Source organism: Pristiophorus japonicus, chromosome 20 (assembly GCF_044704955.1).
Source record: "Pristiophorus japonicus isolate sPriJap1 chromosome 20, sPriJap1.hap1, whole genome shotgun sequence".
NCBI lineage: Eukaryota > Metazoa > Chordata > Chondrichthyes > Pristiophoridae > Pristiophorus > Pristiophorus japonicus.
This window is the reverse complement of record NC_091996.1, coordinates 47,896,712-48,040,890: the sequence shown is the minus strand read 5'-3', so window position 1 is coordinate 48,040,890 and position 144,179 is coordinate 47,896,712. Positions and strand designations below refer to the sequence as shown.

General features: G+C 45.4%; 1 long non-coding RNA gene and 1 other non-coding gene across 2 annotated transcripts; both read left to right on the top strand.

Annotated features, from left to right (window-relative positions):
• Nucleotides 1-63,242: 63,242 nt before the first annotated feature.
• On the top strand, nucleotides 63,243-63,438 carry LOC139233225 (U2 spliceosomal RNA). Its single transcript, XR_011588162.1, has one exon. It is a non-coding gene; the product is annotated as a U2 spliceosomal RNA (small nuclear RNA).
• A 3,412-nt stretch (nucleotides 63,439-66,850) lies between these two features.
• On the top strand, nucleotides 66,851-137,293 carry LOC139232521 (uncharacterized). Its single transcript, XR_011588021.1, has 3 exons — nucleotides 66,851-66,930; nucleotides 128,919-129,003; nucleotides 137,233-137,293. It is a non-coding gene; the product is annotated as an uncharacterized lncRNA (long non-coding RNA).
• The last annotated feature ends 6,886 nt before the right edge of the window (nucleotides 137,294-144,179 follow it).

Sequence of the window (144,179 nt, the reverse complement as noted above, 5' to 3'; positions counted from 1 at the left end):
CGTGGATTCGGCTGGGCCCGCTTGAGTGCCAGGCCGCTGGCCCAGCCGAAACCCTCCCTGGTGGCCCAGTGTTTGCCACTAAATTGGCTGCAGAGTTCGCAGCAGCCCTCCCCTTTAACTGAAGGGGAGGGACATTGTGATGTGCTAGTGTGATGACATCATCAGCGCGGCGCTGATGACATTGAGTGTCGGCCACTTCAACCCCCCCCCCCCCGCCCGCCCCACTTCCGCCCCGCTAGTGGTGGCTTTTCCGATGCCCCCCCCGCCCCCCCACTTCTGCTAATGGCGGATACTCTGACCCGCCCGCACTTCCGCCCCGATGATGAGACCACCTCCGCCCCACTCTTTAAAAAAAAAACCCACAAAGATCTGAATTTCTCCGGATTGTCTGCCCCATGCATTGGGGTGGACGGAATCCTTCGAAATCGGTGGTTGCGCCCCTTTTCGGGCAGAGGGCAATTTCGGCCCCCTTAGGCCTACAGTAGCACACATATCAGAGCAGCATCCACAGTAAGCACCAAAGGCAGTGACATGCTTAATTTAAAAGAAAAGTCAGGTGGTGAAATCTGAAATTTATTCTCGTTCTTCTGGAGGTTATGGTTTTTGAAACATTGACATTCATTTAAAAAAAACGCCATTGACCAGTCTCCACTCCTTCCAAATAGCCTGGAATGTGTCGGGCACAACAGTGAGACTATCGGCTCTGTCACTTCTCCCCTGGACTACCTGTGGAACGGGGTCAGACAGCAGCTTGGTGCAAATGACAGCTTCAGCTTTGGCAGCCCGTGCACTTGCAATTTGACAGCCTTGACATGGGAGCAGAAATGTAACTCTGCAAGGTTTTAATGCAAAGAACAAAAAGAGGAAGGCAGTCATACATTTTAAATGGACAGTTCTTGGTAAAGGATGGTGGGCCAGCAGTTTGATTAGTCAAGGCACACTTTTTTTTCCTTTCAAACATGATGCATTTTAGACTTAAGAAATAAAACAAATCGATATTCATTCCAAGTTTCCACACATATTTATGATTGAAGCTTCTGTCTGCAATAACAGCCAAATGTTCAAGGCCATGTGGCAGGCTAACATAACTCCTGAATGATGCAGCTCTTGGGAGCCTTATTCTTCAGCTGAAATCCAATGTTGCATTTCAGTATGGTGTGGCACTAAGTGAAGACCAGATTTGTCATAAACAGGTGGTGATTAAATTAATCGTACGATGATTGAAAATAAACATCCTCGATATTAAAAATATTTCAAAACCGTTTTTGGTTTTTTTCAATTTCTGTGTTTGAGATGGGCTTTTCCAAACATACCTGAGACACCAGGTGATCAAAGTCTGGGGTGATTTAAGAATGGATGAAAATGTGCTTGTGTGAACATCAGAAGATGACGGGATCAAATTCATGCTCAAATGGTAGCAGGGGTGTGAGGCTTCGGTTATCCAGAGAGACTAGAGAAGCTGGAATTGTTTTCCTTAGATCAGAGATGGTTAAGGGGAGATTTCACAGATGTGCTCAAAATTATGCGGGCTTTTGGTAGAGTAGATAGAGAGAAACTGTGTCTACTCACAGGAGGGTCATTGACCAGAGGTCACAGGATTAAAATAATTTGCAAAAAAGCCACCGGTGAGATGCGGAGAGCTTTTTTTTACGCAGTGAGTTGTTGTGATCTGGAATGCACTGCCTAAAAGAGTGGAGGGAGTAGATTCAATAGCAACTTTCAAAAGGCAATTGGACCTGTATATAAAAAGGAATCATTTGCATGAATGGGGAAAGAGCAGGGGAGTGGGACGAATTGGGAGCTCTTTCAAAGAGGCAGCACAGACATGATGAACAGAATGCCACCCTTCTGTGCTGTATCATTCTCTGCTTGGCTGTGATAACTCCCACGGCAGCACAACTTTTGAACACTTAAGGGCTAGAATTTCCATTCTGTCCGCCGGATTACCACCCAGTTATCGCCTGTTTTTGCTAGAAATGCAAATTACCACCAGGTACCACCCGTTTTAGTCCGGAATATCGCCAGTGGTAATTTTGGCCTACGATCAGGTGAATTTATAATGGGGAACAAAGAAATGGCAGACCAATTGAGCAAATACCTCAGTTCTGTCTTCACAAAGGAAGACACAAATAACCTTCCGAATGTACTAGGGGACAGTAGGTCTAGTGAGAAGGAGGAGCTGAAGGATATCCTTATCAGGTGGGAATTTGTGTTAGGGAATTTGATGGGATTGAAGGCCAATAAATCCCCGGGGCCTGATAGTCTGCATCCCAGAGTACTTAAGGAAGTGGCCCTAGAAATTGGTGATCATTTTCCAACAGTCTGTTGACTCTGGATCAGTTCCAATGGACTGGCGGGTAGCTAATGTAACACCACTTTTTAAAAAAGGAGGGAGCGAGAAAACGGGTAATTATAGACCGGTTAGCCTAACATCAGTAGTGGGGAAAATGTTGGAATCAATCATTAAGGATGAAATAGTAGCGCTTTTGGAAAGCAGTGACAGGATTGGACCAAGTCAGCATGGATTTATGAAAGGGAAATCATGCTTGACGAATCTTCTGGAATTTTTTGAGGATGTAACTAGCAGAGTGGACAAGGGAGAACCAGTGGATGTGGTTTATTTGGACTTTCAAAAGGCTTTTGGCAAGGTCCCACACAAGAGATTGGTGTGCAAAATCAAAGCGCATGGTATTGCGGGTAATGTACTGACGTGGATAGAGATCTAATTGGCAGACAGGAAGCAGAGAGTCGGGATAAACGGGTCCTTTTCAGAATGGCAGGCAGTGACTAGTGAAGTGCCGCAGGGCTGAGTGCGAGGACCTCAACTCTTTACAATATACATTAATGATTAAGATGAAGGAATTTAGGGTAATATCTCACAGTTTACAGATGACACTAAACCAGGTGGCAGTGTGAGCTGTGAGGATGACGCTAAGAGGCTGCAGGGTGACTTGGACAGGTTAGGTGAGTGGGCAAATATATGGCAGATGCAGTATAATGTGGATAAATGTGAGGTTATCCACTTTGGGGGCAAAAACACGAAGGCAGAATATTATCTGGATGGTGGCAGATTAGGAAAGGGGGAGGTGCAACGAGACCTGGGTGTCATGGTTCATCAGTCACTGAAAGTGGGCATGCAGGTACAGCAGGCGGTGAAGAAGACAAATGGTATGTTGGCCTTCATAGCTAGGAGATTTGAGGAGAGGAGCAGGGAGATCTTACTGCAGTTGTACAGGGCCTTGGTAGGGCCTCACCTGGAATATTGTGTTCAGTTTTGGTCTCCTAATCTGAGGAAGGACATAGAAACATAAAAACTAGGGGCAGAAGTAGGCCATTTGGCCTTTCGATCCTGCACCACCATTGAATGAGTTCATGGCTGAACATGCAACTTCAGTACCCCATTTCTGCTTTCTCGCCATACTCCTTGATCCCCCGAGTAGTAAGGACTACATCTAACTCCTTTTTGAATATATTTAGTGAATTGGCCTCAACAACTTTCTGTGGTAGAGAATTCCACAGGTTCACCACTCTCTGGGTGAAGAAGTTTCTCCTCATCTTGGTCCTAAATGGCTTACCCCTTATCCTTAGACTGTGATCCCTGGTTCTGGACTTCCCCATTCTTCCTGCATCTAACCTGTCTAAACCCGTCACAATTTTAAATGTTTCAATAATATCCCCTCTCATTCTTCTGAACTCCAGTGAATACAAGCCCAGTTGATCCAGTCTTTCTTGATATGTCAGTCCCGCCATCCCGGGAATCAGTCTGGTGAACCTTCGCTGCACTCCCTCAATAGCAGGAATGTCCTTCCTCAAGTTAGGAGACCAAAACTGTACACAATACTCCAGGTGTGGCCTCACCAAGGCCCTGTACAACTGTAGTAACACCTCCCTGCCCCTGTACTCAAATTCCCTTGCTATGAAGCCAACATGCCATTTGCTTTCTCAACCGCCTGCTGTACCTGCATGCAAACCTTCAATGACTGATGTACCATGACACCCAGGTCTCATTGCACCTCCCCTTTTCCTAATTTGTCACCATTCAGAAAATAGTCTCTCTCTATTTTTACCACCAAAGTGGATAACCTCACATTTATCCACATTATACTTCATCTGCCATGCATTTGCCCACTCACTAACCTATCCAAGTCACTCTGCAGCCTCATAGCATCCTCCTCGCAGCTCACACTGCCACCCAACTTAGTGCCATCTGCAAATTTGGAGATACTACATTTAATCCCCTCGTCTAAATCATTAATGTACAATGTAAACAGCAACCCCAGTACAGAACCTTGCGGTACCCCACTAGTCACTGCCTGCCATTCTGAAAAGTACCCATTTACTCCTACTCTTTGCTTCCTGTCTGACAACCAGTTCTCAATCCACGTCAGCATACTATCCCCAATGCCATGTGCTTTAACTTTGCACATTAATCTCTTGTGTGGGACCTTGTCGAAAGCCGCCTGAAAGTCCAAATATGCCACATCAACTGGTTCTCCCTTGACAACTCTACTGGAAACATCCTCAAAAAATTCCAGAAGATTTGTCAAGCATGATTTCCCTTTCACAAATCCATGCTGACTTGGACCTATCATGTCACCTCTTTGCAAATGCGCTGCTATGATATCCTTAATAATTGATTCCATCATATTACCCACTACCGATGTCAGGCTGACCAGTCTATAATTCCCTGTTTTCCCTCCCTCCTTTTTTAAAAAGTGGGGTTACATTGGCTACACTCCACTCCATAGGAACTGATCCAGAGTCTATGGAATATTGGAAAATGACTGTCAATGCATCTGCTATTTCCAAGGCCATCTCCTTAAGTACTCTGGGATGCAGTCCATCAGGCCCTGGGGATTTATCGGCCTTCAATCCCATCAATTTCCCCAACACAATTTCCCGACTAATAAGGATTTCCCTCAGTTCCTCCTTCTGACTAGACCCTCTGACCCCTTTTATATCCGGAAGGTTGTTTGTGTCCTCCTTAGTGAATACCGAACCAAAGTACTTGTTCAATTGGTCTGCCTATTATTTGTTCTCCGTTATGACTTCCCCTGATTCTGACTGCAGGGGACCTACGTTTGTCTTTACTAACCTTTTTCTCTTTACATATCTATAGAGGCTTTTACAGTCCGTCTAAATGTTCCCTGCAAGCTTCTTCTCGTACTCTATTTTCCCTACCCTAATCAAACCCTTTGTCCTCCTCTGCTGCGTTCTAAATTTCTCCCAATCCCTGGGTTCGCTGCTATTTCTGGCCAATTTGTATGCCACTTCCTTGGCTTTAATACTATCCCTGATTTCCCTTGATAACCACGGTTGAGCCACCTTCCCTTTTTTATTTTTACGCCAGACAGGGATGTACAGTTGTTGTAGTTCATCCATGCGGTCTCAAAATGTCTGCCATTGCCCATCCACTGTCAACCCCTGAAGTATCATTCGCCAATCTATCCTAGCCAATTCACGCCTCATACCTTCAAAGTTACCCTTCTTTAAGTTCTGGACCATGGTCTCTGAATTAATTGTTTCATTCTCCATCCTAATGTAGAATTCCATCATATTATGGTCACTCTTTTCCAAGGGCCTCGCACAACGAGATTGCTAATTAATCCTCTCTCATTACACAACACCCAGTCTAAGATGGCCTCCCCCCTAGTTGGTTCCTCGACATATTGGTCTAGAAAACCATCCCTTATGCACTCTAGGAAATCCTCCTCCACCGTATAGCTTTCAGTTGGTTAGCCCAATCTATATCCATATTAAAGTCACCCATGATAACTGCTGCACCTTTATTGCATGCACCCCTAATTTCCTGTTTGATGCCCTCCCCAACATCACTACTACTGTTTGGAGATCTGTACACAACTCCCACTAACGATTTTTGCTCTTTGGTGTTCTGCAGTTCTACCCATATAGATTCCACATCATCTAAGCTCATGTCCTTCCTAACTTTTGTATTTTCCCCTCTTTAACCAGCAATGCTACACCACCTCCTTTTCCTTTTATTCTATCCTTCCTGAATGTTGGATGACCTTGGATGTTGAGTTCCCAGCCCTGATCATCCTGGAGCCACGAATCTGTAATCCCAATCGCATCATATCTGTTAACATCTATTTGCACAGTTAATTCATCCACCTTATTACAGATACTCGTTGCATTAAGACACAAAGCCTTCAGGCTTGTTTTTTTAACACTTCTTGCCATTGAGGGAGTGCAGCGAAGGTTCACCAGACTGATTCCATGGATGGCTGGGCTGTCATATGAGGAGAGACTGGATCAACTGGTCCTTTATTTACTGGAGTTTAGAAGGATGAGAGGGGATCTCATAGAAACGTATAAAATTCTGACAAGACTGGACAGGTTTGATGCGGGAAGAATGTTCCCGATGTTGGGGAAGTCCAGAACCAGGGGATATAGTCTTAGGATAAGAGGTAGGCCATATAGGACTGAGATGAAGAAACTTCTTCACTCAGAGAGTTGTTAACCTATGGAATTCCTTGCCGCAGAGAGTTGTTGATGCCAGTTCATTGGATATATTGAAGAGAGAGTTAGATATGGCCTAAGAGGATCAAGGGGTATGGAGAGAAAGCAGGAAAGGGGTACTGAGGGAATGATCTGCCATGATCTTATTGAATGGAAGTGCAGGCTCGAAGGGTCGAATGGCCTACTCCTGCACCTATTTTCTATGTTTCTGTGGCGTTGCTGCACATCGCTCGCCCACGTTTCCCGCAAAAAAAGTGAAGAAAATTCCCCTCCAGTGTGAATTTCCCTAATTATGCCGTCTTTACCGCCTGCTATCGCTGAGGATTTGTCCCGCCCATTTTTTAGGTTCTTGCCATGCCTTGTTCCAGCATTATGCCTCTATTTTAGGGTTTCTTTATGTGAGGGAAAAGACTGTGTAAAGTTGCCAGCAAGCTGCAATGTCTTTTTGAGTGATTTTCATTGATTTTGAGTGATTTCTGGAGTAGTTTTGAAGGGATTTTGAATATATTGCGGATAATTGGCTTTAATTCTCCTGTGGCCATCTGAACATACTTGTGTACCTTAAAATACATGGGCCCTGCAGTTTCACTGCCAATATTGCTGACCTTTACAATGATTGTTACTCCTAATTTTCCAGAAGTGAGTGAGACACAGTACAAGAATGGAAAACTTGTAATTTGAATTAAACTTTAACAATGTAATAAGATGAAATAAATAAAATAATAACAAATTTTTCTGAATGAAAATTTTACAAAACAAAACATTATCAACAACAACCAAAAACAACATCAACATCAACAGTAAAAACAATACTCAAACTACCCCTGCACCCTCCCATGATTCTCCCTGTGGCCATCTTTCCCAAAGCCTTTCATAGAAACATAGAAACATGGAAACTAGGTGCAGGAGTAGGCCATTCGGCCCTTCGAGCCTGCACCACCATTTAATAAGATCATGGCTGATCATCCACCTCCATACCCCTTTCCTGCTTTCTCTCCATACCCCTTGATCCCTTCAGCCATAAGGGCCACATCTAACTCCTTCTTGAATATATTCAATGAACTACATCAACAACTCTCTGTGGCAGGAAATTCCACAGGTTAACAACTCTCTGAGTGAAGAAGTTTCTTCATCTCAGTCCTAAATAGCTTACCCCTTATCCTTAGACTGTGTCCCCTGGTTCTGGACTTCCCCAACATCGGGAACATTCTTCCTGCATCTAACTTGTCCAGTCCCATCAGAATTTTATATGTTTCTGTGAGATCCCGCCTCATCCTTCTAAACTCCAGTGAATAAAGGCCCAGTCGATCCAATCTCTCCTCATATGTCAGTCCAGCCATCCCGGGAAACATCCGGTGAACCTTCGCTGCACTCCCTCAGTAGCAAGAACGTCCTTCCTCAGATTAGGAGACCAAAACAATATTTCTGGTGAGGCCGCACCAAGGCCCTGTAAATGACCTCCCAGCTCCGATACGCAAATCCCCTAGCTATGAAGGCCAACATACCATTTGCCTTCTTCACCGCCTGCTGTACCTGCATGCCAACTTTCAATAACTGATGTACCATGACACCTTAGGTCTTGTTGCAACTCCCCTTTGTCTAATCGTCCGCCATTCAGGTAATATACTGCCTTCGTGTTTTTGCCCCCAAAGTGGATAACCTCACATTTATTCACATTATACTGCATCTGCCATGCACTTGCCCATTAACCTAACCTGTCGAAGTCACTCTGCAGCCTCTTAGCATCTTCCTCACAGCTCACACCGCCACCCAGTTTAGTGTCATCTGCAAACTTGGAGATATTACACTCAATTCCTTCATCCAAATCATTAATGTATATTGTAAATAGCTGGGGTGCCAGCACTGAGCCCTGCGGTACTCCACTAGTCACTGCCTGCCATTCTGAAAAGGACCCATTTTTCCCTACTCTCTGTTTCCTGTCTGCCAACCAGTTCTCCATGCACATCAGTACATTACCCCCAATACCATGTGCTTTAATTTTGCACAACAATCTCTTGTGTGGAACCTTGTCAAAAGCCTTTTGAAAGTCCAAATCCACCACATCCACTGGTTCTCTCTTGTCCACTCTACTAGTTACATCCTCAAAAAAATTCCAGAAGATTTGTCAAGCATGATTTTCCTTTCATAAATCCATGCTGTCTTGGACCGATCCTGTCACTGCTTTCCAAATGCGCTGTTATTTCATCTTTAATAATTGATTCCAAAATGTTCCCCGCTACTGATGTCAGGTTAACCGGTCGATAATTACCCGTTTTCTCTCCCTACTTTTTTTTTAAAGTGGTGTTACGTTAGCTACCCTCCAGTCCATCGGAACTGATCCAGAGTCGATAGACTGTTTGGAAAATGATCACCAATGCATCCACTATTTCTAGGGCTACTTCCCTAAGTACTCTGGGATGCAAACTATCAGGCCCCGGGATTTATCGACTTTCGAACCCATCAATTTACCAAACACAATTTCCCGCCTAATAAGGATTTTCTTCAGTTCCTCCTTCTCACTAGACCCACGGTCCCCTAGTTCTTCCAGAAGGTTATTTGTGTCTTCCTTCCTGAAGACAGAACCAAAGTCTTTGTTCAACCGCTCTGCCATTTCTTTGTTCCCCATTATAAATTGACCTGAATCTGACTGCAAGGGACCTACGTTCGTCTTCACTAATCTTTTTCTCTTTACATATCTATAGATGCTTTTGCAGTCAGTTTTTATGTTCCCGGCAAGCTCCCTCTCATACTCTATTTTCCCCCTTCTAATTAAATCCTTTGTCCTCCTTTGCTGAATTTTAAATGTCTCCCAGTCCTCAGGTTTGCTGCTTTTTCTGGCCAATTTATATGCCTCTTCCTTGTATTTAACACTATCCTTAATTTCCTTTGTTAGCCACGGTTGAGCCACCTTCCCCGTTTTATTTTTTACTCCAGACAGGAATGTACAATTGTTGTAGTTCATCCATATGATCTTTAAATGTTTGCCATTGCCTATCCACCATCAACCCTTTTAGTAAAATTTGCCAATCTATTCTAGCTAATTCACATCTCATACCATCGAAGTTACCTTTTATTAAGTTCAGGATCCTAGTCTCTGAACTAACTGTGTCACTCTCCATCTTAATAAAGAATTCTACCATATTATGGTCATTCTTCCCCAAGGGGCCTCGCACAACAAGATTGCTAATTAGTCCTTTCTCATTACACATCACCCAGTCTAGGATGGCCAGCCCTCTAGTTGGTTCCTCGACATATTGGTCCAGAAAACCATCCCTAATACATTCCAGGAAATTCTCCTCCACCATATTGCTACCAGTTTGGTTCGCGCAATCTATATGTAGATTAAAGTCACCCATGAGAACTGTTGTGCCTTTATTGCACGCATACCTAATTTCTTGTTTGATGCTGTCCCCAACCTCACTACTACTGTTTGGTGGTCTGTACACAACTCCCACTAGCGTTTTCTGCCCTTTGGTATTCCGCAGCTCCACCCATACAGATTCCACATCATCCAAGCTAATGTCCTTCCTTACTATTGCATTAATTTCCTCTTTAACCAGCAATGCTACCCCACCTCCTTTTCCTTTCTGTCTATCCTTCCTGAATGTTGAATACTCCTAGATGTTGAGTTCCCAGCCTTGGTCACCCTGGAGCCATGTCTCCATGATGCCAATTATATCATATTCATTAATTGCTGCCTGTGCAGTAAATTCTTCCACCTTATTATGAATACTCCTCACATTGAGGCACCGAGCTTTCAGGCTTGCCTTTTTAATGTACTTTGCCCTTTTAGAATTTTGCTGCAATATGGCCCTTTTTGATTTTTTCATTGGGTTTCTCTGCCCTCCACTTTTACTTTTCTTCTTTCTAATTTTTGCTTCTGCCCCCATTCTACTTCCCGCTGTCTCCCTGCATAGGTTCCCATCCCCTGACATATTAGTTTAAACCCTCCCCAACAGCACTGGCAAACACTCCCTCTAGTCCATTGGTTCTGGTCCTGCCGGTGCAGACCATCTGGTTTGTACTGGTCCCACCTCCCCCAGAACCGGTTCCAGTGTCCCCGGAACTTGAATCCCTCCCTTCTGCACCACTCCTCAAGCCACGTATTCACCTGAGCTATCCTGCGATTCCTACTCTGACTAGCATGTGGCACTGGTAGCAATCCTGAGATTACTACCTTTGAGGTCCTACTTTTTAATTTAGCTCCTAGCTCCCTAAATTCGTCTCGTAGGACCTCATCCCGTGTTTTACCTATAGCATTGGTACCTATATTCACCATGACAACTGGCTGTTCATCCTCCCCCTTCAAAATATCCTGCAACCGCTCCAAGACATCCTTGGCCCTTGCATCAGGGAGGCAACATACCATCCTGGAGTCTCGATTGTGGCTGCAGAAACATCTATCTAGTCCCCTTACAATAGAATCCCCTACCACTTTCGCTCGCCCACTCTTTTTCCTGCCCTCCTGTGCAGCAGAACCACCCATGGTGCCATGGACTTGGCTGCTGCGCCCCTCCCTGATGAGTCATGCCCCCAACAGTACCCAAAGCGGTGTATCTATTTTGGAGGGGGATTGACCGCAGAAGATCTCTGCACTACCTTCCTTCCACTGCTCTTCCTGTTGACTGGGGTAAGTGATTGGTGGTTGGTTGGTGAGTAGTTTTTCTTTTTTTCTTTTCCCTATCAGTAGGTAACCTTTATCATTGTTGTTGCCAAATTAAGTTAATGTAAGGGTTAAGTCATGGCAGGAGAGCTCGGACACGTGTCATGCTCCTGCTCTATGTGGGAAGTCAGGGACGCTTCCAGTGTCCCTGACGACTACAAGTGCGGGAAGTGTATCCTGCTGCAGATCCTGACGGACCGCATTATGGCACTGGAGCTGCAGGTGGATTCACTCTGGAGCATGCGCGATTCTGAGGATGCCGTGAATAGCAAGTTTACACCTCCCTCCACCACCACCACCACCACCGTAATCACCAGCCAATTCCTCCCCAATCCACCCCTGACCCTGGCCCTGCCCCCCTCCTCCTCCCACTATCAATACCCCTGGCGTTGCCCACTTCGGGACCAGAACGTTGTGCAGCAGAGCACCTCGAGCGCAGCTGCTGTGCTGGGGGCGGGGCGGGGCGGGGCGGGGGGCGGGTGTGGTGTCAATGGCAGCGCTCTGTGTGGGGTCTCTGGAGAATCTTGGGTTGCTGAGGACCCATTTTCAAAGTCAGAAGAAAGTACTTCCTCCCGACGATCAGGTGCTGTCATCATTGGTGGTATGGCACCTTGGGATGCAGTGCCATATCCCACGACCGTCGATTGCTGCATAGCATTAGCATTAATGGTCTGGGTATTCTCCCTCACCACTGTAATCAGCTCCGCCATGTCCTCCAATTGATAGGTTGCTAAAACAATTATGTTTGCGGCCACCCCAGCAATGGTCTGGAGGAGCTCTCGACTCAAGTCGATGCTCATCCTGGACAGCCCCACCATGTCCAGGTTCACATCTGCCAGTCCCACAGCGTTCCCACCTTGCCGGATCAGCCCCTGTGGATTCAGTATGGGAGTCGGTGTGCACCACTGCATGCTGCTTGGTCCTGCTTCCTCGGACCGGAATCCAGGAAAGTTGGATTCCGACGAGGATCCGGTGACCTTCAAGTCGCGCCATCCCTCCGTCCCTCCTCCACTACCACCACCAGCACAAAATTTTGAGGACTGTTCTCCTCCTGCGCCACAACCATCTGTTCCACCACCATCTCATCCTCAACCGGCTCTTCCATCCTCATTTCCTCCAATAACTCCTCTCTGGCAGTGGCAGGCAGCTCCACCTGTGCAACTGTAAAAATATAACACGAAAGGTTGGCGACAGGGGAGGGGATGGGACAGAGGTAACGTGAGAGCAATTCACTTTGCACAGGCTTATGTGGAGAACAAGCATATATACCGAGAATCATTCCATGAAACTATCATAAGCAAAGTAGACAGAAAATACATGACCTAACAAAACTTGAGTCCCAAACAGTATGTTGCTTTCCAAGTGGCAGAGTGTGATCAACCAAAAATTCATGTCAGAAGTAACAACATTTAGTGCTCCCAGCATTATATTACATTCTACATTCTGCATTATATTAACATAACATTGAATGACAAGACTGCAGTACAGCCCAGGGATTAAGCAGACAAACCCTCAGCGATAACCGGTTTGGAAACCAATACACGTGGTGGTGCGATCATACGCTCCCATCAGGGCTGAAGCGCGTTCTTCTAGGTCCGTTAATTCAACAGTCTTCAGCGGACTTTCACCTGTTTTGCAGAGCTCTGCCCTATTGCCGGCTAATTTTTTCTGCAAAGGTGACAAAAGATATGTGTAAACTAATTTCACAGCTACTATTACGAAACACACACACACACACACACACATATATATATATATATATATATATATATATATATAGGTAGACACACATACATATATAGGTAGACATCCCCAAATAACTGTCCCCAGTCCTTTCGTCAACAAGTGCCCCATTTAAATTCTGTTAGCACAGAAGTGTCGCATGATGAACACATGAAAATACAGAGGACTAACACAATGAGATCGATGATGGAAAATAAAAAATGACACCAAGCTTTACAATAAAACGTGGCACTACTTAAGAGTAATTAGTCAGTGCATGATAAAAGTTATTACTTACTCTCGCCGACCCAACGATGTCATTCCACCGCTTGTGGCACTTGTTCGGCCCCCGCGTCATGGGCGCGACGGACGACACCGCCTCAGCGATCTCTGACCATAATCTCTGGTCCACGTTTGGTGCAGGTTTTCCTTGCCCACCGCCTATTAATTGCTCTCAGCGGGTCTCCACTTCATGTACCAACGATTTCTGGGCTTTTTCGCAGAAACGAACGGCCCTCCTCTTCCCACCTACCTCCCTCTCCACTTCCATAGCTTGTTTTTGCATTTTAATTGCACTGATATTTATATTTAAATAATTATTTATTATTAATATTTTTTAATGTTTTATGTTGTACGATTATTATTATGCTATAATCAATTATTAATAAAAATAATGTTCCAAATCGTTTTTCAAATAGATCCAAGTAACTCTTTTCTCTCTCTCTCTCTCTCTTTCAACACAATCGATCTCCACCTCAGCACTCTCCAACTCACCAACACTCCTCACTGTTCTCTGAGCATGTGCAGGGTCACCTTTGACCCTGAAATCACGGGAGAATGCCCGCACATGCACAGAAAGCCCCCCAAAAAACGCTTGTTTCTAGAGGGCTGCTTGCCTTTAGTAAGGCAAGCAGATTGCCGACTTTCAGGCACTTCGCCACCACTTGCTCCAGCCCACTACCGCTGCACACCGCCACTGCCGAGAATCGACTATCAAAAATCGCGGGAGTGCGCAGTAGCGGTATTCCGGCGGTTCAAAAGATGCAACCATCGGAATACCGATAAGGATCGGGCGGGAGCGATCCGATTGGAAATTCTAGCCCTTAGTATTGTAGCGTGCACATGAATAAAGGGCACCAACGACTGCAGCGCATGGAACAGCACTCCTGCGAGAGAATCAGTACCCACACAAGAGGAGATGTGTATATTGGAGGTCAGGTTACACAGAGATAAGGTTTCCAACTTCTTGTTGGAGGTTTCATCACCTGACCTACCTTCAATCGCCCGCCCCTGCACTCTCGCCATGACATGTCCATCGTCCAGCGTCATGGTGCACTGCCTTCACACGCCAAGCAGAAAGTGATTAACAGATTGGATCATTCTTGACTGTCAATTAAATAGCAATTTTTTCCCCTGTCCAATATTTTTTATAACAAGTAAAGAAAAGATTTCAAAGAATTTTTTTTTAAACACAATTTTTTTTAATGCCCCTACGATTTTTCTCCTGTGTTCCTCTCGGCAGTGTCCTGAAGATTAGTCTTTAATTCCTGAAGACTCCAGGGCGATCCTGGAGGGTTGGAAACCTTACACAGAGACAGCAGCTACTGGTTTGGTTCAAACATATCAGGAGGAATTTGATAAAGCTGGGAAGTGATTGAGGAGAAGCGGACTTGAAGTATTTTTTTAAATTAATTTACTTTCAATTATAGATGAGCATATATTGCCCAATTTTCTCCCTTTCCATCCTAAAGATGGCACCTCATCCACTTCTGAGCCCAAGCTGTCAGGGTCAGCATTCCACTGCGGGATGACACCACAGCTGAAGCCAAGGTTGAACCTGTGCTCAGCCAACATTTACAGACGCTCACTTTGCAGCATGATTCCGTGATCCCTTCCACCTCTCTGTAGCTCAACCACAGCAGGATTTTGTGGTGGAAATCAGGAATGAGAACTCTGCAATTTTTATTCTCCCTCTTTCAAATCAAGTGATTTTGAGGCCGATTGTGGCTCCACAACCGCTACCTTAGTTGAAATCAGCTAATACACCATTGGTCAGGATTTTATCCATTTTTGCATAAAAACCATAAATGAGTGGCCTTGATTATCATTATACATTTTATCACCTATGTACATTGTTGTGGAGTATTAAAAATATAACACTCGACACAAAGGTCCGTATATAGAGAAAATAATTGTTTATTAGAACCTGATTAATCAAGGGAGAACGAGTTGCATCAGTACCCCTACTGGATGATCTAATCGCCAGTCTCATGGGACAGGCTGCGCAGTTGCATTTTATACAGTTGAAATGCAACCAAAATGGTGAAACTACGCGGGAAAGTGTTCCACTGGTTATTTGCCACCAGTCACCGCCCACATGCTGCTAATATATTGGCTACTACAATTTACGGCAATTTCATTGGTTACTACAGTTACAGTAATTTCTAATGATTTCATTGGTACATTCAGTTATGGCCACTGTTGCTGGGGGAAAGCCCCCTATAGGTTACGTGTTACATTTCTGTGAACTTGTTCCCAGGCTAACTCTCAGACTGTGTCCTTCACAAATACATCTGGCTATCCTCATCTCAAAGGGACTTTGTTTCTGCTATCTCGTGTGACTTGAACATGGTGGTCTCATCTCATTATTTCTGTGAGCTGTCTACATTTATATTGTTTGCGCTCTCGGGAGTGTTATCTTTTCAGAGAATTTCTCTGACCTTAGTCCCAGCCCTTGTGAGACTTGTTGTTCTGTGTTACAGCCTAATTGCTGGAATGTGGGACTCAGCTATTCTTCCATTAACACATTAAACCTTTCTCTCAGCCTTTCTTGCTTTAGGTTTTAATTTTAGCAAATTACTTTTCCCCGTTTAAGGTTTTCGTTGCTACATATATGATTTAGAATTTTTACCTTTTTAAATTCCCAAGAATGGTCAGCAACATGCGATGCATTGGCATTAGCAAAGTGAAAGTTTGCAATGATGTGAGGAGCAATTTCAATGCTGCCAGTGGGAGCAGTGAGGAGATGGAGGGGTGAGAGGTTTAAAATGATAGACAGGTGGTTTCCATTGGATTCCTGCAGCTTTCCCCCTGCCCCCATCCCCCGTCCTCCCTGCCAACCACCCTCTTGTGCTTTAACTCCTAGGTTTTCGGCAGCAAGAAGGTAACCCACCGCAAGCAGGTGGAGACTTCGTTAATATTGAAATGTTGGGCTCCGATAACATAATTTGGATCTCAACACACTGTTAATCCTCAAAGGACAAGGAGGAGGTTTTAGGTTTTGGGAGGTCTGTGAGTATTGAAAAGAGATTTCCATGTCTTAGAACTCTTGGAGGGGGTTCTTGTGATCTGGTAAAACAATGGGCCAGATACTCATGGTTGTTGGGTTCCAGCCTCCAGAAGCATTTGGCAGGAGTTTGGAAGAGTCAGGGTCTGACAATATTGAGGGGACTGGAGTTTGGCAGCATTAATGGAGGCACTGGATTCCAGGAAAATTCAAGAGGGTTTCTTGAGATGTCAAAGCAATGAATGGAAACCGGTATCTGGCGGCATTGGGTCTTGGCAGGGTCATTGAACATTGAGGGGGAGATGGGTCCAGGAAAATCTGGCCTGATCCTCTCAGGTCAACACATACCCCTGCACCATGTTATTGGGCTTTCAGCCTGGTTCCCAGTCAGGCACCATTTGTAGCATAAAGCATGGTAGTTGCCGATTATGCACTTGTTCTATAATTACCACAGCACTAATTAATTCATATGTTTATAGTTGGTTGCACAGATGATATCATTAGTTTCCCTGAATTAATAGAGTAAATATAAACAAACACTGGTGACATAATTAGCTTGGTTCCGCTTAACTGAAAAGTTTTATGATTAGCTTTGTTCTCGAACAAATATAACCCTTTGAACTAAGTGTTTAGTATACTAAAGACAGACAGTAATGCATCATTCAGAATTACATGAGTGGATCTATGCTGTGTTTCACCAGTAACTACTGAAAATGTTCTTTGTATGTAGCCCAATAACCTCACCAAACCCCCCCAAAGACCCCATTCCTCTGGCCCCAGCATCATGTACATTCCACACTTCCTTCAGTATCCCATTCCTGGCAAAGCCACCTCGAGTCCGAGACCCTGATATTTGCAGGGAGGGTACGGGTGAGACTGAAAACAGCCCGCCGGGGATGCGGAAGTACCTCATTAACATTTTTTAGCTCTGCCTCCTGCCCAGCAGGTGATCAAATGGAAAGCATGGCCTCCGGGTGGGAAGGAACAATCCATGAGGTTAGTCCCCGGCAATCGGGAGAACAGAAAGGCCCGTGATTGGGACTGGGGGCTTGAGACTCGCGATCGGGAGGAGGAGGAGGCCAAAGACTTCTTTGAGGGGCCTGGGGGCGAGGGTGGGGGAGGGGGGGAGCACCCCTGCTCCTCCTGGCCTACAGAGAATGCTAAAAGAGGCTCTTACCTTGTGGAGCTGGCAGCTCCCGCCTCCCTTTCACTGCTGAGTTTTGCTGTTGTACTGTGGGAGCATGATTTAAATGTGTTAATTTAATGTCCCACCTCTCCACGAATGCCCTGATATCTGCAGCTGGTAAAGAAAAAGGCAGTCGGTGCATGCGTGGCGTGTTGGGAACGCGTTCCCTATGTTTACCTCTTTAACCCTCATGACGACCCTCTTCGACCTGTGGGGGGTGGGGGGTTAATATCAAGGCCCTAGTCTCTGGCATTCTCTCCCTAAAGCCATCAGTTTCTCCCTCCATTAACAACTTCCTCAAAACCCACCTCTTCGTTCAAACTCCTCACCAACCCTTTTAATATCTCCTTTCCGAGATCAACATCCATTCCGCAAATGCCTCCAAAATCGCCTTGGGGCATGTTTAAAATATATTACATGCGTTATGTAAATGGTAATTGTTATCTTTCTTTCACTGTTTCTCTGTCTGTCTCTGTCTGTCTTTTCCTTTTTCTCTCCCCCTTACTCTCTGTCATCCTCTCTCACTCGCTAGCTGTCTCTGAGTTATGCTGCCTCCCGAGAAAAAATTGTATTGTAAATTTGAAAGCTTACTTGAATTTAATGAATGTTTAAAAACTCACTGCTTGTATTCAAGCAATTTTCAAATAGAAAAATATAGAAATGCTGTCACACTGTGAGGTGGTACAGCTTGTACTTGGAAAATCCAAAGAACAATCTACTCTAACAATGCATGCTGGGCAAATCTGCAAACGACACATGCACAGATTACAAAGGTGTGTTGGAATGCTTAAATTATCTTCAGCACCACTAGGCCAGGGAGGAGACAATCAGCAGGACATCTTGGTCTTAACATGAACAACAACAATTTTCATTTTTATAGTGCCTTTAACATAGTAAAACATCCCAAAGCGCTTTACATTGTTATCAAACACAATTTGACACAATGTAATCACAATCCAGTGACCTCTGCTGGAAAGTGTAACGGGCCAAATTTTCCTCTGCCCTGTTCCCAAAAGTGCCCGAGAAATGGATGTAAGTCAGATGAAAAATGGGCACAAATTCTTTGTTCCCATTCTGTTCCAGAATAGCAGGGCACACATATTTTCTTGAGGGCTTTTATGGTCTCTTCACTGAGAGTAGAGCAATCTAAAGTACCTACAAATGAATGTCAGAGGGCTTTGAACACAGATTTTTTGTCATAGCACTGGGTGTCCCCATAAAAAATTTGATACTGCTTTCTGAGCTGTTGTTTGGGCACTATCCTACATTACAACAGTGACTGCACAACAAAAGCACTTCATTGGCTGTAAAGCGCTTTGGGACATCCTGAGGTTGTGAAAAGCACTGTATAAATACAATTCTTTTATCCGTTGTAACGGACATGCTGGTATTATCAATAAGGTTCTTTACTTTTATTATTTGAATAAAAATGGTTTAACTGCTCGACACCGAATGCTGTTCGTCTTTTACACCCACGGATGGAGTTGCGTCCAGTATTGTGCCCTCCCCCACCCGCCCCTTCCCTTTTTTAGTGCTTTGGCTTATTTGGTGGTGGACAAGGGGAAGCGGCCAGAAACCCCTCGACGGCTGAAGAAATTCGACTGGGTCTCTCCAAGTCACGAAAACTGCGTCCCAGCCACAGAGTAAGAAATCCCCCTCCACTGACCATACAACCGCTCCATCCAACATAAATAAAACAGGAAACCTCAGAGTCAAATCTCTGTTCGTGTTCGCACACCTTGTTTCTTCACACCGACACACAATATCCATTTTGCTCCACAATGCTGCATTACCAAGTCCCTGCAAGGCAGACTGCAGGGGGTGTCCAGACTGTTGCTCGGAGAGGTCCTGCCATCATGGCCAGGCGCCGAAGCAAGAATTCATTCACCGTATTGTTTCACTGCACCCAAAAGTAATCCGAGTGTTTGCATTACAAATGAGTCCTGACAGAAAATGGTCACCATAGTGGAACATGGTGGCAACCGCTGAACAGCTCTGAGGGGGGAAGATCAGCCGTTATATGTATGGAAGGTGGGTGAGGCTATAATTTCACTCATCTTGTTGTCTAAGCTCACCTGGGCACCCAGTGACCAATGAGCTATACCTCAGTTGCCACCTGTGCCTTCAGGTGAGGAGCGGAGAACTTTGGCCAAAGCCATTACTGAAGAAGCTACACGCCATGTTTACGGTACTTCTGTGAATACTGATCCACTCATTTAAAAAAAAATGAAAAGAGAAATTTTACCAAAGCTAAATTTAATTTAACAAGCTGCCATACCGGTTAATGCACCAGGTAGAATGCCCACCAGTCTTGTGTAGAGTTGCATGTTTTGTACTTGTAGGCAGCAAGTGTCGCTTAGCTTGCTTGCTGTTTGCCCTATTTCACTGGTGATGTGCAAGAAGAAAAAGGCACTGGCAGAGCAAGAATGAATGAACTTCAACATATTGACAGAGAAAATCAAGGGGAAGGGAGAGGAAGCACTGATAGTGAGAGATGCGTGCATGGGCATGCGCATAACATACTCAGGAAAAACCATTCCGAAACTACAGTTTTCTGCAGAAAAGTCTGTTATGGCTTTGGATAGGAATTTTATATCCGATTTATGTTACAGTGCTGCCTCAGTAAATCCCAGAAACAACCCTGGGATTGTTTCAGTGTAAACAAGGGTGTGTATATACCTCTGGAGGGAGGCAGTACTTTCAAAGGTGCCCTTGTGTTGCGTGAGGCCGACACTGTTATCACTGGGCTCCAGAAGAAACATAGAAACATAGAAAATAGGTGCAGGAGTAGACCATTCAGCCCTTCGAGCCTGCACCACCATTCAATATGATCATGGCTGATCATGCAACTTCAGTACCCCATTCCTGCTTTCTCTCCATACCATTGATCCCTTTAGCCATAAGGGTCACATTGAACCCCCTCTTGAATATATCTAACGAACTGACCTCAACAACTTTCTGTGGTAGAGAATTCCATAGTTTTTCCTCATCTCGGTCCTAAATGGCTTACCCCTTATCCTCGGACTGTGACCCCTGGTTCTGGACTTCCACAACATCGGGAACATTCTTCCTGCATCTAACCTGTCCAATCCCGTCAGAATTTTATATGTTTCTTTGAGATCCCCTCTCATTCTTCTAAATTCCAGTGTATATAAGCCTAGTCGATCCAGTCTTTCTTTATATGTCAGTCCTGCCATCCCGGGAATCAGTCTGGTGAACCTTCGCTGCACTCCCTCAATAGCAAGAACATCCTTCCTCAGATTAGGAGACCAAAACTGTACACACTATTCCAGGTGTGGCCTCACCAGGGCCCTGTACAACTGCAGCAAGACCTCCCTGCTCCTATACTTAAATCCTCTCGCTATGAAGGCCAACATGCCATTTGCCGCCTTCACCGCCTGCTGTACCTGTATGCCAACTTTCAATGACTGATGAACCATGACACCCAGGGCACGTTGCACATCCCCTTTTCCTAATCTGTCACCATTCAGATAATATTCTGCCTTCCTGTTTTGGCCACCAAAGTGAATAAGCTCACATTTATCTACATTATACTGCATCCGCCATGCATTTGCCCACTCACCTAACCTGTCCACATCACCCTGTAGCCTCTTAGCATCTTCCTCACAGCTCACACTGCCACCTAGCTAAGTGTCATCTGCAAACCTGGTGATATTACATTCAATTCCTTTGTCTAAATCAACAATGTATGTTGTAAATAGCTGGGGTCCCAGCACTGAACCTTGCGATACTCCACTAGTCACTGCCTGCCATTCTGAAAAGGACTCGTCTGCTGAATTCTACATTTCTCCCAGTCCTCAGGTTTGCTGATTTTTCTGGCCAATTTATATGCCTCTTCCTTGGATTTAACACTATCCCTAATTTCCTTTGTTAACCACGGTTGAGCCACCTACCCCGTTCATTTTTACGCCAGACAGGGATGTACAATTGTTGTAGTTCATCCATGTGATCGTTAAATGTCTGTCATTGCCTATCCACCGTCAGCCCTTTAAGTATCATTTGCCAGTCTATCCTAGCCAATTCATGTCTCACACCATCGAAGTTACCTTTCTTTAAGTTCAGGACCCTAGTCTCTGAATTAGCTGTGTCACTCTCCATCTTAATGAAGAATTCTATATTATGGTCATTCTTCCCCAAGGGGCCTCACATGGCCAGATTGCTAATTAATCCTCTTCCATTACACAAGACCCAGTCTAGGATGGCCAGCTCTCCAGTTGGTTCCTCGACATATTGGTTTTGAAAACCATCCCTTGTACACTCCAGGAAATCCTCCTCCATAGTACTGCTACCAATTTGGTTAGCCCAATCTATATGTAGATTAAAGTCACCCATAATAACTGCTGTACCCTTATTGCGCGCATCCCTGATTTCCTGTTTGATGCCATCCCTAATCTTCTTACTACTGTTTGGTGGTCTGTACATCCGGTTTCTACTGGTCCCACCTCCCCCAGAACCGGTTCCAATATCCCAGGAATTTGAATCCCTCTCCATTGCACCATTCCTCAAGCCACGTATTCATCTGAACTATCCTGCTATTCCTACTCTGACTAACACGTGGCACTGGTAGCAATCCTGAGATTACTACCTTTGAGGTCCTACTTTTTAATTTAAATTCTAGCTCCCGAAGTTCAGCTTGTAGGACCTCATCCCATTTTTTACCTATATCGTTGGTACCGATATGCACCACGACAGCTGGTTGTTCACCCTCCCCCTCCAGAATGCCCTGGAGCAGCACCGAGACATCCTTGAAACTTGCACCAGGGAGGCAACATACCAATCTGGAGTTTCATTAGCGGCCGCAGAAACGCTTATCTATTCCTCTTACAATAGAATCCCCTATCACTATAGCTCTCCCACTCTTTTTCCTGCCCTCCTGTGCAGCAGAGCCACCCATGGTGCCATGAACTTGGCTGCTGCTGCCTTCCCCTGATGAGCCATCTCCCCCAACAGTACCCAAAAGGTATATCTGTTTTGGAGGGAGATGACCACCGGGGACTCCTGCAATATCTTCTTTCCCCTGCTCTTCCTTCTGGTCACCCATTCCCTATCTGCCTGTGTAACCTTTACCTGCAGTGTGACCAACTCACGAAACAAGCTATTCACGACATCCTCAGCATCGCGGATGCTCCAGAGTGAATACATGCGCAGCTCCAGTGCCGCAATGCGGCCTGTCAGGAGCTGCAGCTAGACACATTTCCTGCACACATAGTAGTCAGGGACACTGGAAGCATCCCTGATTTCCCACACAGGAGGAACATGACATGGGTCTGGGCTCTCCTGCCATGACTTAACCCTTAGATTAACTTAATTTGGCAATCCTACTGATAAGAAAAGAAAATGATAAAATACTCACCAATATTCAAAAAGGAGTTAGATGAAGTCCTTACTACTAGGGGAATCAAGGGGTATGGTGAGAAAGCAGGAATGGGGTACTGAAGTTGCATGTTCAGCCATGAACTCATTGAATGGCGGTGCAGGCTAGAAGGGCCGAATGGCCTACTCCTGCACTTATTTTCTATGTTTCTATGTTTCTATCCAACAGCCAATCACTTATCTGCTTGGCTGTGATGTCACACTTCGATTTCTTCTTACTTCTTTGTTTACCTTCTGCCCCTGCACCAGGTGGCTCCTCCGACTGCCTGAACCCCCGAACTCTCGGGCCTTTTATAGACATCTCGATCACCCGCTCCTCCGACTGCCCGAACTCCAGAACTCTCGGGCCTTTTATAGTCCTCTCGATCTCGCGCTCCTCCAACTGCCTGAACTCCCGAACTCTCGGGTCTTTTATAGGCCTCTCGATCTCCCGCTCCTCCGACTGCCAGAACTCCCAAACTCTCGTGCTTTTTATAGGCCTCTCGATCTCCCGCTCCTCCGACTGCCAGAACTCCCAAACTCTCGTGCTTTTTATAGGCCTCTCGATCTCCCGCTCCTCCGAAGGGCCTGATGGAAAACCGCCAGGGTTCACTCGGCCCACTTACCAGGAAGACTTGCTTTCAGCTGGTCTTCATGAGTCCCAGCAGTTTTACCTTTGGCGAAGTCGGCTGCACGAGACCCACTTATCCGGAACCCAGTAGCACAAACACAATGTACAAGCACCTTCAAAGTACATGGCTGCCTGCCATGTGGGTTGTCACCTGTTTCATCTCGCTGGGCAAATTGATTGCTCAGCTTGCTCATATCTGCCAGCAAGGCAGGTTCCAGATTTGATCTTGCTTTGCTGAATCCGCTGACAATAAATGGGATAAATTTGGCATAGGATGAAGTGGGTATAAATGGAATTATTTACAGCAAAAGGGAAAATACTGTAGATGCTGGAAATCTGAAATAAAAAGACTTGTTTACAACAACAAGTCTTGCCCAAGAATTGTGGTTTATATTATCAAAAGGCACCATTTAGCAGAGGAAAGAGCTGCTTAAGAAAAACACAAAGGGATCGATTGCATAGTGCAGTTATTGTTTTATCCAGCTCGAAGGAGTAAAGTCTGGGTTCCAATTTGAGTCTACATGCACGGATGAATGAACGCTGATTGTAATGTGGAGAATTGTTATCCCGGGGTTTGCAGAGCAAGTGCTGATGTACCAATGAAAGTAGCAGCCAAATGCACAGCAGGAGCTGTTCCTTGATTTTAAATTGGTTGTTGAAATCGAGAAAGGAAGAAAAGCAAGATGGTATCTCTGTGTGACTTTTAACATCTTCACAAGCGCAAATTAAATTGCCCCTCTTATTTTCCTTTTCGAGATTTAAATTGAAGCAAATTGGCTCTTGCCTGCCAGATCTTTGCTGGCTTCTGCATGTTACTCGCTGTTAGCAATCATATTCCACCTTTACATGCGTTAGAGGGAAGTCAAACAGATGCAATTCAGGAGAACTAGCATCAGGCTACAGAATGATTAGCAATAAAAGGAGGCAGAAGCAAGGTGCAAAGGGAGGTGGAGCCCAGCCAAAGTTGACCGCTTGCTGATTTAGAGATTGGTTAAAGGTAATGCATCAATGCTTGATGTCACCATACTGCAGGTTTATGCTAATGATTCCCCATTTGGGCTGTACCTAATGGTGATATATTCTTTACGACATCACAAAAACACACATACACAAGATAGCTCTATAGGAACTTGTCCGGTGACTTGGTCACATGATATTTTATTGTTATACACCAGTAGTTGCATTATCACAGTAGTCCACTAGGTGGAGCTCTATATTACACTAATCTTGGTATCGCCATCTAGGTATAGGCAGCAAACGGAAAGCAGCGCAGGCTGCCCCTGTGGCTCAGTGGGTTGATGCAGTAGGTATCTGAACCAAACAAACCAGGAAGGTTTATGATCCTCTATGTAGTAGTTGATCTCTACAGGGTCCCAAATGGGGCACAGCAATTGGTCTCGGTACCACTTGGGTCGGGAGGGGAAATCAGCCAGTGTTCCTGCTTCTGAGATTTGAGCACATAATCTAGGCTGACACATAGAAGCAGAGAAAATAGGTGCAGGAGCAGGTCATTCGGTCTTTCGAGCCTGCACCACCATTCAATATGATCATGGCTGATCATGCAACTTCAGTACCCTACTCCTTCCTTCTCTCCATACCCCCTGATCCCTTTAGCCGTAAGGGCCACTAATTCCCTTTTGAATATATCCAATGAACTGGACTCAACAACTTTCTGTGGTGGAGAATTCCATAGGTTCACAATTCTCTGGGTGAAAAAGTTTCTCCTCATTTTGGTCCTAGATGGCCACTGGCCACAGCCTAAGGATAAGCCATCTAGGACCGAGATGAGGAGAAACCTTTTCACCCAGAGAATTGTGAACCTGTGGAATTCTCTCCACATAAAGTTGTTGAGTCCAGTTCGTTGAATATATTCAAAAGGGAGTTAGACATTCAATTTCTTCATCTAAATCATTCATATATATTGTAAATAGCTGGGGTCCCAGCACTAAACCTTGTGTTACCCCACTAGTCACTGCCTGTCAATCTGAAAAGGACTCGTTTATTCCGACTCTCGGCTTCCTGTCTGCCAACCAGTTCTCTATGCACATCAGTATATTACCCCCAACACCATGTGCCTTAATTTTGCACACTAATCTCTTGTGTGGGACCTTGTCAAAAGCCTATTGAAAGTCCAAATGCACCACATCCACTGGTTCTCCCTTGCCACTCTACTAGTTATATCCTCAAAAAATTCAAGAAGATTTGTCAAGCATGATTTCCCTGTTAAACTGCACTGTCAGGCATGCTGTTGTTCAGATGAGATGTTAAACTGAGGATCTGTCCGCCCCCTCAGCTGGACGTAAAAGATCCCATGGCACTATTTTGAACAAAAGCAGAGGAGCTCTTCTGGCATTCTAACTCATATTTATCCCTCAACCAACATCACTAAAAATAATATGTTTTTATTAGCTCATTGCTGTTTGTTGGACCTTGCTCCGTCCAAATCAGCTGTCACATTTCCCTACTTTAAAACAGTGACTACACTTCGAAGTACTTCCTTGACTGTGATGTTGTTTGGAACATCTCAAGGTCATGAAAGCTACTACGTAAATGCAAGATAGTTCTTATTTTCTCCTTTGCACCACTTAGAAGTCAAGGGGATGGCAGTCAACTACTGCATAGGTCTCTACCAATGCTTCCGTTGCATGAGCAGATGGGCAAGAGCGGGCAGGGTGTTGAATTACCCCACTCCCTTTCCCCTTTTTGTGTCAGCCCTCTCTGCTGATGACACAGTTGAGATCTGCAGCGTGTACATGTAGGGAATCACACATCTTGCAGAATGCAAACCCTCCAGATGCCTTCGAGTCTGGCATTGGTCTGATTTAAATTGATTATGTTTGTATGGCTACCAGTTATTGCACAAGAAATTGGGGCCTTTCTTAAAATGAGTTCAATGAGGTCTTATTGGCCCAACATGAATGGTTTTCTTCTTTGACAGGCAAAAGTTGAAATGTTGGTGGTTTTACATTTGAATGCCTCACTGGGTTAGCAGACTCTTCTAAATGTTGCTTCTATTCACACACGTGGGGATCAATTTATTCAGAGAGATGAATAAATGAAGCTTGATCCCTTTCCCCTATTGTTGCAGCATGTATTTATGTTGATGTTTTGTGTATATACAGATAGTATCAGTTTAATGTAAACAGACGTACACATTTAATCATTTGCACTCGAGCAATTTTCATCCTGCTGTGTACGGTGGAGTGTAGAAGCCATCATTGGCCCGCTATTTGGAGTTTAAATCATTGAAAAAGTAATGGGCTGTTTCCGAAAAATAATGGCCTGGAGTTTACGCTCGATTGTGCTGGGTTTTTTTCTGCGCAATTTCCCCCCCCCCCCCCCAGCCCCTGGTATTGGCATAACCGCCGCAAAAGATTGTAGAACTTTAAGCACAAATTGCGTTCAGCACATATCGATTTTCCGCGATCTTTTGCACTAGTTGGAAAGACATTGCACTAGAAGCGGGCCCCGCCCACAAACCGGCCCTGGCCCCAGGGTGAATCAATCACCATCGGGAGTTTCTGTTAATTACGTCTGTTTGCAGGCCTTCGAGGAGGCTCCAAAAAGTAATGTGGATCTTTTGGCCACAAGGACACTAATAAGCATGTTTGAATGTAATTTTTAAAAATTAACGAAGGAACTGACTACTGTAGCCAAATCTAACTAGCAAATAGTTCTGTTTATTTTTTTTTTCATTTTCAGTAATTTAAAATCAGGTTGCTCACAGGTGGTGACACTGTGATTAAAAATGCTTATTTTTTTAAGATAAGCCCAACCGTTTTAATCAAACTTAGTTACTACTCTTAAATATTTTTTAAATTACATTTTAAAACATTCAGCCCAATTGCGCTGGTACAGGGCAGATTTTGGGGTCGGTGATAAGTTTGAGTGGAAACTCGAGAGAAAAAAATAATATTTTGAAGTGGGCACAATTTTGGGTGCAATTGGTGCTGGAATCGGCAATTGTGCCCAAATCGAAACCTGTGTCTCAGAGAATACAAGGAGAACTGCTCACTCTGTCTTGAATGACATAGAATTACATAGGATGTACAGCACAGAAACAGGCCATTCGGCCCAACTGGTCAGTGAGTTTGTTAATGCTCCACATGAGCTCCTCTTCGTTTAACCCTATCAGCATAACCTTCTATTCCTGTCTCCCTGATGTGTTTATGTAGCTTCCCGTTAAATGCATCTATGCTATTCACCTCAACTACTCCTTGTGGGTAGTGTGTTCCACATTCTAACTACTCTCTGAGTAAAGAAGTTTCTCCTGAATTCCCTATTGGAAATATTAGTCACTATCTTATATTTACAGCCTCTAGTTTTGATTCCCCATAAGTGGAAATAACTTTTTTATGTCTATCTTATCAAACCGTTCCATAATCTGAAAGGCCTCTATCAGGTCACCACACAGCAAATTTAATATAACTTCTCTGCTTTTCAATTCTGACCCTCTACAAATGAGCCCCAGTGCTCTCTTGGCTTTATTTACGGCCTTATTAGTCTGATATTGATAACCAGCATGCTTTTGCATCTCACAGTATTTGAATTCTTAATGTGAGTGGAGCAGGAAAAAAAAGTATTTTCCTGCAAGTCCAATAATTTTAGAACTTGGATGATGCATGCTTTCCTTGAAAGCCAAAATGTAAACCAGACAAATCATTTAGAGTGGAACTGTTCAGATGCTTTTATTTGAGTTCCCGCCCATGTACATACATGGAAAATGTTGAGCTTGGATTGTATTATAATACTTATAATACAATATGGGGTAAATTTTCATCATCACACCTTGGATAGTGATCTGGCAGAGCAGATTGTTTACCTGTTATTAGAACCTGCCTGATCTTTATTCCATTGATCCACATCATCAGATTACCGTCCAGGCATGGAAGGCAACAATCTACTCATATTTAAAAGTGGATTTCCCGTGCCACTGCCAAGTTAGATGAAAGGCTGTTCTATGACAGGATTGGGCTATCACATAACACATACTGCATTATTCTGCTGTTAAGGTAAAAGTGAGTCTAAATTGACCTTTTCAATGGAGGCCAGAAAATCAGCTTGCCGCAAATTGGCACACACTGATCTTAATTGCTGTTGGTGAGGGAAGGTTGCAGATTACCAGATATTTGTTAATTTCAGCCTCCCAGTTAGAATAAATCAGCATTTTTAAAATACTTTTGACAATTTGATGGGTGATGGACATTCACTCTATGGAGTCATTTTGACTTTGATATATAAAATGGGTGTTATAGATTCAGCCGCCCATTTTACATCGCTCACGATTTTCATTTTCATTGAAGTCAAAATCAGAAGAGATGTGTAACGGATGGCTGAATCAATAACACTCGTTTTGCACAATCGCCCAAAGTTAGTACTACTACAAGTATGTATATTTCTTCTGATTTGTTTTTCACTTTGGTTCTTCTCCTCAGTATCTGCTTCTTGTTCTTTTTGGGTTGTTTTCCTTTTCTGAATTTGTATTTCTAAAGTGTTCATCTGGATTGGGAGAAAGGCAAACTCTGGATACAGGAGCTCATAAATCGATCAGTATTTTGTAAGGTTCATAGTTTTTTCATGCAATGTCTTTGTCAGAGATGTATTCACTTTTCATAATTTTTTATCATATTCATTTTTTTAAATACTAAATTGGTAGCCATTTTTGAGTCCTTAAGTTAAGTCTGTTTTTAAATGACCTCATTGAATAATTCAGAGTTAAGGTGATACAGGATGAAAAAAACAAGCCAGAGAGATGATTCAGCGAATCTTGGCACAGCTACCTAGCATTGCCTGCAGATAATTGTGTCAGCTTGCTATAGGTCAGCCGAGCAGAATCATCTGAAGCAAAGGCTACTGGAGTAACCTTGTAAAGTAGAATGGCATGCCAGTGGTTGACAAGAGATCGCTGCTGCCCTTTATGCCTGAATAAATGTTATTCCATTCCTGACTAGCATTGCAATATCAATACAGTGCTGTCCACATAGGCTCCAAACGGTGCCGGACGTCTTTGCATGACGAGCACTTTGATATCCTTTCCTATGGAACACCACCAATGTGACCATGTTGGTACATTTCCCAAAGTGCAGGGGCTCATTGATTTCTGTCACATATTCAATTTGGAGCCCTTGGAAGATGCAAGTGTGGCAGGCTTTTTAATTGAGCACTGTACCTTGACTGTGTGCCCTGCTGAGAGACAGTATAGAATCACAGAATGATACAGCACAGAAAGGAGTCCATTCGGCCCATCATGCCTGTGCTGGGTCTTTGTTCGAGCTATTAACTCTCCCCATTAGCCCTGTCATTTTTTTCCCTTCAAGTATTTATCCAATTCCCTTTTGAATGTTACTGTTGAATCTGATTCCACCACCATTTCAGGCAGCACATTTCAAATCACATCAAGTCGCTGTATGTTTAAAAAAAAGGTTTCCTTGTGTCGCTTCTGTTCTTTTGCCAATCACCATAAATCTGTGTCCTCTGGTTACCGACCCTTCTGCCACTGGAAACAGTTTCTCCTTATTTACTCTATCAAAACCATTCATAATACCGACTCCTGAGGGGCTGGATTTTCAGCTCATTTGCACCTCGATTAGCGCCTCAGCGGGGCATTAAATGCTGTTTTGGGGCGTTATGCCGGGTGTCCAGAATTTAGCGCCCAGCCGGAAGATTCGGTTATTGGTTTGCACAGGTGCAAAATGTACCGTCCCGCCTTCCGTTTTTAGCATGATTATGACATCAATAGTCATGCAAAACTGCACTAGCGCGCTGGATGGAACTTTCAGGCTTAACGCCTCGTTTAATGCCCACCCCAGAAAATGCCTGAATAAAACAGGCAGTCCCAGAGTGCAGCAGGTACTATTGGTGGCATATTTAAACTGAGGCTGAAGGATCTTACATCGTAGTTATCAGTGACTGCTACGGTTGTGTGCAGAACGCTGCCATGACACTTTGCTTACAAGGTCAGTGAGAGATTTCAATGGGGGCAATACTAGTTCGTCAGCGTATCACGCTGGTTGCTATTGGCAGGCAGCTTTAAACTGGAAGGAGAGTTCTTGGCCATGTTGGGCCATGGATTTGAAGAGGTGCAGTGCGTTCGAAGGCTGTGCTTCCGAAAAGAAGTGCTGACAGAGATATGCCAGCTTCTATAGGCAGACCTGCAGCTTACCAGCACCAACAGGATTGCGCTGCCTGTTGAGATGAAGGTGACTGTGGCAATGGCCTTCTATGCCTCCTCCCAGGCAGCAGCAGCAGACATATGCAGCATCTCTCAGCATGCTGCACTTTGCTGCATTCGCCAGGTTACAAGGGTACTGTACACACCGAGAATAGACTTCATAAAGTTCCCAATGAGCAGGGAAAGCCAGAAAGCGAGGATTTGGAATAATTGCAGTCTTCCCCAAGGTTCAAGGTGCCATTGACTGAACACACATTGCCTTGTGAACACCATGACACAAGGCAGAGGTCTTCAGAAACTGAAAAGGATACCAGTCCCTAAATGTACAGCTGGCCTGTGACCACATGCAGCATATCATCCTCACAGTGAATTCTCGCTATCCAGGGAGTGCACATGATGCTTTCAGCTTGCGTGAGAGCAGTGTGTCACAACTGTTTCAGCGACAAAGACAAGGGAAGGGCTGGCTGATCGGGAACAAAGGTTACAGCTTGGCCCATTCTGAAAACCTGACACAGAAGCTGAGCATCATTAAAATGACAGCCATGCAACCATCCACAACATCATCGAACAAACAATTGCCGTGCTCCAGCAGCGCTTCCGATGCCTGGACCACACTGGAGGCAGTTTTCAATACTCCCACAACAGGTCTCCGAATTCATTGTGGTGTACTGCCTGCTACACAACTTAGCCATCATTAGGGTGCCAGGCATTGCCAGTGGGGATTGCAGGACCACCTCAGGAGGAGGAGGATGAGGAAGTGAGGAACCCATTGCGGATCCACCACAACCACAGGGGAGACAGCATGGAGTTACAGCCACAGCAAGAGCCTTACGTCGCCAGCTCATCACTGACCAGTTTGCTTGAATGGGGAAGGTGGGGTTGCAGCCTTGACTCACGACACTGTGCCACCATGACGGCTCATCTATGCTGAATTTTGCAATATGACACAAGACACCAATGGCAAAGGTCCAAGAAACATTTTTTAAACATCAAAAATAGAAACATAGAAACATAAAAACATAGAAAATAGGTGCAGGAGTAGGCCATTCGGTCTTTCGAGCCTGCACCACCATTCAATAAGCTCATGGCTGATCATTCACCTCAGTACCCCTTTCCTGCTTTCTCTCCTTACCCCTTGATTTCTTTCGCCATAAAGGCCATATCTAACTCCCTCTTGAATATATCTAACGAACTGGCATCAACAACCCTCTGCGGTAGAGAATTCCACAGGTTAACAACTCTCTGAGTGAAAAAGTTTCTCATCATCTTGGTCCGAAATGGCTTACCCCTTATCCTTAGACTGTGACCCTTGGTTCTGGAATCCTTCCTGCATCTAACCTGTCCAGTCCGGTCAGAATTTTATATGTTTCTATGAGGTCCCCTCTCATTCTTCTAAACTCCAGTGAATACAGGCCCAGTTGATCCAGTCTCTCCTCATATATCAGTCCTGCCATCCCGGGAATCAGTCTGGTGAACCTTCGCTGCACTCCTTCAATAGCAAGAATGTCCTTCCTCAGATTAGGAGACCAAAACTTAATACAATATTCCAGGTAAGGCCTCACCAAGGCCCTGTACAACTGCAGTAAGACCTCCCTGCTCTTATACTCAAATCCCCTCGCTATGAAGGCCAATGTACCATTGGCCTTCTTCAACACCTGCTGTACCTGTATGCCAACTTTCAATGACCGGTGAACCATGACACCCAGGTCTCGTTGCAAGTCCCCTTTTCCTAATCTGCCGCCATTCAGATAATATTCAGCCTTCATGTTTTTGCCACCAAAGTGGATAACCTCACATTTATCCACATTATACTGCATATGCTATGCATTTGCCCACTCACCTAACCTGTCCAAGTCACCCTGCAGCCTCTTAGCCTCCTCCTCACAGTTCACACCGCCACCCATCTTAGTGTCATCTGCAAACTTGGAGATATTACTCTCAATTCCTTCATCTATATCATTGATGTATATTGTAAATAGCTGGGGTCCCAGCACTCAGCCCTGCGGCACCCCACTAGCCACTGCCTGCCGTTCTGAAAAGGACCCGTTTATCCCGACTCTCTGCTTCCTGTCTGCCAACCAGTTCTCTATCCACGTCAGTACATTACACCCAATACCATGTGCTTCTATTTTTCACACCAATCTCTTGTGTGGGACCTTGTCAAAAGCCTTTTGAAAGTCCAAATACACCACATCCACTGGTTCTCCCTCGTCCACTCTCCTAGTTACATCCTCGAAAAATTCTAGAAGATTTGTCAAGCATGATTTCCCTTTCATAAATCCATGCTGACTTGGACCGATCCTGTCACTGCTTTCCAAATGTGCTGCTATTTCATCTTTAATAATTGATTCCAACATTTTCCCCACTGATGCCAGGCTAATCAATCTATAATTCTCCATTTTCTCTCTCCCTCCTTTTTTAAAAAGTGGCATTACTTTAGCTACCCTCCAGTCCATAGGAACTGATCCAGAGTCGATAGACTGTTGGAAAATTATCACCAATGCATCCACTATTTCTAGGGCCACTTCCTTGCGAACTCCGGGATGCAGACTGTCAGGCCCTGGGGATTTATCGGCCTTCAATCCCATCAATTTCCCTAACACAATTTCCTGACTAATAAGGATTTCCTTCAGTTCTTGCTTCTCGCTAGACCCTTGGTCCCTTTGTATTTCCAGAAGGTTATTTGTGTCTTCCTTAATGAAGACAGAACCAAAGTATTTGTTCAATTGGTCTGCCATTTCTTTGTTCCCCATTATAAATTCACCCGATTCTGACTGCAAGGGAAACTGTAATAAGGTTTGGAGCCAAGTGGTCCTGGCGGAATCCAAACTGAGTATCGTGAGCAGGTTATTGATGGGTAGGTGCCGCTTGGTAGCACTGTTGACCACTCCTTTCATCACGTTGCTGATGATTGCGAGTAGGTCAATAATTGGTCAGTTTAGATTTGTCCTGCTTTTTGTGAACAGGACATACTTGGGAAATTTTCCACATTGTCAGCTAGTTGCCAGTTGTCGCTGTACTGGAATAGTTTACCCTGGGAGTCGACTAGTTCTGGAGCACAAGTCTTCAGCACTACAATCGGAATGTTGTTAGGGCCTGTAGCCTTTGCTGTATGCAGTGCATTCAACTGTTTCTTGACGTCATGTGGTATCTGTGATGTAGGGAACCTCAGGAGTATGCTGAGATGGATCATCCACTCAGCACTTCTAGTTGAAGGTGGTTGTGAACACTGCAGCCTTGTCTTTTGCACTCACGTACTGAGCTTCACCATTGCTGAGGAGCGGGATGTTCATGGGGCCTCCTTTTCTCATTGCTTAATTGTCGACCGCTATTCACGATTAGATGTGGCAGAGTTGCAGTATTTTGCCCTGATCCGTTGGCTTTGGGATCACGTAGTTCTGTCTATAGCATCCTACTTTTGCTGTTTAGCACACATGTAGTACTGTGTTGTAGCTTCGCCGGGTGGGCATATAATTTCAATACAACTGGTGCCTCTTCAGTACGATCTTCTATATTCTACATTGAACCAGTGTTAATTATCTGGCTTGATAGTGATGGAGTAAGGGGTATTCTGAGACATGAATTTACAGATAGAAACATAGAAAAATAGGTGCAGGAGTATGCCATTCGGCCCTTTGAGCCTGCACCACCATTCAATAAGATCATGGCTGATCATTCACCTCAGTACCCCTTTCCTGCTTTCTCTCCATACCCTTTGATCCCTTTAGCCGTAAGGCCATATCTAACTCCCTCTTGAATATATCCAATGAACTGGCATCAACAACTCTCTGCGGCAGGGAATTCCACAGGTTAACAACTCTCTGAGTGAAGAAGTTTCTCCTCATCTCAGTCCTAAATGGCCTACCCCGTATCCTAAGACTGTGTCCCTTGGTTCCGGACTTCCCCAACATCGGGGACATTCTTCCCGCATCTAACCTGTCCCGTCCCGTCAGAATCTTGTACGTTTCTATGAGATCCCCCCTCATCCTTCTAAACTCCAGTGTATAAAGTCCCAGTTGATCCAGTCTCTCCTCATATGTCAGTCCAGCCATCCCTGGAATCAGTCTGGTGAACCTTCGCTGCACTCCCTCAATAGCAAGAACGTCCTTCCTCAGATTAGGAGACCAAAACTGAACACAATATTCCAGGTGAGGCCTCACCAATGCACTGTACAACTGCTCCTATACTCAAATCCCCTAGCTATGAAGGCCAACATGCCATTTGCCTTCTTCACTGCCTGCTGCACCTGCATGCCACTCTCAATGACTGATGAACCATGACACACAAGTCCCGTTGCACCTCTCCTTTTCCTAATCTGCCGCCATTCAGACAATATTCTGCCTTTGTGCTTTTGCCACCAAAGTGGATAACTTCACATTTATCCACATTATACTGCATCTGCCATGCATTTGCCCACTCACCTAACCTGTCCAAATCACCCTGCAGCCTCTTAGCATCCTCCTCATAGCTCACACCGCCACCCAGTTTAGTGTCATCTGTAAACTTGGAGATATTACACTCAATTCCTTCATCCAAATCATTAATGTATATTGTAAAGAGCTGGGGTCCCAGCACTGAGCCCTGCGGCACTCCACTAGTCACTGGCTCCCATTCCGAAAAGGACCCATTTATCCCGACTCTCTGCTTCCTGTCTGCCAACCAATTCTCTATCCACGTCAGTACATTACCTCCAATACCATGTGCTTTGATTTTGCACACCAATCTCTTATGTGGGACCTTGTCAAAGGCCTTTTGAAAGTCCAAATACACCACATCCACTGGTTCCCCCTTGTCCACTCTATAAGTTACATCCTCAAAAAATTCCAGAAGATTTGTCAAGCATGATTTCCCTTTCATAAATCCATGCTGACTTGGACCGATTCTGTCACTGCTTTCCAAATGCGCTGCTATTTCATCCTTAATAATTGATTCCAACATTTTCCCCACTACCGATGTCAGGCTAACCGGTCTATAATTACCCGTTTTCTCTCTACCTCCTTTTTTAAAAAGTGGTGTTACGTTAGCTACCCTCCAATCCATAGGAACTGATCCAGAGTCGAAAGACTATTGGAAAATGATCACCAATGCATCAATTATTTCGAGGGCCACTTCCTTAATTACTCTGGGATGCAGACAATCAGGCCCCGGGGATTTATCGGCCTTCAATCCCATCAATTTCCCCATCACGATTTCCCGCCTAATAAGGATATCCCTCAGTTCCTCCTCCTCGCTAGCCCCTCAGTCCCCTAGTACATCCGGAAGGTTATTTGTGTCTTCCTTTGTGAAGACAGAACCAAAGTATTTGTTCAACTGGTCTGCCATTTCTTTGTTCCCCATTATAAATTCACCTAGTCCGCCTGCAAGGGACCTATGTTTGTCTTCACTATTCTTTTTCTCTTCACATATTTATAGAAGCTTTTGCCATCAGTATTTATGTTCCCGGCAAGCTTCCTCTCGTACTCTATTTCCCCCCTCCTAATTAAACCCTTTGTCCTCCTCTGCTGAATTCTAAATTTCTCTCAGTCCTCAGGTTTGCTGCTTTTTCTGGCCAATTTATATGCCTCTTCCTTGGATCTAACACTATCCTTAATTTCCCTTGTTAGCCACGGTTGAGCCACCTTCCCTGTTTTATTTTTACTCCAGACAGGGATGTACAACTGTTGAAGTTCATCCATGTGATCTATAAATGTTTGCCATTGCCTATCCACCGTTAACCCTTCAAGTATCATTTGCCAGTCTATTCTAGCCAATTCACGCCTCATGCCGTCGAAGTTAGCTTTTCTTAAGTTCAGGACCCTAGTTTCTGAATTAACTGTGTCACTCTCCATCTTAATAAAGAATTCTACCATATTATGGTCACTCTTCCCCAAGGGGCCTCGCACAACAAGATTGCTAATTCATCCCTTCTCATTACACAAGAGATTAATGTGCAAAGTTAAAGCACATGGGATTGGGGGTAGTGTGCTGACGTGGATTGAGAACTGGTTGTCAGACAGGAAGCAAAGAGTAGGAGTAAACGGGTACTTTTCAGAATGGCAGGCAGTGACTAGTGGAGTGCCGCAAGGTTCTGTGCTGGGGCCCCAGCTGTTTACATTGTACATTAATGATTTAGACGAGGGGATTAAATGCAGTATCTCCAAATTTGCGGATGATACTAAGTTGGGTGGCAGTGTGAGCTGCGAGGAGGATGCTATTAGGCTGCAGAGTGACTTGGATAGGTTAGGTGAGTGGGCAAATGCATGGCAGATGAAGTATAATGTGGATAAATGTGAGGTTATCCACTTTGGTGGTAAAAACAGAGAGACAGACTATTATCTGAATGGTGACAGATTAGGAAAAGGGAAGGTGCAACGAGACCTGGGTGTCATGGTACATCAGTCATTGAAGGTTGGCATGCAGGTACAGCAGGCGGTTAAGAAAGCAAATGGCATGTTGGCCTTCATAGCGAGGGGATTTGAATACAGGGGCAGGGAGGTGTTGCTACAGTTGTACAGGGCCTTGGTGAGGCCACACCTGGAGTATTGTGTACAGTTTTGGTCTCCTAACTTGAGGAAGGACATTCTTGCTATTGAGGGAGTGCAGCGAAGGTTCACCAGACTGATTCCCGGGATGGCGGGACTGACCTATCAAGAAAGATTGGATCAATTGGGATTGTATTCACTGGAGTTCAGAAGAATGAGAGGGGACCTCATAGAAACGTTTAAAATTCTGACGGGTTTAGACAGGTTAGATGCAGAAAGAATGTTCCCAATGTTGGGGAAGTCCAGAACCAGGGGTCACAGTCTGAGGATAAGGGGTAAGCCATTTAGGACCGAGATGAGGAGAAACTTCTTCACCCAGAGAGTGGTGAACCTGTGGAATTCTCTACCACAGAAAGTAGTTGAGGCCAATTCACTAAATATATTCAAAAGGGAGTTAGATGAAGTCCTTACTACTCGGGGGATCAAGGGTTATGGCGAGAAAGCAGGAAGGGGGTACTGAAGTTTCATGTTCAGCCATGAACTCATTGAATGGCGGTGCAGGCTAGAAGGGCTGAATGGCCTGCTCCTGCACCTATTTTCTATGTTTCTATGTTTCTATTACACATGACCCAGTCTAGGATGGCCAGCTCTCTAGTTAGTTCCTCGACATATTGGTCAAGAAAACCATCCCTAATACACTCCAGGAAATCCTCCTCCACCGCATTTCTACCAGTTTGGTTCACCCAATCTATATGTAAATTAAAGTCGCCCATGATAACTGCTGTACCTTTAATGCACACATACCTTATTTCTTGTTTGATGCTGTCCCCAACCTCACTACTACTGTTTGGTGGCCTGTACACAACTCCCATCAGCGTTTTCTGCCCTTTGGTAATCCGTAGCTCCACCCATACCTATTCCACATCATCCAAGCCAATGGCCTTCCTTACTATTGCATTAATTTCCTCCTTAATCAGCAACCTCCTTTTCCTTTCTGTCTATCCTTTCTAAATGTTGAATATCCCTGCATGTTGAGTTCCCAGTCTTGGTCACCCTGGAGCCATGTCTCTGTGATGCCAATTACATCATATCCATTAACTGCTATCTGCGCAGTTAATTCGTCCACCTTATTCCAAATACTCCTCGCTTTGAGGCACAGATCCTTCAGGCTTGTCTTTTTAACACACTTTGCCCCTTTAGAATTTTGCTGCAATGTGGCCCTATTTGTTTTTTGCCTTCGGTTTCTCTGCCCTCCACTTTTACTATTCTCCTTTCTATCTTTTGCCTCTGTCCCCCTGCATAGGTTCCCATCCCCCCTGCCATATTAGTTTAACTCCTCCCCAACAGCACTTGCAAACATTCCCCCAAGGACATTGGTTCCGGTCCTGCACAGGTGCAGACTGTCCGGTTTGTACTCATCCCACCTCCCCCAGAACCGGTTCCAGTGCCCCAGGAATTTGAATCCCTCCCTTCTGCACCACTCCTCAAGCCACATATTCATCTGAGCTATCCTGCGATTCCTACTCTGACTAGCACGTGGCACTGGTAGCAATTCTGAGATTACTACTTGTGAGGTCCTACTTTTTAATTTAGCTCCTAGCTCCCTAAATTCGTCTCGTAGGACTCATCCCCTTTTTTACTTATGTCATTGGTACCTATATGCACCACGACAACTGACTGTTCACCCTCCCTTTTCAGAATGTCCTGCACCCGCTCCGAGACATCCTTGACCCTTGCACCAGGGAGGCAACATACCATCCTGGAGTCTCGGTTGCGGCCACAGAAACGACTATCTATTCCCCTTACAATTGAATTCCCTATCACTATCGCTCTCCCACTCTTTTTCCTGCCCTCCTGTGCAGCAGAGCCACCAATGGTGCCATGAACTTGGCTGCTGCTGCCCTCCCCTGATGCGTCATCGCCCTCAACAGTACCCAAAACAGTGTATCAGTTTTGCAGGGGGATGACCGCAGGGGACCCCTGCATTGCCTTCCTTGCACTGCTGTTCCTGTTGGTCACCCGTTCCTTATCTGGCTGTGTACCCTTTACCTGCGCTGTGACCAACTCGCTAAACGTGCTATTCACATCATTCTTAGCATCGTGGATGCTCCAGAGTGAATCCACCCGCAGCTCCAATGCCACAACGCGGTCTGTCAGGATTTGCAGCTGGATGCACTTCTCGCACTTGTAGTCGTCAGGGATACCGGAAGCGTCCCTGAGTTCTCACATTGTACAAGAGGAGCATAATACGTGTCCAAGCTCTCCTGCCATGACTTAACCCTTGGATTAACTTAATTGGGGCAACAACAATGTTAAAAGGTTACTTACTGATAGAGAAAAGAAAACGAAAAACTACTTACCAATCACCAGCCAATCACTTACCCCCTTGGCTGTGACGTCACTTTTCGATTTCTTTCTACTTCTTTTTTGCCTCCCTGTAGCTGCACAAGCCACGCCTCTCCACGCACCTCCCCCGAGCCTCTCGCCGACTCACCACGAACTCCCGACGACTCACGGACACTGGACCTTTTTACAGGCCTCTCCACGCACCTCCCCCGAGCCTCTCGCCGACTCACCACGAACTCCCGACGACTCACGGACACTGGACCTTTTTACAGGCCTCTCCACGCACCTCCCCCGAGCCTCTCGCCGACTCACCATGACTCCCGACGACTCACGGACACTGGACCTTTTTACAGGCCTCTCCACGCACCTCCCTCGAGCCTCTCGCCGACTCACCATGAACTCCCGACGACTCACGGACGCTGGGCCTTTTTATAGGCCTCTCCACGCACCTCCCCCGAGCCTCTCGCCGACTCACCATGAACTCCCGACGACTCACGGACGCTGGGCCTTTTTATAGGCCTCTCCACGCACCTCCCCCGAGCCTCTCGCCGACTCACCATGAACTCCCGACGACTCACGGACGCTGGGCCTTTTTATAGGCCTCTCCACGCACCTCCCCCGAGCCTCTCGCCGACTCACCATGAACTCCCGACGACTCACGGACGCTGGGCCTTTTTATAGGCCTCTCCACGCACCTCCCCCGAGCCTCTCGCCGACTCACCATGAACTCCCGACGACTCACGGACGCTGGGCCTTTTTATAGGCCTCTCCACGCACCTCCCCCGAGCCTCTCGCTGACTCACCATGAACTCCCGACGACTCACGGACGCTGGGCCTTTTTATAGGCCTCTCCACGCACCTCCCGAGCCTCTCGCCGTCTCACCACGAACTCCCGCCGACTCACGGACACTGGACCTTTTTACAGGCCTCTCCACGCACCTCCCGAGCCTCTCGCCGACTCACCACGACTCCCGACGACTCACGGTTGCTGGGCCTTTTTACAGGCCTCTCCACGCACCTCCCCCGAGCCTCTCGCCGTCTCACCACGACTCCCGACGACTCACGGACGCTGGGCCTTTTTACAGGCCTCTCCACGCACCTCCCCCGAGCCTCTCGCCGACTCACCACGACTCCCGACGACTCACGGACGCTGGGCCTTTTTACAGGCCTCTCCACGCACCTCCCCCGAGCCTCTCGCCGTCTCACCACGACTCCCGACGACTCACGGACGCTGGGCCTTTTTACAGGCCTCTCCACGCACCTCCCCCGAGCCTCTCGCCAACTCACCATGAACTCCCGACGACTCACGGACGCTGGAGCTTTTTATAGGCCTCTCCACGCACCTCCCGAGCCTCTCGCCGTCTCACCACAAACTCCCGACGACTCACGGTTGCTGGGCCTTTTTACAGGCCTCTCCACGCACCTCCCGAGCCTCTCGCCGACTCACCACGAATTCCCGCCGACTCACGGACACTGGACCTTTTTACAGGCCTCTCCACGCACCTCCCGAGCCTCTCGCCGTCTCACCACGAAATCCCGACGACTCACGGACGCTGGATAATGGTAGTATACAATTCTGGTGCTGCTGATGGTTCACAGGACATCATGGATACCCTCATTTCACTATTAGATCTATTATAGTTTGGTCTTTCTGTATTTTGTTCTCAGATGAACATGAGACAATCTAAATATATTCATATTTGTACAGTTTAACTGTAAAATATTCACTCCCGCCTGTTGCTTAAAATGGCCTGTTGTCCTCAGGATTGATGTACAATATTATCCACAGTGCTGTAGCTTTGATTGTCCAAAATAAATGTTAATATGCAGCATTAATATACTTAAATCTTTTCATCTTCAGACCTGGACTCTTCAACAAGTTTCAGAGCTAATTCGCACTGGCATTGCTATTTCTTTTTTATGAAGTGTAGATGGAAACTACATTTTGATCAGCTCAAACCTGTCATATTTAACAGGATTTTGCTCTGTATATATATATTACCACATGAGATACAGTTGACAAGGTTGGTCAATTTGTTTTTTTTTCATCTCATGGGTTCAATTAAGTTTCAAAGCAGATTTTTTTTTTTTTAAGTGCATGGTTATTATATATATGAGTACTACTTACAAATTTGACATGATCCTTAAATCTGAAAATAATTTTATTTTAAGCTAAAAGCAAGCCATTGAGTTGAAAGCTAATTGAATCGCTGTTGGCAACATAAGAACATAAGAAGTAGGAGCAGGAGTAGGCCACCTGGCCCTTTGAGCCTGCTCCGCCATTTAATAAGATCATGGTTGATCTGATCATGGACTCAGCTCCACTTCCCTGCCTGCTCCCCATAACTCTTTATTCCCTTATCACTCAAAAATCTGTCTATCTCCACCTTAAATATATTGAATGACCCAGCCTCCACAGCTCTTTGGGGCAGAGAATTCCACAGATTTACAATCCTCTGAGAGAAGAAATTCTTCCTCATCTCAGTTTTAAATCGGCGGCCCCTTATGCTGAGACTCTATCCCCTAATTTTAGTTTCCCCTATGAGTGGAAATATCCTCTCAGCATCCACCTTGTCGAGCCCCCTCATTATCTTATATGTATCGATAAGATCATCTCTCATTCTTCTGAACTCCAATGAGTATAGGCCCAACCTACTCAATCTATCTTCATAAGTCAACCCCCTCATCTCCGGAATCAACCTAGTGTATCTTCGCTGAACAATCTCCAATGCAAGTATATCCTTCCTTAAATACGGAGACCAAAACTGTACGCAGTACTCCAGGTGTGGCCTCACCAATACTCTGTACAGTTGTAGCAGGACTTCTCAGCCGTTATACTCTATCCCCCTTGCAATAAATGCCAACATTCCATTTGCCTTCGTGATTACTTGCTGTACCTGCATACTAACTTTTTGTGTTTCATGCACAAGGACCCCCAGGTCCCTGTGTAATGCAGTACTTTGCAGTTTTTCTCCAATTAAATTATAATTTGCTTTTCTATTTTTTTGGGCAAAGTGGATAACCTCACATTTTCTCACATTATACTCCATCTGCCAAATTTTTGCCCACTCACTTAGCCTGTCTGTATCCCTTTGCAGATTTTTTGTGTCCTCCTCACAATTTGCTTTCCCACCCATCTTTGTAACATCAGCAAACTTGGCTATATTACACTCAGTCCCTTCATCCAAGTCATTAATATAGATTGTAAATAGTTGAGGACCCAGCGCCGATCCCTGCGACACCCCACTAGTTACTGTTTGCCAACCGGAAAATGACCCATTTATCCCGACTCTCTGTTTTCTGTTCGTTAGCCAATACTCTATCAATGCTAAAACTTTTATCTTGTGCAGTAATCTTTTATGTGGCACCTTATCGAATGCCTTCTGGAAATCCAAATACACCACATCCACTGGTTCCCCTTTATCCACCCTGCTCGTTAAATCCTCAAAGAACTCCAGCAAATTTGTCAAATATGATTTCCGTTTCATAAAAGCATGCTGACTCTGCTTGATTGAATTATGCTTTTCCAAATGTCCCACTACTGCCTCCTTAATAATGGACACCAGCATTTTCCCAACGACAGATTTTAGGCTAACTGGTCTATAGTTTGCTGCTCTTTGTCTGCCTCCTTTTTTAAATAGGGGCGTTACATTAGCGGTTTTCCAATCCACTGGGACTGCCTCAGAATCCAGGGAATTTTGGTAGATTACAACCAATGCATACGCTATCTCTGCAGCCACTTCTTTTAAGACCCCAGGTTGTAAGCCATCAGGGCCAGGGGTCTTGTCTGCATTTAGTCCCATTATTTTACTGAGTACTACTTCATTAGTGACATCCCGACTGACACCTGGGTGTCCCTGGCGAAAGACTGCCCGAAGTGGAGAAAGTGCATCAAGGAGGGTGTTAAGCACCTCAAGTCTCAATGCCGAGAGCGTGCAGAAATCAAGCGCAGGCAACGGAAAGAGCCTATGGCAAACCAGTCCCACCCACCCCTTCCCTCAACGACTATCTGTCTCACCTGTGACAGAGGCTGTGACTCTCGTATTGGACTGTTCAGCCACCGAAGAACTCAGTTCAGGAGTGGAAGCAAGTCTTCCTCAATTCCAAGGGACTGCCTATGATTGATTGATTGGTTTTTAGTGTCTTCTACCCTGAAGACCGATACAAAATATTTGTTCAACATCTCTGCCATTTCCTTGTTCTCCATTATTAATTCCCCAGCCTCATCCTCGAGGGGACCAAAATTTACTTTGCCTCTCTTTTCCTTTTTATGTACTGATAGAAACTCTTACTATCTGTTTTTATATTTCACACTAGTTTACTTTCATAATTTATCTTCCCTCTCTTTATCATTTTCTTAGTTGTTTTTTGCTGGCTTTTAAAAGTTTCCCAATCCTCTGGCCTCCCACTATTCTTGGCCACATTGTATGCCCTTGTTTTCAATTTGATACCATCCCTTATTTCGTTCGGTAGCCACGGATGGTTATCCCTTCTCTTATATTCTTTCCTTCTCATATATTCTTTCCTTCTCATTGGGATATATTTTTGTTGTGAGTTATGAAATATCTACTTAAATGCCTGCCACTGCTCATCAACTGTCCCATACTTTAATCTATTTTCCCAGTCGACTTTAGCCAACTCTGCCCTCATACCTTTGTAATCTCCTTTATTTAAGCTTAGGACACTGGTTTGAGATCCAACTTTCTCACCCTACAACTGAGTTTGAAATTCAACCATGTTATGGTCACTCATTCCGAGAGGGTTCTTTACTAGGAGATCATTTATTAATCCTGTCTCATTACACAGTACCAAATCTTAGATAGCCTGGTCATTGGTTGGCACTCTGGAGTTGTATTAAAGAGACTAAGGTCACATCAATTTTAGCTCACACTACTCAGTCTTGTGGAGTTCTTCCATACTTAACAATTGGCGACGAGTAACAGATTATGAACTTTCACACAGTCATGACTGGCGGTGTTTTAGAGAGATTTGTAGAGGGTAATGATTTGGAAGCCTTCATTGAGCATCTTGACCAGTACGCCGTGGCCAATGAGCTGGATGGGGATGATAAAGCGATCAAGCATAGGACAATTCTCCTCACCGTAAGTGGGTCCACAATATATGGCCTCATCAAGAATCTACCAGCACCGGAGAAACCAGTGGAGAAGACATATACAGAATCGTGTACGCTGGTTCGAAACCACCTCAAGCTGAAGGAGAGCATCTAATGGACAGGTATCGTTTCTACACGCACCACTGCTCCGAGGGCCAGGACGTGGTGAGTTATGTCGCCGACCTGAGACGCCTTGCAGGAACTTGCGAATTTGCTGGATTTTTGGGGGAAATGCTGTGGGACCTTTTTGTGCTTGGCATCGGCCATGAGGTCATTCTTCGCAAGCTGCTGTCCGCCAAAACCCTAGAACTGAGCAGGGCCATCGCGATTGCCCAAGCATGCATGGCCACGGACAATAACACCAAATAGATATCTTCTCAACATCGGAGCTCACCGGCAAGTACTGTGCATAAAATAACGTCGCTAGCAGGGCCTACACGTCTGCAGCTGCAAGACCTCGGATGACTCCGGGTCCGCCATTGGACGAGAATGCAAATCCATTAGCACCATGTTGGCGCTGCGGGGGTAATCATCGAGCCCATAAATGTCGATTCAAGCACTACTTGTGCAAAGGCTGCGAAACAATGGGGCACCTCCAGCAAATGTGCAAGAGTGCTGCGACTCACCATGTGGCAGAGTCGGCAGAAGATAATCGATAAGGCGCAGATCACACAGAACAAACAAGAGAGGCAACTCAACCTGAGGAAGAAGTATATGGGGTACACCAAGAGCCCTCCTATCATGCTGAAATTCAAATTGAATAGTATTCCAGTATTGATGGAGTTGGACACGGGGGCGAGTCAGTCAATTATGAGCCAGAAGGCTTTTGAGAAACTGTGAGGCAACAAGGCACAAAGGCCCAAACTGAGCCCGATTCAGACAAAGCTGTGTATCTACACCAAAGAGCTCATACCAGTCATTGACAGTGCGACAGTTAAGGTAACGTACAATGGAGCTCTGCATGATTTATCACTGTGGATTGTACCAGGCAATGGCCCAACGCTATTCGGCAGAAGCTGGCTGGGAAAGATTCAATGGAACTGGGACGACATCAAAGCACTATCTTCAGTGGATGATACCTCATGCGCCCAAGTGCTGAGCAAGTTTCCGTCGCTACTTGAACCAGGCATTGGCAACTTCACAGGCGCCAAGGTGCAGATCCATCTAGTCCCTGATGCAAGGCCCATTCATCACAAGGCTCGAGCGGTTCCATATATGATGAAGGAAAAAGTCGAGATCGAACTGGACAGACTTCAATGCGAGAGAATCATATCAGCAGTCGAGTTCAACGAGTGGGCCAGTCCGATTGTTCCGGTGTTGAAAAGCGATGGCACGGTCAGAATCTGCGGAGGCTATAAGATAACAATCAACTGAGTCTCGTTACAAGATCAGTACCCGCTATCCAAGGCGGATGACCTGTTCGCAACGTGTTAGCGGAGGGGGGTGGGGGGAGGGAAATCGTTCACCAAGTTGGACCTAACATCCGCCTACATGACACAGGGGCTGGCTGAATCTTCAAAAAGATTGACGTGCATCAACATGCACAAAGGACCGTTTATATACCGCAAGCGCCCTTTTGGAATTCGCTTGGCTGCTGCCCTCTTCCAGAGGAACATGCAGAGTCTGCTGAAATCGGTTCCACGCACCATTGTGTTTCAAGACCAAATCCTGATCACTGATCGTGACACCACAGAACACCTGCACAACCTGGAAGAGGTTCTAAATCAACTGGACAGAGTGGGATTCAGGTTGAAATGCTCCAAGTGTGTTGTCCTGGCGCCAGAGGTCGAATTTTTTGGGAGAAAGATTGCGGCAGACGGCATCAGACCACGAACTCAAAGACACAGGCCTTCAAGAATGCACCCAGACCACAGAATATGACGGAGCTGCATTCGTTCCTGGGACTCCTCAACTATTTTGGTAACTTTCTACTTGGGTTAAGCCCTTTGCTGGAACCGTTGCACATGTTGCTACGTAAGGGTGACGACTGGGTTTGGGATAAATCTCAAGAGACAGTCTTTGAGAAGGCCAGAAACCTACTTTGTTCTAATAAGTTACTTGTACTGTATGACCCGTGTAAACGATTAGTGCTAGCTTGTGATGCATCTTTGTACGGGGTCAGCTGTGTGTTACAGCAAACCAATGTATCGGGCAAACTTCACCCGGTTACATACACGTCTAGAAGTCTTTCTAAGGCTGAAAGAGCCAACAGTATGGTTGAGAAAGAGGCGTTAGCATGTGTATATGGGGTTATGACTATGTTATCCGCCACAGACCAGGCACGGAGAACTGTGCTGATGCGCTCAGTCGGCTACCATTGCCCACTTCCGGGGTGGAAATGGTGCAGCCCGCAGACTTGCTTCTGGTCATGGATGTTTTTGAGAGCGAGAGGTCACCCGTCACTGCTCACCAGATCAGGACCTGGACCAGCCAAGATCCTGTACTATCACTTGTAAAAAGTTGTGTCCTTAATGGCAGCTGGTCGCCGTTCCGGGGAAATGCAAGATGAAGTTAAGCAAAGATGAAATGTCCATCCAGTCGGATTGTCTCTTATGGGGTAATCGCATGGTTTTGCCAAAAAAAGGCAGGGAAATGTTTATACACAATAACAACCCAGGCATAGTCATGATGAAGGCTATAGCCAGGTCGCATGTTTGGTGGTCCGGCATTTACTCGGACTTAGAGTCATGCGTACATCAGTGCAACATGTGCTCACAATTGAGCAATGCACCAAGGGAGGCTCCATTGAGTCTGTGGTCAAGGCCCTCCAAACCGTGGTCCAGAATCCACGTAGATTTTGCTGGCCCCTTTCTCGGAAAGACGTTTTTAGTTGTAGTGGACGCTTTCTCTAAATGGATTGACTGCATAATCATATCATCCAGCACATCCACTGCCACCGTTGAAAGCCTCCGGGCTATGTTACCCATCCATGGCTTGCCCGACCTCCTTGTCAGTGACACTGGACCCTGTTTCACCAGCTCGGAATTCAACGAATTTATGACCCACAATGGCATCAAGCATGTCAGGTCTGCCCCGGTTAAGCCCGCACCCAATGGTCAAGCGGAACGGGCAGTCCAAAATATCAAGCAGAGTTTGAAATGCGTTACGGAAGGCTCCTTGCAGACCCGCTTATCTCGGGTTCTGCCCAGCTACCGGACGCAACCCCACTCGCTCACTGGGGCTCCTCCTGCAGAATTGTTAATGAAGAGAGCACTCAAAACCAGGCTCTCCCTAGTCCACCCGGATCTAAATGATCATGTGGAAACCCGGCATCACCGGCAAAACATGTTCCACGATCACGCGGCATGACATTGATGTTAATGACCTTGTGTTTGTTCTTAATTACGGTCGTGGTCCGAAATGGGTCGCTGGCACTGCTGGCTTGGCCAAGGTGGGGAATATAGTGTTTATAGTCAAACTATTGAATGGACAAACGTGCAGAAAGCATTTGGATCAGACCAAATTACGGTTCACCGACAACCAGGAACAACCTGAAGTGGACATCACCATCATCAATCCACCACCGCACACCCAACCAGCAATTGACCTCGCTGTCAATCAAACGGATGAACCCACCATTCCCAATAGTCCTGTCAGTTCAGCCACGCCGCAGTGCAGCAATGGTCCAACCAACTCACCCATGCCAGAGTTTGAACTCAGCCGATCAACCAGGGAGCGTAGGGCCCCGGATCGTCTCAACTTGTAAATAATTTGTATCAAAGACTTTGGGGGGGAGTGATGTTATGTATATAAACATTGTACCTTTGCAAGACTTGCCACCAGAGGGCACAACTGTTGGAGGCCCAAGGGTCACCTGCACACCTCGAGTATAAAAGGTTGTCTGCCATGCTGCTTAGGCACTTTGGAGTTGTATTAAAGAGACGAAGGTCACATCAGTTTTAGCTCACAGTACTCAGTTTTGTGGAGTTCTTCCATACTTAACAATATCTGTATGGTATTATCGTTTATGGATATGAATGCCTGGGCTGTTGTGATGGCCTTGCTCAGGTCTAGGGATTCGGCGGACAGCAGCTTGTGAAGAATGACCCCGTGGCCGATGCCAAGCACAAAAAAGTCCCGCAGCATTTCCCCCCAAAATCCAGCAAATTCACAAGTTCCCGCAAGGCGTCTCAGGTCGGCGACATGACTCGCCACGTCCTGGCCCTCAGAGCAGTTGTACATGTAGAAGCGATACCTGACCATTAAGATGCTCTCCTTCAGCTTGAGGTGTTCCCGAACCAGTGTACACAAGTCTGTATATGTCTTCTCCGTTGGTTTCTCCGGTGCTAGCAGATTCTTGCTGAGGCCGTATATTGTGGACCCACACATGGTGAGGAGAATCGCTCTGCGCTTAATCACTTTATCATCCCCATCCAGCTCATTGGCCACGAAGTACTGGTCGAGTCGCTCAATGAAGGCTTCCCAATCATTACCCTCTACAAATCTCTCTAGAATACCAATGGCAGCCATGACTGCGTGAAATTCTTAATCTGTTACTCGTCGCCAATTGTTAAGTATGGAAGAACTCCACAAGACTGAGTACTGTGAGCTAAAACTGATGTGACCTTACTCTCTTTAATACAACTCCTGAGTGCCTAAGTAGCATGGCAGACAACCTTTTATACTCCCTTGCACAAGGTGTGCAGGTGACCCTTGGGCCTCCAACAGTTGCACCCTCTGGGGGCGAGTCTTACACAGTTACAATGTTTACATACATAACACAATTGATATGAAGGTTAAAATCGCCCAGGATTATTGCTGTTCCGTTTTTTGCAAGCCTCCGTTATTTCTTGATTTATACTCCGTCCAACAGTGTAGCTACCGTTAGAGGACCTACAGAATACGCCCACCAGTGACTTTTCCCCTTATTATTCCTTATCCCCACCCAAACTGGTTCAACATCTTGATCTTCTGAGCCAATATCGTTTCTCACTAACGCAATGATCTCATCCTTTATTAAAAGGGCTACCCCACCTCCTTTTCCTTCCTGTCTAGGCTTCCGAATTGTCAAATACCCCATATTATTTAGTTCCCAGTCCTGCTCACCTTGCAACCACGTCTCTGTAATGGCTATCAGATCATACTCATTTTTATCTATTTGTGCCGTCAATTCCTCTATTTTGTTACGAATGCTACGTGCATTCAGATAAAGAGCTTTTAAATTTGTTTTTTTACCATTTTTTTCCTGCTTTGACAAAACTTTCTGATTCACCTTTATGTTTATACATTCTGTCCCTTCCTGGCACGCTCTGGTTTTCATTTCCCCCAGTGTTACCCTGCTCTAATGCCTTCTCCTTATTCTTTGACTTTTTAAATTTTCACTCACCTGAATCCTCCCCCCCAACTAATTAGTTTAAAGCCCTCTCTAGAATCCTAGTTATTTGATTCGCCAGGACACTATTCCCAGCACTGTCTACGTGGAGCCTGTCCGAACGTAACAGCTCCCTCTTAACCCAGTACTGGTGCCAGTGTCCCACAAACCAAAACCCATTTATCCCACAGCAGTCTTTGAGCCATGTGTTTAACTCTCTGGTCTTATTTACCCTATGCAAATGAAACTCTCCCCTTCTATGCTTGAAATGAAAGCCCTTCATGTCGCAGGTTGTGTTTCAATCCTTAGATCGTGATCGGTCTGGAAATTACATTGTGTTTGACTTTTTAATGAGGGTAAAATGATAGTTTTTTGACGTATTGCACATGGATAGGAAAATATGTCTAAGTAGCGATTATTTTTCTCCATTGTCTTTGCAAATATTTAATCCATTCAGAAACAATAGAAAAAAAACATTTTCAAAAGAATTTAAAGTTTGCCTTGTGAGGTTGTAGAGTACATCCAGATTTGATTCCATGCTGTGGGAACTATTCATTCTCCAATAACAGTGGTATGCATTTGGATAACTTTTAAAACAACATTTATAATTCATACTGAATGGGCGGGGAGGGAATAATAAATAGAGAATTGTGATGGAGAAGCTGAAATCTGGGTCCTGTGCAGACTGTAACAGTGTTGAGGTATGATGAATAATGTTGGGTATAGTCATCTGAAAAGAACTGCTTTGTTTCCTAGGTTCTCCCAGGAGCCCTTTGAATAGAACGGCCCTCACTTTAATCACTGTAAGCAGCTGTGTCCTAACTGTGGTGTATGGAGGCCACTTGACATGCCCTTTGATGGTGAAGGTGACCCTACATGTTCCTGAGCACTTCATTGCTGATGGTGAGTTTTTCCCTTGTGGGTACCTGTACTTACAGTAAACAGAAAGGCTGAGTAGTTGATAGTCGTTTCTTCTGTGGTATTTGTTTGGTTGGTGTGAATTGCTTCTGCATTACAATCCTTGGAAGTTGTTGTATACCAGCTGTGATCGGCGCCTTTTGATTTTGGACACTGGATAAATTTATTCCCATCCAAATAACTTTTTTTCATATTTGGTACAGTGGAGTTATCAAAGCAAACAGCATCACAACACACGGTGGTATGAATGCTCGAAAATAATGGCAAGTGATGCTGTTTTGGAATGTATTTGTGAAAATTAGTTTTATTTTGGCTTATTTATCCAGGCCTGGGGTTTCCTTTTGCTTGTGTTAGCTTTTTCAATGCAATTCGCCCATAATCGCGCAAAAGATTGCAGAATTCTAAGCACAAATTATGTTCAGCGCATCTCGGGTTTCCGCGATCTTTTGCGCTAGTTTTAAAAACATTGCGTTAGAAGCTGGCCCCGCCCACAAAACTGGCCACCATTAATCACCATTGGGAATTTCTGCTAATTGCGCTGGTTTATGGGCCTTGAGGGAGCGCTAAAAATTAAGCTGGTCCTTTTGGGCGCAACAACACTAATAGGTATGTTTTAAGAGCTTTTGAATATAATTATTTTTTTAATTTACTAAGAAACTGACTGCTGTGCTCCAATATATCCAGGAAATGGTTCTGTATAACTTTTTTAATCATTTTCAGTCAGTTAAAATCGTATTACTCATAGTTGGTGGATTGACACTGTGATTAAAAATGCTCATTTTTTGTGATAAACACATATTCAGCTGGATTAATCAAACTGCACCAAGTTATCGCTCTTAAATATATCAAGGAATATTTATTAAAGCAAAATTCATTATAAAATTAGGTTTTAAAACACTGCCTGATTGCACTGGCCCCCTTCAGATTTTGCGGTCGGCAATATATAAATTTTAGCGCAAACCTGAGAAAAAAACACTTCTCAAAACGGGCGCAATTTGCCGATTGCGACCAAAGCGGAAACTCTACCCCAATGTCATGTGACTTAATTATTTAATAAATTTAGCTAAAGAAAAATTATACAAATATAATTCATCCCTACTGCTAAATATATAACCTTCACCATTAGCTTAAAATTATTTCTTTTTTTTTCTACTTCTTGTTTTTAATGGTCTTAGTGCTATCAGCTGATATTGTTGAGCAGGTGAGGTGCTTGGTAATGTTAAATGGACAGCTCCTTCGAGCTGGTGAAATAATTCATTTCAGTTCATACAATGGCTTCAGAACTGATCAACAACCACAAACTTCTTTGTATTGTAAAAGAGAATGGATTCTTCTTATGTTGTATAACACTGTCTGGGTTGCATGGTTCTCAAAATACAAGATCAATATTTGAGATTGGATATGCATCTACATTCTTGGCAAGGTCACATTTGGAACCAATATTCTTAATCGAGACTTTTAGTTCTGGGGAGAATTATTGTGAAAACCAATTGATTCCCAATATGTTTAGATCCATCCTGGGCCATCCTGATAAAGTGGAATTCTTTATTTCTATCAGAAGATCCCTGTTAGCAAGTCTCTTCTGAATAAAACTCAAATGTATTTGACTGCTGATCATCATTGCTAAATTTAACACAAGTGGCCTGATACATACCCAATGCAATTAATTTCCCAGTTTGGCCTGATTGGGCAGAGTGACAGTTCCATAAACGTTTGGTGATGATCTCAGCCAGTAGATCACACACACACCCAAGTGCTTTGTCATTTGCACGTACCATGGATGCATAAATTAAATCTATTTAAAGATTACGGGGAGGAGTTTCCACATTGGGAAGTTACAACCAAAATGTGCTTGAAATTGTGCTGGTGAGGTTACAGTTCAAGTTTTCCATTAATTAATTTATATAATCATAAAATGGAATCAGGCAGCGTAACAGAATGGAATTGTTTCTTTTTTCCCATTGCATTAAATATATTTTTAAAAAGGGTGTCCATAAAACTATACCAAACTATTGAATAGCTGCATTGGTGTACATTAGTCAGTTTTTTAATAAATTAAATATTTTTGATATAAAAATACTTTGAGAACACGCCTACTAGTGCCTGTGTGCCTCAGAAAATGAATACAATTTGAAGAGCCTTCCCGAACGAACGCAATTCACGGGGGTGGAGATCCGGTTGCGCCTCAGTTGGGGTTGTGTCCTGGGCAGTGCAGTAAATTTTGTGCCAGCAAATATTTGCATCTGCTGCCGCAAAATTCATCAGCTGGGCCCGGAGCTTGGTGCGCGGTGCTAAGGGAAGCGTTGCCGCCTCTTTTAGGATGCTAAGCTGGCTGAGTAAGGGAAAACCCTGAGCTAAACAGCCGACCTCAGGGCGCCATAACAGAGGCCTGGGAGGGGAAACAAAACCTGAAAAAAAAACACCAAAAACATTTCCAATACATAGCTCACGCCACCACAACATTAATCACAAAAAAAACCAATAAAACAATCACACTTACCTGAGGTCGGCATTACTTACCTTTCTGCGGCCGCTGCAGTTTGGAATGCCTGCTTTCACAGGCATTCCCACCAAGGCACACTACAGAACGCTAAGGGTCGGGCGCCAACCAAAAATCGAGCTGGTGTCGCAACCAGGGTCATTGCAACCCCAATGTGATTAATCCCATGATTACACAGGTTAAAATGTAAAAAGATAAACGCCATAATTGGTTGCTCAAGAATTTGCAACAGTTCGCTTTTCTATAGTGCTCAATACATACATAAAGATGTTTCAGCTCGCTTTACAGGGAGATGAATGGCAAGTGAACACTGAGCAGGGGCTAAAATGAGGAGAGTCAGGAGAACAAAACTTCCTTGAAGAAGGGGGTTTTGTGGCTTGTCAAAACAGTGAAGTCAGTGACAAGGCTACGATGCCGAACGAGAACGTTTCAAAGGGTAACACCAAGGTGGTTGAAGGAGCAACCACTCGTGGTGGAGTGAAGGAAGTGAAGAAGGCGGCTAGTGTTGGAGGACTGGAAGCTGATTGTAGGGCCTGGGACTAGAAGCTATACACGATACTATTGGTGACTTTGAGTTGTATGGTTTAGGTGTTGTGGATAAGGTGAAGCCCGATGAGAGGGTTTAGAACAAGATGTCAAAATGCGAGGACTTGAGAAAAAGATAAAAGTTGAAAATAAAGGGGCGTTGTAGCGAGTGGAGGGGTGGAGATTAGATTTTTTAATGACAGCAGGTAAGGGTGATGACTGGTTTTGAACGATGTAGGGAGCATACAGTTTGTGAGTTCCTCTGATGTCAAGAGGTTAGGGAGGAGGATTCGAGGAAGATATTAAAAGTAGATTGTTCAGTATGTAGAAGAGAAATTTGCCGTTTTTCCTCTTTTCCGAAATGATCTTGAAATAGTTGGTCAGCACGATCGATCTTGAGGTAATGAAACGATATTTGGCAATGAACAGCCAAGGCAGGTGGTCAGCAAGTGCAGCCCAGTAGATTTGAAGTCACAGATATAGCTGTGCAGGGGAAGAGGTGGGGATTGCAGATTGTCTGGGATCTACTGGGGTTAAGGGCAGTGTTTAGAATTAACCCAAACTTAAACATCTTTGGACAAAAAGAGGTGACCGACATATAGACCTGAGTTCCAAAGGAACACAATGAAATAAGTCAACATTCCACTCATTGTGAGAATTGGGATGAATTGAAAGAGGCCCAAAAATTTTGGTTCACTCAGCTAATATGCTAAAAGGAGAAAGCAATGTAGAATGTACATCTTATCAGTGTAGATTATTACCCAGGATTGAAATAAATTTGCTTTCTTATTACTGAAAACATTTTTCTACTCCTTTGTTTTATATTTCAATGTGTTCTTAGCAAAGCAGAGCAAACATTATCCTGATATGCCAACTGCCTCCATGTGACGAACAGAATTTTTGATCAATGGCTATGTTAATCGCAATTATTCTTGTAAATGTTCTTAGCGCCTGGCATTATGTGACAGCAGAATATGGGGTTCAATTTTCCCCAGTGACTTGTGCCGCTTTATTTGGCCTAAGTTTAAACATCCAAGTTTCCCCAAAGATTGTGCGCCAGCGTAACTCAGTTAGTTATGATTTTTTTAGGTTTTGTTTTCGTGTCATAGGAAGCGTAACCTGATGTCTGCGCCAGTTTTTCACAATTATGCAAGTTTGACCAACTTACATTTCTCTGAGGACGGCGTATGTGACCACTCTCGAAAAACCTTCTGGGCACTTAAAAAATCGGCACAGAAAAATGCCATTGTTTTTACGCAAAGTTTTGGAGGGAGTCAAGAACACATAAATATGCATCATCAAGCTTAAATTTTTCAAACTTAAAACGCAGAAAATGGAAGTTTCATGGAATTCTTTAAGTTTTGATTTTTTCTTTAAAGTGCCAGGCCACCACCGAACGTCTCCAAGCCGGTCTCGAGAGTCGGAGCATCGGCCGGCAGAATTGGTCTCTTACCTGGACTCGGGCTCGGATTGAAAAGAAGCCCGGGTGGGGGTGGGGGGAGGGGGGGCTGGGCTGGAAGGCAAACTGAAGGCATAAGAAATATTACACTGTGCCACTATGCATCAAATGAAGCCCATAGGGGTGGGGGGGAGGGGGGGTGGAAGGCGAACTGAAGGCATGAGAAGCCTTACACTATGCCACGATGCATTGAATGAAGCCCGGGGGCGGGGGTGTGGGTGGGAGGCGGGGGGCGAGTTCCCGATCATTGCGCATGCTCAGACCTGGTTGTGGTCCATATTAGGGCGTCGACCTTGGGGAGAGAGAGAACAAAGAGCCTTGTCCTGCCTGTTGTTTTGAGCTTCTTGCAAAGGTACAACTTAATCATGGGGGCAATACAGACAATGCCATAACTCGTGCAAGCCTTCTGCATGATGATGCTGCGGAGGAGACAATTGATTTGGCGTCATCGCATAAGGAACCTCAGAGCACGTAGGATGATGGGCAGGGAGGCCTTACCCACATCGGGTAAATTGAGATAGGTGTTCGTACCTGCACCTAAGTGATGCAGACTTTGTCAGAAGGCTGCATTTCCACGAAGAAGTTGGAGCTGAGATCTATGAGTTAGTAAAAGCAGACCTGCAACCTAGAAGCGTCAGGAGGATTGCTTTGTCAGTAGCAGTGAAGATTACAGCTACACTTTCATTCTATGCATCTGAATCATTCCAGAATCATAACTGGGGATGTGTACGCCATTTCTCAACATGCAACACATATCTGCATTCGGCAGGTGACTGCTGCACTATATGCCCACAGGAATGACGACATAAAGTTCCCCATGACTGCCCAGACAATGCGTGAAAGGGCTGTGGGCTTCTCCAGGATTGCTAGCTTCCCAAAAGGTACAGGGCTGCATTGATTGTACCCACATTGCCTTGCGAGCACCTTTGGAGGATTCCGAGATGTACAGGAACAGAAAAGGCTTCCACTCCATGTGTGACGACATGCATCGCATCATGTCAGTTGATGCACGATATTCTAAGAGCACCCATGCTGCATTCATCCTAAACAAGAGCGCTATATCTGCCATGTTTCAGCAGCAGCCAGAAGGTCAGAGCTGGCTACTGGGAGACAAAGGATATGGCCTCACTACCTGGCTCATGACGCCCCTATGCGTAACTCGGACGGAAGCTGACCGGGAATACAACATGTCGCACATTGCGACGTGCAGCATAATAGAGAGGACCATTGGCATCTTGAAACAGCATTTCCGATGCATGGACCATTCCGGAGGCTACTGGCAATACTCCGCTGAGATTGTTGGTCAGTTCACTGTTGTGTGCTGCATGCTGCATAACTTAGCCATCATGAGGCAGCAGCAACTGGTAGTAGAAGACGAACCTGAGGTGAGAGTGGCTGATGATGATGAGGAAGATGCAGATGACGACGAGGAGGAGGACGAGGAAGCCATGCAATTAACTGAACCCGAAGCATGACGGCGGAGGAGGGCGGGCCGTCGTGCTCCTTGAATGATTGCTCGAGCCTTGCTTCAGCAGCTCATCCGTGAACGCTTTGCTGCCTGAAGGATCAGCGGCAACTATTTCAAATGGACCATGTTTAATGTTTGGACCTGTTCCGTAATGTTGTGTTGTGTTAATGGAACAAATGATGGAAATGATTCTTGTTTACTTCAAAAAGTTGTGTTAATAATGAAACAAATAATGGAAATTATTTTTGTTTGCTTCAAAAAGTTGTGTTAATAATGGAAAAAATAATGTAAATTATTCAGTTACAATGTAAAATATATATTTTTCGAAAGTTTAACAAATATTTGTATTTAACTTAACTTTAATAAAAATATTCTTGTATCAAACTTTAAAGTTTTCATTTAAGATCACTAACAAACTTTAAGATCATTTACAAATGCTAAGATCACTTACAAACTTTTAAACCTGTAAATTTATATAACTTACAAAAAACTTTTAATTTGAGAACAGTTACAATAGTAACAACAATAATAATAACAACAACAAGAACAACAACAACAGCAAAGAAAGGCTACACCCATCTCTCCTCCACCTTATTCTAAGATTGCCTGCTGCGCTTGGTCTTGTTGACTCCACCCCTGCCCGCAGATGGTGGTGCAGCGTTTCTCGGGTTGGTAACAAGCTTATTCTTTCGAACATCTCGGGTAATGCGCACTTCTTGATGTGGCGGGGGGGAGGGGAGGAGGCGGGATGGCATCGGTGTGGCACAGGGCAGGTGGTACTGTGGAGGGCCCAGCTTGCGTTTGGGAGAGGGAGTGGCAGTTGATTCTGTCAATGGGCACGAGGTTTGGGCATGTTCCATTATTGCAGTAGTTAACTCCGACATTCCCTCCTTCATGTGCCCTGACAGTGTGTCAACTACTTGCAACATTCCCTCCCTCATGTTCGCCGACAGTGTCACAGTTACCTGTGACATGCTCTCCCTCATGGTGAGCAACAGTGCATCCACTACCTGAGACATTCCCTCCCTCATGTTCCCAGACAGTGTTGTTGCTTATCCCGACAGTCCCAATACCTCATCACCCACCCCACTGATTGTGTCCAGGAGTGATCGTGTAAGGTCGCTGCTCTCCATACTCATTGCCATCATCTGAACCACATCTGTTCGATCCTGCACCTCAGGAGAGTGCTGTCGAGTTCTCCTGCCCCTCTTCACTCTGGGAGTGGCTCGCTACATCCCACTGGGACCCGTAGCCTCGGACTGTGGGAAACCATGGAATGTCCCAACAACATTTGTACCACTCAGGGAAGGGCCTGACACCTTAATGGGCGGCACCTGCACCTCCTCCAGAGTGAGTACCACAGTGGGGGTTTCATCCATCACCTCTCCCTTCCCCTCGCCCACATGCTCTTGGTCTGGAAGATGGGATTGGAAGATGGGAGGCTCGTCTGCATCTGAATCTTCTTCTGCATCGTCAGGGTTGTCCTCAAGTTCTGCAAAATATAACAAAACAGACAAATGGTTAGCAGCAGAGGAAGCAGCAGGCTGATTTGAAAGACCACGATGAATAATAGCACATTGCATCAACCAAAGCGGAACTGACGGAGACATCCCCATGAACCGAAGCATGGCTAGCCCGTGCAGTACTTAACATTTAGCAAAGTTAGACTGTGGAATTTGCAGGACTTACCCTCTCCCTCGAGTTTGGTCCCAGCTTGTGCAGTGGTGGTTGCTTTTCTCCAGGCAGGACCCATCAAAGCAGCGACCCTGTCTTCCAAGGGTGTCGGTGGGTGCAGATTTACCGGGCCTCCTCCTGTTCGAGTTATTTCCCGTTTGTTGTGTGCCACCTTCCTCTGTAAAGATGAAAACATAATTTTTTAGGGAGGGTTTCTTTCTTGCTGCGACATATAAAGCTGGTCAAATTTAAAATTGCAATTCCATTGAATAAATGAAAGCACTATCTACTTGACCAAGGTCCTGCCACTTCTTTTTGCACTGGCCTCAGACCCCAGGGTGGTCACCATTGCTCAGTAATCTTCTGTAAGTTGGTTCCAGCGTTTTTTAATTTCTTTGGTGAAACTTTTATGTAACCTCTGCTGGTGTCCAGCTCGTGCCATCTGGCCTCAATTACAATAACCGGTGCCTCCACTTCATCCTGTAAGAAATCTTTCCTTGAGCACACATTGCATCTTGTATTGCAGCTCCAATATTTCATAGAAACATAGAAAATAAGTGCAGGAGCAGGCCATTCAGCCCTTTGAGCCTGCACCGCCATTCAATGAGTTCATGGCTGAACATGCAACTTCAGTACCCCATTCCTGCTTTCTCGCCATACCCCTTGATCCGCCGAGTAGTAAGGACTACATCTAACTCATTTTTGAATATATTTAGTGAATTGGCCTCAACAACTTTCTGTTGTAGAGAATTCCACAGGTTCACCACTCTGTGGGTGAAGAAGTTTCTCCTCATCTCAGTCCTAAATGGCTTACCCCTTATCCTTAGACTGTGACCCCTGGTTCTGGACTTCCCCAACATTGGGAACATTCTTCCTGCATCTAAACTGTCTAAACCCGTCAGAATTGTAAATGTTTCTTTGAGATCCCCTCTCATTCTTCTGAACTCCAGTGAATACAAGTCCAGTTGATCCAATCTTTCTTGATATGTCAGTCCCGCCATCCCAGGAATCAGTCTGGTGAACCTTCGCTGCACTCCCTCAATAGCAAGAATGTCCTTCTTCAAGTTAGGAGACCAAAACTGTACACAATACTCCATGTGTGGCTTCACCAAGGCCCTGTACAACTGTAGTAACACCTCCCTGCCCATGTACTCAAATCCCCTCGCTATGAAGGCCAACATGCCATTTGCTTTCTTAACCGCCTACTGTACCTGCATGCCAACCTTCAATGACTGATGTACCATGACACCCAGGTCTCGTTACACCTCCCCTTTTCTGAATCTGTCACCATTCAGATAATAGTCTGTCTCTCTGTTTTTACCACCAAAGTGGATAAACTCAACATTTATCCACATTATACTTCATCTGCCATGCATTTGCCCATTCACCTAACCTATCCAAGTCACTCTGCAGCCTCATAGCATCCTCCTCGCAGCTCACACTGTCACCCAACTTAGTGTCATCCGCAAATTTGGAGATACTACATTTAATCCCCTCGTCTAAATCATTAATGTACAATGTAAACAGCTAGGGTCCCAGCACAGAACCTTGCGGTACCCCACTAGTCACTGCCTGCCATTCTGAAAAGTACCCATTTACTCCTACTCTTTGCTTCCTGTCTGCTAACCAGTTCTTAATTCACGTCAGCACACTACACTCAATCCCATGTGTTTTAACTTTGCACATTAATCTCTTGTGTGGGACCTTGCCGAAAGCCTTCTGAAAGTCCAAATGCACCACATCAACTGGTTCTCCCTTGTCCACTCTACTGGAAACATCCTCAAAAAATTTCAGAAGATTTGTCAAGCATGATTTCCCTTTCACAAATCCATGCTGACTTGGACCTATCATGTCACCTTTCCAAATGCGCTGATATGACATCCTTAATAATTGATTCCATCATTTTACCCACTACTGATGTCAGGCTGACCGGTCTATAATTCCCTGTTTTCTCTCTCCCTCCTTTTTTTAAAAGTGGGGTTGCATTGGCTACCCTCCACTCCATAGGCACTGATCCAGAGTCTATGGAATGTTGGAAAATGACTGTCAATGCATCTGCTATTTCCAAGGCCACCTCCTTAAGTACTCTGGGATGCAGTCCATCAGGCCCTGGGGATTTATCAGCCTTCAATCCCATCAATTTCCCCAACACAATTTCCCGACTAATAAGGATTTCCCTCAGTTCCTCCTTCTTACTCGACTCTCTGACCCCTTTTATATCCGAAAGGTTGTTTGTGTCCTCCTTAATGAATACCGAACCAAAATACTTGTTCAATTGGTCTGCCATTTCTTTGTTCCCCGTTATGACTTCCCCTGATTCTGACTGCAGGGGACCTACGTTTGTCTTTACTAACTTTTTTCTCTTTACATATCTATAGAAACTTTTGCAGTCTGTCTTAATGTTCCCTGCAAGCTTCCTCTTGCACTCTATTTTCCCTGCCCTAATCAAACCCTTTGTCCTCCTCTGCTGAGTTCTAAATTTCTCCCAGTCCCCGGGTTCACTGGTATTTCTGGCCAATTTGTATGCCACTTCCTTGGCTTTAATACTATCCCTGATTTCCCTTGATAGCCACGGTTGAGACACCTTCCCTTTTTTATTTTTACGCCAGACAGGGATGTACAATTGTTGTAGTTCATCCATGCGGTCTCTAAATGTTTGCCATTGCCCATCCACAGACAACCCCTTAAGTATCATTCGCCAATCTATCCGAGCCAATTCACGCCTCATACCTTCAAAGTTACCCTTCTTTAAGTTCTGGACTATGGTCTCTGAATTAATTGTTTCATTCTTCATCCTAATGTAGAATTCCACCATATTATGGTCACTCTTATCCAAGGGGCCTCGCATAACGAGATTGCTAATTAATCCTCTCTCATTACACAACACCCAGTCTAAGATGGCCTCCCCCCTAGTTGGTTCCTCGACATATTGGCCTAGAAAACCATCCCTTATGCACTCCAGGAAATCCTCCTCCACCGTATTGCTTCCAGTTTTGTTAGCCCAATCTATATGCATATTAAAGTCACCCATGATAACTGCTGCACCTTTATTGTATGCACCCCTAATTTCCTGTTTGATGCCCTCCCCAACATCACTACTACTGTTTGGAGGTCTGTACACAACTCCCACTAACGTTTCTTGCCCTTTGGTGTTCTGCAGCTCGACCCATATAGATTCCACATCATCCAAGCTAATGTCCTTCCTAACTATTGCATTAATCTCCTCTTTTACCAGCAATGCTACCCCACCTCCTTTTCCTTTTATTCTATCCTTCCTGAATGTTGAATACCCATGGATCTTGAGTTCCCAGCCCTGATCATCCTGGAACCACGTCTCTGTAATCCCAATCACATCATATCTGTTAACATCTATTTGCACAGTTAATTCATCCAGCTTATTACGGATACTCCTTACATTAAGACACAAAGCCTTCAGGCTTGTTTTTTTAACACCCTTTGTCCTTTTAGAATTATGATGTAGTGTGGCTCTTTTTGTTTCTTGCCTTTGTTTACTCGGCCTTCCACTATTGCTTTTTACCTTTCTACCATTTGTTTCTGACTCCATATTACTTCACCCTATCTCGCTGCATAGGTTCCCATCCCCCTGCCATATTAGTTTAAACACTCCCGAACTGCATTAGCAAATGTTACCCCTAGGACATCAGTTCCAGTCCTGCCCAAGTGCAGACCGTCCCTTTTGTACAGGTCCTACTTCCCGCAGAAATGGTTCCAATGTCCCAGGAATTTGAATCCCTCCCTCTTGCACCACTGCTCAAGCCACGTATTTATTCTAACTATCCTGCTCCCTCTACTCTGATCAGCATGTGGCACTGGTAACAATCCAGAGATTACTACCTTTGAGGTCCTACTTTTTAATTTAACTCCTCGCTCCCTAAATTCAGCTTGTAGGACCTCTTCCCGCTTCTTACCTATATCGTTGGTACCTACATGTACCACAACAACTGGCTGTTCACCCCCCCTCTCCAGAATGCTCTGCAGCTGCTCCGAGACATCCTTGACCCTTGCACCAGGGAGGCAACATACCATCCTGGAGTCTCGGTTGCGGCCGCAGAAACTCCTATCTATTCCCCTTACAATCGAGTCCCCTATCACTATAGCTCTCCCACTCTTTTTCCCACCCTTCTGTGCAGCAGAGCCACCCACGGTGCCATGAACCTGGCTGCTGGTGCCTTCCCCTGGTAAGTCATCTCCCCCAACAGTATCCAAAACGGTATATCTGTTTTGGAGGGAGATGACCACAGGGGACTCCTGCACTACCTTCCTGCTCTTGCCTTGTCTCTTTGTCACCCATTCACTATCTGTCCTTACCCTTACCTGCGGTGTGACCAACTCACTAAATGTGCTATCTACAACATTCTCAGCATCGCGCATGCTCCAGAGTGAGTCCATCCGCAGCTCCAGTGCCGTCATGCAGTCTATCAGGAGCTGCAGCTGGACACACTTCCCGCACACACAGTAGTCAGGGACACTGGAAGCGTCCCTGATTTCCCACATAGCACAGGAGGAGCATGACATGGGTCCGAGCTCTCCTGCCATGACTTAAACCTTAAATTAATTTACTTACTAAAATTTACTTAAACAACAAAAGCTACTTATTGGTTGGCTGCCAATTAAACCAATCTAAAAGTCAGTCTAAAAGAGAGTTATACTTACCAGTCGAACAGCCAACCACTTACCAGCTTGGCTGTGATGTCACCTCTCGATTTCACACCCCTCTATCTTTGTCTGCAACTGGTTGGGCTGGTCTCTGGGCCTCCGTCTCCTACTCTCGCACTCGTTATCAGCTGCTCTAGTGTCAGCACTGTTAGGAAAAACAAGACAAAACAGCACCAGCCGCCTCCACTTGCCTGAACTCACCCACTTACCAAACTCACAAATGCCACTCTCTGCTGTTGCACTCCGTACTCTGCACGAGCTGCCTCTTTTTAAACTATATCGCTTCTCGGCCTTTTGGCTAAGATCATGCGTAACTGACCTGACAGGGGAGTAACCATGACACCAACGTGGTTCTCCCTGGATCAGGAAGGTGGTTCTCCGATGCTTTTTGGAAATAGGAGGTGGGTGGGTGGTTTGACCCATCCACCTCCACGGAGGTGTGTGGGGTTGCTGACCCATCCACCTCCATGGCACGAACCTGGTATTGCAGTACTTCCAGGAACGGTGCTTGGGCTCTCGGCCTTTTGGCTAAGAGCATTAGCGCAGGGTGATCCTTGATGTGTGCAAGGTGACCTCTGGCGTTTGTGATCTGACAAAGAATTGGAAAGATTGGCTACGAAAAATTTATTAAAAAATTAAAAAAAAATATCTAGGTCAGATGACTCACTACTGGTCAGTCGTTTACAGAACTGGTTTTAACTAGCTGCTAATTGCCTCCTACTGGAGAGTTACCTTGTTTTTCTCTGCCTAAACCTGAAAGATTCCCAACTATTTAACTTTTCCCCTTTAAATTAAACAGCTACTTACTTAGAAGCTACTGGCAATTGCCACTAACAATTTATTCCAGCCTCCAAATTGTTTAAAGAGAATAATCCTTAAAACTCACCCACTTACCAAACTCACAAATGCCACTCTATGCTGTTGCACTCCGTGCTCTGCACGAGCTGCCTCTTTTCCAATGAGAACGAAAGTTCTCGCACGTAACTGGCTCTTTAAAAATGGCTGAATGCAGACCGGGAGCTGTACTGAGCATGCGCGCCCATAGCAGTCACGTCAAAAATTTCCTTTTTTTTCGTCCATGCGCAGAAGGGGTGACATCGCTTTTTCAGCACAGACATTAGGCTCCAGTCCCCAAGCTAAAGGACAAGGCTGCACGGTGCCAAATTCAAAAAATAGAACGCGAAACTTGCTACTTTTTTTTGCAGTAGTTGGGGCCAAAAAAATGGGTGTAACTCTGGCAATGTGCTAATAAATAGTATTGGGGAAAATTGAGCCCATGTTCTTTTTCATTGTTGTACAGTGTGACGTCCGAAATCCGGAATCCTCGGGACCGAGGCCATTCCGGATTCTGGGTTTTTCCGGATTTTGGAACGTCCTTGCCTGGGCCAAGGTAGGTTGGTTTGAGCTGCTGACAACCGGAGCGAGGTCGGTCTGCCGCGGTAAGGGGTCGACAGCCAGCGAGAGCTGGGGCGAGTTCGGGGCGAGGTCGGGCCGCCGACGGCTGGAGCAAGGTAAAGGCAAAGTCAGGCCGGGGCGAGGTCGGGACGAAATTGGGTCGGGGCGAGGTCGGGCCGTGGCCAGGTCGGGCTGGGGCGAGGTCGGGCCGCCGACGGCTGGAGCAAGGTCATGGCAAAGTCAGGCCGGGGCGAGGTCGGGGCGAAGTTGGGTCGGGCGAGGTCGGGCCGCCGACGGCTGGAGCAAGGTAAAGGCAAAGTCAGGCCGGGGCGAGGTCGGGGCGAAGTTGGGTCGGGCGAGGTCGGGCCGCCGACGGCTGGAGCAAGGTAAAGGCAAAGTCAGGCCGGGGCGAGGTCGGGACGAAATTGGGTCGGGGCGAGGTCGGGCCGTGGCCAGGTCGGGCTGGGGCGAGGTCGGGCCGCCGACGGCCGGGGCAAGGTAAAGGCAAAGTCAGGCCGGGGCGAAGTCGGGTCCGGGCGAAGTCAGGACAAAGTCGGGGGTCGCCAAAGCGGGGGAGTCTGGATTTCGGAACATTTTCCGGTTTCCAGACGAACCACGCCACGGATCGGCCTGGATTCTGGAACATTCCGAATTTTGCAACTCCGGATTTCGGACGCTCAACCTTTACTTGTAATTAATGTTGCACTAAATTAGTAGTATCGTGGAAAAAGATGTATCTTTTTGAATTTGTCTTGTTAGCTCAATAATGATGCTTAAAATACATCAACAATACTCTTATTTCCCACATAATTCCTAATTAGTTTGTATTTATTTCATATGCACTGAGCTTGGTATTCTCCAATAATCTGTTGAAAACAACATCTATCAATCGTGTGCTGAAGATATTTTCCAACCCAAACATTCTTCAAAAGATTTTAGTTCCTTATGTCTGCATCATCAGGAAATGTGCACCATGAAGGTAACTGTTTGAAGCAATGTGTTCCCTATGTGTACAAAACTCACCCAGCTTTTTACAAGCTTTACGGCCAAAATTGCACCCTACCCCGGTTGGGGCGGATAATTTGAATATACTGAAGATTTAGCGCCCGTAGCGACAGGGCAGAGAATGGAGTGATATTCGGGACTTTGTTTGTTGGGAAGCCTCCCAGCGCTCTCGGGTGCTGTTGGAGGCGGGAGCGAGGCGGAAGGCGGGTGGTGTCATTTAGCGCTGCGTTAGTGATGTCAGCGCAACGCACACATGCCGCATCACGCTGACACCTCGCAACGTCCCTCCCCTTCACTTAAAGGGGAGGGATGCTTCAAGGCCTAGTGCGACCACAGTGATGCCCACTCGGCCACCAGGGAGGGGCTCTCCCGGACCAGCGGCACCCAAGAGGGAGTTAGCAGTCTGACCGAACTGGCGGCCACCATTGTCGGGCCGACTCCCGTTTAAGGGTGGCTGCAGCACACAGCCACTGGCAGCTTCTCACACCAACCGATGCCGACTGCGCTTCCGTGTGGCAATTCCCCCTGCGGGCGCAAAAGGAGTCGACGACAGGTGGTAAGGGGTCAGCGGGGCGGGGCGGGAAAGGCAGGCCGTGGCAGACCCCCGACCTGTGGGCAATTGTGACAGGTCGCACCCTCTGCCTTCCCCAGCTGGAAAGACCATATCGCCCAGGTAACGGGCCTTAAAAAAGGGGGCAATTTCGGCCCCTTATTGTCTAGAAATTACATTTGGCAGCAATAATAAATGAAAGGTTAACGTGTTTGCATGATGTTCCTCTGTTATTTTAACGGAGGTGATAATCCATTTATGCCCTTGTGGATATCGCAGACAGAAAGATATTGTATAACGCATTAAGTGTTCATCTGTTATTATCATCAACAGTCATTTCTTGTATCACTTGTTTCATCAGATTTTGTAATAAGCAAATGTTTCTCATGAAATGGCCTCCATGATTTAGTAACTCTTTGCACTACCAACAGCAAATGGAGCCCCCTGAACCGCTCCATACAGACGAAAGGTTCACTGCCTTCAGCTTCAAGTCGCCCAGCAGCAGCTGCCAGTAGAAGATGCTGTGATTTTTGCAGTTAGAATGTGTACAGTCCGCATTATGTTAAATTAATACTTGTGAATGAGTTAAAACCAATAATTCCTTCAAGCAGTTCAGATGATTCCCATAATCTGCTTCAGCTTTATTCTCATGGTTTTCAATGACACCTGAACCTCTTGATTGAATGGCTATCGTTTGTTTGAATCCTAATTATTCATTATTCTTGACATCTTTGTCCATCAAACATTATTTTTGACATGTCTTGGACAGATGCTTTAATTAAAAGGAAAACCGGTGTCAAAATGAATTGATCAGATGTCTTTAACTTCTGCCTTTCTCCGTTGTTCAGGGAGCAGCTTTGTTGTCAGTGAAGGAAGCTTTCTGGATGTTTCGGACTGGTTAAATCCAGCCAAGTTATCGCTGTTTTACCAAATCAACTCCACATCGCCATGGACAAGAGACCTTTGTGGGCAAAGGACATTGGAGCCTTGTGAGCACCTCTGCGATGAAGAAACAGGTAGATCATGAGTCCTGTAGCTTACAGCCTCCAGGGTTGTTACACGTGGGATTTATTCAATTTGGTGCTTATTCATTTATTTGCAATTTTTGATGCTTATTTTATTCATCTTTTCAGTTGTGATAAATATGAGTTTATTGGTGCTTCTTGTTTTCTCTTTTGTTAAAATAATATATAATTGGGTGGAAAGATGAGCACTGCAGAACCTTACTATTTTATTCCTCATTAGCTAGTTTCAATTGCTATTTGGCTGATAGAATGAATGTCTCCTCTGTACTCTTGTTGAGATAAGCAAAGCAAGGTTTTGAAAAGCATTGTTATCACAGGTATAACATGACCAATGCAGCTACAACAAGCAAATGTGGAGCTGGATTTATTTACTTTATTCCCTTATTAATGTTACCAAATAAATACCTACTTCAACATTCTTCATTTGGTCGGAGGGAGAGAGCAGATGGTGGTTTAAGCTAAAAGCATAGGGCTCAATTTTGGGGTGAACCAGTGAGAGTCTGGTTTTAAGTGTCCTTTTCATGAGTAGCTCAGCCGGAGGCACCCCTGTGAGCGAGTGGGGTCTCGTGTGGTAGCTGAGCAGTACTCGGGACAGGTGGGTTTGGAGTGAGTCTTCTGTGACTCGTTTGAGGCTGTGTTTGATTGTATGTTCAGCCCGCTCTGCCTGCCCATTGGAGACTGGTTTAAACGGGGCCGAGGTGACATGTTTGATCCCATTGCGGGTAATGAATTCTTTAAATTCGGCACTGGTGAAACATGGCCCGTTGTCACTGACCAGCATGTCAGGCAGGCCGTGGGTGGCTTTCAATGGTGGCGGTGGTGGTGCTTCCCGACATTATTTCACATTCAATCCATTTTGAAAAAGCATCCACCACCACCAGGAACATTTTACCGAGAAACGGGCCCGCATAGTCAACATGGATCCTCAACCAAGGTCTGGAGAGCTAGGGCCACAAACTTAGTGGTGCCTCTCTGGGCGCGTTGCTCAGCTGAGCACACACGCTGCATTACCGTACACAGGACTCTAAGTCAGAGTCGATACCGGGCCACCACACGTGGGATCTGGCTATCGCTTTCATCATTACTATACCCGGGTGTGTGCTGTGGAGATCCGAGATGAACGTCTCCCTGCCCTTTTTGGGTAGCACTACACGGTTACCCGACAACAGGCAGTCTGCCTGAATGGACAGCTCATCCTTTCGCCGCTGGAATGGCTTGATTAGCTCTTGCATTTCAACGGGGATGCTGGCCCAGCTCCCATGCAGTACACAGTTTTTTACCAGGGACAGCAGAGGATCTTGGCGGGTCCAAGTCCTAATCTGGCGGGCCGTGACAGGTGAGTTATCATTTTCAAACGCTTCCATGACCATCAACAAGTCTGTGGGCTGCGCCACCATCAACAAGTTTGCAGGCTACGCCATTTCCACCCACGTGATGGGCAATGGTAGCCGACTGAGAGCATCCGCACAGTTCTCGGTGCCTGGCCTGTGGCGGATAGTATAGTTATACGCTGATAGCACGAGTGCCCACCTTTGTATGCGGGTTGAGGCATTAGTATTTATCCCCTTGTTTTCAGTGAACAGGGATATGAGGAGCTTGTGATCGGTTTCCAGCTCAAATTTGAGGCCAAACAGCTACTGATGCATTTTCTTTATCCCGAACATACACGCTAATGCCTCTTTCTCAATCATGCTGTAGGCCCTCTCGGCCTTAGAAAAGCTCCTGGAAGCATAGGCGACAGGTTGCAACTTCCCCGCAATGTTAGCTTGTTGTAATACATACCCGACTCCGTACGACGACGCGTCACATGCTAGCACAAGTCTTTTACACGGGTTATACAATACAAGCAGCTTGTTGGAGCATAAAATGTTTCTGGCTTTCTCAAAAGCAATTACTTGATTTTTTTTTCCCCATACCCAGTTCTCACCTTTGTGCAATAACACATGTAGGGGCTCTAAGAGGGTGGTTAACCCCGGTAGGAAGTGACCAAAATAGTTGAGGAGTTCCAGGAACGACCGCAGCTCCGTGACGTTCTGTGGCCTGGGCGCGTTCCTGATAGCCTCTGTTTTGGCGTCTGTGGGCCGAATGCCGTCCGTCGCGATCTTTCTCCCCAAAAATTCCACTTCTGTTGCCATGAAGTCGCATTTCGACCTCTTCAGCCGCAGCCCTCGCGATCCACTCGCTGGAGGACCTCCTCCAGGTTTTGTAGGTGCTTGACGGTGTCCTGACCCATGACCAATATGTCGTCCTGAAAAACCACCGTGCGTGGTACCAACTTGAGTCGGCTCTCCATGTTTCTTTGGAAGATTGCTGCAGCCAACTGAATTCCAAACGGGCATCTGTTGTGGATGAACAGTCCCTTGTGCGTGTTAATGCAGGTGAGGCCCTTCAAAGACTCCTCCAGCTCCTGCGTCATGTAGGCCGAAGTCAGGTCGAGCTTGGTGAACATCTTGCCTCCTGCCTGCGTCGCAAATAGCTCGTCTGCCTTAGGTAGCGGGTATTGGTCCTGTAGCGAGAAATGATTAATAGTTACTTTATAATCTCCGCAAATCCTGATCGTGCCATCACTTTTGAGTACTGGAACAATCGGGCTGGCCCACTCGCTGAATTCCACTGGGGAGATGATGCCCTCACATTGCAGCCTGTCCAGCTCGATTTCCACTCTCTCCCTCATCATGTGAGGTACCGCTCGCACCTTGTGGTGAATGGGTCGTGCCTCTGGGACCAAGTGTGTCATGTATTTAATCATCTTGCAATGACATAACCATGTAACTGCTACTCATGTACAGTGTACCTGTACACTAGAAATGTACACCCTGACCACAGGGGGTGAACTTGTGGGAGACATTCCTCACCTGGGTTTCCAGGTATAAAAGGGGAGGTCCCACCCAGGGTCCACACTCCTTGGTCCTGGCAATAAAGGTGAAGGTCACAGAGTGACCGTGTCTGATATATCCATGCCTCATGTGAGTTTGTTCCCTTGTCCAAACATGGCGAGGGACCAGGGAGTTAACATGGTGAACGCAGCTCGGGACCCCACAGGCAGGCAAGGGCATTTCGAAACCGCCCAGGCAGCAACAGGCTCTAGGGTGGGCCCGCAACAAGGACAATGGAAAGGGGATCGGCACATCATGCCATCTCGAGGAACAATGCGTCCCGCGATGGGTCCATTAACACCCACCATCAGAATGCTTAGAAACAGCCAAATCGGCAATCAGAGAGGAATGCCTGGTAATAGTCCTTTTGTTAACAGCAATCTCAATCTCAGCTCATGCTGTTGGTGCGGAGATAGATACAATGCGAGAAGCTGCAGGTTCCAGCAATATACCTGTAGGATTTGTAATGTCAGTGGACACTTGGCCAGGATGTGCAAAAAGGCAGTAGCGAGGCTAATCTGCGAGACAGAGGAACCAGACGAGGGGTCTGCAATGCAGGATGAGGCCTGGGGTAAAGCCATAGATGCTGAAGTTCAGCGGGTTCATGTGGCTGACATCCACAGCTCATACACTAAAACACCACCCATGATGATGAAAGTCTTACTGAATGGCATCCCGGTGCACATGAAGCTGGATACGGGAGCTAGCCAGTCATTCATGAGCGCCCAACAATTTGAGATACTATGGCCACACAGAGCTAGCAGGCCCAAACTGGAACGCATTGAGACGCAGCTACGGACGTACACCAAAGAGATCATCCCAGTGCTGGGCAGTGCAAACTTGGTGGTAACATGTAATGGATTACAGAACCAGCTGCCACTCTGGATCGTTCCGGGAAATGGGCCCGCGCTTTTGGGGAGGAGTTGGCTAGCTGAGATGAATTGGAAATGGGGGGATGTGCATGCCATTTCATCCGTGGAGCGAAGTTCATGCTCACAGGTCCTGCAAAAATTTGGGTCACTGTTTCAACCTGGTGTCGGAACATTCAAGGGCACAAAAGTAGTGATACGCATCACTCCGGACGCCAGACCAGTGCACCACAAAGCCAGAGCGGTGCCGTATGTGATGCGTGAAAAAATTGAATGTGAACTGGTCAGGCTGCTCAGAGAGGGCATAATTTCGGCCGTTTAATTCAGCGACTGGGCAAGTCCCATCGTTCCCGTCCTCAAAGCAGATGGCTCGGTTAGGATTTGTGGCGACTACAAAGCCACCATCAACCAAGTATCGCTGCAAGACCAATACCCACTTCCGAGAGCGGAGGATCTTTTTGCCACACTGACAGGTGGCAAGCTGTTCATGAAGTTGGACCTCACTTCGGCCTACATGATTCAGGAACTGGCTGAAGAATCCAAGCTTCTGACCACCATCACGACGCACAAGGGATTATTTGTCTACAACAGGTGCCCGTTTGGCATTCGTTCGGCAGCAGCCATCTTTCAGAGAAACATGGAAAGCTTGCTCAAATCCATTCCTGGAACAATCGTATTCCAAGACAACATTGTTAGAACAGGTCGAGACACCGAAAAACACCTCCACAACCTGGAAGAGGTGCTGCGCCGATTGGATCGGGTAGGTTTGCGGCTGAAAAAGGCCAAGTGTGTATTCTTGGCCCCAGAGGTCGAGCTTTGGACAGGAGGGTTACCGCAGATGGGATCCGGCCCACTGAATCAAAAACGGAGGTGATCCACCGGACGCCCAGGCCTGACAACACATCGGAGTTGCAATCATTCCTGGGACTTTTGAACTATTTTGGGAACTTTCTGCCAAACTTAAGCACATTGTTGGAGCCGTTACACATGCTCCTGCGTGAAGGTTGTGAATGGTTTTGGGGGGACTATCAAGAATGGGCTTTCAATAAGGCGAGGAACCTGCTGTGTTCCAACAAACTGTTTACTTTGTATGATCCCTGTAAAAAACTGGTCTTAACATGCGATGCGTCATCCTACGGTGTTGGGTGTGTGTTGCAGCAGGGTAATGATGACGGCCGATTCCAACCGGTGGCTTACGCCTCCAGGTCGCTCTCCCAGGCAGAGCGTGGATACGGCATGGTCGAGAAGGAAGCACTCAAGTGTGTTTATGGTGTAAAAAAGATGCACCAGTACCTTTTTGGTAGACAGTTCATGCTAGAGATGGACCACAAGCCGTTAACATCCTTGTTGTCTGACAGCAAGGCTGTCAACGCCAATGCATCAGTTCGCATACAGCGCTGGGCCCTCACGCTGGCTGCGTATGACTACACCATATGGCACCAGCCTGGCACCGAAAATTGCGCTGACGCGCTCAGCAGGCTCCCATTGGCCACCACCGAGGGGGCATCTGAGCAGAGCGCCGAGATGGTCATCGCCGTTGGGGCTTTTGACACTGCGGGCTCCCCCATCACAGCCCGCCAGATCAAACTCTAGACCAACAGGGATCCCCTCCTATCCATGATAAAGAAATGTGTCCTGACTGGGGATTGGGCGCCCGCACACAGGGCGTGCCCCGAGGAAGTCAGACCGTTTCAGAAACGGATGGATGAGCTCTCCATCCAAGCCGACTGCCTGCTATGGGGCAGCCGGGTAGTCATGCCCCAGAAAGGAAGGGAAGCGTTCATCAGGAAACTCCACAGCGAGCACCCTGGCATCGTGTTAATGAAGGCCATTGCCCGGTCACACGTGTGGTGGCCGGGGATTGACTCAGACCTGGAACGCTGGGTTCGCAGGTGCACGACGTGTGCCCAGCTGCGCAATGCCCCCAGGGAGGCCCCACTCAGCCCGTGGCCCTGGCTCACCAGGCCATGGTCACGTATTCATGTAGACTTTGCGGTCCCGTTCATGGGGAAAATGTTCCTGATCGTTGTTGATGCATACTCGAAGTGGATCGAGTGCATCATATTGAACTCATGCACGGCATCCATCACCGTGGAGAGCCTGCGTACGTTTTTCGTGACCCATGGCTTGCCGGGCATCCTGGTCAGCGACAATGGCCCATGTTTCACCAGCCATGAATTCCAGGAGTTTATTTCGGGCAATGGTATCAAGCGCGTCCGGACAGCGCCGTTCGAGCCGGCGTCCAATGGCCAGGCGGAGTGGGCGGTCCAAGTCATAAAACAGGGCATGCTACGCATCCAAGGACCCTCCCTTCTGTACCGCCTTTTGCGCCTCCTGCTGGCCTACAGGTCCCGCCCGCACTCGCTCACGGGAGTCCGCAAGCGGAACTCCTCATGAAACACACACTCAAGACGCAGCTGTCCCTCATTCACCCAGCCCTGGCAGACATTGTTGAGGGCAAGCGCCAGTCCCAAACCGAGCTCCATGATCGAAACTCAAGGGGGAGGTGTATAGAAATAGATGACCCGGTATTTGTTCTTAACCATGCTTTGGGACCCAAGTGGCTTGCGGGCACCGTAATTGACAAAGAAGGAAATAGAGTCATGGTGGTCCAACTAAACGATGAGCAGATATGCCGCAAACACTCGGACCAAGTATTGAAAAGGTTCAGCATAGACAAGGAGGGACCTGAAGAAGAGCATGAGATGTCACCCACACCACCGCCAGTGGACGAGCAACGAGGACAATCCACAGCATGCACAGTCCCTGCGGCCAGGCCGGACAGGCCGGAATCACCTCAGGTGACAGAGACGCGTGCCGAGGCTCAGCCACCAGAGCCACAACTGCGGCGCTCCACGAGAGAGCGTCGACCACCTGACAGACTTAACCTCTGAAACAAAAAGACTTAAGTGGGGAGGTGATGTCATGTATTTAACCATCTTGCAATGACATAGCCATGTAACTGTAACTCATGTACACTGTACCTGTACCCTAGAAATGCGTACTCTGACCACAGGGGCTGAAATTGCGGGAGACACTCCTCACCTCACCTGGGTTTCCAGGTATAAAAGGGAGGTCCCACCCAGGGTCCACACTCCTTGGTCCTGGCAATAAAGGTGAAGGTCACAGAGTGATCGTGTCTGATATATCCATGCCTTATGTGAGTTTGTAGTAAGGTGCAGGGACACTACAAAGTTGATCCGCACCTTCGCCCCGGAAAAGTTTCCAATGCCTGGCTCAAAAAGGGAAGGAAATCTGTTAAGACCCTGGATATATGAGGCCTCATCGACATGTGATAGCGCTCAGATGTCATCCCAGTTCCAGCGGATTATGCCCAGCCAGCTCCTTCCAAGCAGTGTGGGGCCATCGCCTGGGGCAATCCATAGTGGCAGTTCGTGCACCGTGCTCTCGTAGGTGACCTTGACCATGGCGCTGCCCAGGACAGTGATAAGCTCTTTGGTATACGTTCTCTGTTTCGTGTGGATGGGGCTCAGGGCTGGTCTGAGTGCCTTGTTGCACCACAGTCTCTCAAACATCTTTTTACTCATGCTGGATTGGCTAGCGCCAGTGTCCAGTTCCATGGCTACGGGTAAGCCATTCAATTTTACGTTTAGCATTATAGGTGGACATTTTGTTGAAAATGTGTGCACCCCGTGTACTTCAGCATCTGCCTTCTCTCTCTGAGGCTCGAAATTGTTTTGGTCCACCATGGACCGATCTTCCTCTGCCATGTGGTGGTTAGCAGGTTTTGCACAGCTTGCAGCTCATCTGCATATCGTTGGAGATGCCCCATTGTTCCACAGCTCTTGCAAACATACCCTTTGAAGCGGCATGAATAGGCTGAATGGAAGCCTCCACAACGCCAACAAGGTGTGAATTGCCTTGCATTCATCCTTTGTTGCGGACTTTGAGCCATCTGGGTCACCTGAGGCCTGCTGGCAGTTGCAGACTCATGGTTTCTGCCCTGTACATTTCTGCTCGCAAACACAGTTCCAGTTAATTTATGAACATTGCTAGCACTTGTGTGCTGAGAGATTTGTTTGGTGTTATCACTGGTGGGCATAAATGCCTGTGCTATCGCAATGGCCTTACTGTGGGTCGGTGTCTCTACAGTCAAAAGTTTTCATAGGATGGTCTCGTGCCAATGCCCAGTACAAAAAAGTCTCTGAGCATTTGCTCCAGGTAGCCATCAAACTCACATTGTCCTGCAAGTCGCCTTATCTCGGCGACGTAGCTCGCCACTTCCTGACCTTCAGATCACCATCAGCATGCTCTCCCTCGGGTTAAGATGCTCCTGAACCAGTGTACACAGCTCCTCATACGACTTATCTGTGGGTTTCACCGGAGCCAGAAGATTCTTCATGCCCCGCAGACCGTGAGGAGGACTGCTCTCCTTTTTGCAGCGCTTCCTTCTCCGTCCAGCTCCTTGGCTACAAAGTACTGGTCTAACCGTTCGACATAGGCTTCCCAGTCCTCACCCTCCGAGAACTTCTCCAGGATGCCCATAGTTTGCGTTGGATTTGTATTCTCGTCACCAGTTGTTGTGTTCCTAACACATACAAGACTGCACACAGGGAGGTTAAAGTAACAGTGACCTCAGTCTTTATTAAGACACTCCAGAGTGAGTAACAGGCCTTAGGGGCCGCCTTATATACAGTGCTCCCAAGGGATGCTGGGATCCCTTGAGACTTCAGGGGATGTGCTCCCTGGTGGTGGAACATGGGAGTGCATGCTTTACAGATACACAGCACTTTCCCCGTTTGAATTGTTGATTTTGGCGCCACCTAGCCTGTCATTTAGCTTTGGGGGTGGTGCCTAAGATCTGCGATCTAAGATCTGTGCCAAAATGATCGTGATGGGACATACTGTGGGCTAAGGCTGGAAAATGAAAAATGCAACACATTCTGGCCAGCTCAGACCAACCTGCACAAACACCTTGCACATTGCAGCAGCTTACCAGCATTAAATTATTAAAATGTTTATGCCAAAAGTCTATCCCACCCGCCCTTAACCCAGGACAAAAGGTGTCACTCCGGGTGTCACTGCTAACCCTGGCCGAAAGGCCTCCCTCCTCCCGGTGCTGGGAGCCGCTCCTAACCCTGACCGAAAAGACTCCCCCCTCTCCCCTCTCCGCCACCCCCCCCCCCCCGCCCCCACCTCTCTCCACTCTCCCTCTCTACCTCTCTCTCCCTCTCTGCTGCTGCTGTCCCGACAGTGGAACTGGGTCTTCTGCGCTGATTCTCTTACCTGCGCTGATTTTGTTAACTACCCAGAAGATTTTTCCAGAGCGGTCGCATACGCTGTCTTTAGAAAAATTGGAGTAAGTTGGAGCTGGCCAAACTTGCTTAAATGGCCAGAACTGGCACGGGTGGCAGATTACGCCTCCAATGAGGTAAAAAAAATCGTTGCCTAAAAGAATTGTACCTAAGTGAATTATGCTAGCGCAGAAACTTTGGTGAAACTTGGAGATATTAATTTACCCCAAAAAATGGTGCATGCCAAAAAAATGGCGCCGATTATTGAGGAAAATTCAGCTCATAAACTTTAAGGCTGCCACGTGCATGTTGTTTTCACTGAGAATTAACACAAAATCATATGATAACTAAGGAGTCAAATCAATAATTAGTGAAAACAGCTCTTTTCGTGTGTTAGTCTTACCGCAGGTAAAGCGTACACAGCCAGATAGAGGATGGGTGACCAACAGGAAGAGCAGTGCAAGGAAGGTAGTGCAGGGGTCCCCTGCGGTCATCCCCCTGCAAAACAAATACACCACTTTGGGTATTTTTGGAGGGGTGACTCATCAGTTGAGGGCAGCAGCAGCCAAGTTCATGGCACCATGGGTGGCTCTGCTGCACAGGAGGACAGGAAAAAGAGTGGGAGAGCTATAGTGATAGGGGATTCAATTGTAAGGGGGATAGATAGACGGCTGCAACTGAGACTCCAGGATGGTCTGTTGCCTCCCTGGTGCAAGGATCAAGGATGCCTTGGAGCGGGTGCAGGGCATTCTGAAAAGGGAGGGTGAACAGCCAGTCGTCGTGGCGCATATAGGTACTAAAGATATAAGTAAAAAACGGGATGAGATCCTACAAGATGAATTTAGGGAGCTGGGATCTAAATTAAAAAGTAGGACCTCAAAGGTAGTAATCTCAGGATTGGTACCAGTGCCACATGCTAGTCAGAGTAGGAACCGCAGGATAGCTCAGATGAATACGTGGCTTGAGAAGTGGTGCAGAGGGGAGGGATTCAAATTCCTGGGACATTGGAACTGGTTCTGGGGGAGGTTGGACCAGTACAAACCGGATGGTCTGCACCTGGGCAGGACTGGAACCAATGTTCTAGTGGGAGTGTTTGCTAGTGCTGTTGGGGAGGAGTTAAACTAATATGGCAGGGGGATGGGAACCTATGCAGGGAGACAGAGCGAAGTAGAATGGGGGCAAAAGCAAAAGATAGAAAGAAGAAAAGTAAAAATGGAGGGCAGAGAAACCTAAGGCAAAAAGCAAAAAGGGCCATGTTACAGCAAAATTCTAAAGGGGCAAAGTGTGTTCGAAACACAAGCCTGAAGGCTCTGTGCCTCAATGCGAGGACTATTCGGAATAAGGTGGGCGAGTTAACTGCACAGATAGCAGTTAATGGGTATGATGTAATTAGCATCACGGAGACATGGCGCCAGGGTGACCAAGGCTGGGAATTTAACATCCAGGGGTATTCAACATTTAGGAAGGATAGACAGAAAGGAAAAGGAGGCAGGGTGACATTGCTGGTTAAAGAGGAAATGAATGCAATAGTAAGAAAGGACATTAGCTTGGATAATTTAGAATTGGTATGGGTGGAGCTACGGAATACCAAGGGGCAGAAAACTCTAGTGGGAGTTGTGTACAAACCACCAAACAGTAGTAGTAAGGTTGGGGACAGCATCAAACAAGAAATTAGGGGTGCATGCAATAAAGGTACAGCAGTTATCATGGGTGACTTTAATCTACATATTGATTGCGCTAACCAAACTGGTAGCAATGTGGTGGAGGAGGATTTCCTGGAGTGTATTAGGGATGGTTTTCTAGACCAATATGTCGAGGAACCAACTAGAGAGCTCACCATCCTAGACTGGGTGATGTGTAATGAGAAGGGACTAATTAGCAATCTTGTTGTGCGAGACCCCTTGGGGAAGAGTGACCATAGCATGGTAGCATTTTTTATTAAGATGGAGAATGATACAGTTAATTCAGCGACTAGGGTCCTGAACTTAAGGAAAGGAAACTTCGATGGTTTGAGGTGTGAATTGGCTAGGATAGACTGGCAAATAATATTTAAAGGGTTGATGGTGGATAGGCAATGACAAACATTTTAAAGATCACATGGATGAACTTCAGCAATTGTACATCCCTGTCTGGAGTAAAAATAAAACGGGAAAGGTGGCTCAACCGTGGCTAACAAGGGAGATTAAGTATAGTGTTAAATCCAAGGAAGAGGCATACAAATTGGCCAGAAAAAGCATCAAACTTGAGGACTGGGAGAAATTTAGAATTCAGCAGAGGAGGACAAAGGGTTTAAATAAGAGGGGGAAAATAGAGTACGAGAATAAGCTTGTCGGGAACATAAAAACTGACTGCAAAAGCATCTATAGATATGTGAAGACAAAAAGATTAGTGAAGACAAACATAGATCCCTTGCAGTTGGATTCAGGTGAATTTATAATGGGGAACAAAGAAATGGCAGACCAATTGAACAAATACTTTGGTTCTGTCTTCATGAAATAACCTTCCGGAAGTATTGGGGACCAAGGGTCAAGTGAGAAGGAGGAAATTCCTTATTCGGCGGGAAGTTGTTTTAGGGAAATTGATGGAATTGAAGGTCGATAAATTCCCAGGGCCTGATAGTTTACATCTCAGAAATAGTGGATGCATTGGTGATCATTTTCCAACACTCTATCGACTCTGGATCAGTTCCTATGGACTGGAGGGTAGCCAATGTAACACCACTTTTTAAAAATGGAGGGAGAGAGAAAGCAGGTAAGAATACGGTGAATTATAGCCCGGTTAGCCTGACATCAGTAGTGGGGAAAATGTTGTAATCAATTATTAAGGATGAAATAGCAGCACATTTGGAAAGCAGTGACAGGATCGATCCAAGTCAGCATGGATTTATAAAGGGGAAATCATGCTTGACAAATCATCTAGAATTTTTTGAGGATGTAACGAGTAGAGTGGACAAGGGACAACCAGTGGATGTGGTGTATTTGGACTTTCAAAAGGCTTTTGACAAGGTCCCACACAAGAGATTGGTATGCAAAATCAAAGCACATGGTATTGGGGGTAATATACTGAAGTGGATAGAGAACTGTTTGGCAGACAGGAGGCAGAGAGTCGGGATAAATGGGTCCTTTTCAGAATGGCAGGCAGTGACTAGTGGAATGCCGCAGGGCTCAGTGCTGGGACCCCAGCTCTTTACAATCTACATAAATGATTTAGATGAAGGAATTGTGTGTAATATCTCCAAGTTTGCAGATGACAGTAAACTGAGTGGCGGTGTGAGCTGTGAGGGGGACGCTAAGAGGCTGCAGGGTGACTTGGACAGGTTAGGTGAGTGGGCAAATGCATGGTAGATGCAGTATAATGTGGATAAATGTGAGGTTATCCACTTTGGGGGCAAAAACGCGAAGGCAGAATAATATCTGAATGGCGGCAGATTAGGAAAAGGTGAGGTGCAATGAGACCTGGGTGTCATGTTCACCGGTCATTGAAAGTTGGCATACAAGTACAGCAGGTGGTGAAGAAGGCAAATGGTATGTTGGCCTTCATAGCTAGAGGATTTGAGTATAGGAGCAGGGAGGTCTTACTGCAGTTGCACAGGGCCTTGGTGAGGCCTCACCTGGAATGTTGCGTTCAGTTTTGGTCTCCTAATCTGAGGAAGGACGTTCTTGCTATTGAGGGAGTGCAGCGAAGATTCACCAGACTGATTCCCGGGATGGCTGGACTGACATATGAGGAGAGACTGGATCAACTGGGCCTTTATACATTGGAGTTTTGAAGGATGAGAGGGGGTCTCATAGAAACATGCAAGATTCTGACGGGACGGGACACTTTAGATGCAGGTAGAATGTTCCCGATGTTGGGGAAGTCCAGAACCAGGGGACACAGTCTTAGGATAAGGGGTAGGCCATTTAGGACTGAGATGAGGAGAAATTTCTTCACTCAGAGAGTTGTTAACCTGTGGAATTCCCTGCCGCAGAGAGTTGTTGATGCCAGTTCACTGGATATATTCAAGAAGGAGTTAGATCTGGCCCTTACGGCTAAATTGATCTATAGATATGGAGAGAAAGCAAGAAAGGGGTACTGAGGGAATGATCAGCCATGATTTTATTGAATAGTGGTGAAGGCTCAAAGGGCCGAATGGCCTACTCCTGCACCTATTTTCTATATTTCTATGTTTCTCTTTCGTTATGTTCTGAGCATTGTATCATTCTTGTCTGGTGTGAAAGCCGCTTTTCAAAGTGTACAGGTGGTCTATTGGACAAGCTGACTGAAAATGCTGTTTAATGATAAGAAAGAGGATGTTTCCACCTGTTGGTAATAATTTGACAACTCTTGAACTGAGTTCAGTGTACAAATGTAAGTATTGAACTATTGTCCTGGAACAGTGCAAGTTATGGCAACTTGGAATCATCAGTGTAATTCTGGGGTGCAAGGGTGCATCACAATCTAACTGCTAACTTGGCTCAGTTTATAACACTCCTATGAGTTAGAAGGCCTCCCATATTCTACGCTCTCTAAACTTGAGATCATCCCAAAGTCTGCTGTCCATGCCCTAACTCGTATCAAGTCCCATTCACCCATCACTGCTGTGCTTCCTGACATACATTGGCTCCTGGTTAAGCAATGCCTCAATTTTTAAATTCTCATCCTTGTTTTCAAATTCGCCCATGGCTCCTCCCTAGCTCTGTACTCTCCTCCAGACCTACAACCTTCCCAAATACCTGCACTCCTCCAATTCTGGCCTCCTGAGCATCCCTAATTTTAATCGCTTTGCCATTGGCGGCCGTGCTTTCAGCTACCATGGCCCGAAGCTGTGAAATTCCGTACCTAAACCTCTCCACCTCTCCACCTCTCTTTCTTCCTTGAAGACGCTCATTAAAACCTACCTCTTTGACCAAGCTTTTGGTCATCCGCCTTAATATCTTCTTATGTGGCTCGGTGTCACATTCTGTTTGATAATGCTTTTGTGAAGGGCCTTGGGATGTTTTACTACGGTAAATGCACTACAGGTGGTACGTCCAAAATCCGGAGTTCCAGAATCCGGAATGTGGCGGAATCCGGATACCGGGCCAATCCGTGGCAGGGACGTCCAGAAACCGGAAAATGTTCTGAAATCCGGATGCCCCTGCCTCAGCCGCCCGACCTCCCCCTACCTCCACCTGACCTCTCCTAGCCTCGGCCCGACCTCCCCCGGCCTGCCCTGACCACCAGTCACTCGACCTTACCCCGCCTCAGCCCGACCTCCACCGGCCTCCTCTGGCCTCCCGACCTCCCCTCCCGGCCTCAGCCCAACTCCCCACCCCGGCCTCAGCCCGACCTCCCCACCCCTCCCCTCCCGGCTTCAGCCCGATTCCCCACCCCGGCCTCAGCCCGACCTCCCCCCACCCCCGCCTCAGCCCAAACTTCCCCCCCCCCCCTCTGCCTCGGCCCGATCTCCCCTGGCCTGACCTCCCCCCGACCTCCGCTCGAATTTGGCCCGATCTCTGGCCGCCCAACCTTCCTCCCCGACTTCCGGCAGCCCGACCTAAACCGCCCCCACCCCCGCCGACCTCCGGATGCCCGACCGCTGGCATCCCAAACAACCTGCCCAACCAGTCTCGGCCCAACCTCCCTTTCCAACCTCTGCCCAATCCCCTCCCTCTACCTGATCCCCCTCTCCCCCCCCCCCCCCCCACCTCCCCCCCACCGATTGTCTGGTAATTACCTCATTACTATTTGTGGGACCATATGTGCAAATAGGCTGCCACATTTCCTAAATGACTAACACTTCAAAATTAATTCTTTTGCTTTTTCCCCCTAGTTTGCTAGCATTAATGCCTGGGAAGCAACCCCCAATTCCAGGAGATGCTCAGACAACCAGCGAGGCTAGGCAACCCTAAGGGAGACACCAAATAAAAAACAATACTTTGTTTACATGATGTTTCGGCAAGGAAATTTCAGTGAGCAAAATGGCAGCTTGCTGATGGGCCGAGTTCTTAGTGACGCTGCCCATAAGGATCTCAAAGCTCCTCCTCCGAGCATCAGCATACTTCAGCGCATGAATCTATAAAATGAAGAGAGGAATGAGTTAGCATGATATGTGAAGTTTCGGCATTTGCAGATGAATGGTAGCACACTGCAGCACCAGCTGACCATGCTGCCTGTCTGTGTGATTGCATCAATGAAGATAAAAGGTACTAGAAGTAGGAAAATGCCCTGATGCTGATGGCCTCCAGCCTCGCAATCCCAATATTCCTCCTGCTGCCCGCACCAATGATCTGCAGAGCTTCCTCCTCCATCTCGAGGAGAGCTTGAATGGAGACTGGCCCTTCCCCAGGTTCTGGGTCCTGCCCAAGCTGTTATGTGCCGTTTATTCTTGCAGTAAGAGTTGGAGCAAATTACTGAGTGGTTCTGGAAAAGGGTTCTGCAGATGAGTGAGGCAGCTTTGTGCATACTGAGAAGGAGAAGCGGCAATTTGTGAGCAGGATGGGGGAAGTGGTAAAGGCCAAGGAAGTGGTTCCTGCATGAAAGCAGTTAGCAGAAGAGCGACATTTGTTCCAGCTGCTACGGTGGTCAAAGCAAATGTTGCTTGTGCCTTTCGCGAGAACATCCGCCGTCAGTGAGTGTGTGATTCAAACGAGAAGGAGGGTGGATGCAGTGTTGCTTTATGATTGGAGGAAAAGCAAGTGGAGTGGGAGAGCAAAGCGTTTGGAGTACTGGGCGGGGTGGGGGGGTCCGGTGAGGGAAGGGGGTGGTGCAGTGGAGGGGGTGTGGGGGGGGGGGTGAATCAAATTCCGTGGGATATCTAATGTTGAGAAATAGAGATAGCATCATTCTCACCCCTGATGCCTGCATATGGTTGTTGAACCTCTTGCAGCACTGCACCCATGTCCTGCCAATGAAGCTGCTGGCAAATACATTCTCTCCCACCTCCTTCCAGGCCGTCGGCTGGGCCTGCTTGGGCATCCTCCTGCCAATACAGAAAGAGGGCCTGTCTGCTCCACCGCCGCATGACTAAATCTCAGAGCTCCTGATTTAGACATGTCTCACTTCCAGTTGCCAAATCCCGATATGAATTTCCAGAGCGAGAAAGTACTCATGCTCTATGAGGTGAAAGCACACTGAAGATACGTCGGCAATTAGATTCAAGTGAGGCCTGACCAACAAATGGTTCAGGCCTCTCACCAATGACATTGGGTGGGTGAGCCAGTCGATCTGACCACGAGCCACCTATATTGTTTATTTATCAGAGCCTTGTTTATCAGATGGTCAACAAAATCTGTTAAAATGTCACATTAAAATGAAGTCATCAAATTTAGTTAGCTCCAAGGGCTTCTTTAATTCATGTAAATTGCATTCTGAAGGATAAGGCAGTTTTTAATTTTTGTTATCTTGCATTGCCTCACTATACCTCATCATTTTGGGTCAGTGAATTGTGATTGCCTTTTCCAAAGAAAATGCCAGCCCTGATTGAATGTTTAAGTTTATTCTGCTGGACTGTAAGGAAAGGATTGAAAGAAGAATTTTCATATTTTGCTCTTTCAACAGCTGATCCATTTGTTTGACATTTCAACAGCTGTTTGCATTGGCAAGTCTATGAATGGCACTGTTAATGGGCGTTGAGAGGGTTAGGGAGCCAGGTGCATGTTTAATGGGACCATTCCTTTTTTTTTTTTTTTTTTTTTTAAATTCATGTCCAATCGTTTTCCAATCGTTACAATTCTTTGTCAAACGCCAGAGGTCACCCTGCACCAGTCAAGGATCACTCTGCGCCAATGCTCTTAGCCAAAAGGCCTAGAGCCACTGCACCGTTCCTGGAAGTACCAGGAACCATTCCCTTTTACAAGGGGTTATTTTCTCAGGTGATGTACTTAAATCAATAAAAATTAGTTATGCTTAATGAGTGAAATCTTATAAATGGGGCAATTTTATTTCCATGTGGTATCTCAATTATTAGATTTCCACTTCACCAATTTCTCTCCAAGTTGCAGAGTAGTGTCTGCAGGGCAAGAATGGAGCTATTTACATGAAATCAGTGACATTTTATCAATGCATATTGGATTTGTTCCTCTCAACCACCATATTTCTCGACTGTAAAGCTTAAGGGCTGTATTTTAGGCTTTCCCGATTTCAGGGTGTTAATCACGGCGGGGCGGTAAAGATACAGCCTGAAAAAAGTTTGCGCCCTTGACTGGGAAATTCGGCAAAAAATGAGGATCCATGATCGAGGGCGTTAAATCAGGCGTTACACAACGGACTTTGTGCGCCCGAGCCAAAAATCATGCGTTTAAAACGTTTTGTTGTTGTTTAGGGCCCTGCAACATAATGTTGTATATTATATGGTTTTATTTTGGTGGGGGGAGTTTTTGTGAGATTGTTGCAGTAAAATTTATGATTCATCCTTTTCCATTGGTGTCTTGTGCATCAATCCAAAGTTCACTGGAAATGTGCCTTTATGGGGGCACATAGCGTGTCCAGTATTAGCTCCATCCCTCAGTTTCCTCCATTTAGGAGAGCCGGTCCATTACGAGCTGGCGATGGCAAGTGTTGGTCCGGCAGCATCTCCACCCTGCCTCCCCCGTGGATGGTGTGGTTCTCCAATGGCGGCCTCGCCAGGCTCCTCTTCGTCATCCTCCTCCTCCTGAGGTGGGCTTGCAATCCCCACTGGCAGTGGCTGGTCTCTCATGAGGGCCAAGTTGTGCAGCACACCACAATGAATTCGGATTGAGGGGAGTATTGAAGCGTGCCTCCAGAGCTTTCCAGGCATCGGTCTGCCTGTAGAATATGGCATATCTCTATCAGTACTTTCTTACGGAAGTGCAGCTTTCTCACACACTGCCCCTCAGAGCTGGAGGTATGAGTGTTGTTGCCGGTAAGCCTGTGGGGGGTAATCCCTCCTCCCCTGACGTCTTCGGCCTCTCCTCATCTATGGGCCGACATGACCAAAAGCCCTTCTTCTAACTTGATGCCGCCTGGCAAGAGCATGGAGCATGATATGCTGGCGAACTAGTAATGCCCACATCACATTTTCTCGCTCACCTTGTAAGGGCACTGTAATGGTAGATACAGTGTGATGTGTGCAACCGTTGCAGTCAATGTGACTTGCGATGTAGGATCCTCATCCCTCCATTTAAATACGCTGCCAATGCACTCTGCGAGCGCTTGGTTTTTCAGATGTTTCATGAGGCGAATGTTAAATGAGGCGTTGGGGCCGAATTTTGCATCTGGGCCATTAGCAGAGCTTGCATGACGATTGAAGTCATGATATCAGTGAAACCTGGGGGCAGGGCGGTAAGTTTTGCTCTGCTGCAAACCATGAGCCGAATTTACCAGCGGGTGGTAAAACCTGGACGCCCGCGTAACGCCCAAAAACATTTAGCGACCCGCCAGGATGCAAAAGAACCGAAAATCCAGCTTCTTTAATTGCAAATCTTTTCTGTGTATCCTCTTTTTAATGGTGTGATGGGTTGAAAACTGAAACTAGTATTACAACTGTGTTTGCCTGCTGCATAACTTATTTAAATCTTTTGATCTATTTTGACTCTTGCCTTACTTTTGTAGCAACAGCAAATTTGACCAGTTCTGACGAAGGGTCACAGACCTGAAACGTTAACTCTTGTTTCTTTCCACAGATGTTGCTTGATCTGCTGAGATTTCCAGCATTTTCTGTTTTTATTTGACCAGTATACAGTTGATTTTAGTACCCAGGTCATTCAAGTAGATTTAGATCAATAAGTGGTCCATGCATTTATTCTTAAGGCACTCAACAATACAGTCTCCCGCCCCGCCCCCCACCATATCTGACTTCAACTGCTTTACCAATGGGAATATGTCTATAACTTTGTATTTGACTCCTGAGCGTTGGATCCATTCTTGTTGCGCTCGCTGCAGCCTCTGTAACTTAAAAAAAAAATGTATTTGCCTATTTTCACCGTAGCCCTGCATTGGGCTGATTGTTTCAATTCATTCTTTTTAATCCCACAGCTCCCAAATTCCATTCAGCTTTAGTTCACTGACATTTCCTGAAACACAAATGTCCTATTTTGGATCTTTACCCTCACACTAATTATTTTGCACTTGGCTACATTGAACTGCATCTACCAACATGCTGTGCCAGTTTCACAAAAGATCCAGATCATCCTGAATCTGGTTGCATTGTTCCTGTATGATAAATAACAGGTGCCTGAAAGTTAACTCTTTGGAAAGCGCACTCATAATCTGTTGCCAAGTTGAGATGTTTCATATTATGGGTAACCGCTTTCCTGTTTATTGCCAGTTTTCTCATTTACCTCAATCCTATGAATCTTCACCTTAATCTGTAGTATGTTCTGAATCCTTCCAAAATCTAAATATACTGGGGCCAAATTTCCTGTGGTTGAACTGTTCCGTTAACAGTGGCACAGGGTAAGACTTCTACCTGCCCCTTGTTTGTGGCCCTGACCCATTACTAAGATTTGGGGCATTTATCTGGTGGATATCTGGGCTATTTATAACACTGTTGCAGAAATCCCCGCAACACTGTAAGTGATAGGACATTGAAAAACAAATTGTCCTGTTTCCTGTTACGATGCTGGTTTCTATAATACAGAGACTTGCTCTGTGTCAATTGCATTGTCAAAATATGCCTTTTAAAATGTTGCAACATTGGATGGCAGGGTCACACAGGTGTGGCTTGGATGCAGAATGATGGGAAATCAGTTGTACCTTTCTTTGCATATTGTTACAAAGTTTTTGGTTCAGGAAATGTCAGTGATTTAAAGCTGAATGGAATTTGAGTTGGGCGTATCATGTGATGGAATCTTTGACATGCAGGAAAGGGGATGGGCACCTGACATAACCAGGTGCTGCCCCAAATTCTGCCTCTACCGACTCAAAGAATGGCATTGATGTGCCGCTGCTTCGCAGGAATTTTGGGGCTACAAGATCCACTAGATTTCTGTTGTCTAATAATATCTTCAAAAACTCCAGCAAGCTTGCTGAGCGTTATCTCCGCTTACTGAATCCACGTTGATTGTTCTTCATCAAGCTGCCAGATCTTAGATTTCCCCACTTTATCCATAAATCATTTCAAATATATTTTTATCACTGAGGTGAAACCAATTGATATGCAGTATCTCAAAATAGCTCCTTTTTTAAATAACCATTGCCGCTCTCTGATCCTTGGGGGCTTCTCCTGCATCTCTCACATCTATCCAATTATATTACTAATCTAAATCCTTTCAAAAATCCTTTATTGTAGTCTTCGTCCCTGCCTTCCCCAGTAAATTTAATGAGCTTACCATTTGTTTTCCGTGGTTACCGTTTAAATATGTCCGTTAAAGGTTTACTAATTACTGGCCTCACTACCACTAACACCCTTGGCGTGACCACAAATACACTGTGGGATAAAATCGTTTGTGCACTGCTGAGGTCAGCGGGTATTATGGCAAGCCAGGGCTGGATAGTGGAGATCTGGGATCTATAAATATTTTAGACAGTTGCATTATTATCTTTGTGAAAAAGAGTATATTTATGCAGAGTGTTCCTCCAGGTGATTAGCTGTGGTACAGGATTTATAAGGTAGATAAGATATAATCTGTGGACGAAGCAAGGTTGTGGAGCAGATTACACTTTATTGTTTTGTGCTATCTTGTGGTCTTTTTTCATGAGCAGATTCTCTTACATTAATGAATAAATAGAAAATAAGCCAGCCTCTGACAAGATATAATTTAATTCATCCTTCAACATTAACTTAATCAATTCACTGGACTTCATGAAGGTAGGCTCAGTGAACAAGGAGTTTTACTTTATCAAAGATTTAGCAGATGTAGGCACAAGGGGGGAGGATTTATTCTACTCTGCGTAATGAATTCATAAATCCATTTATAGAGAGAAGATTTACGATTTCATTACACGTATCACACAGAAGAAATCTTCCTTTTAGATTAGTTCTTGTCTGGGCGAAAACATGTGCTTTTATTGCCGTTAGATCTTGCAGAATTAGAAATCTTTGTCTATGTCTCACAGCTTCAGCTCTGAATGCAACAGTGAAAAATTATAAGCTCAAGTTTGACTGGTTGTTTAGTTGTTTTCATGCCCTTATGTCTATCTGTGATCTTCAGGCCTGGTGATTACTCACTTGTTCCCTAAAGATCAAGTCCAATAACTTCAGCACACATGGTTCGAAGGAACCTTCTTCCTAAGTCCTAACATAACACGAATATTAATTTAATGATCCTGGTGGTTGTAACTCTGCAAACAGTCTCTGTTTCTTCACCATAGCAATCAGCGCATTCATGCTCCTGATCACTATCCAGTGGCCCCCTGTTTGCACCTGCGGGGATGTCAGGTAAAGACAACATCAAGCTTGGTTGCAATGCCTTTCACAGGCAACTAATGTCAAGGTCTGGGCTCTTACATTGCGCACAAGCCAGTGCCATCAAGAGTGATGTGAGAAAACTGAACACTGGAAAAATAAACTTTTGTAACAAATTATCAGCCTGCACTTGGGGTGAATAATTTGCGCATAAGATACAATCTGGTTTTCCCTCTCACACACCGGCTTTGTGTCTCTTCATATATTTCCACTTTACCTGTATTTTTAGCTGCTAGATGATGAATGACTTGGATGCTTTTTTTCCCCTGAACTGTTTGATTTCTGCCTGCAGTATGAAACGTGCTACAGAGAAGATTAGAGTCTGTCAGAGCAGATATCAAACCTTCTTTTTCTGAATGAGCACATACTTCATACAAACCACACAACAAACGTTAAAGCAGATGCACTACATTATTTGAAAGAATGATATTGCATGATCATGCATGCATGAAGGATGGTAACGAGTATTAATTGATGAGAGTGAGAGAGTAATAACTCAAGGTGACTGTAAGCATGAGTGAGTGGTTTCCCTTTCATATGCGTGAATTAAGACTGGGATTCATTCATCACCACTGCAATCTTCTTTTATCTTCTATTTATCTTATTTTTGTGAGAAGAAAATTCAGAGTCATATTTAACTTTCCAATACATTTTAATGATGCAATTTGTTTTCAGACTGCCGTGATGTGTGATTGAATTCTGTGTGCAGTACAATTTGAATGATAACTTGTATATGCATTGTCATGTGTGGCTCTATAAAATTAGGTGGTACTGTTTGCAAGGGCTGTGGAATACGAGCTGCATTTTCTCTTGTTACTAATTTTCTTGTGTTTTTAAAAAAAATTTATGACTATTTTTCCCCTTTTCCTCCGTTGTCTTTGCCTTTTAGTTTCAGCTTAAATTCTGAGTCCTGTCTGAAGAATACAAGTTCGCCGTTCTTTCCCTACAGGATTCTTTAGCAACAACAACATTGAGCTCTTTAACAATCGCGCACAAGCACAATGCATGAACTACAAACTATCAGATCACAGGTATAAAATGACATGGGAACTACCAGTTAGAAATTATATTACATAGGGTTACATAATACAGCACAGAAACAGGACATTTGGCCCAACCAGTCCATGCCGAGTTTATGCTGCACTCAAGCCTCCTCCTGTCTTTCCTTATCTAACTCTATCAGCACAACCCTCTATTCTCTTCTCCCTCATATGCCCTCCCCTGAAATGTATCGATACTATTCACTTCAACCACTTCCTGTGGTAGTAAGTTCCACATTCTCACCACTCTCTGGGTGAAGAAGTTTCTTCTGAATTCCTTATTTGATTTCTTGGTGACTATCTTATATTGATGGCCTTTAGTTTTGCTCTTCCCCACAAGTGGAAACACTCTCTCTGTATCTGCTTTATCAAAACCTTTCACAATTTAAAATAACTCTGTTAGGTCACCCCTCAGCCTTCTCTTTTCAAGAGAAGAGATCCAGCTTGTTCATTCTTTCCTGATAGGTATACTCTCATGTTTCTGGTATCATCCTTGTAAAAAATGTTTGCCCACTCTCTAGTGCCTTTTTATACCTGTAGTATGGTGACCAGAATTGTACGCAGTACTCCAAGTGTGGTCTAACTAAGGTTCGATACAAGTTTAGCATAACTTCCCTACTTTTCAATTCAATCCCTCTAGAAAAAACCCTCGTGCTTGGTTTACTGTTTCTGCGGCCTTATTAACCTGTGCCGCTACTTTCAGTGATTTATGTATTTGTACTCTGAGACCCCTTTGCTCTTCTACCCTACTTAGATTCATACTTTCCAAGTAATATGTGACCTTCCTATTTTTCTTACCAAAATGTAATACTTCACACTTATCTGTGTTGAATTTCATTTGTATAAATCAGAGTACCGTTGTAAAGATGCTTTAACAATAAGCAAATGAAAATGCGTCTGTGACTTCTCATTGAAGCTGGCATTCTGCCTGTGTGAGGGTATGGGATGCCTAAAGATAATCACTACTGCCCCAATGTTCAATCTTTGCATGGATTGAATTTTGGCTGCCATGGCAATTTAGCCAACACAAAATCTAAATTTATTACTCTGGGACTGAAAACTACTTGCGGATAAAATATATTTCAAGAATCCAAAAGTTGTACCATAGGTGAACCTGACCAACTTTATTGCTCATTGATTACCTCTATGGCTGTCGGGAAAGAGCTTCATGTTTTTTAACAAAATTGTAAATCCTTTTATATCTATCTATATATATATATATATATATATATATGAATAAATATATCTATATCTCTAAAAATGTATTATATATTTATGTTATGTACATTTATGTCACACATATTGGGCCCAAGTTTCGAGCCGCGCCTAGAACGGCGCAGCCCCGACCTGGACGCCCATTTCTCGCGCCACAAAGTGCGCCTAAAAAAAACTTCCAGATTCTCCGGCTCCCTGAAGGTCGTTTGCAGCTCGGCGCAGCACAGCACGAGCTGTAGGGGGCGGAGCCAGGTCCCTGCGCTGAAAGCAGTGCCGGGACCTCTGCACGTGCGCGCTACGATGGGCGTGCATGTGCAGTAGCTCCAGGCGGCCAAAACTGTGGGAGGGGCCTGAAGCACGCAGCCCCTAGCCCTGGCCCAATGGCCTCATTGGGACTACGTGTATAAGGCTGCCTCCCACGCCCAGCTCCTGCTTCCTCCGGACCAGTCCGGACCCGACTTGACTCCCGCTCCCACCACTCCCCCCCCCCCCCCCCACCGGACCGCCCCCTCCCCGACCCGACCTCCGCTTCCCCCGCTCCCGAACTTCCCCGCCCCCCTCCGTTCCCGACTGCCCCCCCCCGACCGACCGACCTCCGCTCCCGACTTCACCCCCCCCCCCCCGCCCCAACCGACCTCCGCTCCCGACCGATCTTCGACCGACCGGCCGACCTCCCTCCCCTCCGCCCCGACCCGCACCCTCCCCGACCCACGCTCCCAACCCCCCCCGGACCCCGGACCCGATGCCAACTACCTGTCAATCCGGTAAGTCTAAGCCCGAAGTCTTGGGCCCGGACGGGCCCGGCCCATTCAGCCTCCATCTCCTTTCTTTCTCTCTCTCTCTCTCTCTCTCTCTCTCTCTCTCTCTCTCCCTCTCTCTCTCCCTTCTCTCTCTCTCTCTCTCTCTCTTCCCCCCCTTCTCTCCCCCCTTCTCCTCCCTCCCTTCTCTTTCCCCCTCCCCTCCCTCCCTTCTCTCACCCCCCTCCCCTTCCTCCCTTCTCTCACCCCCCTCCCCTCCCTCCCCTTCTCACCCCCCTCCCTTCTCACCCGCCTTCCTTCTCGCCCCCCTCTCCCTTGTCACCCCCCTCCCCCCCACCCCTCTCCCCCACTACACCCCCTCTCCCCCCTACACCCCCTCTCCCCCACTACACCCCCTCTCCCCCACTACACCCCCTCTCCCCCACTACACCCCCTCTCTCCCACTACACCCCCTCTCCCCCACTCCACCACCCCTCCTCCCCATCCTCCCCCTCCCCTCCATCCCTCCTCCCCATCCTCCCCCTCCCCTCCACCCCTCGCTGTCAGAAACACAGACACTGACAGACAGAGAGTGAGAGACACACACAGACAGACAGACAGAGAGATAGAGACACTGACAGAGACACACTGGGGGGGGGGGGGGGGGGGGGGGGGGGGGGGGGGGGGGGGGGGGGGGGCTCCCAGCACGCTGTTGGAGGGCTCCCGGTGCTGCAGTCGGTAAGTAGAAAATGTTTTATTTATTGATTTAAAAAAAAATGATTTCTTATTCATTTTTTTTGATTGATTTATTGGTTGATTTATTGATGTTTTTTATCATTTATTATTGATGATGGCTCTTTATTTGTAAAACTGAAGTGTTTAATGTTTGTAAACTTCCCTTTAAACCCCCCTCCCCCCATTCCCTACGACTGATTTGTAACCTACGCCTGATTTTCTAAAGTGTAGACAAGGTTTTTTCGAGCGTACAAAAATCTTCACTTACTCCATTCTAAGTTAGTTTGGAGTAAGTTTTCACTGCTGAAACTTTGAAAACAGGTGTAAGTGGCCGGACACGCCCCCTTTTGAAAAAAAAATTCTGTTCCAAAGTGAAACTGTTCTAACTGACTAGAACTGGAGCAAACTAAATGCCGAGAATTTGAATTTCTAAGATACTCCGTTCTACACCAGTTGCTCCAAAAAATCAGGAGCAACTGAGGCCGAAACTTAGGCCCAATATATGTATATATAATGAAGAGAAAGATATATATATATATATATATATATTTACACACACACACACACACACACACACACACACACACACACACACACACACACACACACATATATATATATATATATATATATATATATATATATATACATGTATACTCTCTCTTTGATCCAATCTCCAATTGACAGATTCACAGAACCAGCAACAAAATCAAGAGAAGTGGACATTTGATTGTGATGCACAGACAAAATCATTTCTTCCCACCCTTGGGATGTGGCATTAAACCAATAGCCCATCTGTGTGTTTGGGTGTAAAATACCACATACACTCTTTCAAAGAAGGGCAGAGAGTTTTCCAGTGTCCAGACAAACATTGTCCTTCAAACAGTGCCACCAAAACAGATGAACTTTTCATTAAATTCATTACTGTTTTGGAACTTTGCTGGTTGGAAATTGCCTGCTGCATCGGCCTATAGGACAAGTGTGACCATGAAGATGCTGGATTGTTGTAAAAACCCAACTGCTTCACCAGTGTTTCATTTAGGGAAGGAAAGCTATTGTACTTACCTGGTCTTGCTTATATATGACTCCAGTCCCACACTGATGTGGTTCACATAGCATGACACTCAATTAAGGGCAAATTGGAATGGACAATAAATGCGAGCCTTGCCAGTGATGCCCACATCCTGAGAATCATTTTGTTTTTAATAGTTTTTTCCTTTTCGTGTTCTGTGGAAAATTGTATAGGTACATGGATTTACAGATGTAGCAATGTATTTTTTAACATGATCATTAAATTATTCAAAGTTGCACAGAAATATAGCAAGATAGTTCTTTGCTTTCATGTAACTGTTTTCAACGACCAAGCTAAGGACTTGCAGAGTAGGCAGATTTGATGTCTGGCACTCTTCGACTAAGTATGTGTTCATACATATGTGTCTTGGGGGGGCAGGGGGAATTAAGCACATCATTGCTTCTGTGACTGGACCACAACAAAATGCATGGTTTCTTCATAAAATTCAGGCTTGATGGTCTGATAGATGAGGCGAAAGAACCAGTATGTTAAGCTAATTTGACTTCCAGACATGTCTTTTAACTTGTCTCTTGAGATGGCATTCTTTTGTTCCAGATTGCTATATAAGATTGTACAATCTTGGATGTCTTCCAATATCATCCTCCTTGTTGTGTTTGTAGAATAAAAACTGACCAAGTCCAATTAGGTGTGTGCACCAGTTGTCCGTCAACATATTGCTGAGATGCTTATTAAGGTTACAAGAAGGAACACCCTAATCATCAAGTGTGACACATTGGATTTCTTGTGCGGGCAACTATGGTAACAACACTGACTTCTCTACGTTACCAACAATATAAAATGATTACCATGAGGTACAACTTTAACTGTTCATTCTGGAGAGCTAATGTCTAGATGGATGATTTAAATCTGTTTCCTGACCTCTTTTCTCGCTTAACCATCTCCTTATCAAAGTGCTCACTATTAGCTACACTTGCTGTGAGAGAATAATAATTACTTCATGCCTGTTTTACTGCCTGCAGTTTTATGACTCTCCTTTGTGAACTTCAAAGTGTATGTTTGTTTGCAGTACATCATTAGCAGTCAGCTCTTGTGTCGGCATGTTTTATTATTGAAATTGCTCAATCTTCCTTATGGGTTATTAGACACTGTGTAACACTGGGACCAATTTTCATTTCTGTGCAGGTTAGGCAGGCAGTCGGTGGGCCGTCTGATCTGTCCGCCCGCTGACTGTGGAGATCCACTCGATTTTGGAATGTGGTGGGCTGCCGGCATATTATTTTTAACACTGACAGGTGACTGGCCAAGTGATGGGGGGAGTCTGGTAGCTCATCAGCTGAGTGAAGCGGGCAGTAAAAGGTCACGCAAAGGTCCAGAAATGGACGGAACGATTTGCATGCTCCTCCTCATATCCCCACAATCATCATCATCATCATAGGCAGTCCCTCGGAATTGAGGAAGACATGCTTCCACTCTTAGCATGAGTTCTTAGGTGGCTGTACAGTCCAATACGAGAACCAGTCTCTGTCACAGGTGGGACAGATAGTCATTGAGGGAAAGGGTGGGTAGGGCGTCTGGTTTGCCGCAGGCTCCTTCCGTTGCCTGTGCTTGATTTCTGCATGCTCTCGGCTTTGAGACTCGAGGAGCTCAGCGCCCTCCCGAATGCACTTCCTCCACTTAGGGCGGTCTATGGCCGGGGACTCCCAGGTGTCAGTGGGGATGTCGCACTTTATCAGGAAGGCTTTGAGAGTGTCCTTGTAACGTTTCCTCTGCCCACCTTTGGCTCGTTTGCCGTGGACGAGTTCCGAGTAGAGCGCTTGCTTTGGGAGTCTCGTGACTGGCATGCGAACGACGTGGCCTGCTCAGCGGAGCTGAGCAAGTGTGGTCAGTGCTTCAGTGCTGGGAATGTTGGCCTGGACGCAAACATTTGTGCGGCTGTCCTCCCAGGGGATTTGCAGGATCTTGTGGAGACGTCATTGGTGGTATTTCTCCAGCGACTTGAGGTGTCTACTGTACATGGTCCACGTCTCTGAGCAATACTTGAGGGCAGGTATTACTATGGCCCTGTAGACCATGAGCTTGGTGACAGTTTCGAGGGACTGATCTTTAAACACTCTTTTCCTCAAGCGGCCGAAGGCTGCACTGGCGCACTGAGGCGGTGTTGGATCTCGTCTTGTTGTTAGGAGGCTCCCGAGATAGGGGAAGTGGTCCACATTGTCCAGGGCCACGCTGTGGATCTTGATGTCTGGGGGGCAGTGCTGTGCGGCGAAGACAGGCTGGTGGAGGACCTTTGTCTTACTAATGTTTAGCATAAGGCCCATGCTTTCATATGCCTTGGTAAATACATGTCCTGGAGTGCAGCCTCTGTGTGTGCACAGACGCAGGCATCATCCACGTACTATAGCTCAATGACAGATATTGGGGGTTGGTCCCAACTCACGTCCGGACAGGGGTCAAGCAGGGCTGCGTCATCGCCCCAACCCTCTTCTCAATCTTCCTCGCTGCCATGCTCCACCTACAGTTGATAAGCTCCCTGCTGGAGTGGAACTAAACTACAGAAACAGTGGGAAGCTGTTCAACCTTCACCATCCCCACAATACCTGTTAAAAGAATCTAGCTGGAATGCATTCAGTGCTGCCTCCTGTGATCCAGTGCCAATTAGGCAACTCTCTATTGAGTAGTACTGACGGGTGAGCTTACACATCATGCCCTCCTATTGATCAGAACAGAAAAATTGCATTGGGGTCTATGTAGACCTGTTCCAGATGGAAGCACTGGATGCCTATTTCATCTCCTGCTCCAAAATCGCGGCAGGTCGGACATCAGCTGGAATGGGGCCATAACTATTGTTCGGTGATTTTGGTGTCGCCACCGCCACATTCCCAACGAAAAACGAGGCGACAACCAGATCAAAATCAACTTTGCTTAGTTGAATGTTAATGCAACATTGGCCAGTCTTCATTTGAATAATTTTTAAAGGAATTTAAAATTTCGATAAACAAGCTCAAGAAAGTTGGATTGGATGTTGCAGAGTGCCTTCAATTGCATTTGAGCCTTCTTGAGTACGTGTATGTCTTACCTATGATATAGACTAATGAATGGATTGAGGACCAAATATTAGGTCTGTGTGCAGCCCTCACCAGATAAAAGTTGATGATTCACTCAGAGGTAATATAGACAATTGCAGTATGTCTGAGGTCGGCTCCCAGCATTGGTATTCTGTAATTGATGCTGTACCTACACCTACTGTAGAAGAAAAGTACATGCTTGAGAGCGCATCAAGTTTGTTGGTGATGGAAGTCAGGGTATTAATTTATCCAGCTTGACAATTCCCATATAATAGTGCTTAAGACTTAAGGGGGGGGGGGGGGGGCAGGAATCACCTCCAACTGCAGTTAACAGCCGCTGGAAATGGCCGCAATGAATTTATAATGGGGAACAAAGAAATGGCGGAGGGTTAAACAAACATTTCGGTTCTGTTTTCACGAAGGAAGACACAAATTATTGTGTTCCGAACAAAATGGGACTGCACACAGGGAGGTTAAAGTAACAGTGACCTCAGTCTTTATTAAGACACTCTAGAGTGAGGAACAGGCCTTAGGGGCCGGCTTACATAAAGTGCTCCCAAGGGATGCTGGGATCCCTTGGGACTTCAGGGGATGCACTCACTGGTGGCGGAACATGGGAGTGCATGCTTCACAGATACACAACATCACTCCCCCCCAAAGTCAAAGTGAAAACGATTGACAAGGTGAGACGGTCGGGAGCCTTTCTTTCCCTGGTGGACCAACTCGGTACAAATGTCCGTTCTGGTTTGTTAGCTGTGCCCTCGCTGGCTGGCGTGTTATTGGCCCTGCAGGGCTGCTAGGTGAGCCTGGCCTTGCTGAGCTGTTGGGCATGATGTGCTCGATTTCCTGGTCCGGCGTGGTGTCATTGATCCTTTGGGTGTGTATTGTGGGTTCGAAAAAGGTAGTGTCTGCTGTGGGTTGTTCAGGGCAGTCTGTGAACCGCAGCCTCGTTTGGTCCAGGTGCTTTCTGCAAATTTGTCCATTGTCTAGTTTGACTACAAACACCCTACTCCCTTCTTTAGCTATCACCGTGCCCGCGATCCACTTAGAACCATGTCCATAGTTTAGCACATACACAGGGTCATTCAGATCAATTTCCCGTGACACAGTGGCACGACCATCATTATATTTTGTTGCTGCCGCCTGCTCTCTACCTGATCATGCAGGTTGGGGTGAACCAGTGAGAGTCTGGTTTTAAGTGTCCTTTTCATGAGTAGCTCAGCCGAGGGCACCCCTGTGAGTGAGTGGGGTCTCGTGCAGTAGCTGAGCAGTACTCGGGACAGGCGGGTTTGGAGAGAGCATTCTGTGACTCGTTTAAGGCTCTGTTTGATTGTTTGTACTGCCCGCTCTGCCTGCCCATTGGAGGCTGGTTTAAACGGGGCCGAGGTGACATGCTTGATCCCATTGCGGGTCATGAATTCTTTAAATTCGGCACTGGTGAAACATGGCCCGTTGTCACTGACCAATATGTCAGGCAGGGCGTGGGTGGCAAACATGGCCCTCAGGCTTTCAATGGTGGCGGTGGCGGTGCTTCCCGACATTATTTCACATTCAATCCATTTTGAAAAAGCATCCACCACCACCAGGAACATTTTACCGAGAAACGGGCCCGCATAGTCGACATGGATTCTCATCCACGGTCTGGAGGGCCAGGACTACAAACTTAGTGGTGCCTCTCTGGGCGCGTTGCTCAACTGAGCGCACACACAGCATTGCCGTACACATTGTCGATACGGGCCCACCACACGTGGGATCTGTCTATCGCTTTCATCATTACTTTCCACGGATGTGTGCTGTAGTGATCCGAGATGAACGTCTCCCTGCCCTTTTTGGGTAGCACTACGCGGTTATCCGACAACAGGCAGTCAGTCTGAATGGACAGCTCGTCCTTTAGCCGCTGTAGCGGCTTGATTAGCTCTTTCATTTCAACGCGGATGCTGGCCCAGCTCCCATGCAGTACACAGTTTTTTACTTGGGACAGCAGAGGATCTTGGCTGGTCCAAGTTCTAATCTGGCGGACTGTGACAGGTGATTTATCATTTTCAAACGCTTCCATGACCATCAACAAGTCTGCGGGCTGCGCCACCATCAACAAGTGTGCAGGCTGCGCCATTTCCACCCCCGTGGTGGGCAATGGTAGCCAACTGAGAGCATCCGCACAGTTCTCGGTGCCTGGCCTGTGGCGGATGGTATAGCTATACGCTGATAGCGCGAGCACCCACCTTTGTATGCGGGCTGAGGCATTAGTATTTATCCCCTTGTTTTCAGCGAACAGGGATATGAGGGGCTTGTGGTCGGTTTCCAGCTCAAATTTGGAGCAAAACAGGTACTGATGCATTTTCTTTACCCCGAACACACATGCTAATGCCTCTTTCTCAAACATGCTGTAGGCCCTCTCGATCTTAGACAAGCTCCTGGAAGCATAGGCGACAGGTTGCAACTTCCCCACAACGTTAGCTTGTTGTAATACACACCCGACTCCGTACGATGATGCGTCACATGCTAGCACAAATCTTTTATACGTGTTATACAATACAAGCAGCTTATTGAAGCATAAAATGTTTCTGCTTTCTCAAAAGCAATTACTTGTTTTTTTTCCCATACCCAGTTCTCACCTTTACGCAATAACACATGAAGAGGGTGCTTAACCCCGGTAGGACGTTACCAAAATAGTTGAGGAGTTCCAGGATCGACCGCAGCCCCATGACGTTCTATAGACTGGGCGCGTTCCTGATAGCCTGTGTCTTGGCGTCTGTGGGCCGAATGCCATCCACCACGATCTTTCGCCCCAAAGACTCCACTTCTGTTGCCATGAAGATGCATTTCAATCTCTTCAGCCGCAGCCCTACGCGATCCAGTCACTGGAGGACCTCCTCCAGGTTTTGTAGGTGCTTGACGGTGTCCCGACCCGTGACCAATATGTCGTCCTGAAAAACCACCGTGCATGATACCGACTTGTGTAGGCTCTCCATGTTTCTCTGGAAGATTGCTGCCACCGTCAGATCGAGCTTGGCGAACGTCTTGCCTCCTGCCAGTGTCGCAAATATGTCGTCTGCCTTTGGTAGTGGGTATTGGTCCTGTAGTGAGTAACGATTAATAGTTACTTTATAATCGCCGCAAATCCTGACCGTGCCATCACTTTTGAGTACTGGAACAATCGGGCTGGCCCAGTCGCTGAATTCCACTGGGGAGATGATGCCCTCGCGTTGCAGCCTGTCCAGCTCGATTTCCATTCTCTCCCTCATCATGAGAGGTACCGCTCGCGCCTTGTGGTGAATGGGTCGTGCCTCTGGGACCAAGTGGATCTGCACCTTCGCCCTGGAAAAGTTTCCAATGCCTGGCTCAAAAAGGGAAGGAAATTTGTTCAGAACCTGGGTACATGAGGCTTCATTGACATGTGATAGCGCTCGGATGTCTTCCCAGTTCCAGCGGATTTTGCCCAGCCAGCTCCTTCCAAGCAATTTGGGGCCATGGCTCGGGACAATCCAGAGTGGTAGTTCATGCACCATGCCCTCGTAGGTGACCTTGACCATGGCGCTGCCCAGGACAGTGATGAGCTCTTTGGTGTATGTTCTCAGTTTCGTGTGGATGGGGCTCAGGGTTGGTCTGAGTGCCTTGTTGCACCACAGTCTCTCAAACACCTTTTTACTCATGATGGATTGGCTAGCGCCAATGTCCAGTTCCATGGCTACGGTTAAGCCATTCAATTTTACTTTTAGCATTATAGGTGACATTGCGTCGAAAATGTGTGCACCCCGTGTACTTCAGCATCTGCCTTCTCTGTGGCTCGAAATTGCTTTGATCTATCCTGGACCGATCTTCCTCTGCCACATGGTGGTTAGCAGGTTTTGCAGAGCTTGCAGCTCGTCTGCAAGCTCGTTGGAGGTGCCCCATTTTTCCACAGCTCTTGCAAACATACCCTTTGAAGCGGCATGAATAGGCTGAATGGAAGTCTCCACAATGTTAACAAGTGTGAATTGCCTTGCATTTATCCTTTGTTGCGGACTCTGAGTCATCTGGGTCATCTGAGGCCTGCTGGCACTTGCAGACTCGTGGTTTCTGCCCTGTACATTTCTGCTCGCAAATACAGTTCCAGTTAATTTATAAACATTGCACTTGTGTGCTGAGAGATTTGTTTGGTGTTACCACTGGTGGACATAAACGCCTGTGCTATCGCAATGGCCTTACTGAGGGTCGGTGTCTCTACAGCCAAAAGTTTTCGTACGATGGTCTCGTGGCCAATGCCCAGTAAAAAAAAGTCTCTGAGCATCTGCTCCAGGTAGCAATTGTCCTGCAAGTCGCCTTAGCTCGGTGACGTAACTCGCTACTTCCTGACCTTCAGATCGCTGGTACGTGTAGAACCGATACCTCGCATCAGCCGCTCTCCCTCGGGTTAAGATGCTCCAGAACCAGTGTACACAGCTCCTCATACGACTTATCTGTGAGTTTCACCGGAGCCAAAAGATTCTTCATGAGGCTGTTGGTCGGTGCCCTGCAGACCGTGAGGAGGACTGCTCTCCTTTTTGCAGCGCTTCCTTCTCCGTCCAGCTCGTTGGCTACCAAGTACTGGTCTAGCCATTTGACATAGGCTTCCCAGTCTTCACCCTCCGAGAACTTCTCCAGGATGCCCACAGTTTGCTGCATCTTTGCATTGGATTCATATAGTCGTCGCCAGTTATTGTGTTCCTTATACAGATGAGACTGCACACAGGGAGGTTAAAGTAACAGTGACCTCAGTCTTTATTAAGACACTCCAGAGTGAGGAACACGCCTTAGGGGCCGGCTTATATACAGTGCTCCCAAGGGATGCTGGGATTCCTTGGGACTTCAGGGGAATTGCAACCTGGTGGCGGAACATGGGAGTGCATGCTTCATAGATACACAACACAAATAACCTTCCGGAAATACTAAGGAACCAAGGATCTAGTGAGAAGGAGGAACTGAAGGAAATCCTTATTAGGCGGGAAATTGTGTTAGGGAAATTGATGGGATTGAAAGCCGATAAATCCCCGGGGCCTGATAGTCTGCATCCCAGAGTACTTAAGGAGGTAGCCCTAAAATAGTGGATGTATTGGTGATTATTTTCCAACAGTCTATCGACTCTGGATCAGTTCCTATGGACTGGAGGATGGCTAATGTAACACCACTTTTTAAGAAAGGAGGGAGAGAGAATACGGGGAATTATAGACCGGTTCGTCTGACATCAGTAGTGGGGAAAATGTTGGAGTCAATTATTGAAAATGAAATTGCAGCACATTTGGAAAGCAGTGACGGGATCGGTCCAAGTCAGCATGGATTTATGAAAGGGAAATCATGCTGGACAAATCTTCTAGAATTTTTTGAGGACGCAACCGGTAGAGTGGACAAGGGAGAACCAGTGGATGTGGTGTATTTGGACTTTCAAAAGGCTTTTGACAAGGTCCCACACAAGAGATTGCTGTGCAAAATTAAAGCACATGATTTTGGGGGTAATGTCCTGACGTGGATAGAGAACTGGTTGGCAGACAGGAAGCAGAGAGTCGGGATAAACAGGTCCTTTTCAGAATGGCAGGCAGTGACTAGTGGGGTACTGCAGGGCTCAGTGCTGGGACCCCAGCTATTTACAATATACATTAATGATTTGGATGAGGGAATTGAGTGTAATATCTCCAAGTTTACAGATGACACTAAGCTGGGTGGCGCTGTGAGGAGGACGCTAAAAGGCTGAAGGGTGACTTGGATAGGTTAGGTGAGTGGGCAAATGCATAGCACTTGCAGTATAATGTGGATAAATGTGAGGTTATCCACTTTGGTGGCAAAAACACGAAGGCAGAATATTTAATGGCGGCAGATTAGGAAAAGGGGAGGTGCAGCGAGACCTGGGTGACATGGTACATCAGGTTCAACTGGTGGTGAAGAAGGCAAATGGTATGTTGGCCTTCATAGCTAGGGGATTTGAGTACAGGAGCAGGGAGGTTTTACTTCAGTTGTGCAGGGCCTTAGTGAGGCCTCACCTGAAATATTGTGTTCAGTTTTGGTCTCCTAATCTGAGGAAGGACGTTCTTGCTATTGAGGGAGTGCAGCGAAGGTTCACCAGACTGATTCCCGAGATGGCAGGACTGACATATGAGGAGAGACTGGATCGACTGGGCCTGTATTCACTGGAGTTTGGAAGGATCAGAGGGGATCTCATAGAAACATATAAAATTCTGATGGAACTGGACAGGTTAGATGCAGGAAGAATGTTCCCGATGTTGGGGAAGTCCAGAACCAGGGGACATAGTCTAAAAATAAGGAGTAAGCCATTTCGGACTGAGATGAGGAGAAACTTCTTCATTCAGAGAGTTGTTAACCTGTGGAATTCCCTACCGCAGAGAGTTGTAGATGCCAGTTCATTGGATATATTCAAGAGGGTGTTAGTTATGGTCCTTATGGCTAAAGGGATCAAGGGGTATGGAGAGAAAGCAGGAAAGGGGTACTGAGGTGAATGATCAGCCATGATACTTATTGAATGGTGGTGCAGCCTCGAAGGGCTGAATGGCCTACTGCTGCACCTATTTTCTATGATTCTTTGTTTCTATGTATTGCTAAGTGAGGGAAATTAGTCTGGGGGACATGGAGATAGGTGGTGTAGCGCTCAGTTGCTGTGCAGCGCTGTCCAGGTTGCGTTGCTGGCGGGATCCAGGACGAGCTTCCTGTCCAGGTCCGAGACCAAGGCAGCTTCCGACAGTCTCTGTGAGTGAAGCTATGTAGCTCACAAGGAATTGTGGGTAATTAAAATGTCTGAGATTTAAAGGGTCCATGCACGCTGAAGCAAAACAAAATAAAATGCCGTGAATCAATACATTTTTATTGAATTTTTAAAAGAAATTCCAAATGTGAATATTCAGCTGTTAAAGCTGAATTACCTTTCTCACTGCAACAAATGGGAAAACTGGCTCAGCACCAACACAAATTGCTCAGCAAGCCAGGGAATAGGCATCGGGAGTCTCACATGCAGCACTCCAGCTTTGTGCAGGAGCAGCCCTCTATCCAGGCTTCAGGAGATCCTCCAGAAAGAAAGATGTGGTAGTGTCACTCCCACCACCTGGCTCCAGTGCCCAAAGAAGTTTCATAACCTCAGACCACTGGTCAAGGTCAGTGAATGCATCTTCAAAAGTCGTCTCCTATCAACTGTCCCACTAGCCTCACACAAGGCTCAGTGCCCCACCCCCAATCACTCACCTACCAGCAATCTGCACCAATGGCAAGGCACATCTCCCATTCCTAGCCTCATCTCATCCATTTGGCGGAGACGGTCCAGGCCATTCTTGGCAGGGGCATGGTTGAGCCCTTGGCCAGCGGTGTGGCTGAAAGGATATAAGATGCGGGTATCCCCGCACATTATCCTCCTTCTGACATGCACCTCTTGCTTTCCCGCCCTATCGTCAGCACAACTCCACCCATGTAGCTTCCTCATTTCACACAGTCAAGAAATGCAGTCTGCCCAGCCAGTGGGTCAACAAGAAGAGGCAGCCTGGCCTGCAAGTGGGGCCTCAGGTGGATGATTCCATCCCGGATATCCTGGCTACAAAGGGGCTGTCTTGGATTGTGAAAGGATACAAGATGCTGGTATCCTCATACATTATCCTTCTTCTGGCATCAACCTCTTGCTTTCACACCCTCTGGGATTCATCCTTTAGTCTGATTCCTCCTCTTCAGCTTCCTCCTCTTCTCTGTCTTCCTCTTATCTCTGCAAGCGGATGCTGTAAATGTGAAATGACAGCCTATAATACTGGAAACACTCAGTTGGTCAGGCAGCATGTTGATCTCTGTGAACTCTGTTTTCTCTGCACGGATGTTGTGTGACCTGCTGAGTATTTGCAACATGTCTCTGTCTTCTGAAAGGCCTTTATTTATCATCTGAGCCCTTGCAAGCGTCCAGCAGCACTCCCTGCACACTTTAAAAAAACTTTTCATATCTATTGCAGCAAGCGACCAATTCAATAAAATAAAAATAAAACAGTCCAAACCCTTAAATTCAAACTTAACAGAATGATGTGTGTGTCCCTTCAAGAGTTGCAGACATCGCCACTGCATGTTAATGTGATGTGCTTCGGACCCAGCGCTGGGGTCGAATTTTGTGTTGGTGATGTTAAGTCGGAGTTGCACGCTTACTGACGTCGTCATGCCGCAATTTTTTTTCCAAGGCACTACCAGCAGCGCAAATGGGGAGAGCAATATGGTGGCCGCCGCAGGGACCGCGCCCAGTTGGCGAAAGAGTGGTAGCTGCCATTTTATCACCAGTTCATGGCGCTACAGAGTGGCAGTGAAGAGATGAATTTCTAACCCATGGTCTTCAGAAACTGATAAATGGAACAATATATGATCAGTTTTTTTTTAATTGAATTCTCTTTGCTGATACCATGCAGTTCCATTTTGGGATTTAAAGAGGGTATTAACGTTATCAGAGAGCTCCAAAGCAAAATGTAGTCGGGGTCATTTTCAATGTTGTGCTGCCCAGTGAGTCACTCTCACAAGGGCGCAATTTAGAAATTGAGGTAGCCACTGCCTACCACTTTCGCACTATTGAAAGTGTATGCTCAAATTTCCAATCTTTGTTCCATGGGCGAGGATCTCTGTTGTGAGCACTAATTCAGAAAATTACTCCTTAAATGTCATAAAATCAGAAAATGCTGGAAACACTCAGCAGGCCTGGCAGCATCTGTGGAGAGAGAAACAGAGTTAACGTTTCAGGACCTTTCATCAGAACTGGAGAGACAAATGGAATTCCAGTCAGAGAGATGAACAGAAGTTCTTCAAGCTGGGCAAACATGGAAGAGAAGTGGCAGTGACTTAAACACTAAAACAAACGCAAAATACTGCGGATGCTGCAAATCTGAAAATGCTAGAAACGCTCAGCAGGTCAGGCGGCATCAGTTGAGAGAGAAACAGAGTTAATGTTTCAGGTCGATGATCTTCCATCAGAACTGCCTTAATTGTCATGTTCCTCCTCTGGCTTTATTCAATGTTCGAACAGCAAGGAACAAAATTGAAGCAGGCCTTGGCGCTCACCATCAATCTTGGCGTAGCTATCTCTAGTTGAATTCCGACAATTTAATTCAATGGACTAGTAATTCCAAAAGATAACAGATAACAGTGTTTGCACAGTACAAACAAAGCTATTTCTCTTTTAATCAATGTAATTTCAACTCCTTCATCCATATCTGCAAATTGCACTGGATATTTCGAAACTGCTGCTGATTATGTCCTAGCTCTGACTGCCTTTTCATGGGACATGTTGAACATTCTTTGTTCCAGTTCTACTCAGGTTCCCTCCCTCACCTCTCTTTGTGGTATATCGATGACTGTATCAGTGACATTTCTTGCTCATTCCCCATACTGGAAAATGTAATCACATTTGCCTTCAATTTCCACCATTCCCTTGCCTTCATCTCCGACTCTTCCCTTCCTTTCTTCGACTTCTCTTTCTCCATTTCTGGGGATAAGCTGTCAAACAAAATCTACTATAAGCCCACTGACTCCCACAGCTACCTTGATTACACTTCCTTTTTTAAAATTCATTCACGGGATATGGGCATCGCTGGCGAAGCCATCATTTATTATCCATCCCTAAATTGCCCTTGAGTAGTTGGTGGTGAGCCACCTTCTTGAGTACAACTGAGTGACAGAGGGCAGTTTAGAGTCAACCACATTACTGTGGGTCTGGAGTCACATATAGGCCAGACTGGGTAAGGATGGCAAATTTCTGTCCCTAAAGGACATTGGTGACTTAGATAGGTTTTTACAACAATCCAGTAGTTTCATGGTCACCTGATACCAGCTTTTTATTACTGATTTATTTAACTGAATTTAAATTCCCAAGCTGCCATTTTGGGATTTGAACTCATGTCTCCAGATCATTAGATCAGGCCTCTGGATTACTAGTCCAGTAACATAACCCCCTATGCTACCATAACGATATTCCCATATCCATAACCGTATCCCACCCCGCTTCCTGTAAGGTCTCTATTCCATTCTCTCAGTTTCTCTGTCTCCGTCATATCTGTTCTGATGATGCCGCCTTCCATAGCAGTGCTTCTGATATATCTTCCTTTTTCCTCAATTGAGGATTCCCCTCCACCGTGGTTGATTGTGCCCTCAATCGTGTCTGCCCATTTCCCGCACTTTTGCTCTCACCCCTTCCCCTCCCTCCCAGAACCACGACAGGGTTCCCCTTATCCTCACCTGCCACTTCACCAGCCTTCACATTCAATGGATCATCCTCCGTCATTTCCGCCACCTCCACCGTGATGCCAGCACCAAACACATCTTCCCCTCCCCTTTCAGCATTCCAAAGGGACCGTTCCCTCTGTACTTGCTTAAATGCTGTTGCATCTCTAACTTTTACCAGTTCTGATGAAAGGTCATCAACCTGAAACGTTGACTCTGTTTCTCTCTCCACAGATGCTACCTGACCTGCTGAGTATTCCCAGCATTTTCTGTTTTTATTTCAGATTTCCAGCATCTGCAGTATTTTGCTTTTGCTGATTATCTCTAGCTCTCGATGAAGCTAGATAGAAATGTATTTTCAGTTGAAGAAATGACGACAAATTGAGCAATACATTTTGTTATACAAAGCAACATGACACTGTGCTTGATATACAAATGGGTGAGAACACCGAAGGACTCATAATAAACTCTTTATTTTTGAACACCCATTGGATAAGAGTGTGCAGGCGTACTGCTTCCAGCTCTTAATGCAGCAGTATAGGCATCTGCAGGACAGTGCACTAGAGGAGATGATTGACTTTTCCTTATTTTTCTTCCTGCCTGATGCAGAAAGCATTTAGTAGAAGGAGAAAACGCTTCCATTTATATTGCGCCTTTCCTAATTTCAGAATGTCCCACAGTGCTTTATAGTCAATGAAGTACTTTTGAAGTATTGTGTTCCGTTCTGGGCACCACATCTCAGGAAGAATATATTGGCCTTTGAGGGGCTGCAGAGCAGCTTCACCAGAATGATACCGGGCTAAAAAAAAAGGGCTAAATTATGAGGGCAGGTTGCATAGACTATGCTTGTGTTCCCTTGAGTGGCTCTGTTGGTAGCACTCACACCTCTGAGTCAGAAGGTTGTGGGTTCAAGTCCCACTCCAGAGACTTGAGCACAAAAATTTAAGCTGACACTCCAGTGCAGTACTAAGCCAGTATTGCACTATTGGAATTGTGCTGTCTTTCGGATGAGATGTTAAACTGAGGCCCCGTCTGCTCTGTCTCAGGGGGATGTAAAACAGCCTGTAGCACTATTTCAAAGAAGAGCAAGGGAGTTATCCTAGCAAATATTCATTCCACAATCAACATAACAAGAATAGATTATCTGGTAATTATCACATTGCTATTTGTGCGAGCTTGCTTAGCGCAAATTGGCTGCCATGTTTCCTACTTTCCATCATTATCATCATCATAGGCAGTCCCTCGGAATCGAGGAAGACTTGCTTCCACTCTTAACATGAGTTCTTAGGTGGCTGTATTTTACAACAGTGACGACACTTGTAAAATAAAATTGTTCTTTACAGCCAAATGAAGTAATTTTGAACAGTGACGACACTTCAAAATTACTTCATTTGGCTGTAAAGAACAATCTTTCTTTCTTTTGGAAGATTAAGGGGGTGATATAATTGAGGTATTTAAGATGATTAAAGGATTTGATAGGGTGGATAGAGAAAAACAATTTCTTCTGGTCAGGACGTACAGAACAAGTGGGCACAATCTTAAAATTAAGGTTAGGCAGTTATAGGGTGAGGTCAGGAAGCATTTTTTCACATAAAGGGTATTGGAAATCTAGAACATTCTCCCTCAAAAAGTTGTTGAAACTAGGTCAATTGAAAATGTCAAAACTGAGGTTGATCGATTTTTGCTAGGCGAGGGTATTAAGGGTTTCAGATGTCACATTTCAGTGTTTACTCTATCTACGAGCAATGCCATGAGTGATCTGTCAGTATATATGTTTGTGAATTTGAGCACACACTGTATTTTTTTAAGCTGTCTGTTGAGATGCTGCAACTTGTTTCTGCTCTTGTGCGTCCATTATTGTTCAATATGTATGGTCTGTCCATTGGCGCAGTGTTCGCAGATTAGTCCCATATGTGCTACATTTGCCTGTTGCGGCTGTGATATCAGATGGATGATAATTGCACATCAACATTTACCGAGGAATTAAAGAGCAGGAATTTGTGGACAACACGCTTTTAGCTTGATTTTCATGTTAATAGTCACATTAAGCACAATAATTTATCTTGTGCACATCTTCTTATGCTTCGGTGTCACCTAATCTTATGGATTGCAGTCAGTCTATTTTAGTGTAACCTTTGTATCAGCCACATTATCTCTTCTTTGGCACAATAATTATCTATTAGGGCGTCAGTAATGGCTACAGATCCCTCCATTATTTTGTGCAAGGACAAGGCGTTGGCAATCTGTTCTGTCTGGAAAACTTGAAGCATCAAAATAATGTTTATGCATGGGCTACATATCCCTTTGAATGTAAAAGATACGAGCTCTAGCTGGTTCTGTACTATGGTACCCAGTTGCATCTGACACACAGAAACACTGGAAAACACACTCTTGAGGCGTCTGCAGAGGTAGTGTTTCTGTTTGCTCCATATGGAGCACACACTCTTCTACCTGTTATCAACAGGAAGTGCTGCAGCAGCTCGCCAAGCTTCCTTCGACGTCACCTTCAGCCCAGTGACCTCTACCACTGAGAACACCAGTAGCGATATCATGGGGAGTCCATCACTCCATGTTCCCCTCCAAGTTAGAATACTTTCACTATGGCTCACAAAGCGACATCAATCTAATCACTGTAGGTTCTGCAGAAATGCCATTCCAACTAAGCAGTATGAACAAGTTCTGTCTCTTTGGTGCAAAGCTTATTCTCTCTCTCTCAAATAATAGAGAGTGATTCTGGGGTCAGAGGCAAGACGTTTTGGTTTGTCTTATAACGCTCCTGTGAAGCGCTTGGGACGTTTTACTACTTTAAAGATGCTATATAAAAACAAATTGTTGTTATTGTTATGTAAAAGAGAGAGTCTGACTTTCCTCATTCTCAAAGTTCATGTTGAAAAAATGCTAGTTGAATTTTGAAGCCAACTAACTATCTCTCGTGTTGTGTTGACAGATAGGAAAGGTAAATGCTTATCGACAGAGTTTCTAATTGCTAACACCTATGAAACAGAGAGGAAAAGACACATAGGCAGGCAGACAGACAGACAGTGTATTTCCTCATTCTAATTTAATTTTTTAAATAAATCAATAAGATTAATTTTGAAAGAAAACAATATCTCTGAGAGAAAAATATAAGTGACCAAGGGAGGAAGGAAAGAGGTTCAGAGTGAAGGGTCCTTTATCTTCTTCGCACCTGCTCTTGTTGGGATTATGTGGGGGTGCAAGTGAATAGATGGTTAAGGCTGAGGCGAGCAATTGGAGAACAAAAAGAGGGCATGGCTACAGGAATTGAGTGGATAGTTCAAAGGGGAAAAAGTAGGGATAGTGATGGGAGTGAGGGGTTTGTTAAAAATATGAGGGGTATGATAAGTAATGTGTTGTGTCTGTAATGTACTTATGAATGACTCCACGAGGCTATGTGTTGTACTCAAAATGTAGTGACCTTGTTCCTTTAGTCGTAACTCCAGAGTGAGGCACAAGCATGGTGTGCAGCCTTTTATACTGGGCCCTGCACACCTGTGCAGGTGGCCCTCAGGTCTCCCACCACAGTGCCGTCTAGTGGACAGCCTCTGCAACAGTGGCAGGAATCCCGGTCTCCACCAGTTGCACCCTCTAGTGGTGCCAGCATAGTATATACACAGTGTAAACCTTATTGATAGTACATCAGGTAACAAGTCTCCATCTTATGCAACTATACAGTGACTACACAGAGACTATATCTATAGTCTGCATATATAACATAATGGGTCTGACGGGTGCAGACAAGCTTGAGTGATTTCGGGAGGAGATGGAAAGGGAGCCATTGGGGGCCACATATTCCCTGCGAGTTTTCTCACAAATGCAGTTTGCAGTCGTTAGTGGCTTCTTTCCTTACCATGTCAAGCCATGCAACTCACCAGCTCCCACTCAAAAGGAAAGAAGAGAAATACGAAGAAAGGAGCAGAAACAAACAGGGGTTGAGAAGCAAAAAAATGAGATAGGGAGAGAGAAGCAGAAGATAAGAGAGAAGCAAAAGACAAGAGAGATACAGCACCATGAAAACATTAGAGACTGGTGAGAGATGGAAACCACATTCTTCCAATTACCATGGACAGTTGATGAGTATTTGATGCATTGATGCTCCTCAACACAAAGTTGCAACAAGTGTCTCTGATGTCTGGCGAGGAACTGGCATAATGCTGAATTGTGGAACTGGGATGTAGGAGAAGGGAAGTAAGGGAGAATAGACAGATTGGAACAGAGCTGAGAGCAAAGGTAAATTGCAGTGGCAAAATTCCAGAGAGCGAACCAGTCCGGAATGGGACAGATCGAAGAGGAGAAATTACATTAAACAAACAAACCTGTCAGTTTAAAAATAGCACAACTGATACTGGAGTTAAAATATCTGGAGTCAACTGAGTACAAGAGCATGCTACATGGCTGTAATCTAATTGTGGGGCTCAGTCACATTGTCAGCTATGAAAGTGAAGCTCAAGTGATTGTTTTGTAACTGAGCCCCTGAGATTGCTTAGATTACAGTCCTAATCGCCCTGTCTGGTATGCTTTTTGATTCTATAGATTATTTTTTCTTTAAAAGAAGACTGTAAGATCAAGTCCACTACTGGCCTGAGATCCTGGCTAAAAACGACTGACAGCAGCAAAAGGTAATACTGAGGAAAAATACCCTACTTTTTGACTATAAAAATTTGAGGGAAAATTGATGCAAATCTTGCAGTTGCTGCTCTCTTAATTGCTTCCAGCTCGACGCAGACTTACTAACAGAGTAGACTTCTTGTCTGCATAAATTCAGAAGCCGTTTAACGCTCAAGAGCAAAGGATTTGCAGCCATATCTGCTCTGTTTGGCCAGATGGACATGCCTGGTCGCTTTCTGTTCTGCCAGCCACGAAAATGACTTCCAGTGTCCCAAATGTTTGTGCGTGCATAGAGTCAAGAGCATTGGAGGTGCGAATTCCCAAGTGTAAACGTGACCCCTACACCACCAGTTCCTTTTTAATATTTTTGTGAGATGCCTCACTTTAACCCAGCAATGAGCCAGTGATCTGAAATTGTAACACACTGTGCAAAAATGAACATAGTGCTGGATTAAAATATTCAATTCTATGACCAGATTTTCACACACATGATATCAGGTTAAGCAGTTCCTGGGTATGAAGGATCTTATGTAGTGTGTGTTAAACACTGCTCTCCATTCTAATTCTGCAGGAGATAATTCCCTTCATTTGATAGTGAAACTCATGTATAATTTATAACTCCTGGAGCCTCTGGCTGTCTCCGTCACCACAATAATAAGCGCTGCTTTGACTGAATCATTGTTTTGATTCAATTATGTCATTTGTCTGGCCTGCTGTGAATCAACGGCAAGTTGAAAGTGGAGGCACTTTCTTCCTTCACACGGTCACTGTCTCGTGGTAGACAGACCGACAGTCTTGTTTCCAAGCAATTTGTCAGCAATTAGCAGAATTGTCTCAATTATGTCTTTGCAATAATCTCAAGCGTTAAACTGAATTAGCTTACTTATTGGGCTGGAGCTTGCCTATAATACATCCCACAAAGAGTGCTTGTGACATGACTTCCATATTTGCAAACTGGATGCATTGATTTTTTTGCCTAATCCCTGCAAAGTTAGAGGGGCGAAATTTCCCTGTGCCCTGTGATTGGGGGCGGTAACCGTCTGGGCCTGGGACTTTCTGCGCCTGGTGCAGAAGTCCTGTCCCCGCCGTGGAATTGCCCTTGCCGCCCCTGAAAGGAAGTGGAGCGCAATCTCGCGCGCGCTCCACTTTCTTTGGAGGTGGAAACTGGAGTGCTACTGGGACGCTGAGGGAAACGCGATGCAGCTGCTCCACGTAGCGCTGATGCGCTTCAACGCCCCTCCCCTTCGATTAAAGGAGAGGGCTGCTGCACACTCTGCATGGCCGCTGGTGGCCTCCACGGCCACCAGGGCAGCATGCGACCGGGCCTGCAGCCTGCCACCCGAGACGCAGTGCCGGACTGCACGATGGCGGCCCAGACTAGGGACTGGGGCCTCCATCATTGAGCCGACCCAAGGATCGGCAGACAAAAAAAGTTTGTGGCCTGGGATGCTAGCGTCCTCCCCTTTAAAGAGCACCTGAGAGCAGATGTCCGCCACTTTGCGACCCGCGAAGCTGGCATTGACATCCACTCACGCCAACCTCATGGCCCACGGGGCAATTTTCCCACAGAGCATTAAGAAGTCGGCACAGGGCACTGAGGAGTCACCGCGCATGGCGATGATGTCATCGCCGGTTGCGCGACGCTGTGCTGCCATGGCAGTGCCTCCGCAAACTCCCAAGTAATATTGCGGGAGGTGGTAACCTGGGCGAAAATTCTACTCCGCCCTGTTATCGCCCCCGGAGGCGTTAACGGGGCTATAAAAAGGGTCAGTTTCGCCCACAATATTTCTGAATGTGAAATGTACCAGGGGGATATTGAGGCTTTGACCTTTATTCTGTGTCAGACATTTTTATTTCCCAGACTTGCGATCAGTTTTGCTCATTGTGTCTTTTCTCTTCTTCGTTACTTTTCACTGACACAAAGCAATAATTAGTTGACATTGTAGTTATCGAGTAATACAATAAGATTAAGATCTAAGAAGTCTGAAGCTCATGGGAGACCTTATCTGATTCTTGAGTGTGAGTATTTATAGTAAAATCAAGTTACCCGTGATACTGAGAACAATGAATGCAGTAGAAGCCTTCAAATTCCTTGAGATTACCTTCGGTTTGGGTCAGATGATCCAAACGGAATGTGGTGTGTCCTAGGGTGTATCCAGAGGGCTGCCCCAAGACCATTGGAGCAAGGAGAGGTATTCATTTACATGGCTTGCCTTTCTTTTTGCTAGTTTCTGCTAGTTTTGCTTATAAAAAGATTACATGGCAACAAGCATATAATAAATGGAAATTTAAGAAAGCTGGGGGCATAGAGAAGATAAAATAAAATGTGAGAGTTGAGGGGTTGAGATGGACTGCTGCCTGATTTGTGATGTGCAGAGAAACTCCAAGAGATTTGCACCATCAGTGCAAATGATGTGAACGTCTATTCCTACAACCGGACAAATCTGAAGCAGAATGAGAGAAATTTGTTTGACTAAATAACTGGCATTTACACGCGCCCAGCCCTCTGTTTGTATAGCAATCTGGAAGAAATTCAGTTGGTTGCAGGAGCACAAATGGATATCGGACCAAGAGAAGGTCCGAATTATTCTTCGACCATCAGAGTTGGACCAGACTTATGGGCATTATGATCCAGCCTCAGATGGGACAACATACATGTAGCTCTTCCAATGAAGTCCAGACACACAACAAAGTAAAACCACCTTCATAATAATGCAACTAGAACATCGCGCCAGATTGCAAACATTTAGAGGCCGAAATTGCCCTCCTTCATAAGCACCATTACCACCTCAAAGAGGCAGGAATGGAGCGGAGAGGCCTTACTGACCAGGGGCAGATGGATGGGCTGACCAGTCTGAAATTGCTCCTGGGCCGGAAGCAGCAGGAACGGGTTACCGCACCACCCATTTATCTTGCCACGTCGGGCGTGCGCTGATCCCTTACTGACCAGCGGCAGCCTGCTTTATGACCCCTGCGGGAAATTAACCTCTGCAGAATTGCCACGTGGGAGCGGCACCCAGCTTTCCCCAGCGGGGAGCTGTCTGTGGCTGGTTGGCGCGTCCGCCCTTAAAGGGGAGGTCGTGCTGCCGCCGACTCCATTTTTGGGCCTACAATTATGCCCACAGGTTCAGCCGGGTCACCCACAGGTTCAGCCAGGCCGCCAACAGGCAGCCTGGCACCCCCTCTTGGGTGCCAGGAAGCTTGCCTTGCTGAAACCCTCTATGGCCCAGTGTTTTTCACTAAAGTGGCTGCAGAGTTCGCAGCGGCCCTCCCCTTTAACTGAAGGGGAGGGACATTGTGACGTGAACAGCACAGCGCTGATAACTTGGAGAGATGTCCGTTCCGACCCACCTGCACTTCCGCCCTGCAACATCACTCCCACCAAAAAATAAATTCCAAGTCCTGAATTTTTGCGGATTCTCCGCCCATGGATTGGGGCGGAGAAACACTTAAAAAAAAAAAAATTTTGGCCCCTTAGTGCCTGCAAATTCTTAACTGACTGGTTAAGACTGGAGGCATGAAGGAAACTGCTCCATTTTCCAGCACAATCTGTTTCTGATTACTCTGTCACTACTTGCTAAGGCAAGCACCGAAAACCAGATCCCGCAATGCAAAAAAACTGTTTTGTCTGAATGGTTCTCAGGTAATAGAGATAGATGTATATTGAAGTGATTATATATTCTATAAGACAGCGCAGGGGTTGTGGTGCTCTCTAATCTCAGCTGAAATTTGTCTGGAGAAACAGCAATGAATAGTGGGGATGGATGAATATTCTCAGGTTTTACTTGACTACTTTGGGGAATTACAGAATAATTGTGCAGGACTTTCCTTGCAAGAAAGGTATTAAGACCCAGGCTTCAAAGAAAATACAGGGTTAAGGGAGCCAAGATGATGAAAATTCCCTGTCCTTCCAGTACAGTCGTGAAATGTCCCTTCATGATCAGGACGTCCCAAAGTGCTAGTCACTGTTGCAATATAGGAAATGCGGCAGCCAATTTGAATATGAACATGTTCACATTTTTTTAAATCCTTAAAGCAGTTCAAAACAAACTTTCTTTCAGGAGATTAAATATGTAGGGTAGAGCCGAAGTTAGGGTGGATTTCATGTTGTTTGTGGAAGGAACAAATTGATGGGCTGAATAACCTTTATGTCATTCTGTGTTCTCCTTTGATATAAGCAATTTATTTTCTGTAGCTTGTTCACAAAAAACATTGCAAGTATTTATTAACAAAATGCCGTGCTTTGCAGTTTAATTGATTTGTCAGTAAATCAAAATAATCTTGTATCTGAGATCTAATGTAGAATAACCTGCCTCGTGGGATCAATGGTTGATCAGCAAAGCAGACATCCGTGGAAAAAAAATGATTCAAGGCTACCTTTTCCTGCATGAGTTAGCATTGGGAAGCATGATTAAATCTGAATTGTGTATTGCTTCTTGCCAAGCCCTGGGATTAATCAATTAATGATGGTAACTTCAGTAAGTTTGAGTAGCAAAGAATTAAAAAGCATTGACAGCTTCAGTATAATGTTTTTTCCAGTGGCTGTTGGAAACAAGATTTTTAACAATACAGTTTAGATTACTGCCAAATATTAACTAGGCTCATTTTATTTCCTTCGTTCTATATTCATTTGCTGTATAAAAAATAAAAACAATCTTTTATGCAGATTAGTTGCATTGAGCATTTGCATTGAACATTAATGTGTGATAACATTACTGGCCCAAAGTACAGTGTTTGTGTGTAAACCTGTCACCTTTGCCGGGGGAGTATTAATTCTCTCGCTGTGGAAAGCTTTGTGTAGTTACAGAGGTAAGTCAGTTGCACATAATGTGAGAGCCCATTTCGAAAGATAGTGTGGAGACAATTTCTGGGAAAGGTTATGTGGTTTTCAGTACCAATGATCACTCCTTGCAATTGTCAAAGCTGATGGTCTACGGATGCACCACAATCTGGTGAATTGTGCTCAATTTCAGCAGCTGAAATCTGCAGACTATTTATTCTCAAACAGATTGGAGGAAATTGCATCTATTAAAACCTCAGTGGAGGATAAGTGGAATACTTTCAAAGGTATATTGAGAAAAATACAGAAGAAACACATACCTAGGATTAGCAAGGTAGAATCCAAAAACTTGATACCAACTGAGGAACATTGGAACAAGTGTAGGTCATTCAGCCCCTTGAGCCTTTTTCGCCATTCAATTAGATCATGGCTGATCTGTACATACCATTTACCCACCTTTGATCCATAGTCCTTGATTGCCTTACCCAACAAAAAACTATTGATCTCAGTCTTCAAACTTTCAATTGACCCAGTATCCCCACAGCCTTTTGGGGGACAGAGTTCCAGATTTCCAGAGGTGTAATGAGGAACTAAAATTAAAGGCTCAAAATGAATAGATCCCTGGGGACAAATGGTATTTATCCTAGGGTTTTAGAGTGAATAGGGATGATATTTATCTACAACAACAACTTTGATTGATGTTGATCTGTATCGTTAAAACACATCCCAAAGTAATTCACAGAGGTATCATCAAAAATGAATGTTGTGCTGAAGAGGGAGATATAAGAATGGGTGGTAAAAAGCTTTGTCAAAGAAGTAGGGAAGATCTTAATGGATGAGAAGGAGTTTGAGAAAGGGAGAGATTTAGGGAGGGAATTCCAGAGCGTAGAGGACTAAGTGGGTCATGACATAGCTGCCATTGGTGGGGGGAAGGGAGAGTGGAGCCATAGTCTGTGGGTTTAGAGTAGTGGGATTAGAGTGTTAGGTTTAGCGCTTGGAGCTGGTCTCGGAGATGAGGTGTTGAGAAACCAGGAGCCAATGATAACAATCATTATTGGAGAGTCAATAACTGCAGCTGGTGTGCCAGTATGTTGGAAACAAGCTATCCTAGTGTCCACATTCAAGCAGAGACAAATCTAATTCAGGCGGTTATATGCACTGCACCCATCCGTCTAATGAAAGTACCTAAATAATGGAATATGTCATCAAGTGTAAACATGAGGGTCCTTGTATGAGAATAATCTAATGTAAATGGCTCCAGAAGAGGAAAGATTCAGTCTGGTGAAACTCTTTGGCTTTTTTGAGGCATTGACATTCCAAATGGTCATTGAAAAATCCTATGCTTTGGCATGTTTAGATTTCCAAAAAGCATTTGACAAAGTTCCCGTTGAAAGGGTATAACTGAAGCTGGATTTCAAGGTAAAACGGGATTATGGATAAGGAATTGGGTGAAGGTACAGCAGCCAAAAAGGTTTAACATAAGAAGTAATAAAGAAGTAAAATGATCATATTTGGCGAGTGAATTAATTGAGGTGCTGCTTTTGCTCCTGAACAAGCTGAAACCACAAGCTCCTCACAAACGGTGATAACCTCAAGATTAGCAAAGCATACTGAGCATTTTTGACAATAACACGAAGGACAACTTCTCCTTTATAATTTGTAATTGTGACACAAAATTTAACAAGTTTGTATCATAGTATTGATTTACTTTTGTCATGGTACATCTAGAGCGAAAAACCAAGTTCACTCACAGAAAATGGCCCAACTTGAATTGATATACAACAGTCCCTGAATCAATGTTATATCTCATGAGGGGTTGGGGGTCGGGGTGGGATAGAAGACCCTTCTGGGGCATGTGTATATATTTTTGATTGGCTGCTCTTTTTGAGTAGAAGGAACACTTTACATTTCTGTTAAGCCAGTCAAATTTTAAAATGTAATCCTCAGCTTCTCTTGTTCCAATCAAGTGGTTCACTTGAACCCATCAGACAGAAGTATATAGGCCATCGAGACTCAATTGGGAATCAGCAAGGAACTACCATGTATAAGTGGACCTTGTGTCTGGTCTAGTTTACAGTGCAGTTTAATGTGGCAGATGTGAGTGTTTGTTCCTTTTTATCTTCCGAGAAGGGATAGTTAAACTGTTAACTATTATTAAAGTCTACAGTATGTAATTGCTCTATTTACTTGTCCATTTAATGTTTAATAAGATTGTTTGGCAGTTTATAGCCTAAACCATGAGCAGATGAAGTGTTTATTCTGACCCCTGTTGAAGTTGATGAAGATCACATGAGGGAGCATGATATAACTCACTCGCTGAAAAATAGTAATAAGTGTTCCCTGGGTTTCTATGTTTTCTATGTTTCTATGTTTGCTACAACTTACCTAGATATTGGGCAGGTAAAAGCATACTCCAGGCCTTAAGGAGTGATAGCTTGCATCTGGGAGTTGTCTGAGACTCTAAATCTAAGTAAATATCTACTGTAAAAGCCTAAAAATTTAACAGTAATGTAAAGATTTGCAGCTGTTAACATTTATTTGTAAAACAATTTGAAACTTAGAGGTTTTGTAAACCTTAGAACAACTTTGGCAGATGTAACAAAAATTTCTATGCATGATTTGATGCTAGAGAGTGAAATATTGATAACTTTTGAAGCTCTTTCATTGAAAATGATAAATCAATGTTGTGTGTCAATGTTGCAGTGGTTAACCACCAAAGCTTTGCCTGCCAGCCCTTTCATTTTTGCACGGAGAGAGATTAAAGTGTTGATTTAGTAAGGTTTGAGTTTCAGCCGATAAATTCCCTTAAAATTATTTGATCTCAAGAAAAAACATCCTTGTTATGCTTGTATTCTGTTGCAAGAATCCTGTGATTTATTCTCAGTCATCAGAATGATCAGCTAACTGTTATCAGCAGAGGTTATTAAATCAGATGTCTAAATAATTGTTTATGTCACAGCATGAAAAGGAGGTTGGGGTCCAATTATTTGTCGTCCAGATATATCTTTCTGTGCTTCATTCAGTCAAGTAAAGAAGTTGCAAGTCACCAGATGTAATCATGAATATTTAAATTTTTACAAAATAATTGGTTCTACTTTAGAGTTGATTTTTTGTTTCTCAGTTGTCAGCCTTGCCTTAGCAGTAGCAATCTTGCCTCTGAATCAGCAAGTTATGGATTCAAACTCCATTCCAGGATGTAATCTAGGCTGACACTTCAGTGCAGTACTGAGGCTGAGTGAGTGCCACACTGTCAGAAGTGCCATCTCTGAGATGAGACATTAATTGGAGGTCCTGTCTGTCATTTCAGGTTGACATAAAAGAATCCATGGCACTATTTGAAGAGGAGGAGAGTTCTCCGAATGTTCCCGCCAACATTTATCCCTTGACCAATGTCATTTAAACAGATTATCTGGTCATTAATCTTGCTGCTGTTTGTGGGTTTTGGATTGCTGCTATGAAGCTTCAACTCAATACAGCCAATGAGACAGTACCTTCGTTATAGGTGCAAACTTCTGTGGTTCCAAAAATGAGTGGCCACATTCTTACTAAATAAGCACTTGTAACTGGGATGAAATTTAAATGAGAGAGGTGGTCTTTGGGTTCACACATGAACCAAATTGCTTATTTGTTGTGTGACAAGGCAACTTGGCAGTCTTAGAACACCCTTCCAATGTCCTATTCCATTTTCCATCCATAGCGGCCAGTTTATTATCCTATATGCTCTGAAACTGAGACCATTGCAATTTCCTCAGGCAAACTGAGAATTATTCTCTCACAACTATATGCCTCTGACAACAACCATTGGTTGTGATCACTGCATGTCAGACATAATTGCTCAGATTTTATTACAAATAATGTTTTCACTGTGCAACCAACTTGCTCAAATGAAACTGTCCATCAAGTGTGCAGTGTGGTATGCAAGCAAGGACATTGTTGAGAAATGTTGTCCAAAACAGTCAACGAATAAAGTAATTGCCCCTGGCTGTAATTAGTATGTACTTCATTAACCAAAGAAGTACCATTTACACAATGGGACCATTGCAATTGCTACTTGTTGTACCTCGTTTCAACCTCCTGGCAGATGCATATATTCTATCTATTTCAGTTCATACATCCTGTAATGTTACAGTTGTAAAATCACTACATCCTACTACATACACGAGAACGTACTTTCTCTTGCACTTCCATCCATGAGATGGGGACACACACAAGACTGATGAATGCCCTGGATCAGACAATAAGTTGCTGGCCATATCTGTATATGGGTTTTGGGAATGGTAACATAGTGGTTAAGCTGCAGGACTAGTAATTCAGAAGCCTGGACTAATAATTCGGAGACGTGAGTTCAAATCCCATCCCGGCAGCTGAGGAATTTAAATTCAGTTAATTAAATAAATCTGGAATAAAAAAGCTAGTATCAGTAATGGTGACCAGGAAACTACTGTATTTTCATAAAAACTCATCTGGTTCACTAATGTCCTTTAGGGAAGAAAATCTGCCGTCCTTACCCGGTCTGGCCTTTGTGTGACTCCCGATCCACAGCAACGTGGTTGACTCTTAACTGCCCTCTTAAAATGGCCGAGGAAGCCACTCAGTTGTACCAAACCACTACAAGAAACAATAATAAGAATAAAACCAGATGGACCACCCAGCATCGATCAGCACCGGCTTCGGACACAACAATGGCACACACAGCCTAGTCAACCCTGTAAAGTCCTCCTCACTAACATCTGGGGACTTGTGTCAAAATTGAGAGAGCTGTCCCACAGAGCAACAGCATCATACATTTCAGCCAATGTCCCAGACTCCTCCATCACCATCCGTTGGGTGGGTCTGTCCTGCCGGTAGGACAGAACATACCGAGGTGGTGGCACAGTGGCATACAGTCGGGAGGGAATGGCCCTGGAAGTCCTCAACATTGACTCTGGACCCCATGAAGTCTCATGGTTTCAGGTCAAGCATGGGCAAGGAAACCTCCTGCTGATTACTACTTACTGCCCTCCTTCAGCTGATGAATCAGTACTCCTCCACGTTGAACATCAGTCGGAGGAAGCACAAATGATAGCAAGTGCACAGAATGTACTCGGGGTGAGGGATTTCAATGTCCATCACCAAGAGTGACTCGGTAGCACCACTACTGACCGAGCTGGCCAAGTCCTGAAGGATATAGCTGCCAGACTTGGCCTACAGCAGTTGGTGAGAGAACTAAGGTGAGGGAAATACCTACTTGACCTTGTCCTCGCCAATCTACCTGTTGCAGATGCATCTGTCCATGACCGCATTGGTAGCAGTGACCACCGCACAGTCCTTGAGCATACGACATCCCGTCTTAACACTGAAGGCACCCTTCATCGTGCTGTGTGCTACTACCACCGTACTAAATGGGATAGATTCAGAACAGATCTATCAGCTCAAAATCGAGCATCCATGAGGCACTGTGGGCCACCAGCAGCAACAGAATTATATTCCACCACAATCTGTAACCTCATAGCCCAGCGTATCCCTCACTCTACTATTACCATCAAGCCAGAGAGCCAATCATGGTTCAATGAGAAATGCAGAAGAGCATGCCAGAAGCAGCACCAGGCGTACCTAAAAATGAGAGATCAATCTGGGGAAGCTGCAACACAGGGCTACAGCCATGCTAAACAGCGGAAGCAGCATGATATAAACAGAGCTAAGCGATCCCACAATCAACTGATCAGATCAAAGCTCTGCAGTCCTGCCACATTCAGTCGTGAGTGGTGGTGGACAATTAAACAACTAACAAACGGAGGAGGCTCCATGCATATCCCCATCCTCAATGATGATGGAGTCCAGCATGCAAGTGCAAAAGACAAGGCTGAAGCGTTTGTGACCATCTTCAGCCAGAAGGGCTGAATGGATGATCCATATCGGCCTCCTCCTGAGGTCCCACCATCACAGAAGCCAGTCTTGAGCCAATTCAATTCATGCCATGTGATATCAAGAAACGGCTGAACACACTGGATATAGTGAAGGCTATGGGCCCCGAAAACATCCTGGCAGTCATGCTGAAGGCTTTACTCCAGAATTAGTCGTCCCTCTAGCCAAGCTGTTCCAATGCAGCAACAACACTGGCATCTACCAGTGGAACACTGCCCAGGTATGTCCTGTCCACAAAAAGCAGGACAAATCCAATCTGGCCAATTATTGCCCCATTAGTCTACTCTCAATAATCAACAAAGTGATGGAAGGTGTCATTGACGGTGCTATCAAGCAGCACTTACTCATCAATAACCTGCTCATGAATGCTCAATTTGGGTTACACCAGGACCACTCAGCTCCATAACTCATTACAACCTTAGTCCAAACACGGACAGAAGAGCTGAATTCCAGAGGTGAGGTGAGAGTGACTACTCTTTACATCAAGGCAGCTTTTGACCGAGTATGGCATCAAGGAGCCCGAGTAAAACTGAAGTAAATGGAAATCGAGGAAAACTCTCCACTGGCTGGAGTCATACCCAGCACAAAGGAAGGTGGTTGTGGTTGTTGGAGGTCAATCATCCTAGCCCCAGACATCCTTGCAGGAGTTTCTCAGGGCAGTGTCCTAGCCCTAACCAAGTTCAGAAGTGGGGATGTTCACTGATGATTGCACAATGTTCAATTCCATTCGCAACTCCTCAGAAAATGAAGCATTCCATGCCTGCATGGCAACAAAACCGGAACGAAATTCAGGCTTGGGCTGATAAGTGGCAAGTAACATTCGAGCCACACAAGTGCCAGGCAATGACCATCTCCAACAAGTGAGAGTCTAGCTATCACCCCATGATATTCAACAGCATTACTATTGCCGGATCCCCCACCATCAACATCCTGGGGGTCACCATTGACCAGAAATGTAACTGCAACAACCACATAAATACTATGGCAACAAGAGCAGGTCAGAGGCTGGGTATTCTGTCACTAGAGTCCTCCTCAACAGTCTTCTCCCTGTGGCCGAGGAGCTCCTCCCGTAGTCAGAGTACGCATTTAGTCCCCTATGGGGAACAACGGACATGACATGACAACTGCAGGAAAAATGCAGGGAGCAGCGCCAGCCCTTATACATAGCCTTTTTCAACCTTACAAAGGCCTTTAACACAGTCGACCACGAGGGCTTATGGAGCGTCCTCCTCCGTTTTGGGTGCTCGCAAAAGTTTGTCAACGTCCTTCGCCTACTCCACGATGACATGCAGGCTGTGATCCTTACCAGCGGATCCATTACAGACCCATTCCACGTCCGAACCGGGGTCAAACAGGACTGCATCATCGCTCCAACCCTGTTTTCAATCTTCCTCGCTGCCATGCTCCACCTCACTGTCAACAAGCTCCCCGCTGGAGTGGAACTAAACTACAGAACCAGTGGGAAGCTGTTTAACCTACGCCGCCGCCAGGCCAGGTCCAAGACCACCCAAACCTCTGTCGCTGAACTGCAGTATGTGGACGACGCCTGCGTCTGCGCACATTCGGAGACTGAACTCCAGGATATAGTCAATGTATTCACCGAGGCATATGAAAGCATGGGCCTTACGCTTAACATCCGTAAGACAAAGGTCCTACACCAACCTGTCCTCACCGCACAGCACTGCCCCCCAGTCATCAAGATTCACAGCGCGGCTCTCGACAACGTGGACCACTTCCCATACCTTGGGAGCCTCTTGTCAACAAAGGCAGACATCGATGGGGAGATTCAACATTGCCTCCAGTGCGCCAGTGCAGCCTTCAGCCGCAGGAAGAAAAGAGTGTTCGAAGACCAAGCCCTCAAACCTACCACCAAGCTCATGGTCTACAGGGCTGTAGTAATTCCCACCCTCCTATATGGGTCAGAGACATGGACGACTTACAGAAGACACATCAAGTCGCTGGAGATATATCACCAACGATGTCTCCGCAAGATCCTGCAAATCCCCTGGCAGGACAGACGCACCAACATCAATGTCCTTGTCCAGACTAACATCCTCAGCATTGAAGCACTGACCACACTAGATCAGCTTCGTTGGGCAGGCTACTTAATTCGCATGCCAGACACGAGACTCCCTAAACAGCTGTTATATGCGGAGCTCCTTCATGGCAAACGAGCCAAAGGTGGCAGCGGAAACGGTATAAGGACACCCTCAAAGCCTCCCTGGTGAAGTGCGACATCACCACTAATGCCTGGGAGACCCTGTCCGAAGACCGCCCTAGGTGGAGAACATGCATCCGGGAGGGCGTTGAGTTCTTCGAATCTCAACGCTGCAAGTGTGAAGAGGTCAGGCACAGGCAGCGGAAGGAGCGTGTGGTAAATCAGTGTCACCCCCCCCCTTCCCCTGACGAATATCTGTCCCACCTGTGACAGAGTCTGTGACTCTCGTATTGGACTGTTCAGCCACCAAAGAACTCACTTTAGGAGTAGAAGCAAGTCTTCCTCGATTTCGAGGGACTGCCTATTGTTGTAAACGGCTGTCTTGCTCTTTTTACTTTGTTGCTTTTAATGTCGAATTACCCGCGCACACTCAGTTGTAGTAAAGGCCGGATCTTTATTTAGACATTCAGACATTCACAAGCCAACAACTCTGCTTGCAAAGGCAGCTCTTCAAGAAGATACACACCTTTCGAGATTTCAATGTCTCTACAGTCCAAGTGTCTCTACCGTCCATAAGAGTCTGTGACAAAAGCCAGTTCCATCTTTTATATCTAAAAAGACTTTGAACTCTTATTCTTTGCATTTAGACAATCATGACTAACTGCTTTCTGAATTTTTTAACATACAGACTCTTATTCCCACCTTAACAAGGTACTCAAATACTTAAGGTTGCTTGTTTAACCTACAGATGTCATTAATTAGTAACAAAGGTACAATCAAATACTTAACATACAGAATCATTTCCTCGCATAATAACAATGTTACACTCAAATACTTAACATACAGACATCATCAAATCGTTTCGTCATGAATTTTCATTATTCCCACCGTAACAAGATACTCAAATATTTAACATCCAGACATGACCAGTCACTCATCTCACTGGCTGGAAGGCACCACATTGTCTAATAATCTCTTTTCGATCCAAACTTGCAATCTTCTTGTTTTTTAATCCAAACTTCAATCTTCCTGTTTTCTTAATCCAAACTTCAGACCGCGTGCTGAAGCAAAGAGTTCAGAAATGCGGGTCTGTGCTCCCACACCTATGATGATGATGATGATGATTCTGCGGCGAGTGGCTCACCTCCTGACTCCCCAAAGCCTTTCCACCATCTATAAGGCACAAGTCAGGAGTGTGATGGAATACTCTCCACTTGCCTGGATGAGTGCAGCTCCAACAACACTCAAGAAGCTCGACACCATCCAGGACAAAGCAGTCCGCGTGATTGGTACCCCATCCACCACCTTCGACATTCACTACCTCAACCACCGGCGTACCGTGGCTGCAGTGTGCACCATCTATAAGATGCACTGCAGCAACTCGCCATGGCTTTTTTGACAGCACCTCCCAAACTTGCAACCTCTACCAAGGGCAACAGACGCATGGGAGCATCATTACCTGCAAGTTCCCCTCCAAATTACACACTATCCTGACTTGGAAATATATCGCTGTTCCTTCATCGTCGCTGGGTCAAAATCCTGGTACTCCCTCTCTAACAGCACTGTGGGAGTACCTTCACCATAGGGATTGCAGCGGTTCAAGAATTCAGGGATTGGCAATAAATGCTGGCCTTGCCAGCGACGCCCACATCCCAGAATGAAAAAAAAAATTCCCCTGTAAAATACAGGAAATTCCTTAGTTATGGGTATATTGCAAGGAAGATGCATATATATTACACTCTCCTGCCCAAATGTATCACTCAACCTTTTTCAGTAAAACAGATTATCTGGTCATTATCTCATTTGCTGTTTGTGGAGTCTTGCACTGCACAAATTGGCTGCTACAATGACAACAATTCAAGCGTGCTTCTTTGGCTGTCCTGAGATTGTGAAAGTTTCTATATAAATGCATATCTTTCTTTCTTTTCAAAATGTTGGGAGATATGTTAGGTGTGTGCTGGGCCTTTATTCAGATTGGGCCATTGTTTTTATATTATTGTGAGATCTGGGTGAAGGACCTGGGCCTAAAATGATGGACAGCAAGGTTGAAAAAGTAAGAGAAACAGTCAGGTAAATTTAGAACTGGTAGTAAGTTGGGGCTAAGCTTTTGTTCACACTCAGGACGGTCTTTGGCCAGGGACAAAGTGGAGGAAGTGCATCCGGGAGGGCGCTGAGCACCTCGAGTCTTAACGCCGAGAGCATGCAGAAATCAAGCGCAGGCAGTGGAAAGAGCGTGCGGCAAACCAGTCCCACCCATCCCTTCCCTCAACGACTGTCTGTCCCACCTGTGACAGAGTCTGTGGCTCTCGTATTGGACTGTTCAGCCACCAAAGAACTCAGTTCAGGAGTGGAAGCAAGTCTTCCTTGATTCTGAGGGACTGCCTATGCTGATGATGATGATGATGGTGGTGGTTCCTGTTTCTTACGGCTTTAAGCCAGTGTTGGACTGAGTACACTTCAGCAGTTCACACCCAGCACACATTGGAAATGTAGTCAAAAGTGAGAGAAGCTTGCAAGTTTGATTCGTGGTTTTGTGCATCCAATGCTCTCTACCCTCTAATTGGATTGAACAGGATATCTGGGGACTGTGAATTGGCTGAGTGGTTTTCAACAATACACCAGGTGCTTACAATCCAGTGTAATTATTTTGGAAACTCATTGATCTGTGTGAATCTGTTCTCTCTCCAAGACCCAAGTTTACGCTGGCGTCCTGTTCGAGCACCTGATTCTGGTCAGCAAAGCAGCAAAGATACAGCAAAGGGACACAGAAGCACGCACTGTTGACTCATATTCATATCACACTCTATATGAATATAGTATTCATTTAGCTAAAATGCAATTGGCAGTGATGAATGGGAACATCAGATCTGTAGCAGTGATTAAATTCATCACTGTAAAGAAATGATATCAGCATGAATGGCATTGAAGGCTTATGTTCGCTTTTCTTTAGCTCAATGAGATATTGGATATTGCATTGGCCATATGGCCTTGTCGAAAGTGTAGATACCAACAATATTCTATTTTGGCTTTTTTAAAGCTTTTCGGATATGCTGCTATATCTCCTTTTGATTTGTCCCATGTATGCTTTGTTCTTTTTTGTTATGAATTACAATATTCATACCAAATGACAGGTCATAAATCAGTGCTTTTAAGTTTCTAGGGCGAGGACCAGCTCTTTTACTCTTTAATATTAGATCAGGTTTAAGGTGTTACTATTTCATGAATCTGAAATCACCGTGAATCTATCATTACTGGTCCTTTTTGAAACTGAGCAACAGGAATTTGATTTTCTTGAGTCAGATAAGAAAGCAGTAGCTCTCTGATGCATGTTGACTGGGAATTGTCTGTGCTTGATTTGTTACAAAGCCTAACATTCCTGAAACTGAGTTGTGTCTTATTGCGTGATGGGGCTGAGTGAGTTAAGTGCTTTACATTCTGTTTTTTAAAGGGCACAATCTCTCCTTCGTGTGCTTCTGTTCGGATCCAACTCAGACAGAAAGGATGATGGTTTCCATCTGTTACTTGCTAAGGGTCACAAGAGAAATGAGCTCTGCCAGCTTCAATTCAGTTCTCAGCAGAGGGGATCCCAAGGGGAAAAATGTCTATGAATTCGACACTAATTGGCAGTAACACCACGAGAGGCCAATCGAGAGAGTTCAAGTATACAAATGTCACACTGGTGCAGTGGGACGGTGCTCGTTTAAGGTTAACAGTTAATTTTCAAGGCAGCAAGGTGCAAATTGGTATTGTTCACCTGCAAGGTTATTTCACACTCCAATGGGGCTGGATTTTCGCAAAGTTTGCGACCGGGTTTTCGTCGTGATTTGACCGTCCGCGGCGAAAACCCGGTCGCAATGCCCGGGCGGGATCCTCGGGTACCTTTTTACGGCGGCGCTTACAAGTACCGCCAGGGAGAGGTGCGCCGATGTGCAGCGTCCATGATTGCATTACCGTCGTACTCTCGGCTCTCTCCCGACCCATACGCCACACCCAGAGTAGCGACAGGTCAAACCTGTCGGTGCAGCCCTGCCAGTAGCGGTAAGTATGAAAACCTGCAAAAAGGGTAAGGTAAAGTTTTTATTTTTTAATTATTTTTCAGCGATTTGCTAGCTAAGGATTTTGTGAATGTTTTTTGAATGTTCTTTGCAATTTTATTTTCCCCTCTCCCAAGGACTCTCTCGCAGCGCTCCCGGCCTTGGACTAAATTTGGCGAAACTCCCTTTTTTGCGCTGCGAATCCTCGTGCAACGCCCCCCTTCCTGATCTGGCACAAATGTAAAACCCGAAAGTTCTGCCTAAAACGTTAGCGCAATGAAAACTGTAAGTTTGAGGTATCGCTACCATTTTCGCCGATAAAATCCAAAAGCCGAAAATTCAGCCCCAAGTGTCTAACTGCGTTCCAAATAGAACATTATTCAACCCGAAGTCAGGGATCTGATCTAAAGCTTGGACTATATGGCTCGGTTAATCACTGGATAAATTTGCTGAGTCACATTCCGGCAGCTGTGATCCATCACTATAATGAATGCCTGCCGAAAATATTGACACGGTTGATTTTCTGGGAAATATTGGGGAGTTAGCTTTCTTAAACAATTAACTCTACTTTTATTCTGTCGTGGACAAAATTATATTTTCTTGGCAACGGAAAATACACTATTTAGTTAATCAGTCTCATCATTGGTGGGTTAATAGCTGGAGATTAAATTGAAATGGAGAGAATGTTTCTCTTTTAATTAGATGCAGTTGAAAAAGCCATACAGAATTGCTTTAGTATGGGAAAGAAAAAATGCAAGTACAGTATTTCTTTAAAGAGGTGAAACAGAAAATGAAAGTGTGATATTGAAATTAAATGTAAATGAAAGTCAAAGCTAGATTTGGAATGTCACTTGCTTGTAGAGATGGAACAAGAATTGCATTGAAGTGGTTCTGATGTTTGAAGTGAAGGCCATGTGCAGTTATCACCTTTGTGGGATTTTTCCCGCAGGTCGGTGGCGCAACATAAGAACATAAGAATTAGGAGCAGGAGTAGGCCATTTGGCCCCTCGAATCGGCTCCACCATTCAATAAGATCATGGCTGATCTTCTACCTCAGCTCCACTTTCCTGCAACATGTGAAGATGTTGACACCTTAGTTTTCTTGAATCTCAGGCAAATCTGTCTTTTTTCAGGTGAATGTGGCTGTCATGATGGCTACTCTCCAGATCCAATCCACAACCATCTTTGCGTGAGAAGTGACTGGGGACAAAATGAAGGGTCAGTTCGGTAAATGAAGAACAACATGTATATGGTGTATGTTACACAGAGTATAAGGGGCCATGTCCCGTTTATTATAAATTCGACTTATTTTCAAATTATGTTTTGCCCTGTAATTCTTTACATCATGAACAGCAGGAACTGGATGGCAAAATACTTAGGATGTCCTTTAAAAAGGTGCTTCTATACTGTTGCTTGGTGCTTTGGGATCATGGAAGTATGATGCAAAAACAACCGTCCTGCATCACTGTCCCATTTATAGATTTGAAATCTGCTGCCAGTCTCTTGCAAACTTCTTCAACCTAGAAACCAATGACAAATTACATAGAATTTTGCAGCACAGAAACAGGCTATTCAGCCCAATAGTTCAATGCCGATGTTTATGCTCCACACAAGCATCCTCCTACCTTACTTCATGTAACCCTATCAAAATATCCTTTGATTCCTTTCTCCCTCATGTGCTTATCTAGCTTCCCTTTAAATGCATCTATGGTATCGCCTCAACCCAGTAGCAAGTTTCACATTTTCACCACTCTCTGAGTAAAGAAGTTTCTCCTGAATTTCTTTTAGGATTTATTAGTAACTACCTTGTATTTAGGGCCCCAAGTTACGGACTCCCTCGCAAGTGGAAACGTCCTCTCTATTTCTACCCTATCAAACTCCTTCATAATTTTAAAGACAGGTCATCTCCTAGTTTTCTCTTTTCTACGGAAAAGGGCTCCAGCCTGTTCAGTCCTTCCTGATAATTGTACTCTCTGTTATCGTCTTATCTTTGTAAAACATTTTTCACTTTCTCAATGGATCTCTATTTCCATTGGATCCAAGTCGGATGGGTAGTTCATAGTAGGGAGTGTATCAGCTGCATTGAAATCTGACTTCAGCAATTAATGGCTCTTCAATAACATAAACAAATCCTCCTTCCACCTTGCTCTTCAATTTGAGGTTCCTCCTCCCAACCAAGACAGAAAAGTAATTTTTTTAAAAAAAACTGACTTCCTGTCCCTTTTGTTTGTCTGCATCTCTTTCCTCTGAAGGGACCATTCAGCACCTGGTGGCTTCTTTCAGCTTGGAACATAATAGTTTTCTGGTGCGATGTCACTCTTCTTTGTGATTCCCATCACTAGCTTGATGCTCAAGTAGCTGTACCTTGCCCCTGTCTCTCAACAAAAAACTTCTGCTTTTCTGATGTTCTCCATTGCATCCTCAGGCAACAGCTTGACAGAACTTTCTCCCAACTATAAAAGGTGAGCTCGAGTGACCAGGTCCAAGATTTTTAGTCATGGGCTCGATACCTGACGTGTTGCCTTGCGCAAACATGGTTAAAAGATGCAAGCTGGGTCTGCCACGTGGACCACAGAGGCCAATCAAGGGGCATTAATATCTTCTCTTTTTAATTGTATTCTTCCCTAAACCTCTCCGCCTCGCTATTTCTCTTTCTTCCTTTAAGATGTTCCTTAAAGCCTACCTCTTTGACCAAGTTTTTGGCCATCTACCCTAATATCTCCTTATGTGGCTTGGTGTCAAATTTTGTTAGATAATGCTCCTGTGAAGCATCTTGGAACATTTTACTACATGAAAGACACTATCCAAATACAAGTTGCTATTGTATTTTCAGCTTTATACATTTGGTTACATATTTTATGAAGTAATATCCACTTTTTCTTGTAATACTGGAACTGGGAATAACATGGTCCGTTGAGTATTCTTGTACAACATTGGGCCATTTCCTCAACATTGCATTCAATTACTGTATTTCAATGCGTTAATGTGAAAATGTATGTAAGAGACATTTAAGTACGCTTAGAAATATTTGTTCAGTGACATGAAATACCGTTGCCTGCCATGAACTAGGTTGCCTGCTAGGATCCACACTAAAAGAAGCATGTTATAAAAATTCCCATGTATTCACTAAGCCATGCAGAGCTGAAGGTTACAGGTTTTATCTCTATTCCTTGCCATTTTAGCTGATAGTCGGTCAGAGCAGCAGTTATGCCCTGGGCCAAGGAGTGGAAAAATCAGCCACGGTTCCTGTTCATTATTAAGGGGGCAGACAAAAGGCAGGTAACTATAGGCCAGTTAGTTTAACATCTGTAGTGGGGAAAATGCTTGAAGCTATCATGAAGGAAGAAATAGCGGGACATCTAGATAGGAATAGTGCAATCAAGCAGACGCAACATGGATTCATGAAGGGGAAATCATGTTTAACTAATTTACTGGAATTCTTTGAGGATATAACGAGCATGGTGGATAGAGGTGTACCGATGGATGTGGTGTATTTAGATTTCCAAAAGGCATTCGATAAGGTGCCACACAAAAGGTTACTGCAGAAGATAAAGGTACGCGGAGTCAGAGGAAATGTATTAGCATGGATCGAGAATTGGCTGGCTAACAGAAAGCAGAGAATCAGGATAAATGGGTCCTTTTCGGGTTGGAAATCGGTGGTTAGTGGTGTGCCACAGGGATCGGTGCTGGGACCACAACTGTTTACAATATACATAGATGACCTGGAAGAGGGGACAGAGTGTAGTGTAACAAAATTTGCAGATGACACAAAGATTAGTGGGAAAGCGGGTTGTGGAGAGGACACAGAGAGGCTGCAAAGAGATTTAGATAGGTTAAGCGAATGGGCTAAGGTTTGGCAGATGGAATACAATGTCGGAAAATGTGAGGTCATCCACCTTGGGGAAAAAAAAGCAGTAAAAGAGAATATTATTTGAATGGGGAGAAATTACAACATGCTGTGGTGCAGAGAGACCTGGGGGTCCTTGTGCATGAATCCCAAAAAGTTAGTTTGCAGGTGCAGCAGGTAATCAGGAAGGCGAATGGAATGTTGGCCTTCATTGCGAGAGGGATGGAGTACAAAGCAGGGAGGTCCTGCTGCAACTGTACAGGGTATTGGTGAGGCCACACCTGGAGTACTGCGTGCAGTTTTGGTCACCTTACTTAAGGAAGGATATACTAGCTTTGGAGGGGGTACAGAGACGATTCACTAGGCTGATTCCGGAGATGAGGGGGTTACCTTATGATAGATTGAGTAGACTGGGTCTTTACTCGTTGGAGTTCAGAAGGATAAGGGGTGATCTTATAGAAACATTTAAAATATATTCCATAAGGTTTGGCAGATATCTGCCAAACAAGATAGAGGCAGAGAGGTTGTTTCCACTGGTCGGGAAGACTAGAACTAGGGGGCACAGCCTCAAAATACAGGGGAGCCAATTTAAAACCGAGTTGAGAAGGACTTTCTTCTCCCAGAGGGTTGTGAATCTGTGGAATTCTCTGCCCAAGGAAGCAGTTGAGGCTAGCTCATTGAATGTATTCAAGTCACAGATAGATAGATTTTTAACCAATAAGGGAATTAAGGGTTATGGGGAGCGGGCAGGTAAGTGGAGCTGAGTCCATGGCCAGATCAGCCATGATCTTTTTGAATGGCGGAGCAGGTTCGAGGGGCTAGATGGCCTACTCCTGTTCCTAATTCTTAGGTTCTTATGTTATGTTCTTATGAACCCTAATGAATAGCAGGCATGTATTGATATCACATGAGAAGAACGTGAGCTTAGTTGTGATACCCTCCATGGTCAAATAGTCTGCAGATGCTCAATGTCTGGAGATTGTTTGTGAAGAATGGCCACTTACACAAGATACTGGAGGGCTGTTGGTACATGAAAATCAAACTCCAGCAAATATGACCATTTCACAAGGGAAAGGGGAGAAAATTGAAAGAAAAAAAGCCTCTTGTGTAATATACAACATTTTTAACACCCTTAAATCACATGGATTTGTTCTGAACAACATAAGGTAGGCACTGTAAAACTACTCAGGTATTTGCCACATGACTGTAATGGTCACTTTGTGTTCCTGGTGCCAATTCACCAGCTGGATGTTCATTCTGGCTTCAGTAAAGCTTGTGCAGATGGCAGTTTCACCACAGACCTTTACATTGTAGTATGGAAGAGCTTGGTAAGTCTGGTATTGGTAACTGATAACCGACTGAGATATTGAACTCATTAACATATGTATTGGATGGCTACTCAGTGCCAGGAGTAGAGGGATAGGGGGTTGACACATGGCAGAGGCGAGCTGTAAAGGATTGAAGGAGGATCTTAATGACTGGTTGATCAGAATGGCCTTTCCTTAATACTGACTTTATTTTCATATCTACCCTGCATTATAGACCCCTCTTTTATACTAAAAGTACGTATGGTCTCTCAGTCGTGTTACTTATGTTTCCAACTTAATGGCTGAAGATGACTCACTTCCTTGCAGCAAGTCCCTGTAGATGCCTCACTGCAGTATACAGGATAGCAGTTGTGTTGGCATGCAATAAGAACAGAAGAGGTAGGAGCAGGAGTGTGCCATATTCCATTCAATTAGATCATGGCTGAACTTTTACATGAACTCTACTTCCCATATCCCTTGATTCTCTTACAAATCTAGCGATCTCAGTACTCAACGACTGAGCATCCACAGCCTTCTGGGAATAACGAATTCCAAAGATTCTCAATCCTCTGAGTGAATAAATTTCTCCTCATCTCAACAACTGAAACAACAAGAACTTATATTTATATAACGCTTTAAAGTTCTAAAACGCCCCAAGGTGCTTCTCAGGACTGTTAGCGAAATTTTTTTTAAATTGACAGCAAGTCCGATAAGGAGATGTTCGGGTAGATGACCAAAAGCTTGGTCGAAGAGGCAGGCTTTAAGGAGTGTCTTAAACAAGGAAAGAGAAGTGGAGAGGCAGAGAGATTTAGGGAGGGAATTCCAGAGCTTAGGACCTAGGCAGCTGCAGGCATGACCATCAATGGTGGAGCATTTAAAATCAGGGATGTTCAAAAGGCCAGAATAGGTGGAGCGCAGAGGTCTAGGGGGATTATAGGGCTGGAGGAGATTACAGAGATAAGGAGGGGTGAGGCCATGGAGGGATTTGAAAACAAGGATTGAGAATTTTTAAATCGAGGCATTGTTTAACTGGGAGCCAATATAGGTCAGCAAGCACAGGGGAGGTGGGTGAACAAGATTTGGTGCGAGTTAGCACACAGGCGGCAGAGTTTTGGATGACTTCATGTTTATGGAGAGTAGAACCAGGGAGGCCAGCCAGGAGTGCATTGGAATAGTCAAGTCTAGAGGTGATAAAGGCAAGGATGAGAGTTTCAACAGCAGATGTTAAATTAAGGGGGGCGGAGATGAGCAATACATTGTGAAGGTGGAAATGGGCAGCCTTAGTGATAAAATGGATATGAGGTAGAAAGTTCAAGTCATGATCAAATATGACACTGAGGTTACGAACAGGCATGGTCAGCCTTAGACAGTTGCTGGGGAGAGAGATCGAATCAGTGAAAAGACAATGGCTTAATTGGGGGAAATTTCTACTCAACCAGTGCTGGATGTCAGACAAGCAGTCTGATATTATAGAGAGGGTGGAGAAAAGGTAGAGCTGGGTATCATCAGCGTACATGTGAAAACACACATTGTGTTGGCGGATGATGTCACCAAGAGGGAGCATGTCGATGAAAAATAGGAGGAGGCCAAGGATAGATCCTTGGAGGGCACCAGAGGTGACAGTGTGGGATTGGGAAGAGAAGCCATTGCAGGTGATTCTATTGGCTAGGAGTCCGTAAATAAGAATGGAACCAAGCGAGGGCAATTTGGGTTGCTGCTAGCTAGGAAGCAGCGATGAGTGAGCCTTTCAAAGGATGCCAAGAGAGGCACAGAGGGTAGCTGTTGAATTATTTAGGAGGGAGTCAAGCCTTGAGTGGTGGCAGGAGGGTAGGAAACATTATGAGTAGTGGAGAATAGGGCTTAGTGAGGGTTTAGTACATTACGGCGGAGAAAGAAAAAGAGGAATGAAGGCTGGGAGGAGGGTAATGAAGAAAGAGGAAAAAGGGAGAGATAGAAGTGATGGAACTCAGGTCCGGGATGGCAGCCAAAATGCACATATGTATAGAGACAGGGAATTAAGTTACAAAGACATTCCGTGACAGTTTGAAGTGGCACTGTCAGTCCTAAATGGCTGCCCTTATCCTGAAACTATGACCCCTACTTCTAGAATCTCCAGCCAGGGGAAACAGCCTCTCAACATCTATCCTGTCAAGCCCTCTAAGAATATTATATGTATCAATGAAATCACCTCTCATTCTTCTAAACACCAGTGAATGTAGGTCCATTCTACTCAATCTCTCCTCATAGGACAGCCCTCTCATCCCAGAAATCAATCTAGTGAACCTTCATTACACCTCTTCTTCGGCAAGTATATCCTTCCTTAGGAAAGGAGATCAATGTTAAACACAGTGTTAGTTTTTTATGCATACGTGGCACCATTAAAGGGCTGCGCAGCCCATTCAAAATACCGCGCATGCACGGTTTTTCGTATTGAAAAGCCAGCGAGCTAGCTGCGCGGGAGGTCCAGAGCACAGCTGTGCAGCTTATTAGGAACATTGCTCCAGGTGTGGTCTCACCAAAGCCCTATATAATTGCAGCAAGACTTCCTTACCCTTCTCCTGCAATCTCCTTGCAATAAAGGCCAACATACCATTTGGTTCATAATTGCTTGCTGTACCTGCATGTTAACTTTCTGTGATTCGTGTATAAGGACACCTAAATCCCCTTAAATACCAACATTTACTAGTCTCTAGTCTAATTTACCTTTCAAATAATATTCTGCTTTTGCATTCTTCCTACTAAAGTGGATAATTTCACACTTCCCCACATTATACTCTATCGGCCAACTTCTTGTCCAGTGAGTTAACTGGTCCATATCTCTTTGCAGCATCTTTAAGTCCTCCTCACAGCTTTCTTTCCCACCTCGCTTTGTATCATCAGCAAACTTGGAAAAATTACATTTGGTCCCCACATTTAAGTCATTGATATAGATTGTAAATAGCTGAGGCCCCAGCACTGATCCTTGCGGTACTCCACTAGCAACAGCTTGCCAACCTGAAAATGACTCGTTTATTCCTACTCTCTATTTTCTATCCATTAACCAATCCTCAATCTATGCTAATATATTACGCTCAACCCTGTGTGCCCTAATCTTTTGCAACAACCTATTGTGTGACACCTTATTGAATACCTTCTGAAAATCTACATCCATTGGTTTTCCCTTATTTACCCTGCTAGTTACACCCTCAAAAAACTCCAGTAGATTTGTCAAATACAACTTCCTTTTCATAAAACTGTGTTGACTCTGCCTAATCATATTGATTTTCCAAGTACCCTATTACCACGTCCTTAATAATAGAATCTAGCATTTTCCCTACTACTGATATCAGGTTAATTGGCAAGTTCCCGTTTATTTTTTTCTCTCCAGACCTCTCTCAGAGCACACTCAGGCCGACTGTTTAGCTCAGCCGGCCTTGCGCCCTTAGAGAGGTGTTCAACGCCTCCTTAGTGCTCCGCCCCACACTCAGGGCCGAGCTGCCCAATTTTTCTGATTGAGGCACAAACTATTTCCGGACACAAACTTCACTGCCCTACCGCCATTACCACCCCAAAATGAGAAAAGCCAAAAATCCAGCCGAAAATATTTGTTTAACGTTGCTACTATTTTCTTATTCCCCATAATAATTTCTCTTGTCTCTGTCTTTAAGAGACCCATGTTTACATTCGCTAATCTCTTCCTTTTTACATACTTATAGAAGCTCTTACAATCTGTTTTTCTTTTTCTTGATAGCTTACTCTAATCTATTTTCTCCATCTCTATTACTTTCTTGGTCATCATTTGCTGATTTTTAAAACCCTCTGGAATGACCTTCTGTGCTTGCATTGCAAATTCATTTAGATCCAACTAGCTAGCCCTTTAATTATTTTCAAGCTATCTTGTTTGTAGAACAACATATTTTGAGTGAACCTGTTTTGTGTGTGTTAATATGTTAATATGGAAGTATAATGACTTCAACCTCTTGTGCATCTGCGTTTCCTTCTCATCAGCATTGGTCGCTGTGTCTTCAACTGTCTTGGTACCACTGAAATTCTCTCCTTAGACCTCTCCACTTCCCTCTCCTCTTTGACAAAGCTCTCATAATCTCTCCTTTGTTTAATGCCATTTTTCCTTCTGTATTTGTAAAGCTCCTTGGGAGGTTTTTCTACTTTTAAGGGTGTTACATAAATGTAAGTAATTTCTGTTTATATTGTTAGCATGTGGTGACTATCCCAGTGATTATATTTGGAATAATCAAACCTTCCTTGTTGAATCATTTCCTAACCTGCATTTAATTCTCACTGCTGTTTTTGTAGACCATGGCCATATACAACACTGGAAAGAGGTTATGACCTTGTGACAGGGGAACAGGCTCCAGAAAAGATATTCAGGTAAAAAAATTATTTATTTCACAACTTTCTTTTTTTCTACTGCAGTAATTTATTAATGAAAAGGGGTTATCTATGTTAATTGGTCATAGTCAACACTCTAATGATATAGCTCACCAAAACCTCGACTGTACCACATTCAGGTTACATTTCTTGGACTCAATTTGAATATGACTGACTATTTCAAGGGATTGATGGGCAGGTATGTGGACCTTTGTACATTTGGGACTTGGCTCATATCCAGCCATGACTGATTACATGAAATTCTTCCCCATTTTTAATATCCTATGTGAACTGAATTTCATTACTCTTCAGCATGAAACTATATATAATTAAGCACTAATCAGCACTAAAATTAGTCTCATTCTGGGAAAAGACACTTGGCTCAATTTTCCACATTGCAGATTTTTGGCGTAGTTGAAGAGTTACGGACGTTTTTTTTGTGCCCAACTATGCCACAAAAAAAAGATTGGAAGTTTCCCCGTTTTAATTTGTGAATGTGGCCCGGCGCAGATTGTCCTTAAGCTCTGTGGGTGGAGCCTAAGATCAGCGCCAGAAAGATCAGGTTGCCAGGGTAACGAGGGACACACTGCGGGCTGAGGCTGGAAAGTGAAACGTACAAGACATTCTGGCCAGCTCACAGCAACCTGCACAAGCACTTTGCACATTGCAGCTATTTAAGGCAGCAGCTTATCAACATGAAAGAGTCTTTGTGCCAAAAGTCTATCCTGTAAACTGTAAGAATTGGAAAGGTCCCCCTCCTCACCCCTGTCAGTGCCCGGTGCCGCTCCTAGCCCGGGCCAAAAGGCCTCCCTCCCCCAGACCTGGAGCTTCTCCTAGCCCAGGCCGAAAGGCCTCCCTCCCCCGGACCTGGAGCTGCTCCTAGCCCGGGCCGAAAGGCCTCCCTCCCCCGGACCTGGAGCTGCTCCTAGCCCGGGCCGAAAGGCCCCCCGCCGGTGCCACTCCTAGCCTGGGCCAAAAAAGGCTGGTGCTGCTACAAGAGAATGACTCAACCTGTCCAAACCAAGGTCATGAGCGTGATTGTTTCAAGTATAGGTGAAACAAGACACTGTCAAAGCTCAGACGCGCTTCCCTCCAATTTCCTGGATTAATTTACATTGTACTGTGTATGAAAGGTGGCTAAAATGGGTGTGATGACTCCTGAAGTAAATTAAATGGAGCTGCTGCAAGCAATAGTATAAAAAGGATTTGCATCAAATCTCTGTAATTTCCCCTTCCTCCCCGGAGCCGGTGCCGCTCCTAACCCGGGCCAAAAGGCCTCCCCTCCCCTGAAGCCGGTGCCTCCTAGCCCAGGCTGAAAGACCTCCCCTCCCCCTGGAGCCGGAGCCGGTGCTGCTCCTAGCCCTGACCGAATGTCCCCAGCCCCAGTCTCTCTCCCTCTCTGCCGCTGCTGTCCCGACGGTGGAACTGGGTCTTCTGCACTGATTCTCTTACTTGCGCCGATTTTGTTAACTGCCCAGAAGGTTTTTCCAGAGTGGTCACATACACCGTCTTAAAAAAATCGGGATTGGTCAAACTTGCTTAAATGGCCAAAATTGGCGTGGGTGGCAGGTTACGCCCCCAATGAGGGAAAAAAAATCGAAGCCGAAAAAAAATCCTACCTAAGTGAATTATGCTGGTGCAGAAACTTTGGGGAAACGTGGAGATTTTTTTTTTAAATGGTGCACACCAAAAAATGGCGCAGATAATTGGGAAAAATTGAGCCCATGGATAGTTGCAGTGGAAAATTTTACACTGTTGCAGGCACTAGTGTCTTCAAAGGTTAGGATTAAGGAATATTGTTAGAGCAGAATAGAGGAATCCTTATTCTACATTTAACTTGGGTTGTACCTGACCCAGGAGTGTTTGAAACAGTCACCAACATAAAAAACTTTTCCATTATCCATCATTAACATCCCTCCTTCACTTTTTTGAGTACAGAATGCGTTTTATGTCATGGAAAGTAATGTAAGAAAGAATCATTTATTTAACTGATGGTCCACTGTTATTTTTAACAACAAATTAACGGCTTTCCTGTGGCTTTGGTCATCGTAGATAGATGAAACACGATATAATGGGCTAAAAAATTGCTGTCGGAGGCTTTCAGCATGCGGACGCCTCCGACCACAAAAAAATATGAAAATACCCGATGGTCCCGCTACAACGAAGACTTCGGGTCCCAGGCCTAGCTGCGCAGTTCTGTTTAGAAGCCCACGCTTCCCAGGAGCGTAAGCGCTCCCTGGGATCACGTTGGCTTGGACCACCAATGGAAATGTTATATTCTCATTGATAGTAATGGGAGCTCCGAGCTCCGAGCTCCCATTGCTATGAATGGGGAGACCCCTAAAACCAAATAAAACACAAACAATAATTTAAAAAAAAACACTTTACTTTTTAAAAAATAATAAAAATGTAATTCAGTTAAATGTTTCAGAGAAAAATGTATTAAAAGATGTTTTAATTGTGTTAAACATAAACTTACCTCTATGGGCAGGGTGTTTAATATAAAAATAAGTAATAACATTTACTTTTTCTATCTTGGAAACTCTTACGCTGCAAAAAGCAATCCTTACGCCTGCTTTTACCAGGCCTAAGAGCTTGAAGGACATTCGCTGGGCAAGAGTTGGACAAATAGCTCAAATCTCTGCCCGTGAAGGCCCTTCTCTCAGGGATGCGTGTGATCTGTCAAAAGACATTTTGACAGATCGCAAGTGCCGGGTTTAGGCACATGCACTTCTCGCGCGTGATCCCGGAACTTACGGGACTGCTTCGGGCTCGTGCGCACATCGTACGCACCCAGAGAGGTTGCAATTTACGGGCCATTAATAAGGAGCGTTATACCATGTGAAGCACAATGCATCATTTAATTGATGAGGTTTACCAGTGGTAAGGTTTAAACTGTCTTTGTCCGAGCTTGTCACTTTAAGTCTAATGTTGTTAATAAGCACATCTTGAGGTGAATTGATTTTGGTGAGGAAAGTCTTCAGATTGGCAGGTGCTGATAAATAAGCATGAATCAAATGCCTTTTATTGTATATTTCATACTATGGAAGTGCAGAGTATGAAATGTGACAGACGTAGATGAGAAGGGAGACTTGCGTATCAACAGAGGTTAGCCAGGCTGCACTCAGCCGTACAAAAGCAAAATACTCCGGATGCAGGGAATCTGAAATAAAAACAGAAAGTGCTGGAAATACTCAGCAGTTCAGGCAGTATCTGTGGAGAGAGAAACAGAGTTAACAGGTTGATGACCCTTCGTCAGAACTTTACTCATCTGTGTTGTGTTTGTTTTTTTGGATCTCGCAGTAACTCAGTGCCAACTTAAGTATCTGCCTAGTCAGCCACGAGCCTCCCAGTCACTCCAGCACCTATTCAACCGGCCTGAGTTGATTAGGATGCAGGTGCCAGGAGCAGCCTGAGAGTATGACGTGGAGATCAAAGTGCGTCAGTTACTGCTGCACAGGCTGCAACTCCCAAGCTGTTGCTTTCCGGCCTTTACGCAAGCCAGGCCTTGGCATTGAACTGTTGTTGTCAGTTACACCCAGTCTGCTCCTTTTCCCAAGCCCCACTCACTTTCTGGTTTTATACTTGGCTGAACGTGACACTCCATCTTCTCCGTTTCAGAATGGTAACATTGTGTAGTGAATGGAAGGAGTTTAGAAGAAAAGAAGTTAAAGTCATCCTTTAGGTTTGGAGATTCAGAAATACTGATGTGAAAACAAAGTTCACCAGTAATTGGTCTGATGATGCTTCAGCCAAACCAATGGATGAACTACAACAATTGTACATTCCTGTCTGGCGTAAAAATAAAAAAGGGAAGGTGGCTCAACCTTGGCTATCAAGGGAAATCAGGGTTAGTATTAAAGCCAAGGAAGTGGCATACAAATTGGCCAGAAATAGCAGCGAACCCGGGGACTGGGAGAAATTTAGAACTCAGCAGAGAACAAAGGGTTTGATTAGGGCAGGGAAAATGGAGTATGAGAAGAAGCTTGCAGGGAACATTAAGACAGATTGCAAAGGTTTCTATAGATATGTAAAGAGAAAAAGGTTAGTAAAGACAAACGTAGGTCCCCTGCAGTCAGAATCAGGGGAAGTCATAACGGGGAACAAAGAAATGGCAGACCAATTGAACAAGTACTTTGGTTCGGTATTCACTAAGGAGGACACAAACAACCTTCTGGATATAAAAGGGGTCAGAGGGTCTAGTAAGGAGGAGGAACTGAGGGAAATCCTTATTAGTCGGGAAATTGTGTTGGGGAAATTGATGGGATTGAAGGCCGATAAATGTCCAGGGCCTGATGGACTGCATCCCAGAGTACTTAAGGAGGTGGCCTTGGAAATAGCGGATGCATTGACAGTCATTTTCCAACATTCCATTGACTCTGGATCAGTTCCTATGGAGTGGAGGGTAGCCAATGTAACCCCACTTTTTAAAAAAGGAGGGAGAGAGAAAACAGGGAATTATGGACCGGTCAGCCTGACCTCAGTAGTGGGTAAAATGATGGAATCAATTATTAAGGATGTCATAGCAGCACATTTGGAAAGAGGTGACATGATAGGTCCAAGTCAGCATGGATTTGTGAAAGGGAAATCATGTTTGACATCTCCTGGAATTTTTTGAGGATGTTTCCAGTAGAGTGGACAAGGGAGAACCAGTTGATGTGGTATATTTGGACTTTCAGAAGGTTTTCGACAAGGTCCCACACAAGAGATTAATGTGCAAAGTTAAAGCACATGGGATTGGGGGTAGTGTGCTGACATGGATTGAGAACTGGTTGTCAGACAGGAAGCAAAGAGTAGGAGTAAATGGGTACTTTTCAGAATGGCAGGCAGTGACTAGTGGGGTACCGCAAGGTTCTATGCTGGGGCCCCAGCTGTTTACACTGTACATTAATGATTTAGACGAAGGGATTAAATGTAGTATCTCCAAATTTGCGGATGGCATTAAGTTGGGTGGCAGTGTGAGCTGCGAGGAGGATGCTATGAGGCTGCAGAGTGACTTGGATAGGTTAGGTGAGTGGGCAAATGCATGGCAGATGAAGTATAATGTGGATGAATGTGAGGTTATCCACTTTGGTGGTAAAAACAGAGAGACAGACTATTATCTGAATGGTGACAAATTAGGAAAAGGGGAGGTGCAACGAGACCTGGGTGTCATGGTACATCAGTCATTGAAGGTTGGCATGCAGGTACAGCAGGCGGTTAAGAAAGCAAATGGCATGTTGGCCTTCATAGCGAGGGGATTTGAGTACAGGGGCAGGGAGGTGTTGCTACAGTTGTACAGGGCCTTGGTGAGGCCACACCTGGAGTATTGTGTACAGTTTTGGTCTCCTAACCTGAGGAAGGACATTCTTGCTATTGAGGGAGTGCAGCGAAGGTTCACCAGACTGATTCCCGGGATGGCGGGACTGACCTATCAAGAAAGACTGGATCAACTGGGCTTGTATTCACTGGAGTTCAGAAGAATGAGAGGGTACCTCATAGAAAAGTTTCAAATTCTGATGGGTTTAGACAGGTTAGATGCAGGAAGAATGTTCCCAATGTTGGGGAAGTCCAGAACCAGGGGTCACAGTCTGAGGATAAGGGGTAAGCCATTTAGGACCGAGATGAGGAGAAACTTCTTCACCCAAAGAGTGGTGAACCTGTGGAATTCTCTACCACAGAAAGTTGTTGAGGCCAATTCACTAAATATATTCAAAAAGGAGTTAGATGAAGTCCTTACTAGTAGGGGGATCAAGGGGTATGGCGAGAAAGCAGGAATGGGGTACTGAAGTTGCATGTTCAGCCATGAACTCATTGAATGGCGGTGCAGGCTAGAAGGGCCGAATGGCCTACTCCTGCACCTATTTTCTATGTTTCTATGTTTGTCTGAATCTGGCCAATGTAATGCCATGATGGTACTGTTTTTATAGGATTCACTCCACTTAAGTTCTGAGTGTGGATCGCTCCTGTGAGTGACTCTTAAAAGCAGATTTCACTGTGTTATGTCCCTGACCCAAAACTCATTGTCTGTTTCTGTTCCTCCTCCCTCTACAATCTGTTCATCAGCTTTTCACTTGTTTTTCAATTAATGAAACAAATTGCTGCACAAGGAAAAACAGATGGTCTTCACCTCTTCCAGACTGGAGGGCAGTAAATTCAGCCATGCAATCCTTCACAATGATGCTGATAATTCTTCAACCATCTGTACCAGAATAAAATGGATTGTTAGGTGGTGGGTAGAATTCAGATGTATTAATGTTTTCAGCTACTATTTCAGCAAGTGTTGAAATCTAGCATGGCACCTGAGTCTGATTGGATACCTGTGAAAAAGAACATAAGAAGAACATAAGAAATAGGAGCAGGAGTAGACCATTCGGCCCCTCGAGCCTGCTCTGCCATTCAATAAGATCATGGCTGATCTTCTACCTCAATTCCATTTGCCTGCACTATCCCCATATCCCTTGATTCCCTGAATATCCCAAAATTTATCAATCTCTGTCTTAAATATACTCAACGTCTGAGCCTCCACAGACCTCAGGGGTAGAGAATTCCAACAATTTACCAACTTCTAAGAGAAGAAATCTCTCCTCATCTTAGTCCTAAATGGCCGACCCCTTATTCTGAGACTGTGACCCCTGGTTCGAGACTCCCCAGCCAGAGGAAACATCCTCCTTGCATCTACCCTGTCAAGCCCTGTAAAAATGTTGTGTTTCAATGAGATCACCTCTCATTCTTCGAGACTCTGGGGAATATAGGCCTAATCTACTCAATCTCTCCTCATAGGACAATCCCCCATCCCAGTAATTAGTCTGGTGGACCTTTGGTGCACTGCCTCTGTGCCAAGTTTAAGTTTCCTTAGGTAAGGAGACCAAAACTGTGCATATTACTCCAGT